This window comes from Apus apus, chromosome 14, assembly GCF_020740795.1.
Source record: "Apus apus isolate bApuApu2 chromosome 14, bApuApu2.pri.cur, whole genome shotgun sequence".
NCBI classification, from domain to species: Eukaryota; Metazoa; Chordata; class Aves; order Apodiformes; family Apodidae; genus Apus; species Apus apus.
Window position 1 is genome coordinate 9373233 of NC_067295.1, and position 121896 is coordinate 9495128.

The 121896-nt window shown below is 40.4% G+C and overlaps 4 protein-coding genes and 1 long non-coding RNA gene across 18 annotated transcripts; 2 read left to right on the forward strand and 3 right to left on the reverse strand.

The window, feature by feature from the left end:
• Positions 1 to 4940: 4940 nt before the first annotated feature.
• Positions 4941 to 32761, reverse strand: LOC127390735 (nodal modulator 1). 3 transcript variants are annotated; one of them, XM_051632636.1, is made up of 31 exons: positions 32575 to 32761; positions 31948 to 32037; positions 30706 to 30751; positions 30168 to 30268; positions 29943 to 30049; positions 29687 to 29759; positions 29003 to 29155; positions 27734 to 27871; positions 26904 to 26993; positions 26194 to 26299; positions 25629 to 25779; positions 24427 to 24604; positions 23164 to 23305; positions 22112 to 22243; positions 21229 to 21365; positions 20877 to 20964; positions 19936 to 19999; positions 18769 to 18864; positions 16431 to 16640; positions 16057 to 16139; positions 14921 to 15080; positions 14671 to 14797; positions 13606 to 13719; positions 12801 to 12928; positions 12105 to 12246; positions 11350 to 11433; positions 9778 to 9888; positions 8646 to 8747; positions 8328 to 8447; positions 7297 to 7389; positions 4941 to 6429 (listed from the first exon to the last, which is right to left on the reverse strand). In XM_051632636.1, the coding sequence occupies exons 1-31, from the start codon at positions 32620 to 32622 to the stop codon at positions 6298 to 6300; spliced, it is 3546 nt and encodes a 1181-aa protein (XP_051488596.1). In that variant the 5' UTR covers positions 32623 to 32761; the 3' UTR covers positions 4941 to 6297. The 3 variants fall into 3 exon arrangements, with proteins under 3 accessions (XP_051488596.1, XP_051488595.1, XP_051488597.1); XM_051632635.1 differs by lacking the exon at positions 32575 to 32761 and adding an exon at positions 32318 to 32540; XM_051632637.1 differs by lacking the exons at positions 30706 to 30751; positions 32575 to 32761 and having other exon boundaries at positions 31948 to 32032.
• Positions 32762 to 32803: 42 nt separating this feature from the next.
• ABCC6 (ATP binding cassette subfamily C member 6) lies at positions 32804 to 58475 on the forward strand. Of its 2 annotated transcripts, none has more exons than XM_051632633.1 (31): positions 32804 to 32996; positions 34195 to 34371; positions 34629 to 34754; positions 35371 to 35508; positions 36527 to 36652; positions 37221 to 37282; positions 38072 to 38203; positions 38620 to 38832; positions 39643 to 39820; positions 40255 to 40416; positions 41371 to 41463; positions 42041 to 42244; positions 42871 to 43017; positions 43719 to 43806; positions 44069 to 44138; positions 44846 to 44972; positions 45444 to 45620; positions 45890 to 46057; positions 47548 to 47731; positions 48212 to 48269; positions 48781 to 48901; positions 50038 to 50245; positions 51258 to 51568; positions 52239 to 52438; positions 53113 to 53239; positions 53800 to 53901; positions 54640 to 54786; positions 55314 to 55472; positions 55715 to 55881; positions 56335 to 56529; positions 57077 to 58475. In XM_051632633.1, the coding sequence occupies exons 1-31, from the start codon at positions 32955 to 32957 to the stop codon at positions 57183 to 57185; spliced, it is 4518 nt and encodes a 1505-aa protein (XP_051488593.1). In that variant the 5' UTR covers positions 32804 to 32954; the 3' UTR covers positions 57186 to 58475. The 2 variants fall into 2 exon arrangements, with proteins under 2 accessions (XP_051488593.1, XP_051488594.1); XM_051632634.1 differs by having other exon boundaries at positions 48784 to 48901.
• On the reverse strand, positions 33238 to 40906 carry LOC127390736 (uncharacterized). The gene is made up of 6 exons (XR_007890940.1): positions 40632 to 40906; positions 38046 to 38163; positions 37200 to 37278; positions 36566 to 36650; positions 35391 to 35499; positions 33238 to 33600 (listed from the first exon to the last, which is right to left on the reverse strand). It is a non-coding gene; the product is annotated as an uncharacterized LOC127390736 (long non-coding RNA).
• Positions 58476 to 62276: 3801 nt separating the features above from the next.
• Positions 62277 to 113149, reverse strand: LOC127390425 (multidrug resistance-associated protein 1). 8 transcript variants are annotated; one of them, XM_051632057.1, is made up of 32 exons: positions 113033 to 113149; positions 99394 to 99570; positions 98540 to 98665; positions 97095 to 97232; positions 95886 to 96011; positions 93187 to 93248; positions 92200 to 92331; positions 91096 to 91320; positions 90263 to 90440; positions 89400 to 89561; positions 88571 to 88663; positions 86973 to 87176; positions 84363 to 84509; positions 83901 to 83988; positions 82654 to 82723; positions 81690 to 81816; positions 80326 to 80502; positions 78930 to 79097; positions 78383 to 78560; positions 75469 to 75513; positions 73600 to 73684; positions 72952 to 73090; positions 71858 to 72065; positions 70691 to 71001; positions 69668 to 69867; positions 69016 to 69142; positions 68549 to 68650; positions 67538 to 67684; positions 66346 to 66504; positions 65702 to 65868; positions 64794 to 64988; positions 62277 to 63814 (listed from the first exon to the last, which is right to left on the reverse strand). In XM_051632057.1, the coding sequence occupies exons 2-32, from the start codon at positions 99418 to 99420 to the stop codon at positions 63706 to 63708; spliced, it is 4422 nt and encodes a 1473-aa protein (XP_051488017.1). In that variant the 5' UTR covers positions 99421 to 99570; positions 113033 to 113149; the 3' UTR covers positions 62277 to 63705. The 8 variants fall into 8 exon arrangements, with proteins under 8 accessions (XP_051488017.1, XP_051488013.1, XP_051488012.1 ...); XM_051632053.1 differs by lacking the exon at positions 113033 to 113149 and adding an exon at positions 111663 to 111789; XM_051632052.1 differs by lacking the exon at positions 113033 to 113149 and adding an exon at positions 111009 to 111402.
• A 2140-nt stretch (positions 113150 to 115289) lies between these two features.
• Positions 115290 to 120902, forward strand: CEP20 (centrosomal protein 20). 4 transcript variants are annotated; one of them, XM_051632040.1, is made up of 5 exons: positions 115290 to 115363; positions 115809 to 116006; positions 117200 to 117284; positions 118124 to 118266; positions 120462 to 120902. In XM_051632040.1, exons 1-5 carry the CDS (start codon positions 115336 to 115338, stop codon positions 120536 to 120538), a joined length of 531 nt encoding a protein of 176 aa, XP_051488000.1. In that variant the 5' UTR covers positions 115290 to 115335; the 3' UTR covers positions 120539 to 120902. The 4 variants fall into 4 exon arrangements, 3 of the variants coding, with proteins under 3 accessions (XP_051488000.1, XP_051488001.1, XP_051488002.1); XM_051632041.1 differs by having other exon boundaries at positions 118127 to 118266; XR_007890866.1 differs by lacking the exon at positions 117200 to 117284 and having other exon boundaries at positions 118127 to 118266; positions 120462 to 120550.
• Positions 120903 to 121896: the final 994 nt, after the last annotated feature.

Genomic DNA, 121896 nt, shown 5'->3' on the forward strand with positions numbered 1-121896 from the left:
GTCAGGACATAACAAATGTTTTCAGAGTTACAAATCACCCAATATATAATCAATGCCAGTTGTCTGCTGCAGTTTAGCTTGCATAACATACCAAGCACTAACTACTATTGGTTATTGTTATGAAACTGCATTCTTTTAACTAGATTTGACACTGTATTACCTCTCTGCTTCCCTCCCAGCAATGGCACATGATACAGAGGAAGCTTGATTTGGAACAGAAATCTATGTTTATATAGATCGAGGCAGAGGTGTTATTTGCTATATAAAAATTAATGAATGCAATAATCACAGACAGCATTCACTATCTGAAAGAACATAGGCTCATTGACACAGCAATAAACTTAGGCAGGGCTTTATGGATGGAGTTTTTCACTAATTAGTTTGATGGAAAAAAGAAATGTTGCAAAGTACAATGAAGAATAAAAGCTAAATAGCCAAATGTTTGTGCCCTCATCTTTTACCTTCTCTGCCACTTCCTTTCTGTGTTTATTCAGCTGACATTTAAATGACTCACCAGAAGCCAAAAGCACTGAAAGCAAAATTGTTCCTTCACAAAGTCAATCCAGACTGTAAAAAGTGAAATTCATGGTCTCATATCCTATCCTGCAGTCTGTGCTCACTGCTGAGAACCATCATTTCTTCTTCACACTTGGGCCACAGAGAGGCAAGAAAAAAATATAATGAGGAGAAACGTAGAAATATAAACACAATCACAGATACAACATATAGTTATAAACATGAAAAGTAATATGTGAATATATCTATTTTGTGAAGTTCTGACTTTATTGTCTGCCACCAATTCCACATCTGCTCACCATGGCTTGAGATATCGCTGCTGGACTACTCCAGTGAGCTTTGCATGAGCACACATAGGCACATGAATCCTTATTAATACAAGCTTACAGTCCTTGTTTTGGAGCTGACACTGACTAGTTACAGTAGGGCTTTCCTTCTCTTACACCAGGAAGAATGGCACAGAATCCCTTGTACTCTGCAATCACACCAAGGCTCCCCCAGGATAATAGTGCATACAGCTGGAGTTCAGAATAGAACAAAAATACCATTTCTGATTTTAAATTCATAAGCAAATTTGCATCCAATTTCCATGCTTATTAAACCACAGTAATTTTTCTCTCTACACATAAAGGGCTTTGCTCCTCTAGTGACAGAGAGGGCTGTTTCAGACAGACTGGGAGGCAGGTGGTTGTTAAACTTTGTCAGGCCTGTCTGCATAGCAGGAGACAAACAACCCAGGCCCCAAGCCTGCAGATGTGCACTTAATGAACTCTGGAGTTTGTCTGCTAAGATAAATTATCCATGTCTGTTCCACGTCACATGTGTTGAGGAAAGGGGAGATGAGCGCCTGGGCAGCATCCCATCCCCTCCTTTCAGAAGGAGCAAGCCCTATGGTACAGAATGGGTGACATGAATATGCTTCCTAATGGCTGCTGCAGCAGCTTTAATGCAGCAAACACTAGAGACCACAGAAGCAAAATAATTCCTTTTCATGTGTTTTACTTTAGTCCCTATTAGTTTCTTTTGTGTGGAGAGTAGGAAGGCTTGGAGAAGGAGTAAGTAGCTAGACTCAGTGTGATGCCTGTGAAGGCACTAGAGAATTCATGATGGGGATTTAATTATTCAAGTATCGACAAAAATGAGAATTAAAGGAGGAATCAACCTGCTGACTTCCACAGGCAGTAAAAAAAAGGTTTATCTTTCACTGTTTATTGAGCTCTTGGATATGATAAATTCAATAATGGTCTGGTGGGTGTTTAGTGCTTTACGATAATATATCATTGGGCTTAAAGTAATCATGGTTTTAGGCTATTAAGGTAACAAATTAAACTTCAGACAGCACCATGTTGCTAAACTCAAATATTCCCAGAAAGATGGTGGGAGAGGAGTGGGGAGAACAAAGAAAAGTGATCTTTAAAGCAAACTGAGTAAATAATGCAATCAGGTTGATCCTAGTAATAATAGCAAAGAGTTAAAATTTATAATGGAAGTTACTGGAGTAAAGCAACAACATATCAAATATAGACAGAAAGCAATTACAAAAGGTATAACAGAAAATTGAAAGAACAAGCTAGCTGATGTAAAAAGCTCACAAAAGCTCTGTAAAACATTCAAGGGGAAAAGTTGCACTTGCTAATACTAATCCATGAAGGCTGAGGGAATGCTAATTAGCGTTGAGATGCTCTTCATTTGTACCAAAGCATACCTGGTTCCAGGTTTAAATAAATGACTGAATGACACAGACTGAACTCAATGGTGGTCTTTTAAAAGTAAAAAAATATTAGAGCTCTGGCATCAGTCAATAATGCACCACAAATAGATTTACTGTATTTTCAGGGAATTCCTAAAGCCACCTCTCTATCTGCAAGGAAAACATGACTTACATGAATCCACTGCTTGGTGTGATTTGAGCCAATGCTGCTCAGTTAAAAAATTTTGCTACCTTTCAGGCCTTCTCTACACCACTAATTTTATTGCATGCACCAATTCAAATTACTTATAGACTGTAAAAGATAAAGTAGGGAAAAGCAGGGAATATGGAATAGGAACAAATATAGACATAAATCATCTCAGGGTTCAATTCCATGTTCAACCTCAGCTTTTCTAGACAAGTCAGTTACTTAGATGTCTAGTAGGATTTTCAAAGCCATCTTACCTTCAAAATCCTCAGTGTTTTGTCCATGTTTCCTCAGCACAGGCCTGAGAAGGGTGTTCATTACTTATTAAGATAGCTGATTCTGCAGCTGCACTTTCAGCATCTAAAGAAAATTCACACAAGGAAACAGCAGCAGGAATCAAGCTGTGGCCTCAGATGGGTGATGCTGAAAACCCACAGAATTGCCTTCTTATTTTCCCAGTACAGACATATTTGCTGATAGAAAACAAAATATCTAAGGAAACACCATAGTATTGAACTGCCATACCAGAGGATGTCATGTTTGCTGTCAGCCTTGACTGAATTACTTTTCTTTCTTTGCTGAGTTAGAGAAATTGGCAAGGACCACTGCTATTCTGCAGGGTAAAAAGTAAGCCTGGTAGGAGGTGGGGACCCTTGGTCAGTATATCAACACATAAAGCAGTAACATTCCTTTTACAGATTTCCTCCTTAAATCCTGTCCTCCATAGGCAGGGGAGCACTGAGCTGACTGGCTTGTTGGGCACTTCACCCCTCTTTGGCCCCAAAGTTGATCTACAGACCCAATCTCACACTATATTTTTGTTTTCCCTACAAAACAAATGAACACTTAGCCCCAAGAATCCGATTCACACCACTAGGTATTTGACATTAAGCACAGCAATTCAGCAAGTAGTGAAATTTAGATTTTAAAAATAAATGCAACTAAGTCAATTAACTATGAAGAAACCTGTGCTTTTCCACCCTTGCTCAGAAGGCTCGTTTCTCTTTTTTAAGACTTAAGAATTTAAGCACATTAGTTTTTTAAATTGCTGTATCTTTAACAACATTGTTGCTTATGCAGCAAACACTTGTTCATGGAATCTGATAGCCATCTAATGAAGATGATGCTTTAGAAACTAAGCTGAACCATCTGTGAATTGTAAAATTCAATATTAATGATCCATTTCATTCTTAAACAACAGAATTCTGTGCATCACTGATAAGCCAACCAAATATACATAATATTCACTGTTGCTTTTGATAGAAAAATCAAGTAACTTTCAATGCCATCTTTATCCAGAGGGCATTACTCTCATTTCCAACATAATTCAGCCATTTGCCCATATTTAGCTCACCAAGTAAATAAATCAATCATTCTTTCACTATTGAGCATGCAAAAAATAACAGTAAACAAAGCATTGAATTTCTAGTAAGAGTCAATCTCCAAATGTTAGTCCCATTCTGCATTTATTCTCTGTATTAACAAATTAAAGGTGCACAAGCAACTTTAACTGATATGTTCAGTAGGAAATCCTGAAAAATGTACTGACATCTTAGTTTTAAGAACACAAAATCAATTACAAACCTTAAATACGCACAGCAAATGACATGTGAATATACAACTTTAAAGAATACAGAAGGCAATCCAAAACTGCACTGGAACGCAGTCATGCTGAATAAAAGGAGATCTCTAGAGTGACATGCTCTGTCTCACCAGGGCTGTCACCACCCCAGGTCTGTGGGTGAAGGGCTGTGAAGACTGCAGAGGTACCAGGTACCACCCAGGTACCTGGGTGAGCAGATGGAGGCAGGAGTTTGCCCATGCAGACCACCACATTCATACCAACATTCCCTCCCAGTGCCCCAGTCCATAGCGTGGGTAGCACGCACGGTCCCCAGCCTACCCTTGCTCTGTGCACGTGGCTCTGAGAGACCACGTTGCTGATTTTTCTGCTTGGCTCCGTGTATCCGATTATTGGTTTCTAAATATACCTGGAGATACTGATTTCTTGGCATTTCATACATCAGTTCTGCTTTAGAAAAATTACCTCATGCATTAGTTTTCCCTGTGTTCTCAAAAAGCACTGTGACTTCTCTGCCAAGAGAGAAACTGCAAGCTATAGTTTTTGTTAGGAATAAACACTTCAAAAGCAGAATAATCCTCAAACACTGGGCTGGATGCAAGTAGGACACCAGCATGCTGCAGAATGCAAAGAAAAGAACATTTTGAGAAGACACGATAGGCAAATGCTAGGTTTAGAAGCAAGCAGTAAATTAGCAAGCATTAACACATTTTTTTTTTCCTTTATATTAACAGCGTTTCTAATGTTTAAGGTCATTCATTGGCAAGGCCCACAGTTCAGAGATCAGAATATCTGGTAGTCCCCTCGAGGCACATTGACATGTGCATGCCTTTCTTAACATTCACCACCTTGAAATCAAGATGCAGTGAGAAAGTCTTAAAAAGTCATAAACACTTTGGTTTTCCTCCAGATATTTAATCACAGCAATATAATTGTCAAGGTCATTAAGTAGAGAGCATGATGTTTTATTAGAGCTTCATCTCAAACTCTAAACATACATGTTTTTTTCAACATTCTTAATTTTTCTTATGATCATGATAGAAAATCCTTCAGAGAGATTAGAGTGATCACCAAATTAAGTTTTAATTATTTAGGCCCAAACTAATGCAAAGTACCAACAAAAACAGCATTCACATTTCTAAGAATGGAAGAATTTGTAAGCTTAAGTATTTAAATGTAAAAGGACTTTATTTCAAGTATTATAAAAGAGAAACATTGCCACTTACTGGCAGTACCAGTTTCTTTGCAATACTTGTAGGCATTTATGTGCATCTTTCAAAAGCTCTATTAACCTTTATACTCCTTGTCAACAAAAAGCCCCATTAACATTTAAACTGTGTATGGCCAACTGTCTAAACAAGAATCAAAAGATAGCCTGTAAGAAATGGTTATTTATTACAGACTACATTATTGGGACTATGCATATTGGGGATCTCAAAAAGCTCACATTTCTTAAAGAAAAACAAAACAATCATCAATTGGCAAAAGGGCTGCACAGGGCCTGAGCAGATGTGACAGCTACACGGACCAGTGCTTATCACCAGCAACACAGTACAGCTTTGGAAAGAAAAGTACAACCAGCTGGAGTCACTTCAGGAATACTGGACTTCCAAAGGGATCACACTGTGCACTAAACTGAAATTTAAACGCTGTATTTGAAGGAGAATCAACAGAACTGATCTACCATTAACAACTAGCCTTGCCTAACATTAACAATTTATCTTAATCAGGCAAAAACTTGATTTTAATCAAAGATAACATAATCATTGGGTAAGAACTGAAACCACAGCTGTGTAGATAACAGACTCTTCCATCAAGCTGCTGAACTGGAAGTACCAAAGACACAATTCACCAGTTCATGGACATCCCCCAAAACTTCTTTTGAACATCGTTTATTTAGTGAAATCTTTATGTGCTGCTTCTACAAAGTGGTTATTTCAAAAGGTAAGGAAAAATGAGTCAAAAATCTAGAGACTGAAAGTGAAGTCAAGCAGTCTATTAACACCGCTTTTGCAAATCATTAATGAAGACAGCATGACCTGTTACTACTGAAGAGAAAAAGAATTGTCTTCAAGTATGGGAGATGCATTCACAGTAACAACACAGACATTTATTTCATTACTTTTCAACAGAGTCCATAGAAAATTTACAACCAAAATGGAGCTAGTATGACAAACAGCACTCACACAGCAACAATGAAAATGTCAAGTCCACATTTTCAACAAAAATGCATTTTAGTGGCTTCACTTCCTCAGGCTCCAGTTGGACAGAGCACCACTTCCTGCAATCACCGATTGCATCTCACGTCCGTCTTGTCTTCTGTTTTTTTGTTTGTCTCTTTGCATCCTCTGAGCCACCCGTGTCAGAGGCTGTCTGTCCAAGAGCACGTACTCCTTGCAGTCGAGTTGTCAGCTGTAGCAGTAAGGGAATAAGCTGGGCAAAAAACACAGGGGAAGGAGCTTGTTACTGCAATGGTAGATAAGGTCTGAATTGTATCATTCTTTGGAGTCATGCATTCCCCCCAAAAATGGAACCTATTGCATAAACAGCACCTCTACAGAGGCATCCAAAAAAAGACAGCAAATCTTAGAAAGGAATTAACCCAAATTTCGGGGCATTTCTGATCATCAAAAACTAAAATTATTGTATTTTTTTTTTCCCAAGTCATCTAGCAGATTGAACCCTGAGTCTAGAAGATGACTGCTATTTTCAGTGGAGGTGCTTTCAGTGACACTGTAGAAAATCTTGGAGAATCCCATGTTCTGTTCTGTCTTACCCATGTCTGAGAGGAAATCAAGCTGCACAGACAGTTTTATTTTATCAGCAGAACAGAAATCCAGCCGTATCAGAGCAGACTAGTAGGTAATTATACTCCTCTTGAGACCTTTTCACTAGGGAGAATATAAAGCTACAGAGACAAGACTCAGTGACTTGCAGGAGTTTTTTCCAATCTGATTGCTCCTGAAGCAAATAAAATAATTATTTTCATTCCTATTATCACAGAGTCTGGTTATGTGAATTTGAATAATGCTATATTGTGGGGTTTTTTTTCCCCTGTGAGAAGACAAAATTCAGAAATGGCAGAGGTAGTTACCTTCAAATAAATTTTTTTTTAAAGGAAGGTAATTGTCTGAAAACTTGACTACATTGCTTTTCTTAAAATGTGTCACTTAAGGTGACTGCTGACTGCATCTCTGTCTGGATAATCACCTCAACAAACCCTCACTTACCAGAGTACCAAGTAAGTATTCATTGACAGAACAGTAATATTTGGATAAGACAAAACAACCCATGACCTACCTTATCGTGGTTGTAACCAGCCAACAACAGAAGCAGTGTCAGTGGTAATGCAATGTAAGATCCTTGGGCGATATCTTGTTCAGGCAGTTTTCTCTGAAAACAGCAAGGACCATGCATTTTTATTTCTTTCAAACAGTCATTTTGACTAAGAAAACCCTCAGTTTTAAGCAACATCAGCAATAGGATCACATCCAGGCCTTCCTAATGGCTTCCTTCTAAGTACTGCTCTAAGATTCACTTCAAAGCAGTCCCCTTGATCAGATTCATTCACCTATTACCTTCCTCCTGGGGTCTGCTGGCTTTTAAAGCTAATTCACTAATGGCCACTCTCCACTTTACAGTCAGCCTGGTGTGCTTTGATTTAACTATCACATGCTGCCCAAACCTGTGATCCCAATAATAATACTACAGCAACCACACTGGCATAATATCTTTCAGGCACATCTGCATCTTTAATTTGCAACTGCCATTTCATGTTTCCCTCATGTTTCACTGGCATCTGAACATGCAATTATGCAGAAAAGAACCAAATCCTATAAGCATTACAGAACAAACCATTCACTAAATTGACTGCAGAAGTGCAAAAAGACTCTTCTTTCTCAAGGGGGTTCTCCCCTGATGCTAGTTTAACCCCTCTGTTTTACCCTCTACCTCAGGCTCCAAAAACTAAAGCTCTCTTCTTGGCCTCGTGATACTTCTTTCAAATACACAGAAGTCTTTACAGGAATTCTGACAACAACTCTATCTTTCTCCTTCAGCCCCGTTACTGCAGCCTTTCAATTAAATGTCATGGCTACAACTCCTTCCTGAACTCCTTACCTGCATCCCATAACATACCAGGTTATCACAACCCTCCCTGATGCCCTGAATTTGGCCAAATCCAAATTGATTGTCACTTTAATGCCTCTCATGAACCTCTTTATATTTACATTAACAGAAGGTTTGGCCAAGACCACAAAATCCATGCAGGCTGCACTACCAAACATTGCTCTCAAGGTGAACACTCTAACATTTAAGGACTTTGTACTTACAGTGGGGCTAAAGACCAGTGTGATATGTTTATGATATCCAATAGCAGTGAATGAAACTTGAGGCAGGGTGTAGTCATACTGTGATTTAGACAACGTAGAATCCAGGAGCACCACGTAATTCTATGGGTAAAAAATACACTCAGTCTACAGTGTCAGTAGCAGTCTGAGATAAAATTAGCTTTAAAGGCAAAAGTCAGCTTAACAGGCTTAAAATCTTCTGAGACTCTGGGCACTCCAGCATGAAAACAGTACTGAAGGCACACCAGAATTAACACTTCAGTGAAGAGAGCTAGGCTAATTATTCAGCAATATTCTTACCTCTCCATCTCGGAGCAGTGGTGGGAAATGGAAAAACAGGGATAGCCCTAAGTTGACTGTATGAATTGGGTTGTCAAGATTTTCACTTTTGTAAAGCTTCACCTGTGAAGGGAAGAAGAAAGCACAAACCAGGTATTTCTTAGCCTGCACCACAACGGATTTTTCAGACATTCCACATCCTAAGGGATAAAAGCACTTTAAAAAATCATCATGTGTTTTATAAACAGAAAGTTGTCAAGAACACCTAGAATTAAATACTGGAATAAATTCCTATTTTCTCAGGCTGAATTGCAAGGGCCTAAACTTCCCCAGAAAGACAGAAAGCTTGCTTAGGTGCTCTTCAGTAAGGTGATAAATTTTCCTTTCACATTTTCTCCTGCTCTGAGGTTTGGATCCTTTGAATGTCTCCCAAAAAAACCAACAGCTTAGCGATGACATCTTGGCAGGTGAGGTGCCAAACAGCCTGGTATGAAAGAAATGCAGGCATTGCATTTATATTTGTAGGTTAACATTTCCAAGAAGCTTTTAAACCTGAGAAATGGTACTGTAACTCCTACTAATATCTCTTCTAGATACTTAGGGGCATTTGCACCGTAAGCCAAAAGGTGTGAGGCAAGTTTTTTTTATCACAGTACAGTCTTTTGAATTTTGAAAATTTCAGCTTTACTATTGGTCTCACACTCTCTCTCATAACCATACTTTTAAATCCATGTGTCCTATGGTATTGTTGCATTCACACGGTATCTCCTTGCAAGCACACATGCACCTCAAAAAATCCAGGTATTTTAGGAATTAATGCAGTTCTCTGATACAGACTCATTTCACCCCTGGTGTCTTGCTCTCCCTCTAGACAGGGCATACCTAACCAAGGAAGCAGACCCAGAAAAGTACAGGCCAACCTGAGAAAGTATTTTTTAAACTCACATGAAAAATGGAAACATTAAAGCAAAGCAGTGAGGAAAACTGGAATCTTAATTCTATCTGGAATTCAAATTCACCTTAATTAAAGTATTAGTCATAACTTGAATTAAATGTGTGCCCTGGCTACAGAACAATTTCCAGTAACTCTGCAAAGAAAAATTAGGAAACCAATGGCAAACAGACCTGCCAGAGATAAAAGGCTTGAACTTACACATAATGTGGAGAGATATTCAGAAGATGTAATTACATTTCCACTTAAATCAAATTGATTAATTTGCCGGAATGCTATAATATTAACATCATCAATATCACTGTTCCCAACCTGCAATGTAAAACAGAGTCATGTTTTTACCAACTGAGGAACAGTTAACAGAGCACAGTTAGCACAACATAAATATTGCTCACAATTTTAAACAGGAAGTGGATTTTGTTCTATATTAACCCCATGGAAACTTGAAGGCTTCCCAACTGCAAGTACCTTTCCTCCCAAATGCACAGCTTCCAAGTACAGACTTGTGCATTATCAGCACAAGGCTGGTGTCTCCAAGCTAAACTAAAAATTTAATAACTCTCAAAAACATGCATTATTTTGGAAGAGGCAGAGCTACATACACAGGACTGCCTGAAGTCTGAACACTGGTCTGGGCATTTTCCATCTGTGCTGAGAGATGCATATTACTATGCTAGGATGTTGATATAATTGATTAATGAGGAATACGCTCATATAATATAACCTGCTTCAAAAATATGTAACTTGATATTATTCAAAATTGTTTAAAATACAAAGTATTTGTGTTTCTAAATCCCATCAGAGTAAGAAAAGACATTTACTCAAATAGTAACTACAGCCACAGGCAGGTCAGGGTTAGGCCAAGTGCCTTATCAATAGTCTGGCACTACTGAGGCTGCACATTTTCCTGCAGGGGCCTTTCAGATGCTTCTCTCTCGTGGAGAAAATGGCAGGCTTGCCAGGATACCATTAGTACAAGCTACTGCATACAGCTGTTGCTTGAAGTACATAACCTTCATATGATTTTCTGGAATTTGGGTTGCCATGCTCTTCCCCTTCCCAACTGGCAGCGCCCTTAAAAGAAGAAACTAAAAACTTGAAAGATTTCTGCCCTTCTTTGTTGCTGTAAAGGAGTGCACCCTGGTCAAGCACAGGTCTGAGCTCAATGACCATCTCCCACTGAAAAGTTCTGGGCCACTAACAAAGTCTAATTAACCTCTACTGGATGTCAAGAGATAAATGCAAGGTGACAAATCTGAATCTGTAAGGATGGAGGAATATTTAACAAGTTTTTGTGAGTTTTCAATCCAAAGTTACTGTCACATTTTGTAAGGATTTGCTAGTCTGAACGACAATTTCATCTACACCAAGACTGCACCAAATAACATGTAACAAAGTCTATCAATAACTAAATACAAAGGTAGCACAATATGACAGGTGATGACATCCTCAAGTCGCCAGTGCTTTGTTTCACATCATAAAGAAATTCTGGAAATATATTACATAAATTTATTCTCTCATTTCTTATTGTATAGTTTTTATGAGTGTGAAAGAATTCTTTTCACTTGTTTACTGTTTGGGCTTTATCTTATTTCAGTTTTAAGCTATGATGCTGACACACAATATGGGTCCCATTTTTAGGGAGCTAACTTGCTGAAATCCCCTTGTCTGAACAGAATGCATCCAACTACGTTACTGCAGATAGAACAGCCATAATGCCTAGACAGATGCATTGCATATTTAAGTGAAACTGCAAAAAAAGAAAAAAATTACCTCAATTACCCGATGCTGTGGTAAAGCTCTCTCAATGTGATCATTGCCTTCAGCTTTGAGTTGGACATGATACACACAACCAGGCTAAAAGCAACATTCAGATTATAAATCCCAAGACTGAATAATACATCCAATAATTTTAGAAGACAGCAAGAGATTCCATTTAAGATACACCACCCAAAAAGACCTAACTCTATCCAGGTAAAGTTTTCCTTTTCACAAATAGAAAATTAAATCAGTAATACCATTAGAGGTGTTTACTGCCAGCAAATACAAAAGGTCTATGAGAGAATGTTCACTAGTTTATTACATTACAGTATTAAATAATCTGCTGTGAAGTATTTTAGCTAAAAAGAAAATACATTAAACAGAATTAAAACCTGATCAAATACTGCTTTCTATTTCAGCATAATTGCTTATTCCATACATAGTGATCCCAGAAATTCAGCTTCCCTGTTTCCTGCAGAATGCCTTACTTCACATGCATGCTGTACAATCAACATCATACATACACCCAATATTCTGCTAAAAATACAGTCACGGTATTTTCAATGTTTCTGGGAGGTCACCCCAGTGTGCTGGCAGCAAGTGCCACAGACTGAGTCTAATAGTTTTTTCCCCCTTTACTAGAATGAAAGTTCACTACATGACAGTGTAACACAGAAAGACTCAAAGGAATCTGAGCTGGCACGTTTTTATTGCTCCATTATCACACTAACATAAAAGAAAATGACAGAGAGCATTCCAATCCTTACCAGGAGGCCACGTAGCCTGAACTTGCCCTCTTCATCAGTTATTGTGTCTTCTCCATAGATGCTACAATCCTTCTGTCCCACAGCTTCCACAGAGACTCCCTGCTCAGGCTCTCCATTTAAAGATGAAACTGTGCCATAACAACTAGGGGTATAAAGAGAACCAGTTGCTGCAGATGTGCAGATGCTGTTTCAATGCACAGTTTAAATACAATTTATTGTTATAAATTATGGGAAAAGTATTTAATGTATTTAGCACAGAATTTATAATGTGTATTTAAAACTGTTTAAAGAATTAGAATTAGCTGCAGTTCAGAGCACAACTTTAGGAATCAAAGTTCCCTGACCTCCATGAACAGCAGCACTTACCCCTGAGGGCAAGGAAAGGAAGGATCTTGAAGTCAGACCCCTGAACTGGCAGGCCATCCTTAGAATAGTCCACTCCTGTCCCACTAGAGATAGCACTAGTCACTTCCAGCACTTCATGGCAATGTTTCTCCTTACAGTCCTGCCATCTGGACTTAGCTATATATCTACATGTGTAAGAAAAGGCTACAAAAAGTACTTCTACTGCATAATAAAGTTAAATTGTGCCTTCAAAAGTAGCCTCCAAACCTTCAGAACAGTGGTGTATCAGAAGAAAAGGCAGATTTTGCATAATGCCCCCTGATAGAGTACACAGCATTTTGCTCTACTGACCTGTAAGCTGTTCTGTAACCGGTTATCCGAATTTTAAGGTTCTGACCTTCCTGCACTTCAATCATTTGTGATGATGGTTCAAAGCGAAACTCTTTCATCATGGGTTTAAAATAATACTGTCCTGGGCTCTGCAAAGAGGCATAAAACAAGCTGTTTACTTATAGCGAAACAGAAGTTCATCAACTCCAAACAATTAGGTTTCTGCAAGAGTCCTCTAAAGAGCTAAAACTGTCTGTCCCAATTATAGGTTAAACTGGTTGGAAAATGTGAGCACTGAAAAACAGGGAGCACTTTGTAGAGTAAACCAATGGAACTCCACCAGGTGATAAAGCCTGAAGAGGGAGAGAAAACCCTGGCCCTAAAACCTTACCACAAGACCTCAAGGATAGCAAAGTGACCAGGAGAGAAAGATGTCTGCAAGGAAACCATTCAGGCATGTCTACATACATGGACAGATCAATTTTGTAATTAGATTTCTTCCTTCTAAAGATTCTCAAATGAACATGAAGAAATTGGCTTGTTTCATGTTTACAGACTTCAAATTAGTAACTGAGATCAATCAATATAATCTGCTACCTGTAGGGGAGAAATCTCTTGCCAGGTTAGATTTCACATATTTCATTTGCTAAGATTTTAAGTGCTGTCCACTCTGAGGGACCTACATCTCTCATTGTGGGTTAGGATTTCAAAGCAGACTATATATCCCCCTGCCACTGAAGAGAGCCAACAGCTCTCATATTTTGGAGGACAAAGTAATACAGCATCACACATGGAGTCACACTCAGAAGAATCAATTTCAGCTTACCAGATTGGAAAAAGTCAACATGCCATTATCCTGTGTAAGGAGGTTGGACCGAAACACCCCTCCACTGAGAGACAAGAGAACTCCAGCAAGAGCCTGGTCATCCTCAGATTTGATCTGGTTTTTAAAAAGCAATAGTTTAAGTGTAAATAAGGGCTGCTGTACAAAGAAGGGTTCCGTTCAGAAGCCCCCTACAGAGTGCACTGATGTGCTGGCTCTCAGCACTCAACTGCAAGCAGAGGAAAACTAGCCACATCTGCAGTGTATTTCCCCTCCTGCAAGACTGCAGAGCTACAGGAGCTTGTGCTCAAAACATCTGGGCAGTCACAGCTGCACGTAGCATGTGCCACCAGAACAGTGATTCTCTATCACTTCACAGGATATGCTGGGGGCCAGAACAAAGTATCCCAAAGACTAGAACCAGGCACTAGTTGGACCAGACCGTACGTGAAAAAAACACCTTGAGGGATAAAACTCCTTAAGAGAAGGTGGTCCAACTCTACAAAAGCAAATAAAGCCAATCTCCTGGGCTGCAGGCTCTAACTTTCATTCTCTAAGCCTTGCAAAATACCTTCTGCAGGGCAAGTCATGGTCTGCAACTAAGCTCATCCACTGATATTTATTACCTCATGACAAAATCATGATGAGGACTTTTTACAAGGCCTTGTAGCAACAGGACAAAGCATAGTGGTTTTAAACTAGAAGAGGGTAGATTTAGGTTAGGCATTAGGAAGAAATTCTTTAGTGTTAGGGTGGTGAGGCACTGGAACAGGCTGCCCAGGGAAGTTGCAGATGCCCCATCGCTGGAAGTGTTCAAGACCACACTGGATGGAGCTCTGAGCAACCTGATCTAGTGGAAGGTGTTCCTGCCCATGCAGGGGGGCTGGAACTAGATGATCTTTAATGTTCCTTCCAACCCCAACCATTCTATGACTCCATGAAAATTATCTTATCCCCAAATCCCACAACCATCTGTGTTTGGCTGGGACATGTGGGTTAACTTTTTGCTTGTCTAGCTCTTAACTGCACACACTGTTCATTCAGAACCCAAAGTGTTTAGAACATTACCTCAAATGTCACCCCAGCAAGAGCAAAAGCTTTGAAGTCCCCAACTGTTCCTTTTACTGCAGTCAAAACAAAGCCTTCTTTCTGAGCAGTAACTGTATATTCCAAGTCACTGTGGAGTGGCCCAACACTTCAAATAAAAGGAAAGAAGAATCCATTTTAAAAAAGCACTTGGATATCACACATACATTGTGAAGTCATCATTGAACTTTAACTAAAAAATCCAAAAGATGAAAACAAATTTGTTAATTACCTGTAAGCACCTTTGTCATCAGTGAAAACTGTAATAAGAGGGGAAGTTGCTCCCTTTTCACCAATTACAATCTCAACACCTTCCAATGCAGGATGAACTTGCCCTTCCAGAAATAAGCCTGCTTTTCCATGAATCTCTATGAGCTTTCCAGGACAATTCTCTTGGTCATTGCAAAGGAGATATAAGACAAACAAGAAAGTAAAAAATACATTTACTATTCTGTCCTATGGCAAGAGTTTAACTACTTCCAAAGTGGTCGGTTGATGTTCTTTTACCTTGGAACAAGACATCAATCCACACAATTGTAATGGCCTCTTAACACATTCACAAAATCAGTAACTAAGTTCCAAGTTATAAGTGTATCTCCAAAACAAAGATTCTGGATCTGCTGACTGGTTTGAGGATTCAGTAAGTTACATACACTGCAGCCACGTGGAGAAGATTCCAACAATATTCCCTTCTAGCTCATATTACACTGAGCTTTTACAAAATGTTTTCAGATCAAATTCAGATCAGCATGTCATGTTTAATGACAGAAGTAATATTTTATTTTACTCACATACAATGTATTTAGAATGTGCACAATAAAGAGACACATAAAAAGAGGTACCTAACATTTACCAGTGATTTCAAATGAAGTATGTTCACTTACGAACCTGAGGGCAAAATGAACACTGACTCAAAAAGTAGCATTAACTGATTGATGATAACCCAGACAATTCTGAAGTTTGCTTTTTTTGTGAATATTTTTATTATTGTCATTTACTACAAAGAAAACTTAACAGAAACTTGAATTTGCTAACAAAGTCAAAACACAGACATGGCTTTTGCATGACTATTTTTGTAATTGAGAATAATATGAAATATTCCAGGAATCTGGTGTAATAATCAGAAATCTAGTGCCAGCTGGTCTTTCAACACTTGGAAGCATATTCTGCTGATAAAAAATGTACTCACACCCTCTACCAAATACCCGTGCTTCCAGCTTCCAGAGTAAAATTGGCACAAAGAAATAGTTGCAATTGAAACTTTCCTAACATTACCCTGAAGAGCTATTCATACGTTCATCTACAAGGATCATTTCTGCCTTAAAAACCTTAAAAACTCCTTTCACAATAGATTTTATCTATATTTACCTCCACTAACAACTGTTTCCACATAAGGTGGGTAGAAGAGTAGCTCTTTGGATGATGGTGTCACAGTAATTTTCTCTCCAGACCTATAAGAAACAAGTAAGAAGAAAACTGAATTAGCAGCTCGCATGTAGAACAGAGTACTGCATACTGATGCAAGAACCCACCTAAATACCCCAAGGAAAAAATATCAACAATAACCTAAGCAAAAAAACTATTACATGGTACTAATTTCCATTTTGCTGACAGTCAAAAAAAACAGCACAGGTACCCATACACCAGCTCTTTCCTATATGGAATTTATCATTATTCTGTTTGGTGGAAACACCAAACAATACTACAAAGAAAACACATTGTCCTTTGGAGCTTGGTATTACCTTGCCCAATATGAAAATTCATATAAGAATGGCCCTTGGAGTTCCTCCACCATTTCTTGCACTGGTGGCTTTGTTCCTTCCTCCTCTTGACCCTTCTTTTCTCTCTCCTGTCGTCGGGTCTCAATTTCTGCCAGCTGCTGCTCCCTACGTACCTCCTGTACAGATTTCAGGGGCCCTAAAACTAAGGCAGGTTCACTGTCAATGGATGACCTGAAAACATGGAGGAGAAAACAAAATAATTTCCTTTCATATGAAGGGTTAAGAACTCATTCAAAGGGACAACAGGCAACCTACCTGGCCTAGCAGGAAAGGACGTACTCTCAAATTGTGCCTCATCACACTATCACTACACAAGAGAGTCTTGGTTTTGCTCTAAGCACCAGACACCAGCTCTGCTTCAGGAGCCACAACCTCTCACAGAAGCACTGGCAAGCCAGCAGATATGCTCAATTCTTAACCCAAAGAACCTGTTTACAAGACTACCTTTAACAAAGTCCTAAACTAAAAGAGAAAGGCTGGAATTCCAAATCTGACAACATGATTAATACAGAAAGGATGAGTCATACAAAACAAACACAAAGACTGGAAAGTTCACTTTTTTTTTTCAGAACTAGGAACTTTCCCTCAGAATCTACCTCTCAGGTGTAGAGTACACAAAGAGAAAATATCTTCTGTCATAAATAAATACTTCAAATAGCTGGAAATTCCCAGGAAAAGCTCCGAGTTCAAATCTATCTGCTCCATATATTTGAACTATCCATCTATTTTGTCACTGTCCACTGAACAGATTGCTAGGTAAGTTTAACCATGTTCTTTAAATCAGTTCAGAACAATGCATCATTTGACTTTCCCTGGTCTTACATCCTCTTCCCTAGCCATTTCTTGCAGTCTCCAACCATCTTACATCTTATCTTCTGTCTCTTGTACAGCGGTCTGAAAACCTGTCACAGAACACTGCAAAATTCTCTATGAGGAGTGAACTGAAATGATTGCAATTACTGTTCCTACAACCACTTTAGATTATCAGGGCAGTTCTGTCACCTGCTTTAGTCTTCACCTAAATTCTATTTTGACTTTTTTAAGAGAAACAGATACTACTGCAGAGAAACAGATACTATTTCATCAAGGCTGTAAATTCTGTCTATGCAGTCCAGAAACAATACAAAAATATATTAAAAAATTTTGTCTTAAAGCCTAGTAAAAATGTGTACAGATATGCACAGTCTCATGACACTAATAATAAATTAATACAGTCTCACTTTTCCAACACAACAAGCCATCATAAAAAATAGTTAAGAATCAGCCTTCTTTTTTGTTTCCTTTGTTGTTCTTTTTTTAATTATTAATTGAAAGTTAACAAGTCACCACCATGAATCTGGTACAGGAAGACTTTTAAAAACAACTGTCTTGCTTTTAAATCTATAGTTGTTCCTTTTATGTTGAAGGCATTTTACAAATCAGACTTTGTCAGGCTCAGAGACAGTCTGTGGCAACTGAGCTGCCTTCAAAGCAGTTGCCAATAGTCAAAAAATTCAGCCAGCCTAGAAGGTTGATATACTCACCTCCTCACTACATTGTTTTTAAAACCCTAATCACTCTTAGCTGTTGCAGTGTTTCTTTTCCAGCTGGTGTAGCTGCCCACTACTTGCAGTTATAGGTTCATTAAACTCAAGGAACTCAAGGCAATGACCTGCAGGTAATTTGCTTTCTGAAAAGATGTTTTCTACACTCTAAAAAAGTTTAAGAAGCCATAGTCTAGAACAACTGGATATCAGCAGAGCAATAATAAAGCTCCCATTGTTATCAGACACTTCTCCAGGCAGATCTAGCACATCATAAATTAAAGCTCTTCACAAATTAGTGTGCCCTAGTGAGCTTCTGTTCAGCTAAACATAAATTGGCACATTACTGTGTAAACACACTGCGTGGTTTTTCTTTTATGACCCTCTTCACACCAGTAGCAATGCTCTAAAGTAGCAGATTCTCATTCTGAGGAAACAAAACCACACAAACCCAGTGCTAAAGAGCTCAGAACTAAGGTAAAATTCTGAACTCTGAAATTTCAGTTCATTAAAGTGTATAAAAACTCAAAAAACAATTTCTTCTGAGCAAGACACACAAGCAGAAAGCAGCTCTATTGAAACAAAGTTACAACGTTCAAAATGAGGGCTGGGCTACAAAGAACTCAGTTCAGCTTAGCATGAAAACTTCTTGCAGTCTAGAGTTGGATGCCATCCCCTTAGAAAGCAGCCACTGCAGTATTAAAACCAGAGTAAATACTTGAGAGAAATGTCTTTTTCTTCCCTTTTTTATAGCCCCAAGATTTCTTTTTTCTTACTTAATGGTAATAGTCACATCCATTAGTTTATCTGTTACAATTGTGCCAAGGACGTGGTGCCGAACTGCAGTGAGTGTCAGGATACTGGGAGACGACCTGTAAATCAAAGTAACAGATTAATTCAAGGTCCCCCTCCTACATAAAATAACCAAATCTTATTTAGCAGAGTTTGTGCTCCCATCCTTAGTTCTGAAGTGCTTTATAAAAGGCAATATACAAATTACACAGCAGAGATGAGATGACAGCATATTGGGAAGGGAGCATAGTCCAGCTCTGAACCCCAAACCACTGCATGACATTGGCCAAATCGATTCTCTCCTTTGTGCCTCTTGCTTCCTCTCAAGCTAAAGCTGTTTTGATTGACTTCATATAAACAATCTCTTTACACACAGCAGGACACTCACTGTCACAGTGGACATAGTTCACCAAGACACCCCAAGTCTAATGGTGCTTTGCTGCCAAAAGAGCATTTCTGCTTCTATAAATTCACTCACTTTGTACTGGCTCTAATGTTCAGGACATCTCTCTTTGAAGTACTAACACAGCAGAAAAGAATCAGATTTTAATGCTGAATTCATTTTATGCCATGTTAATGAATTAGAAGTAGTCTGGGAGCAGAAATCCTCTTCTTTGGTAGCAAAGAGCCATTAAACACATTGCCAGACCATAGCCTATAACCAGTAAACTGGCTGATTCAGGAAGATCAGCACTGCTGACTTGTGATTAGGGTGAGTAATTATTCAGCTTGCAAAAACTGGGTAAGCAGAACTAAATCACCAGAGCCACAGCACTAGGGACATACAACAGCAGTACATGCCTCCTAGTAAACTTTCTATCCCATCCTTTGCATTTCAACTCCCACAAGTGATTCACAGTTTCCACTGAAGTATCTCTGCTTTGTTACAAAGCAAAACCAACATTAAACAGACAGAAGGCTGACAAGATCCATTTAAAGTAGCAAAACCATATTTAAAGCCTATCATCAGTTCATTTTTTTTAAGACTAGAAAGGGCAAGAGAACACATCTGATACACTTTGCTGAAGCACCCCTCTACTGGTTATAGCTTCTCATAGCAACATATACTGAACTGTTACAAGAACTCAGTTGCAGCAGCTTTATGAAAGCACATTGATGTGCAGAGGATCAAACCCAAATTTTTCTCTTACGTGTCATAAGTGTAATATTCATGTTCAAACTGGTGGCAGGAACGTGGGGTCACTTTATATACACCTGTAAATATTAAGTCAAAGAACAATCTGTTGAAAAAACTGAAGCTTACTGAATTCTCAAGATCACATGATATCTGAAGTATACAAACAATTACAAAATTTGAGTAGGTATGTACTGCCTTTCACCTAGACACGTGTAAATTAGATCACCTCTGTTCAGTCACAGATCACTACTGGAAGCTGCACAGTTTCACAAAACACAAATTAGGCATCACTATAGATAAACATAATGCAAACACAACAAACCAAACAAGATGTGGGACAACAGGACCAAACGGTCCCACAGATGATACCCTTCAACTGATTATAGAACCACTGTATAATTATGAATGAGACCACTGGCTCATGAAACATTCAAAGCTGAAAACTGAATCAAAACCAAATACATTTTAAACTGTTTTGCTAAGAGGCCATAACAGGGAATTAGCTCTAAGACATTAAAAGGAGGAAAAAAAAAAATATCTAATTTTAAAACCTTCTTTTTTCCTGTTATGGATAACCTAATGGTACTTTTAGCAGTTATCACTCAAGAATCCTGTATTGAAATGGAACTTCTATTTGTCAGTAACATTCTTATGACAGAATCCATATGAACAAGATAATTATTTTTAAATGCTCTTCATTTATTAAAGACCAAAACCCTTCACCTATTTCCCCCCCGAAATTATTATTTTACTTCTGGAATCTACATTTAGGACAAAGACTAAAAAGTAGGAGAATTCTAAAAACTTAGAACTGAGCATTTATATACAGATTTAATAAAACAATGCCTCTCAGAAACCTTAGAAACCACAACAGATTTTTTTATTTTATCTTATTTTTTAATTCCCAGCAGTATTAGTTGTTCATTTTTCAAACTAACATTTTAGAGCTGTTACCTGGCTTTGAGAGACAGAATCTATTAACTCCTTTGGACAAGTTATAAACACCAACGTTCTCTGGTCCATTTCCATCCTGATAAAATTCCTGTGAAGCCACAACACAACTCACTATTAGCAACTACCATCAACAAAATGAAAACTGTATTTGCCTAAAGCTACACTAATGCTTCGCTTTTGTAGCAGCTAATAATATTAGACCACTTTATCAAATCTAAGAGAAGAATCCCAAAGCACTCTAAACATCAATGTGCTGTATGACTCCCCAGAGACACAAGAAAGCCTTGATTCCAAGCATAATCCAGTCTGCCTACACAAGTTTATTAAAAAAGAACATTTGTTACCTACGTACCAGTGTAATTGCATGAGAAAGAGAACACCTCAGCATATATCCAGTCTGCCTGAACTCTACTCCTGAAACATCTTCCTCCATGACTTCCAACTCCAAAGACTTATTTTTCCAGCACCAGTCTTCATGTACAATGCTTACTAGAATACACACCACAAGAAGCATTTCAGCAATGTAAAACTGTGTGAAGAAGACAGGTTTTGTGGTGTAAAAGCTCTGACTTCCCTGACAATAATCTTCAAAGCCAGATATACAATAGATACATGCAGCATCATCAGGAACCCAGCACATCTTGTAACAGAAAAGCTATTATAAAAAGGAACAATGAAGTCTAGTCACTCTGGAAAGCTCTGCAATGTGCACTGTCATTTTGATAGTCCAGGAAGCCTAGAGGACACAGGAACCTAACTCCAATTTCACTTGGCAGAAAGGTGTTCTGACTCCTGTATAAAAAGAGCTATCTGTATATATCCTTTCTCTCTACACCTTCCACTGGAAAACAATTTATTTTCATAATAGGCCAAGGCAGGCTGGTCAAAACATGTATTGCTCTTTGGAAAGGTATTCTGGAAGCAGAACTAGAATGTGCCTCTGTTGTCAGGCTTGGGATAAGTCAGTTCATGATAAAGCCCTTTGCCTCACATCCGTCATGTAGACCCTAAAATTTAGGGGAACAGTTACCTGTAAGCTGACAAAAGGGTTTAACTTACAAGATTAAGAAAACCTGAGGCACTGGTGTATAGTACTTTTCCAGATTCTCTCAAGTTTCTAAACTAGTTCCATATTGGGCATATAGCAACCATTGCCCATAATAACAGAAGTGCACAGATTCAGTCACAGATTTAGCTACTAAGGTAACACTTCAAGCAGTTCCCCACAATCCCACCTTTGTATTTGCCAGGTAGCACATTTTCAAACGTGAAGGCCACTGAGTCCATGTTTCCAGAGAGCTGCAGGTTGCGTTTTTCACCCTGGCGGCTCACAGACTGTAATGTCACCATCAGATCACCACAAGCATCTGCACAGAAAGGACAGCAGAAAATGAGACTGCATTCTGGCTTGCCAGCTTTGCCTCCAAAACCCCACTCCAAGCAAACGTGGAATGTAGCAGGATTAAAATTATTACTTTCATCTGGTAAAGAATATTTCCAATTAACTCTTACTCTTATTTCTTAAGGACCTGTTTACCGGTGCTTTTCTGCATTCTTCAGGAAGTTTGAGATCGTTAATCATATCCTTTTATCTAATTGCAAGTTAACAACCAGAGGCCAGCATTAAATCCCTGGGTCCACCTTGTTCTGCAGAGGCTAGAGGGCCCAGAAAACATCTCAGAGACAGAACACCAAGAGCAGAGAGGATTCAGGAGATTCAGAGAGGAAAAAGGAAGGGGTAAAAATGACAAAAGTCAAACTCCAGTCACCATCTGCTGGTATCAGTGGGTAATCAAGAAAAACAGAAGAGACAACCTTAGACTAAAATAAAAAGCTTATGAAAGAAAACAGATTGCAAGCTTCTGTTAACAGCCTGAGCATCTATTCAACACATCTTCCCATGTACCGCTTTTTTTTATGTCTCTTTTGCTTTCAGTGCTTGTCGGATTGATGCACGTCATCCCTAGTGTCAGCCAGGAGCATTTCCTTCCAGAACTTACCCATCTTCTGAGGAAGCCAAACAGGTCAGAATCTCTTCCTGACGAAGTAATACTTGCTTACTCCTAGCAATTATCAAAAATAGGTACATAGCTTTAAGCTGAACTTTATTAAGGCACTTTATTAGGCTGTCAGGTTTCCCAGAAAAGAGCTGCTTTATCCATGTGCTGGAAGTTAACTTTCTCACCTGCTAGTGGAGCTAACCACAAGTGGCTTGATCTAAACAGTACTCATTCACACACTGAAGTTCACTTTTTCCATTTCCACTTCACTTTCAAAACTGGCTTACCTAAACAAGAGATCTTCCCAGAGACAGATGCCAAAAACTGAGAGAAGGTCACATCCATTACTGGTCTGTCTGTAACAGTAACAGGGAACAGTTTGGGTTTCAAAGCCAACCCTGCCCTGGTCTCAGCCTCTGGAATGATTACCTGTAGATTATATGACATTAAGACATCACTAGGTTTTAAAAACCAGTGCAAATACACCCACTTTGCTGTGGTGTATCCACTTAAACCAGCCTCCTAAATACACTTTTCAAACTTCTGTATTAAAAATCTGTCAAAGAAGTGAAAAAAATCTGAGCTAAAAATCCTCAAACAGTTCAGTTTCAAAAGTCAGGGTGAATTTCATTTGGGGATGTACTGCTGCTTCTACATTAGGCTATTTCACTATCTACAAAGACAGTTAGAGGCCTTATCTTCCACCCTACACTATCTCCCATGATCCAAAATTCATGGTTGCCGGCGGCGAGGGAAGCAAGCAGTCCAGAATCAATGTGATTGATAAAGCAAGCTTCGATTTATTGAATACACAGTGTTACTTTTATACCCTTTTCCAAACCTACATGTAGTGAATTCATTGGATAGTAACCACGCATAGTGAATTCATTGGATAGTAACTACTTGTAGTGATTTCACTGGACGGCAACTACTTGCAGTGATTTTACTGGATAGTAACACACATCTGAGTTCCAGGGTTCTTCCTTGTTTTCTATCATTCTACTTTTCTACCTTGTCCTTGAGTTAGTTTAAGCTAACAGAGATTGTTTATACTTGTGTTAGGCTAAAAAAAGAGATTGCTTGTACAGCTGCTGTTTGTGCTACACTCTCAAGGCCTCTCGAGGAGATAGCAGGGGCCCATGGCCGTGCTGCTCAAGCCATTTTGCAACACATGGTGGTTGTGCTACAGGCTTTGCTGTGACCTGTAATCTCAGACTCATTTTGCTACCTGAGAAAAGTACATGTTACATGTACAGTAGTAAACGTAAGGCACATCACAAGTAAGAGGAGAGAGAGAGAGAGAGAGAGGAACTTTCAACCTCAATGGCCTGATCTCCTTTTAACAAGTGTATAGGACAAGGAGCATGGGAATCTCAGCTTATTAAGGAAAAAAAAAAAATAAATACATGTTATTGTTTAAATGGTGCAAACAGCAGAAAAGGACAAGGAAAATCTAAAATCACATTCTCAAATTTTAGAAATTAAAATGTTTAAAATATTCTAAAACCTCATGACAGTCCTCCAAGGAAGAAATGGAAGCTCATTCTTACCTGCACATTGTATAGACCTGGTTTTGCCTTAAAACAAAATGCTCCACGAGGATCAGTTTCTGTTGTAACCAGTGATGCTTTGTCTTTGTCTTGAGGCATCATGGTTACCTTGTATTTACTCATCTGCTTGACTGTGTCAGGGAAACGAGTTACTGATATTCGGCCACACACACTGAACCTGTTAAATAAAAGCCAGACATCAGAGTAAATACCTTGATTTGACAAAGCTCATAAAAAAATATTTGTTTTAAAACCTCCTTAGAAAGCAAACCTCACTATGTTGAGCTACTAATGCATGAATTTGAGTTAATTTCTCCTGAAAGTGTGTTCATCTAAAAGAAACGCTGCAAGAACAGTTGAGCAAGGTATGATTAATGGGATCTTACAACAGGTAATTTACTGGAACACAACCCTAGTCCACCTACGCTTGTGAAAACATAAGACGACAAATTAGAAGCTGTTAAATTTTACTTTTCACCTTCAACAGTACAACATTTTTAGGGACACAAATAACTGTAACTGAGCATTTAACAGCATGCAGGTTTTTTTCTAATTAGCTAGGTAAGCCTGCATGAACTAATTGCCATTTTTGTCAGTAAATTCCTAGTTTTCACTCCTCCAGAAGGTGGTCACTATTTTCTCCTCCAGGAGAAGCTCCTGGACAGAGAACTATGATCCTTTTATCTTCATCAACTCACACTTATCTCTCACCCACTGCTGCCTTATGCTTGTGGCAAGCAGTCAAAGAGTCACAAAGAAGACAGACAACATACATCTAAGACAACTATGACCTTCAGAGTGATGAGTAATAAAATGTAGAGAAATGGTACAACACTGGACTAGACAGTTCTGTAATTCTTGCACAGGAGGATACATGGAATGCAACATCAGCAGCAGAAAGCCTCTCTGTTCCTTTCTTGGTTCACATACAGTTCTATAAAAGCTCCATATACCCATGTCTTGGCATCTTCATTTGCAAAAGAGTAGTTATTAAGACGGAACTCTAAGCCTTAACTAGGATTGAGCAAAATACAGTGGACAAAACATTACCTTGCACTCATGCCATCCTATTTAATTTCTCGAGCAGCGTTTAGCTCCTCACAACAGTACTCAAGTCTGGGCCTGGCATGGGAAAGGACTGCTCATTTTCAAGACCTTATCCAAGTATCAAACTACATCTTCATCATGACACCAGTACTTACCCTGTTGCAATGATATTTGCTAGCTGAGGTGTATTTGGTGCAATCTTCACTGTAATAGTATCAAAGAAGAGATGCTCCTTCCTGGCATGAATTGTGTATGTGCCTGTTGTTATGTTCTCAAGGCGGAAAGAGCCATCGGCTTTTGTTTTTACTGTAACAAAAAAAAAAAGAGATCAGTTAAAATACAGACCATGTCTGTCCTTCTGTGTCAAAAGAGCTAGAGGGCATGCACTGCTTTAGGCTGTTATTAATTTACATTGCATGACAAAGAAACAGTATTAGTACCCAAACCGTTCTATGATTCTTACTATACCAACCTTCACTTCTGTATTTCAAAGCACAATTTGGCATGTGGTTGAAATTTTCTACAGCAAAACAAATGAACATATAATACTCCTAAGCCAGAAAATGCAAAATTAATAAACTGCATGAAAACTAGTTTAATATTTAAAATGAACTGCAACAAAGTAGTGTAATATCCTGAAGGCTTAATTCTATCTCATACACTAGTCCTGTACTTAACACAAACTTCCCTGTAGCAGCAAAGACCAAGATCCCTGCACACCTTTAATCTGATTATTCAGAGTCACAGTGGCATCAGCAACTCCTTCTCCTCCAGGACCATTCAGCACTCTCCCTGTGACAGAGAAACCCATCACATGGAAAATAGGCTGAAATAGGAAAAAAGTTAACATTAGTCTTTACTCAGTAAAAGCAAACATACACCTACAGCAATTAACACCAACTGTTTTCCCCACACACACGTATAAAAAGAAAATTTATTTCCAGCTTTAGGAAAAAAATGTACCAGGATAATCATAATGAAGGCACACCTCCAGGCACACTGTTCCCCTAAGCACAGGAACAGATTCTCAAGCTACCATCATCAGTGCAGTTCAGAAGGCCCAAGTCACAGATCATAATGCCCTAACACAAAGCACTCTGCAATGCATACAAACTTACAGGCTGACAATCTGAATGAGTAAAATTAAGCAACCTGAAAGATTATTGCCCGTTTGCAACATGCACATGGAAGTTAACACAGCAGAAAGCTTTTCCCTATTTCATTTCCTCCTAGAAAAAGGGACTCAAGTGTAGAAATACAGCACAATGCCAGATATCGTCTTCTACTTGCTGTGCAAGAGGGTTTGTGTAACAAATGACTTGAAACTTCTTACAAAGAAGTTTTTCTATTATACACCTGCTCTCCTAAAATCTGCTGTACTTTTACAGGAATGAATGGCACAAAGAGATTATTTTCTCTGAATATCTTACCTCAATTTGTAAGCTGTCATGTTCTACAAAGAAGTCCAATCTAGATGGAGCAACATCAAATGTAATTCTCTCTCCTCTGTAGAACGGTATCTGAAAGAAGACACATAATTTTGACTCCTAACAAGCTACAATGACATAACTGTTTCTCTTTATCCATTTCTATGTCTTTATCACCATCAGACACCTCTGTGGAGGGTCAACTGGGCTGCAAACTGCCTGGAGAAAAAAAAAACCTCAGGGGAGTTGTCTTGTAGACAAGAATAAAGGCTGTAATGCAAGACTATTTAATGGAAACCATGTAAAGGTACTTGCACATGCAAGAATTTAGATAGACTACCTGATCTCTAGAAGGGCTAAAAGAATGAGAGGAGTTTGAAACCCAGTTCTAGATCGTGCAGACTGAGAATGCAAAACAATCACTCTGGGCAGTTCATAGGCCATCTTGCTCCCCCACTACCAGGACATGATACAGAGAACAGGCAAAAAAGAAAACAAGGCATGTAAAGGACATGAGGTAGCTGTACCAGCTGAAACTCTTCATCTCTCAGTAGCCTCTAAGTGTGGTTCTATAACTGGCTAATGTATTCAGGTCATTCAGAGCCTGATGTGCAAATAAGTCCTTCCTCAGAAGGACTTCCACGGAGCCCTACCAGAGCAACTTACTTCACTGTCATACACTTAAGGGTGAAGGTTCCTATTCCAATTAATCCAATTCAAAATACTTCAACTACTTCTGTTTTACCAGCTACAAAGTTATGCATGATCTAGTTTAGAAAATCAAAGTTAACAACCCAATGGATAAAAAAGTAATGACCTTTCTAGCTACTTACCACAGTGTATTTCCCACTTGGCAGAGAAAGAAAGCTGAAAGATCCATCTTCTTTTGATACAACATTGCACAAATAGGATAGAGACTCATCTCTTGATTGGAATCCATCCACAGGAGAAATACTGCAGCCCACAACATCCTGTGGCAATAAATACAACATAACTTTTTTACCATGGGAGAAGAGAGAAACTCGTTTCAGGGGGGATGTAGGAGAGTTCAAAATATTATATTGTGAATAAAGGATAGGAAGCACAAAACCATTTGAGAGGCAAAATTTGACAGCATGGCTTACAATTCATGTATAGGTAAAAACAGGAAAAAAAATAACCAACCAATAATCAACTTCATGGTAACAGGGACAGAAAACTGGGAAATTCCACATCCCCCAGTATCTCAGAAGTGCACTACATGTCTTAACTGACTTCAGTTCTGTGAACAAGGTTCTCATCACAGAACATCTCATCACAGAACTATTTTAACCAAGAAAACGAAGTACATGACCAAACATTTTACATTCGTTTCATGACACACTTTTAAGGTGGCAACACAAACTGAACTTTGTCTTCACATCAAGAGGGCAAAGAGCAATTAAGACCTCATGTTGAAGACAAATTACAGCTACTGTACAGCGAACAGAGGATTTGTCTGGCAACATCTTGTGTTTTGTGCCAGACATATTTACTAATCAACATTTAGCATGCAAAAAGGTGCAACTGGAAAAATATTATCTTAAACTTGCAACTCTTAACAATGTTGGCCCACAGGGAATAGACAGATCGGCAACATGTAGGGAACCATGTTATATTTTGCACTTGTTGCTTGCTTCAGTTCAGGTCTCAGTCTCCTGTATCTTTTGACCAGCCTGAATGTCCAGTTACCTGGCTGTTTGAAAACAATAATGAAGAGTCCAAAAGTGTTAAAAATTAAAATAATTTTCTAATTTCTTGTGTTTGAAAATAATATAGAGAACTTAAACCTCAATTTTGCCAACATTTACACAGATAGCTATCGTGTTCCACAACCAAGTAATTCCATGGAGGTCACATGAAAACTCAGCATGTAAACAAATGTACACAAGGGCCCTGCTTAGAAAAACATAAAAAAAAAAAAGAACAAAAAAATACAGCTTGAGGGGTTGTACAGTTTGTTTTCTATAAGCCAAGGTCAATGAAGGACATACATGAGTAAGGGCAATATGAACCTGGGAGCTATTTAATGGTTTCTTACTTATGTCCCTACTCATGTGGAAAAGGTACTACTACACCATTACCTCTTTAGAGACAGATGAAGAGAAGAGGAGAAACATGACCCCTTTCATGGGCTCTCCATCACTCCTTACACACCCAGACACATTGTAGCCAGCAACAACCAGAGGGCTAGCAGCATAAGCATTAGAACTGGTCACTCGCACCACTGTGTTTGACTGAAATAGAGAAACACACATTTTCACCAAGAGTAGGCATCAGATCTCATTTACAGCACCTAAATAACAATCAGCAGCTGTATATTCCACAACAGAAACAGAGGCCACAGCAAAAGTACTCAAAAGAGGGTTCACAAGCTATTCAAAACAAAGACACTAAAGCAAAGATACTTTGCAAAACAGTATTTTTCCTGTTTCACTGATTTAGGAATTGGTCAGGATCTCAGAGCTCCTCAGGAAGCAAGCAGTCTGACAAAGAAGGATTAGAGCACCTGCTATAATATTGAAGCTCCTGAAAAATGTATAGGACTAGACGACCAAAAGCAAGAGCTCATTTCCAGTCATTCCATGTCTGGCTCCACTGCCTCCAAACTGGGCCTGCAAGAGGCAGTTTCTTCACTACTTACATTCATGAAAATTCTGGTAACCTTGCCCACTCACAAAAACCTTTCCTCACATTAGCTAATCCAGACAAGGTCTAGCAGACCTGCCCTCACTAAACAGGTAAACAGAACTTTTATAGGCTCTAACCTCTTTTAACATCCAGGTAGGATGAGATGCAAAGATTTCATATTCGCCAGGAAGCACTTTAAAGAAAGCAAACCTGTAAAGGCAAGAAAGGGGTTACATCTCTTCAGAAATAGTCACAAACATTTGTTTACAGAAAAACAACTCAGACTCTATACATATGTTATAAAAAATATTTCAGAACAACTATAATCCCAGTTCATAAGGCAGAACTCAAAGAATCTTGTGTAAATTAATATCATGCATCACCCACACTCACTTTCCTCCAGGTTGTGTAATAGTTGATTGTATGTTGATGTCACTGCCAGCATTTCTCAGTGCAACCTGGACTCCAGCAGGACCTAACATTTGACCTTTGCTGAGAACCTGGCAAAATTAAGAGGGAAAAAAGTATAAATGGATAAAAATAATGTGCAGAACTGAAGTAGAATGTTTTTTACAAAAGCAGAATTAGCATAAGATGGAATAAATAAAGGAGTCTAACCTTTCCATTCACAGAAAACCCTGTGAACACAAAGTTAATGTCACCTCCCTTTGTGCAAATGTCACTAATGCCATCCACATGGATGTCTACACTGGTTGGTTCTGGAGGGGAAGAACAACAAAGCAGTATAGTAGTCAGTGAGAGAGCAATCATGAAGCATTTCTACTTTAGCTTTATAAAAATCTCACAGAAACACGTTAACTCAAGCACACAAGTGCTGCTCTGGAAGTCTTGCCTCAGCAAATTAAAGCACCCAAAAATTCTGAAGTTGTAAATCCTCTTTCCCCCTCTCATTGCAGCCATTTCTTTCAAAAACCCACATTCCCTCAAACCAGACCATGGGTTACTTTGTCTGTATCTGCCTTATAGCTTTATTGGCCTCTGGTACAGTAAGTACATTTTAGTTATTAAAACCACATGGTAGGGCTTATCTCCCTTGAAAAGTCCTTGATTTTCCCTGCCAACTGAAAGTCAGAGATAGTGAAGTCCCACACTGCAAATACACTGTACTACTGTAAGAAGACATACGAGCACTTACCGAAACTCCACCCTAGGGGAGGCTCAATTTTAAGAATGAAATCCCCCTAAAAATAAAAAAGCAATAACTGTCTTCACTGATCTAAATTCAATTCAGCTGAAGTATGGGGGGAAAAAAAGTGAGAACACAAGTATCACACTGCAGAGTAACACAAGACTCAAATGTCTCATTCTCCTTTCCATCTACCTAAGATACTCTGTTCAATAAAGCAGGAAAATCTACTCAGACAGGCTGGAATGCTGGGCTCACATTCAGCCAACTAAGAGCAAAAATTAAGTGTAATCATGTTTATATTACTTTTAGATCAAACCTGGCTCATGTTAAAGCAGCTCAGTATTAGAAAGTGTTCAAATCTATCTCTACCTGCCCCAACAGATGTGTTCTAAATCAGCCTTTAGGATTTCCATTAGGTCCTACTCAACCATTCTGTCCAACCATGGGACAGCAAAATTTCAATCCTATTAAAAAGTCTGTACCAAAAAGGTATTAATCTACACAGAGATCCTCTTTAATTCAGTGAGCACCCACATATGCTGTGCCACATATGTTCTGAAGTTCATCCATGGAAAGGCTAAAAATTAAATCACTGGGATAAGAAAGCATCTTACATTCTTAGATTTCAAAGGGAAGGATTTATTTCTAATCCCTAAATTAACTAGGTCTTTAAAGGAGCAAAACACTTAGACCATTGGAGGGCAGCTTGTATTTATTTTGAATGTAAGCATTTTTCCAGTCTAAACTGACATCCAACTTTTGATACATTCTGAGCTTCCTGTATAATTTTCCTCAGACATTTTTATCACCTGCACCAAGTCCTTCATGTTATTTTTAATTCAGTCATAACAAACCATGTTCTCATACAGATTTATTTCAATTTCTATAGGTGGGTAACCGAAAGCTTTACCTGTATTCTGTAGGAACCTGTACTTTTTGTGAGTACAGCTGCTAGCACATGGCAGCTGGCAGTAACTCAGGCTCCCAGTGCTACAGTCACACAGATGAGTTGCACAAACACAACAACACAACTGAAGTTACCTGGCTTTTCTCATGGTAATACTTAGCACTGAGAAATTAAATAACTGCATTACAAAAAGAAACACATGAAAGTTTAGCCCAAAACAAACTAACTAAATTATGTCCTGATTGAGATGCTTCACGGGTGGGTGTTATTCTGACATTTAATCTGCTGGCAGCTCCTGCCCCCAGCCTAAAAGAGGCAGAACTGGTATTTCAGTCTCTTACCTTATCATAGAGGGGAATCATGAAATACCCATTGTTTGGAGCGCAATCTGTCTGGTATTTCAGAGTACCATGCTTTGTATACAGCTTAATCTAAAACGAAATACAGAAAAATATATTGAAAAACGTGAGCAAAGCTGGCACCAGGCATTCACTAACCAAGTGGTTTTACACAGCAGCATCCGCGTGTCGTCAGCGGGTAACAGGGAGAAGGTTTACTGCAAGAAAACCACCACCTGCCAGGCAACGCCGGCAGAGCCCAGCCCCGGGCAGGGAAGGAAGCGCAGCCAGACCCCAGGCCAAGCCGCTACAGCCGGACAGGGGGCGAGGGCCGCCGGCCCCGGCCGGCTGAGGGGACAGGCGCGGCGCCCACCTCGATCAGAGAGTAGTTGATCTCCACGTCGGACTTAACGAAGCCCCCGCAGCCCACCACAATGTCCTCAGAGCCCCGCGCCAGGGCGGTGCAGAGCGCGCAGAGCAGCGCGGCCGCAGCCCAGGCCCCCATCCCGCCGCCGCTTCCCTGACTCAGCGCTGCCGAAGAGCCGGGCAGGGCCGCGCCGCCCTGTGCTGCCCCCTGCCGGCCCGGCGGGCTCCGCCCCGCAGCGCGGCGAGCCCTCCCGCGGCCTTTACCGCTCCCGGGGGGGATCGCCCCACGTCTGTTCCTGCCGCTCGGGTCATGCAACGCGCCGCGCCCCTCGGCGAGGCCACACGGCGCCCCGCTGGCTGCCCCCTGCCCCCGGGGCTGAGGGCGCGGCGCGGGAACCCCGGCTCCTGCCGCTGCCGGGGAGCTCCGCCTCGGCGCAGCGCCGCCGCGCTACACACATCCCGGTGTGTCCGCCAGGAGCTCCCGGCCGGACTTTGCCCGCTGCCCCCGTGGCACCTCCCGCCGCCGGGACGGGACGCCACCGGTCCCCCAGACACTCGGCGGGAACGGGGCTCTCGGCTTCCGTGCGGGGCGGAAAGGCCTGTCCCGCCGGCGCTGAGCTGCGCCCCGCGGCTCGGCGGGCGCCATGGCGCTGTGCGGCCCCGGGGGGGGCTCCGCCGGGCTCTGGGTGAGTGACACAGCGCGCCCCGTCCCGCCGCCGGGCCCCCCCCGCGCAGGCCCTGCCCCAGCCCGCGGGGCGAGCCAGGGGAGCGAGCGGCGGCCCCGGCCCCGCGCCGGGCTGCGCGGGTTTCGCCTGCGGGGGCCGGACAGGCAGCAGCCGCCGCGCCCCGGCCGTGTTGCAGCTGCCAGCGCGGTAACACCGGGAAAGGTGAAGTGCCCTGCCAGCAGAGACTGCTGGTGTTACGGAATTGGCTTTCCAGGGATAAGTTTTCACCCAAAGAGAGAACAGCCCAAGTCTTTATGCAGTTAACAGTAAATCTGATGAGCGTTGTATAGGCGTGTGCAGCAGCTGGTGGAAGGTTATTGAAGTTAGTCCCTTTATTGTCTTCAGAAAGTAGCTGCTGAATGACCCCACTACAGAAGTACCTCTGAAAGGGCTCTAATGAGTTGGTCAGTCCAGACTCGCATGGATTTCCATCTCCAAGGTCCATAAACTCCCATAATAATTTGTGAGCCATTATCCGCTTCCTTTCTTGATCAAGTGATTCCTCTGCCATAGCCTTGCTTTGCATCATGTCCTCCACATAAAGGGCTCAAATCATCTCCACAAGCTGGGGAAGAAAAAATAACCTTGCCTGTACAGTTGCTGTATTTTTAGTATTATGTTAGCAGATGAGATCCATGTATTTGTTCAGCCAAAAAAATTACAAGTGAATTATAAATACAGCTGAGGAAATGCAGTTGTGATGCAGTTTATGGACTAGGACACTTCTTTCCTCCTAACTTCCACTTCACTAGTCATTCCCTACTAACTACTCTGATGGTTCCCAAATACCATTTTCATTCTCTATTTTTCTCATTCCGCATTAAATAACTTAAATCTCTCTCTTTTTTTTTTTCTTTCTCTGTAGTTCTGATATTTGATGTCCTCTCTTTGGCATCTTTCACTTTTCCAGCCTTTTCTTGTCTCTATTTCTGCTTCCATTCTTTTCAAAATGCTACTGCTGTGTGCTCCCTTGCCTGTGGCACCTGACTATTCTCCAGCAGCCCCTCTGTTGCCAGATGTTCTTTACATTTGAAACTCCAAATTAAGTTCCTGTAATACTAGAGTACATCTCCACTGCAGCATTAGCAACTTGCATTAGCTGGTGAAATTCTGCATGCATTAGCTTTACTGTTTCACTTCTGTGTTGATTCTGTGACAGGACTGGAACCAGACATGGTATACAAACACCCCAAGATTTACCTGGTGCTTTGAGAGTACAGTCATTGCTTGGATCCCTTGTGCCTATCTTTGGATCTGTTTTCCTTTCTACTACTTGTATCTTCGACACCAAAACAAAGGCTACATCAGGATGTCCCACATCTTCAAAACCAAAATGGTAAGAGTGGAGGATGGGGTTTGATGCTAACACTGTGACAACTTTGATGTAGAACTTAATTTTTCTACATCATTAAGTCTTTTCTAACAATCCATCTCTGTGTTTACTTTGACATTTACTCAGGTAAAAATCAGGCGAGTATAAATCAAGTAAAGTTTTAGGAAGAACTGTCACAAGCCCAGGCTGCTTGCAGCCTTCAGTTCAGCAGATCATCCATTTCAGTCTATTCCAACATGTGTTTGCTGTCTCTGCCCTAGGTCCTTGGATTCATCCTGGTAATACTGTGTTTTTCTAAAGTCTTCTTTGTACTGTGGGAAGTAAGCCAAGGAATCCCACGGGCTCCAGCATTCTTCATTAGTCCTGCTGTGGTGGGAATCACAATGGTAATTCTTCCTTTGTTTTGCCTGTGTGTGGCCCCGTTCAGCCTCCTGGGATAAATACTGTATTTCCCATGTTTCTCAGTATCTTGGAGCACAAAGAGAGCTGATGGAGTCAGCCTTTGTGAGTTTCAGCAGGGGTTTGGAGTTGGGGCAGACCACAGTGTCTACAGCTACAACATAGAACCCTGTGGGCAGAGCACACCTCAAAAGAGCTGAGGTAGTAGTAGTGTTTAGAAATGGGTCTCACAACAACAAGATCCAGTTTCTCATACTCATGGTGTGCAATTTAGTATGATTTAGAATGAAAGAGGGTTCCTCTTCAACCTAGATGTCTGTCCTCCCCTTCTGCCATTGTGTCTCCATAGCCTGGATCCTCCCAGCCTTTTGTTCCACCTGTACTTACTTATTTTCCCTTTCTGGAGAGACATTCTTGAGTGCAAAATTGCACATAATGGTTTTCAATTTTAGCCTTTTAGGCAGAATATTGCAGCTCCTATAATTTTGAAATGTTTGGGCAAGAAACAAACTGTTTTTTCTCTCTTGTAACCATGAATTTGATAATCATGTTTGGCATTTCATTACCAGCTATTTATCTGGACAAAATTTTACCTCCTCGCAGATACTTGCCGTGTCCCTTACCCAGGTGGAAAGAATGAGGGGCATCCAGTCTTCAGGCATCCTGTTGATTTACTGGCTGCTCTCATTTTTGGCTGCATTTGTGATGTTTAGTTCCAAAGTCCAACATGCCCTGGAAAGAGTAAGTTAAATCATGTCTCTTTAACATGCAGGGGTATGAAGTCCCTAAACAACAGTGTTCTTTTTGCCTTACTGATTGTGAGGTGGACAACCAATTTCCTCTCAAGATACGTGCTGAGAAAAATCATTGTTGACACACTGTCATCTTCATCCATGTTACCCTTTCAAAGGAGACAGGGTAGTTTTCTAAGAGCTCAGCAGACTTCATATATGAATAAAAGCAAAAGAAACATAAATGCTGTCATTAAAAACTGGACTTATGCCAGATTTTGTATCAGCATTTTTTATTTTTTTTTTTAATCTGGATATTTGTGCTGAATGTTTATTTGTGGAGAAGTGCTGGCTGGGTTTACACATTTGAGACTCGCTGTCAGTGGCCATTTTCCTCAGGCAAACAGTTGGACCTTTCCATCATAACAAGGAATTAAGAAAAAAAGGTTATGACCTATGTGTTTAAGTAATAGGGGGAAAATACAAATTACACATTACACAAAAGACAATTGGGAACTAGCTTATTCCTCCTGTATTGAATGATACTCAAGCACTAGGACACTAATCCACTTTTTGCTACCAAAATACAGTTCCCTTGGTTCTTCTCTTTCTTATCCACACAAGTAGAGAGCCCTTCATGGAACCCCTTAGACACTACATTTATAATGGCAGCTGCTTTATTACATTATCAACACATCCCACTAGATAAGCAAGGAGCTGCTATCCCTCAAAGCACCCAAAGTTCCCTGAATAATGATGTAATGTGGACATCTGACTTGACTAGAAGGCTGTGAAGCCTCACAATAAAACCACCACTATAAATTTAAAATGTGGCTCTTAATTTAGTATTTTCTGATATTCCAGTTACACGAGTTACTAGTTAAGTAGCTCTACCTAACTATAATTTAAACAAATGCACCTCATGCAAAACTCAGAGCTTATGGCTGGTAGAACATGAGAAGCTACCTTTCTCAGCTGATTTCATGTCAAGGTTTTGACTTCGTTCTCAACAGTATTCTGTTTTGTAGGGCTTCCTGGAAGACCATTTCCACCACGTTACAACTTACCTTTATGCTAGCCTGGTGCTAGGAGAACTTGTGCTATTTTGCTTAGTTGATCATCCTCCCTTCTTCTCTAAAGCTGTCAACAATCCTGTAAGTATAACATGTTTTTCATAATGCAGTGCTCAAACAGGAATTTAAATTCATGGGGATAGAGAGGAACATGAGTATCTGGGAGATGTAAGATGCACGATTCTGTATAAAAGCTGATACATCATTCTGTATAAAGGGCAACTGGCAGAATTTGGGATAACCATACTCTATGTATGTTTCGAAAAGCTAAAGCCTCTTTTATCCATACCCATGTTTTCATTGAAACCAGTAGATAGGAATCCTGTGGCTTTCCCATGCTGTCCTTCGCAGCAGTGCTCTATTTGAGCTGGGAGTATGGCAGAGCTTGGTGCTTCAGAAAATAAATGCCTTTGGGTATGAAGAATGATACTCTTTGTTCCTCCACCTGAGACATTATTCAAAGTCAAATTCTACAAAGTCTCTTGATCCCATTGATCCTCCACAATACATTTACACTTTCAGGGACAATGAATGGGGGGGGTGTAACACTTTGATTGCTTTTCCTGTGGATGCACAGAAGGGGATTATATTCATCTGACACATGCCCTTTTCTGTATATAAATATCACCTGTGTTTTTCCTCCCGTCAGAATCAGTGTCCAGAAGCCAGCACGTCTTTTCTTTCCAAAATCACATATTGGTGGTTCTCTGGGTAAGAAAACACAGAAAAAGACTTGGTTTTGCCAGAGTAACAGAAAAAAAACCCAGCAGTATAAGAAAGAGTGTAGGGGACAGCCAGCAGGAAATGTCTCAGACCCCAACTTAGCTTATGTAGTGAGGATTTTAATTCTTTCTCTTGGGATTTCAGGTATTCTTACAATATCAAATTATGAAAATTTAACTTACTTTTCCCACAACAGTTTAAAACACAAATTTGTTACTCTAGATCATTCTCTTCCCACATTCAACGACTCCTCCAGTGCCCTCCCAATCCTGAAATAGAGCTCAGCAATCTCCAAAGATGACTGTACACCAACCACAGATCTGCCTGCCATGTAACAAATGCTGAGCAAGGGGCAAGTACTGAATTAGGACATTTGCCCAGCCTGCTGCTTACCATTCAGAAGTAAAATTATTATATACCTTGAGCATAATACCCACTATGATAAGGCCTCATCTGTGTTGCACTGAGCCAGACAGTAACTTTAAACTGAACTTTGTCCCCTGCTGCCAAAGACCCAGCTCTCAGTAGGGACTAGAAACTAGGGCTTACTGGCAAATTCTCAGTATGTTGCCAGAAAATAGCATAGGAATTTGAAAAAAAACTGCTGTTCCTGAACATTCATGTTTATTCTGAGAAAGTACAGTCCCAAATAGTATTTTATGTAAGTCCCTATGTGCTTGCTGTGGTGCACTAACTTGAAGCTCATCTGTTTTGAAAAAATAACATGCACAACAAATCCTTCTGTGCTTACCTTACAGCAGTCTGTGTGTTTCCCAGGCTGGTCTGGAAAGGCTGTCAGCAGCCCTTGGAGGTGGATGATTTGTGGCCTGTGAGGAAAGAGGACTCCTCTGAAGAAATTGTTGCCTGGGCTGAGAGAGAGTGGAAGAATTATCAGAGCAGAACCCAGCAGTGAGTACTTCAGCACATATTCAGGCTCTAGAGATAAGCTCTTCTAGGTGCTTGCTATCTTGACAAAGATTCAATCCCGCTGAATTGTTTGTCTGTTCAAAAGAAGAAAAGGTTATTATACATAAAATGGTCCAAGTAATGCTCTGCTATGAAAACTTGGGGGGGTCTTTTCAGTAAGTGAGTGCTCAGAGAGTTCCTTTGTACAAAATCTGATTTTAAATGTTGAAATCTGCTGGAGAAGATTGTTCCATTCCTGTAAACACAGAACTGTTTTTTGTAAGAAGAATCATTTTTTGATGAGCATTTATACTGGACATGGCACGAGACCCAGAGTGAGATCTTTAATGATTTTCTTGAAAGCACAAGATCCCCAAGCTTTCTCCAATTGCGGCTAGCTTTCCTTTTTCTTTCTTTAGAAAAATGGGGTCTGCTATATTTAAAAAGGGTCAAAAGAGTGAAACTGGCAGAGCGGAAGCTGAAGAGACGGAGGTTCTACTACAATCAAAGCACAGTCAGAGTGGGCCCTTACTGAAAGCATTTTGGAGCATGTTTGGAACCTATTTCCTTCTCAGTACTGTCTGCTTAGTTACCTGTGATGTATTCTTGTTCTCCATCCCAAAGTTGTTGAGGTATGTGCACAATTTTAATATATTTCTATCACATGTACAAGGCTGCTGTGTGCACAAGCTCACAGAGGTGTGTTTGCCAGCACCCACAGAGGTGGACACACAAACACTTGCCTTTTGAAATCTCCTATTTCTGATGCAAAGAGCTGAATCACCATTTGTGCTAAGCCCATGGACAGTGGGGAAAAAAACCAAACAACCACTCACTAAAGGTGTGCACTTTCTCCACTGCTGTATTCCAGCAGTTGAAGGGACAGGTTGCACTAAGCCTCTGACAGCTTTACCAGACCAGGAGTGAGTTATTTGATGGTCTAAATATCACATTATTTGCACAGGCTGTCAGCCACTTGCTGTAGTCTTAAGATTCCATGTTCCCTGATTCTAAAGAGCACAGCTGAGCATCCTCCACATCTTAAAAAGCTTCTTTAGTCAGTTGACAATGCTTTGTGGATTGCGTTGGTACAACACAAACCTGCATTACAGTATATGTTCAAGGAAAAAATCACTCCTTAGTCATTAAGAGAAGTTCTGAAAATGCAAATTACTCCCTTAGATTATGCCTCCCAATTTGCATATTTCTGACAAATGCATCAAATTCAGGAGCCATCCTTCCCTGAAAATGAGGTCTCCCCTGAGAAGATGCTAAGAGTAGCTAAATGTCAAAAAACAGGATATTATAAGACATAAGATGTGTAGTAGTTTTTCCAGCTCTTTTTGTTTACTGATAAACATCAGCCAGAGAAAATACAGAAAAATCCCTGGTATTTCATGAGTTCTACATGGATTCACCAAGGTTCTGTCCCTATCTTGCAGCCTTTTCCTGAAGTTCAGCAAAGATCAAGAAGCACCAAGCTGGCATGGTTATTTCTATGCCCTCACTATGTTCCTTTTGGCTTGTCTCCAGACTCTGTTTGAACAACGTTACATGTACATGTGTCTTGTTCTGGGGTTGAGACTGAAAACTGCAGTAACAGGGCTTGTGTACAGGAAGGTGAGTCTTTAGCTTCCTTTTCAGCCTTACATTAGTAGTTATTTTATTGCTGGTACATTGTTTTTAACAATATCAGGGGAGATGTTAATGGAAACTACTTTTAGGGTTTAATTCTGTGCTGTGTTCGTCTCTGAACAGTATGTGGGAAATATTTTACTATTTATTTTTCAGATCTTACCACTGAAGGAAAAGCCAAGAAAACAAAAGAGGAAAAAGTAACAAACATTTTCTTATACTGTAGATTAGAGCTGGGGAACAGAGTGAATTCTTATCTTCAAGTGAAGGCACATACTGCAGGCAACAGTGTGTTTTCAATGCCTATGATTCGACATTCTGCTCCCTCTTTTTTTTTTCTTTATACAGAAAATTGTTAAGATTTTTGGATAAAAATTGCTGTTTGATGATGCCTTTCCTTTCTTCTCTACCCCATCTAGATCCTAGTTATGTCACATGCATCAAGAAAAGTAGCAACAGTGGGTGAAATTACTAACCTGGTATCTGTTGATGTCCAAAAGCTAATGGATCTGGTTATCTATTTTAATGGGATCTGGCTTGCTCCTATTCGGATTATCATCTGCTTTGTTTTCTTGTGGCAGGTAAACTATGATGACAGTACTTTATCAATCCCTTTCTACTACAGGTATCAAAGGAAAAAGGAGCTTTCAGAATTCTGCATAGAGCTTTGTCACTCTGAATAAGCTGAAATTGCCATCTTTTTCTTAGCTATGTAGCATGGTGGATTCACTTTCCTTTTTAGAAGATACTTTCATTGGTATAGAAGCTTATCTGATCCTTCACTGCATCATCTCACCTGTGTATGCAGCATCCAGTTTCTTTCAGGGAAAACGACTGCAAGTAGGGTTACACTGAGCTGATTTATAAACTGCCTCAGATTTCCTTTGTCACCTCTCTTTTCAACCAAAATGTCATGGCCCAGTACAGGCTATGAGTCCAGTTCCAGCTCCTCAGTATAGTTACAGAAGATAAAGGGGAATGGTTCTGAAAGACAGAAGATCAGTTAGACACTGTCTATAATATTCAGAAAGAGCACTGGGTACATAGGTATCAAGGAGTTTAGAAAATCCGAATTAGAAACAAAGGATGATAATCTAAAAGATCCTTTATGCTGTACGAATAGTTTGTTGAGGGCTTGGGTTTGTTTTTTAAACGAAACTTAGTGTTGTTTCGGGTTACTTACTTACGCCAGCCACAAGATGTCGTGCTTAACACATCCGAGAACAGATGGGAAGAGAAATTACTTGAATTGCTGGCGAGCTTCTGGCTCACTTTCAGCAACAATCTAGTTCCTAAAAGGGAAGCAAATAAATCCAAGAGAGCGTGATGACAGGAGTTACCCTGCCTGGTGAGTTAACAATCCACAGTGCTTAGGGAGCACAATTCCCAGTAAAGACAAAGGCAAGATTAAAGCCTTAGTTGTGAGGGATGTTAGGCTTAAATTCAAATAAGAGGTAAGGTGAGCAAAGGGGGAATAGAAGAGTTGTTTCTAGCAATCACAAGAAGTTCTTCCTTTTTTTTTTCTCTCCTGACAGCTTCTTGGGCCATCTGCCTTGACTTCGATTGCTGTATTCCTTTTTCTTTTGCCTCTCAATTTCGTCATCACAAAGAAGAGGAGTCAGTTTCAGGTATGTTTTGCTTCATAAAAATGATTTATGGACTTCAGTCATGCTAGGATATTACTTGTAAATCTAAGTCAAAGGCTGCCATGCTCTTTCAGAAAGGGACCAGATGGAACCCAAGGCTACTAATGATTACAGTAGGCATACATGATGGGGAAAAAACAACAACAAAACCCAACAAAATCCCAAAATAGTATTTTTTTGAATCCTATCACTAACGTTCAACAACAAATGATGGCTTAATATTTCTTAGTCATGTTGGTCATGACTGAAGGAGCACAGGAGGATTCAAAGCCTGCAAAGTTTCTTGAAGTTTAGAGTAAGCTCTTGCATGTTCAGTCTTTAACCTTGCTTGCCCATCTTTTCTGTGATTTTTTTAATGTATTGCCAGTAAAAATAAAGCTCTGAAGATGAAAACCAAAGTATTTCCCAGCCTGGAAGATTCATAAGTGAAACAGTATACACAGCTCAACTGCATGGAAATATACTCAGAATTTACAGGCAGGAATAAGGTATTTTTTCAGAGTAATCAACTGTTAAACATCCAACCTATTAAATTATAAAATTCAAATGTTTACTGTAGGAGACCCTGATGAAACATAAAGATGAGCGGGCTAAACTCACCAATGCCATTCTCAGCGACATGAAAGTAATCAAACTGTATGGCTGGGAGAAAATCTTCATGGAGAAAGTGCTTGGTATCCGGAAACAAGAACTTCAGGCCCTAAAAAGATCTCAGATTCTCTTCTCAGCATCTCTAGCTTCTTTCCATTCATCAACTTTCCTGGTGAGTGGTTCACCTTCCTACATAAAACAAGTGTTCTTACTTCCATTTATCTTTGCACACCTGTCTGGACAGATTTTTCCTGTGGGACTGCTGAAGATAATATCTGCCCAGAGGAGCTGGTGGTCTCTCAGGAGTTGTTGATCCCCAGTGAAATCAGCCACATAGACATTTACACTGTCCTAACAGGTCCATGGACAAGTAACCTTTGCAGTGGGCAGTGGGCTCCAAGCAGACTGAGCTGGCTTTGCAAGAACCACCTGGCAACCTCCAGTACAACAGGGTTCATGGCACAGTCAGTAGCTGCACAAAGCCACCCACTTTTGCACTTGCTGTTGCAGCTCAGCCATACATGTCTTCAGTGGGAAATGGCTGTGCTCACCTTGCTGTGGCTGCAACACCAAAACTTTCTTGAAGTAGAACAGATGTCAAATTATCAGCCTTGGTTTTGTCACCAACATGTGACAAACATACCTTTGCTTGTAATATTTGCAGGACAGATACCACGCAGATGGGCAATAGCCTGGATTTAACTAAATGGGTTCCAGAGTCTTTAGGAAAGAGCCTGTCACTCTTGAACTCTTCTCAGTCTGAACCAAACTGTTTGCTTTTCCTTTGTTCCCTTTCAGATATCATTTGTCATGTTTGCTGTGTACACCCTGGTGGATAACACGCACATCCTGGATGCTCAGAAGGCCTTTGTATCTTTATCACTGATCAACATTCTCAACACTGCGCACTCCTTCCTGCCCTTCTCCATAAATGCTGCTGTCCAGGTTAGTTGCAGGCCTTGTTCCTCTCTGGCTATAAGTGGTTTTTTTATGTATCACCATTAACAGGTAAAGGTAGGGATTTCTTAAGGCTTTGAACGTCAGGGCCAGCTATGAAATTGCTATGGTGAACCAGTGAAGTGCAAGGACTTGCAGCTAAAGGTACTTTGGAATATTGGTTTTTAAAAAGCCTCCGTATGTTGACAGTAGTAATCAAGAACAACTCTTTAAGTTTTTTGAGAGCAATCACAAGGACAGTTAAGATCTCAGAGGTGCTCCCAGTTCTGTTTCTAATCAAAGACATAAGAGTAGATGGAGCAAAATCTCCATGGGAGTTAAGTGGAAATGCACTAGCCTAGGCCAGAGAGAAAAGCAAGTCATTTTGTCCAGCAAGACATTGTGAAATGGCGTTTCCCTCTTGCACCCCAAGAAGTCTGCATGTATGGAAGCAAACACTGTAAAGATTGCAGGATGAACTGGAGAAAGAAAACACCAGTTTCACTGTGTGAACAGAAAACATGGAGAAGAATAGTTTTTTGCTAAGCTAAGAGGAAGTAAAGGCGGTTAATAAAAAGAGCTGCACTTGTTCATCTAAGCCTACAGCATCTAGTCAACATTCTAAGTGGGTCTTCAAGTTGAGTCTTCACTCTGGGTTTTAGCTTCCTTTCTATTTTAAATCTTACTCTTTTTGTGCTTCTTCATTTCAGGCCAAAGTTTCTTTAAACCGCTTAGCTGCTTTTCTGAATCTGGAAGAACTGACTCCTGAGAGCTCAAGCAGAAACACTTCTGACTGTGGTGAGCTTCTAGTGTTAGTTCCACTCTTAGGGTGCCTGCCATACTCAGGAGACAAATGCTTGCTCCTTACTGTCACTTTATCACTCTCAGGTCTATTTATTTCTAATTATGAAATCTCATTTGGTAATTAGAGTCTTCTTCTCATACTTAAGGTTCATTTTATGTGATATAAGTACACACTGAAACAGAAAGTCACATAAATAGGGATGTTTCTGTACTTATCTTTGAATTTATAAGCATTTTATTTCTCCTCATATTTTAGTACAGGCAAGTATCACCATAAAAAATGGGACTTTTTGCTGGAGCAAAGAAACTTCTCCTTGTCTCAGAAGGTACAGACTTGCTCTTAAGTCATCTCAATTCTGTAGGTCAGGGTGGGTAATGAATGAACTAATTTCTCAGGGCCTAAGTGAGACCAGTGTGGAATATCTAGAGGCTTCCAAGTTTGCTTCATATTTAACCTTGAATTCTGGAAATTATGAAGCCAGACAAAATGTAATCTTGCCTTTATGCACATAAATGGGAAGGTGCCTGTATCTCGATGTTACCTTAATACATGGAGACTGCTTTCTTTACACAATTTTCTTGTCCAAATGAGAAATTACAGAAAGTAAAAAAAAAAAAAAAGTAGAATTGATAGTCTGCAGGTATGTACTTCACTACCTGCTTATTTCAAAAGACATTGTGGTTTTAGAGAAGAAACAGAGTTGAAAAGTTTTATGTTTAGGAATGCTTTTTATCCAGGTGCTTTGGGCTAAACTATCTCCAAAGTGGGAATGTGGGTCTTGGCTCTGTGTTTAAAACTCAGATAGGGATGTGGATGAAGACCTTCTGGTTGGAGGTGTCTTTTAAGTGATGACTCCTGTTCTGCTGCAAAGTGTCAGCATGATAGGAAGAGTGACCCTGTGCAGAGGCCTCAAGCATGAAATTAGGGGGGTTAGTTGGTGTTATTGATACAAGTCAATAGCAAGAACTTCGGTCATTTCCTTTTCAGAAGGTGTATCTTAAAGGTGATAAGTGACCTATCTTTTCTCCATAGGATAGATCTTAGTGTGCCCCAAGGCTCCTTGCTTGCTGTAGTTGGCCAGGTGGGTGCTGGAAAGTCCTCCTTGCTGTCAGCATTACTTGGTGAGCTGGAGAAGATAGACGGCTGTGTGACCATGAAGGTGAATTTTCCTGAGTGTTTGCTTCTACTTAGGCTGTCTTCAGGAATAGTAAGGTGTTAACCAAGACATCAGGTCCTTGATGAAAACCCATTTACTGCTGAATTTTAACAAAGGCTGTATGTAGCAACCTGCATTTAGTTATCTGAAGGTGCTTAAGATTTCTCAGGTGAGCCTGGCTCTTGGGAATGGGAACTGAAGCAGGACTTCAAAGATCCAGTTCCACTTCCCACTGTGACAATGAGCTGAAGTGGCATTGTGGGAAATCCCATCATGTACTTGCCCTTGTTTTCTTCTCTACAAGATAATGGAAGTGCAGACTCCTATTTTGCTATGTTGAGACCCGTCAATGGTGATCATTACAGACTTCTGTAAAGCTAACTAGGAGAGTTCTTCTTCAAAGACAAGTTCCCACAGTGTCAAGCTGAGCTTACGGAAGAGATGGTTAACATTCTTCTACCTCCTTTTTTATAGGGCACTGCAGCTTATGTCCCCCAGCAAGCTTGGATACAAAATGCTTCAGTGGAAGATAATATTCTCTTTGGGAGAGAGATGGACGAGATATGGTTCAATGGAGTGATAGATGCTTGTGCACTGCAACCTGATTTGGAGAGCTTCCCTGCAGGGCAGAAGAGTGAAATAGGAGAGAAGGTACTGGCTTAAGTTTATATTTTGGCCAACTTTTCGATGAGTAGCTACAACTCTGGCAACCTGCCTCTGCATCTCAAGAGCCCTATTTGGAGGGAGGCAGGGAGACCACAGAAAGAGACAGAAGCACCAATTAAAAAAAAAGAATAATATTAAGTCGTAAAATAATTTTAAAAAATAACAAAGTCCTAAAACCTCCATGTAAAATGGGGGCAACAGTTGGGAAATACGCACTAGCATTGGAACAAACAGCATGATTATATTTTTTACAGGGAATAAACATATCTGGAGGGCAGAAGCAAAGAGTGAACCTTGCTCGTGCTGTGTACCAGAAGGCTTCAATTTACCTTCTAGATGACCCCCTCTCAGCAGTCGATGCCCATGTTGGACAGCAAATATTTGAACATGTCCTTGGACCCAACGGCTTGCTGAAGGACAAGGTGCATTCTAAGTCCTGAAATGTGAAAGACTGCAAAATGTATCTAATTGTTAGGGCCTCTGAAATGTTTCCAGTAAGGTGGGTTATTCTCTTCATCAAAGGCTCCCAAATTCTTTTATGCTAGTGGCAGCAGCTACCACTGTTTAACAACAGGGGAAGCTGAATGGGTAACCTCTGCAGTCCATGCAACACATGAAGTCCTGCATGAATTGCATCTAGGAGAAAGACTGAAAAGTTAGATTCTCCTAAACTGTCCTTACCCTCATGCAAACTACATGCCTACTTCCAGTCTTACTTCCACAGCAAGTTCATAGTTCTTTGGTCTTCCATCAACATTACCCTTCTCCCTTTTTGAGATTTACTTACAGTATAGTTAGGTAGAACTGTCTGATCACTTCCAGTTCCCTGTATCTTAGCCTGTCTAATTCCATCACTTTGGAATAGTTCAGTGGCACTTTTAGAGGCCTCACCACCCAAGCATTCATCACTTAAACTTCGATCTTAAAATCCATCTTCAACATTTCTGTTTTGTTTCTTTTTTGTATTGGTTGTGTTGTGTTGTTGCTTGGTATTTTTCTGCTGTCAGGCAGTCTGGAAAAGAAATGTGGTTACATGAGATAGGGTGCTAGGCCAGCTCTGTTTGTTTTGTGGTATAAATTGCCTATAAATACTTGATTCAGTTTCATATTGTGGAAGGAAAAGAGGTAATTTCTTTAATTAAGAAGTCCAGTTAAAACAGACATGTCTGATTAGATATCTTTCTCTTCATATGTAGATTGCTTGCAAGTATCAGAATGTAATTATTGTATTAAAACACAGAAAGACAAAGAAAGCAAGTGTCAAGCTTAAGCAGTACTCAAAGGGCTTGATTATATATTAGAAACAGATGACGATGTTATCAAGGGAAAAAGTATGTTTCTTATGTCCTTTCCTACATGTACCTATCTGTGCAAATATGTCCAGCTGTTTAGATGAAAAGGAGCTGCACTCTAACTCCGTTCAGGTTGATGAAGTTTTCCGGCACAAATTTCATTGTGAAATACTGGTATCAGGGACAATAAATGTGACAAACTCTTCAACTGACATCATTCTACTGAACAGCTTCAGCCTGAGAGCGACTAGCAACATGGAACTGGTCAGTGGGCCAAGCAAAAGATCCTTCTCCACACAGGGTTCTAGCCTGGGATTTCAAGCTTCAGTTCCCCTCCTCATTCTTTCATGTTGTGCATGACAACATGAAAGAGTGGACTCACTCCTCCACTCTCAAGTTCTGCATTTTCAAAATGGGCACAAAGCTGTGCTGTAAAGATAAACTTCACCAAAGAGACAGTCAGAAGTTATAGCAATAAAACACAAAAATACCTCCCAGTTAGTAAAAATCATAGCTCACACTGAGTACGTGTCTTTCTTCAGAAGACAGCTGACTGCAACAGCTTGAGTGAGCAGGGAAACACCAGAACAATTGTGACTGTTCCCTCTTTGTTCAAGCAGACTCGTGTTCTGGTGACTCACACAATTAACATTTTGCCTCAAGTGGACAACATTGTTTTTCTGGTGGATGGAACAATCTCAGAAATTGGTTCCTACCAAGAACTTCTACAGAGAAATGGGGCCTTTGCAGAATTTCTTCATTCACACATTACTGCAGAAGAGAAGGCAGACTCTGGTTTTCCAGGTAACACAAATGAGTTGGAACCACTGTTCCTACATCCATCAGTCTGTTGTTTCCTTAATATTATTATTAAAGAACTGGAAGGGGGAGTGCTGCTGTTCATAGTTGGGAAGAGGGAAAATGAGAATAAAACCGAAAAAGCCAGTCTTAAATTTGTTTTATTATAGACCTTTAAAGCTGAGATCCAGTCACAGTAAACTGTCACTGTGTGTGGAAAAATATGCCTGTCAAATTAGCTGACTCATAATCTCAAATTTGGTTCTTGATTGAACAGTTCTATCTTAGTGTAAAACAACAATAATTCAGTAAACAGAGTTATCCACTATATGTGCTATTCTTCAAGCCCCACCTTGGTATTTCTACCCTTAGAAATTCTTTGTAATTAATCTTTCCTCCATATTACCAGTCTCTCAAAGGCTATACAGGACAAAACAGGATTCTAAAGCACTTAGATAAAAAAATGCATTTCTTTCACATCTACAGGAGGCACCAAAGGCATCACCACCTCTAGAAACAGTCCATCAGAGAAGAAGCTCTTCAGGTAAGCTAAAAGCTGTCTCAGACACTGAAGAGCTTGCCCCAAAGCCCATACAAGCTTACATGGAGGCTCTGAGTATGACACAGGATTGCCATTGATCTGTAAATCAGTAGTTAAGAGCAAACAAGCAAAATTCAAGAATAGGTAGAAAGCTGCTCTTGAATGTGGAGGTTGATTAACATTTTCTCTGTATTTCACAAGGAGCCAGAATTTGTTCCAGAGCTCACATACAAGGCATTCCGATACATTTGCTTAATGTTCACTGCCCAGTGCAGCTGTAAGGTCTGACTCATTTCAAGCCAACAACAGCTAATAAACGCTTAAGGCCTCTGTTTGTTAATAGCTTGACAAAGCCCAGTCCCTGTGATAAATATGGCCAATGGTCACTCTGGAGGACCTTGAAAACTGCAGCCCTCAAACTAGGCATGAATATGGAGGCAGACTGGTATGGAGATCCAGCTTTAAAAACTCACTGCCTCGGCTAAAAATTGAAAGGATTTTTTTCTTTATCAAGTAGCAATTCAGTCAAATCTTCAGCTATGGGAAAGGAGACCATTCCTGTAAGTCAAGACTGTACCACTGCTGCAGCCACCAAAGGAAGATTAACCAAGGAAGAGCACACTCAGTATGGCAGGGTAAGCACTGCACCTTTCTGTGAAGGTAGGCACATACCACAAGTTTATTACTGACCTGCTGGTGGGCAGGGGGTTCAGCTCACTGTCTGAGTGAAACCTGTGCACCTCCAGGTGAGGCAGCTGAGCTGTATGAGTTTGCCACATGATCAAGACAAAGGCATTTCAGGAATATTATACACAGCACCTTCTATGCAAACTGTGTCTCCCTGGATGCCCTGATCTAAGCACTGGTTCCAAAATGGGAATAATACATGTACATTGCAGAGAGAACACTATAGAGATGGGGGGGGTGTGTGTGCGGAAATTATGACTACTTGAGGAGAGAGATCCTGATTCAAGAGCTACCTGAATGGGAAAAGCACACCAAGGCAATTAGGATGAGGTGGTGGCAAGGGACATAAAAAGATAAGATTGCAAGGGACTTGTAATCTTGAGTTTGTCTACAGACTCTTGAGGTTGGTGGGAAGGGGCAAAGAGGCATATCACTGTTCTCATCTTGCCCATGGGAAACACCTCAAAAAGCTGAGGCAAGGAGAGTGCTGTGAAAGGAAAGAAGCAGGTGCGGGCTTCCAGTTTGGAGGGGTCAGGCATGGATGAGGTGTGTATTCAGGGCACACTGTAGCAGCAATAAAGCATTGGGAGGGAACAAGCAGCTCAAGCTACACACTGGTACTGAGAAGAGATAGGAGTAAGAAGTCAGATACCCCAAAGGAGGCAGCTCTTCTGAATAAGCACAGTATTAGCTGGAGCAGGATCTCCTTACCTCTGCCCATCAGCAGTTACTCTCACAAGCAGTCAGTGGGATACACATTAGTTCTTCCTCATACCAAGAAGAAATGAGAAGCACTGCCTGGCATAAGGAAAGCCTTACATGCTATCCAGCAGTAACACAAGCCTATTGCAGTACCATTCATTAGTTGATCGCAATCACTCATTAACACTATGGATTTATAGAAGTATTACTTCATTATTTATCCATGAGGACAACAAAAAAGAATTAACATGGTTGCTCTGGCTGTGACATAATTAAGTAGACATGCCATAAGTTATCATTTCTTATTTCAGAACTGCCTTTCCTTGCTAACCAGTTTGATCCTCCCAGCCTCTCCTATTTTTCCCCAACTGTTTCACTCTAGATCAATACCTGGATTTATGCAGCCTACCTGAGGGCAATGGGCTTACCACTGTGCATGTGCATCATCCTGATGTTCACATGCCAGCAAGCTGTGTCATTTTCTCGTGGCTACTGGCTCAGCACGTGGACAGACGATCCTGTTCACAATGGGACACAAGAGCACACAGATCTAAGAGTTGGAGTCTTTGGTGCACTAGGAATAATTCAAGGTTCGTTTAACTTGCTCACCTAATTCTTCTCTGTATTTCCAGCTTTCTTTCCCATATCCAGGATGTCAGAATATAAACAAGTGCATACCCATGAGCTCTTGGCACCAGTGCTAGAGGGTTAGCATGGGACCTAAAGCTACAGGCTGTGATGCAGAGAAGATTTCTAAGGGATCTGAACAATATTTCCAGTGTTACTGCCTGAAATTCTACTTCACAGTATGCTTGAACTGTTCTTTTGTGCCTTTCACCAGACCATAATGAATAGTGTCTTCCTCTGTCTCCTGGTGAAACTAAATGACATGAGCCCCAAAACATTCAACAATGGAAGAACCACAACATCCTTATTTTTCTATCCTGCCCTCTTGTATCCAACATCTTCTGCACATCTTTCTTCCCCTTATCCCTTTCCATTCCTCCAATATAAATTAATCATATCCGAGTGGTGGCTCTTCTTCATGCTGAATTAAGTCTTAATTTAGGTCTTTTGAGTATAAAGAGAGAGAAAAAGGAATTTTTAAAATGGCCACAAATATTTTGGTCACTCTCTAAAAAAACCTAATCATTTGTTTTAGAAAAAAATCAAATCTGGAAAAATCTCAGCCCAAGTGAAAAGATTTTAAGAAACTTGAAAAAGTTGGGAAGAGTGGGAAGGTTTGGGTACCCTTTTGTACTAACAGTGAACCCATAGGCAGGAAACCTAAGGTTTTGAGCATTCAAAGTAATTCTAGTCAAGCTCATTTTGTGAAGAATAAATAATTTGTCCTGCATGTTTAAGGTTCTGAATCTGAAGCCCACAACAAGCTTGCTCAGAAAGTCTTCCACCGCTCTATAACTACCCTACAGAAAGGGGTAGTTTACCCTGCAGCTCTGAGACTTGGCTTAATTGCTACCAAAGAGCAAGTCAGCTCCTTTCACTAGGATTCACAGCACTAACTGTGAGTCATGATCTCACAAAAAGGAACTCCAAGGTGAGTTTGTTCAGCCCTAGTAATAGTTATTTTTTATATTACAGCCCTGTGCAGATTTGCCTCCATAGCAGCAGTCCTTCTAGGTGGTGTGCTAGCCTCCCACAAGATGTTTCTACAGTTGCTGAAGAACGTTACTAGATCCCCAATGGTCTTCTTTGAGCAAACCCCCATTGGAAACTTGCTGAACCACTTCTCCAGAGAAATGGATGCTATTGATTCTGTCATCCCTGACAAGCTGAAGTCCTTGCTGGGATTCTTCTTCAACTTGCTGGAGATCTACATTGTGATTATAGTGGCTACACCAAAGGCAGCAATCGCCATAGTGCCCTTGACTGTTCTTTATGCTGCATTCCAGGTAGGAGCTTATACAGATACACAGACAGGAGAGGCTGAAGCAGCACAGCTGTGTCCCTGCAGAAAGGCTCCACTTCTTAGGAGTGGAAACATTCAGAAATTCACTTTATCAGCTCAAATTGCCTCTGAACAACAGTAATGTCACATCATGCTTTTCTGATGTCCAGATCAAATCCCACCTAGAGCATATTTCTTGTCTCCATTAATGTAAATGCAATCATATTAAGACCAAAACCATTTTCCCTTTCCTTCAGAATTCCTACACTGCTTTTTAATATATCCAGGTAAATAATGCAGCTCTATGGAATGTCCAGTGGTTTGCCAGCTAAGACTGAACATGAGGGAAGAGCAAGTACGGGTGTTCTCCATCAGGCAAAGGGCTGGTCTACAGGAGAAAGTAGGAGTGAATTGAGAAGAGGCCTTTCGAGTTCAGATTACCCTGGCTTCTTTGCATTAACTAAGCACAGAGTTATTCTTAATAAAGACAGGACATGGCACAGGCAGAAACGCTACCTCACCTTTTAAGGGCATCTCCTACCTGCACATTAGGTTTTATAACACTAGGATAGCACACAGTATTGCACACATTGAGGGCTTCCCAGACTTCTGTGGAGCATCTCCACAGAGGTGTAAACTCTAGTCACTTCCCTTTCCATTTCCCTTTGTACCAGCACTTCTACGTCATCACCTCCTGCCAGCTGAGACGCATAGAGGCTGCCAGCCGGTCACCCATCTACTCCCACATTTCAGAAACTTACCAAGGGAGCAGTGTGATCCGTGCTCACAAGGACCAGGAGAGGTTTATTTTGAAGAGCAATTTTCTAGTGGATGAGAATCACCGAATGTGCTTCCCTGGAGCAGTTGCTGACAGGTACAAATCTGCAGTGTGAAAAAATCAGTTTACTCTCACAACTTTGGTAAGTGGAGATAACTAATCTTTGGGGACTGGGGGGGAGGTACACAAAAGATGAGACAGGAGTGCAGTGTTTTAGGGGCAGGGGAGCCTCTTTCATTATCACTCACACTGCAGTCCTCCCTGGCAACGTGCCCCTTGCACAACCAGTGTGCTCCCATCTCTGCTGTGTGGCTAGGCACACACATGCTGACACACTACTGGAGGTATTGCTTGGTGACCAAAATGCAGGAAGCTGAGGTACATGCCTGGTGAGGCCCATCGTCACCTGACGGAGTACACGAGGTCTGTGGTATCTGCAGAACCCATCAGACAATACATCCACCGGTCATGACACAAGTGAGAAGTGAGAGATGTTAGACCAACTCATCCATGAAACTGCATGCTAGCTGCTCTCATCCAACAGGCCTTGGGGAAAATCCTAACAGAGACCATAAACCAAGCAGTTCAGAGAGACTGGAACCATTCATGAGCTCCAAGGTGGCTGGATAAGAGCAACCAAGGTGTGACAAGAGCTTTGTTGAGCATCCTGTACCCCAGCAGCTCCACATGTGTTTTGCAGAGTAATCACAGATTCTGTTGGGAGAAGGGAAGAGGGCACCCAGCAACAGGCCTGTATTCTCCTCCTGCAGGTGGCTTGCTACAAACCTGGAGTTCCTAGGCAATGGTATAGTGTTGTTTGCAGCACTGTTTGCAGCGATGGGCAGAACACACCTTAGTCCAGGAACTGCTGGCTTCTCCATTTCATATGCTCTTCAGGTAACTCAGCACTAAAGTAATACCATGCTTGCCTTTCATCAGAAGCAACTTGCATTTTAATTTCTTCTACCATTTCTAAGAAATCATGAGCTATTTCTGTGACTTCCTAGATGCCGCCTTCTACCAAACCCTGCTGTCACTGCTGAAACCCAGCCTTTAGAGAATGAACTTTATAAACACATGCACCAGACATCTTTTTCCTCCTGCATCTGCACTCAGACTTGAGTCACAGCATGCTCTGTTGTATCTGTTTGCAGACTAGTTACACAATAGCCTAACAAATAGCTACACTATCTTTTAGCATCCTAGTCGGTGGCATTTTGCTTTCTATAAACTTGCTGAGAGGAAGCTAAGGGGGGAGCTGGTTAAACTAAACACAGCTTCACACATTTTCATAAGGATCCGTGGTTATTTTTCAGCCTCGTAAGGGATGATTTATCATTTAATTAACTGATGACGAAGTCTTTATAAATAAGCATGAAGACAAAGTACAAGGTACCTTGCAAGCACAGGTCAAGTCTTGTTTTACCTGCCCTAATGCTTCTGTTTCTTTCTGCTAGATAACTGGTGTTCTGAACTGGATGGTGCGCTCCTGGACGGACATAGAAAACAACATTGTTTCTGTGGAGAGAGTGACAGAATACTTGAAGACTCCTAAGGAGGTACCTAACTAACTATTGTCTTTACTAGCAGAGGTGAACATTTCTGCAAACTGAGTAAGTTCTCTGTTCCATCTGGACAAATCTCCTAGTTTTCTCCTTCTAAAAGACCAGTTATGTTTCCTTTAAAGAACTGCAGCATTTGGGTTTTCTCCAACTAACTAGACTTGTTTTATAACCTCTGATCATCATTATTTTCTTAAGACAGTTAAGCATTAGATTGCCATTAAAATAGCTTCACTTGGTAACACTCATGGAATGAGCCGTATTTTCTGCCCATATTTGGAGTATGTATTTATTGTGAGTTCAGATGCAATTCTCTGATAAGTGATGGCTGCTAGATAGCCTTTTGGCCACTGAAAGTCTCCAGTGCAGTATTTCTTGTTCTGTAATAATTATTTATCCGTATGCTGCCCTGAGATCCCACTAAAGGAGACTTTCACAGTCCTGTTTACAGGGGCATATAAATCTTTTTATATTGAACCACTCATAATGTCAGAATTGTAGCACGCAAACAAATGTTTATCTCCATTTCCAGTTAAGGGGACTGGCATCTTTGCATAAAGTAAAAAGTCAGCATTTGCAGTGTGAAAGTTAGAGGCCTTTATCTCTTTTGGAAACAGTAAATAGACTGGGGAGATTTGGCACAGATGTCTTCATAAGTTTCCCATTTCAGTATGGCCACTCGATTTGGTAATTTAAATCAGCTTTATACATTGCTGTTTGTTTTCATCTATTTAGGCACCCTGGACTCTGAATGGCAAACTTCAAGAGAAAGTTTGGCTCACTGAAGGAAAAATTGAATTCAGAAACTATAGTTTGAGGTACAGGCCAAACTTGGAATTAGCACTGAAGCACATCACTCTAACCATCAATGGGCAAGAGAAGGTAAGCAAAGCCACTTCTTTCAGAGGAACTAGGAAGTGTGAGCAGCACTTTGCAGTGACTTGATCTGGACAGATTCTGTCCCTGCCCTACCCCAAGGTGTGTAGCCTGTAAGCATGAAAGCTGCAGCCCAGCTATCACTATGCACACTTCTTCTACTACAAAGTGTCTCCAGGATTGCTGTATACACTAGACATTCTTTGAGTAAAACTTAATTTCACAGGTTAGCAGAGTTAGAGCAAAGGAATTTCACTTTTTAAATCTACTGCTACATCAAGGCCCTGTTCTAGCTGCTAAGTTTATTCATTATTCTTCCCATCAAAGGCTTTCAAGATACCTTTTCATACAAAACATTTATAAATTATTCCCTTTAATATACAGCTAGAACATGTGAATCTTGAACAGCCCCAAAGATCTGATCCATGCAAAGCTGTCTCTCTTCAAAAGGCCAAGAGGAACTACATGACAGGTCTGTCCAACTGTGGAAAACGATCAACATCAAAATCAAAAGCTTTCCATTACACTTACAGATTGGCATAACTGGAAGAACAGGAGCTGGGAAATCTACTCTTGCTGTGGGATTGCTGCGATTAGTGGAAGCAGCGGAAGGAGTGATCTTAATTGATGGACTAGATATTGCTCAACTAGGTCTCCATGACCTTAGAACCAAGATAACTGTCATTCCCCAGGTATGCAACGAATTTCCAAAAATGATTCAGCAGTGTTGTGAATCTTAACACCTCAAAAAGGCTTATAAAGATTCCATCAGAGGATTGGCATTCAGCAATTTCCAAGTTGGAAATAAGCTCTATGCCACGCCGGTCTCCCATTAAATGTAACAGTAGCCACAGGTTTGCACCCAGTAGGGAAAACTGGGGAGCTTGTTTTTGTAATTAATTTCTGGAGTTGTTTGTACTGTCTCTGTGTTCAGGATCCAGTTTTGTTTTCTGGCCCTCTAAGAATGAATCTTGACCCACTAAACCAATACACTGATGCAGACATCTGGACAGCTCTGGAACTGGCTCAGCTCAAGAACTTTGTTGCAGATTTGCCAGATCAGTTGGAATATAAGTGCACTGACCAAGGGGAAAACCTAAGGTATCTTATATGCATAAAGACAGGGGCAGGGCAGTACCAACCCGAGGACTAGAACACAGAGCTAGAGGGACAAGGAGTCTAATTTTTTAAAATTTAAAAGTTTAAAAAGAAAATGGTGCCCAGATAGCAAATTCCTTAACAGAATGAAATCAAATCATAAGACACCAACTGGAAGACCTTTGAGATTTAATCACTGTGGTGGCTTGTGCTTGTGCAGTGCTTAAACACTGGAATTCTGGTTCCAAGTGCAGATTCCTAGGTGCCATGGTAATACACTGCCTTAATTTCCTTGGGTTGTTTCATACTGTTACCTGCAGTGCAGCCAGCCTAATCACCCTTTCAAACAAAGGGAACTATCACCTTTTAATTACTATTTCCAAATTTATCATGTACTCTGACCCCAGAGAAAAGTGACAACTGCTCTCAGTTTACCATCCCTCTTCTTACTTGCAGCACTGGTCAGAAACAGCTGGTTTGTCTGGCCAGAGCACTTCTTCGAAAAGCTAAAATCCTGATTCTAGATGAAGCCACAGCAGCAGTAGATTTAGAAACTGATCTTCAGATTCAGTCCATCCTGAGGACTCAGTTCAAAGACAGCACAGTGTTAACAATAGCTCATCGGATAAACACCATCATGGACTGCGACAGGTAATGTCTTCAGCCACTTCCCTAAGGAGGAAGGAAGACACAGGCAACCTGTGTGAACTAGACAAACCACACACTGTTCAGAAACAGCAACTTAATTCCTGTCCTATTCTTGTTTAACCCTCAAGGCTTTGCTGTAGAGATTGTAGGAGCTATCTTAAATCAGCTAGGCATCAAAAGGTTAATCAAAGATCAATATTCCACATGATGCATTTCATGTTGTGTCATACCCCTTTTTCCCCCCACTGACAGCAAACCATGGCTACAGCTCTTTGCTTCATCTTAAAATCATTAAGCTAAAATACATGTTCAAAAATCTTACTCCAGTCTCAGTTGCCAAAAAAACTCTCCTCCCGTAAACTCAGTACTTGCTCACTCATCAGAAACCTATTTCTATCTGACAGCTGTTTTCCAGCTGAAAAGCTGCTGGAAAGCCTGGTTGAGTAACAAGCATGTACTGAAATTTATTTTAGAAATAAGTAGAAATAACTAAATTTATTACAGCTGCTGGTGTATCCCAAAGCTTACATTTCTGTTTTATTGTTCACAGGATTTTAGTCTTGGAAAATGGTCAGATAGCTGAATTTGATACTCTGGAACATTTAATAGCTCAGAAGGGACTATTCTACAGACTGATGGAAGAATCAGGCCTTGCATGACTCACTCATGGAGTATACCATAATGCCACCATCAGGAATAATTGATCTTGTAATTGAGTTATCTTGGTTGCACTCTAAATTGCCTGACCTTCAACCCCATCTTATTTGAGCTATAACTGAAGTGAGCAGATGAGAAGGGATTATGTGGCATACACTTTATTTCTGTAGGAAACTTAGCAATTCCATTTTCATTATGTTTCCAGATACCAAAACCTCACTCTTCTGTTGAAAGTAAGGCAGTCAGAACTTAATGCCTTGTTGCTTTCATGGTATAAAAGCAAACAACCCAAAAGAGAAAAAGATCACAGTGTGTCTGATTTATACTATAAATGGGGCCCAAATATACTGCCATACATAAAGACTTTTCAGATTTTTAAAAACCAACAAGATGTTATCACAGCAAGCAAGAAATGAAACGGTAGCAAGCAAACTTCACTGTTGACAACTTGTCTCAAGGACTTCTCACCTGAGTGCTGTTCTTACACACATGTGGACTCCAAGGAGCAACTGAATCTAGTCACCCAAAGTGCACTAGTACTGGGGGAGTAGGGAAAAGGAAGTGGGATGCCACTAAGCACGAGATCCTGTGGCTGCCTGTTGTCACAGCTGGGGATTAGATCCACTACATCTCTTTCCATGTCAGCTTTGGAAGGGCCTCAAGTGACTGATGCTGTGCAGAGGGCCCACTGACTGCCTGGAAGAAGAGAGCCAGCTTAGGCATGGGCTCACTGGTGCAGGTGAGAGTAACATGGCTGGGAGTGGGCAGCAGAGTATCATTCCTTCTGCCTGAAGGCTTGGAGCACCCTGCTGCCAAGCGCCAGCTAGTCACAGCGGAGCATGTCCAAATGCCAACACCACATCTCCAAATTGAATTTGGAGACCAGGAATTTGCATGGCAGAAAGTGTCCTCCTCTGTCCCCTGCAGCACGGCAGATTGGCAGATGGGGTAAGTAGCAGGGACTCACCTGCTGATCTGGTGGTTCATTCCTGGTTTTGTTCTTGAGAGTAAGTTTATCTCCTGCATGTGCCACTCTAGCACTACAGAGCCTCTGGCATGGTCATCTTTCAGATGTTGATTAACAAACCAAAACAGCAGCTGAAAGCAAAGTCTTCCTGGGCTCTCACAGTGCTGAGGAGCTGTGGTCAGAGCTGTCCCCAAGTTTCTCAGGAATCACAAGATGACAATGTGACAAACAAATCACACTATGAGATACTGCTGTTTACTGTAACTTTCATTAAAGCACTTAATTTTCTGGAAAGCTGAAATAAAAACAGAATCAAGTATTGAAACGTCTCTCTTCAGTAAGCTAAAGTATAAAAGCAGTAATGGGGGAGGGTATGGGAGAGTTCAAACTGGCAAGAATCAATCCAGACCAGCAAAACCCAGCAGTTTCTTCTCTGCTAGCTAGCCTTTTCACCCACATTAAGAGCAGCAGTTTCTGCTGGACAAGAGCCTAAGAGAGTGGAGTCTGATGTCTGCTGCCATACTCATGCTCAAATATCAGGAAAGAGGCAATTTTTTTTCCTCTTCTTTCTCCAAACCTTACTCAAGGGCAGAGACAAAAAAATAACCAAACAGATACAAGCAATGAGTACTCTAAAGGGTTATCAATGGATCTCAAAACCAGGAGCATTTACAAGCATTAGTGAGATATAAGCTAGGCATTTTTCCTTTTTAACTGAGATCAAAGAGTGCCCATGTTGCTGGGAAATTCTGAAAGACATCTTTTAGCATACCATAACCTCTGATATAAACATCTTCTAAAAGCTTGCCTTCCCTTCCTAAGTTGGTACTGAAGAGAAGGCAAGAGAAAAAGAAAATAATCAAAACATACTTTCACACTGTAATCTTTGAAAGGGCACCGTTTTGCTGTTGGCTTGCACAAAGTAAGAGCAAGCAAAAGCTTTCACACATCAAGCTGTGCTGAAAGAGCAAAAGAAAAAGGATTCCCAAAATTACACATGACCAAAAAAACCCAACACGTTTCAGAGGAGTCAGAGCCCCCAGCTTTATGTCCAAGTGGTGCTGTAAGTGACAAATAAGGAGCTCAAGCCTCAAAAACAGGTGGCAGACATCACAAGTTTTCTGGAAGCTGGTTGAAGTAAAATATATAAAAGAGGTAATGCTTGAAGATACCATCCTCTCTTGAAAATCTGGTCTAAGAATATAAAGCAGTGTTTAAAAGGATAGGTCTGCTGTGTCTCTGCACACTGGTGGGTGACCTGAAAATCCAAAGCTTTTTTTTTTCCAGCAGAATCAGGTCTTCCAGATGTGAGGTATCTCCCATATTGTAGCAAGAAATCCTGTCAGCCAGGATATATTAACATGTACCGAAATCCAATACAGTAAATTCAACAGTTTTCTTTTACTTCTTTATAAACGTTTATAATAAATATATGTTTATTAACATCACTAGCTTCACAGGGGCTGAAGTGACACACATTACTGCAGTGAGACAGAAGACAGAGCACAGCAGGATCTGAACTTGTTTCACAGATCCTTAACATTTTCATGAACAGACTGGAACAAAATGGTTCTGGGAGAAAGATTAAGAGCTTTGCTTTGAAAGATAAGAGTCTTTTCAAAGACTGGAAGAAGTGGTGCACAGAGCAAAGACATGAACTGGGAAGAGGCACAGCCTTTCTCTAGATAAGAGCAAGGATGCTATGTCTGGTGATTTACTTTTGGATCTGACAAGTCTTTGGAAAATTTTTCACAAAGTACACAGAAATAGCTAGCAATGCAATTAAATGAGGTTTTCTTTTTTTATATAAATGAAATTAATTGTGCTGTCTTTAAAAGTAATAAAAAAAAAACAAACCACAGAGCTAGGCTTCCATAAGCTCTGTACAAAGTGAGAGCCTACCCACCTCCAGAAGCACAGGACTACCTGCTACGAAAATCCTCCTGAGGGGCAGGTAATTCTCTCTTCCCCAGGAGAGAACCTGGAGGAAGGGAACAGGACAAATGCAAGCCATGCCACAGCAAAACACTTCAGGGAAACTCTGCTCTGCAGCAGCTGGATGAGGGTGGCCAGCTCGTGTTTCTCCCAAGGACTAAGCTGCTTGCTGCAATGCACACACTCAGCACAGTTCCCACCTCCTGTCCCACATGGCATCTTTCAGAGCTGGCATTAGTTTTGCTGCATAAAGGAAAATTTATGACATCAAGGCATTCAAAGAAAATAGGTGTCTGCTACTGACTGAGCTCAGCTGCTGGAATTGTCTCACATCTCTGAATTACTTGTGCTTCTCTTCCTACCCCTCCAACAGCTGGAGGGAAGGCTCCTCACCCTGGGTTGTAATATCACTGATCCCTGCTGGATAGCACCAGCCTCTCTTCTATTAGATTCCACATGCCATCAGGCTAGATTTCACTTACCCAGAGTGAGTACTAAGTAAGCATTAGGTCCAAAAAACATGGACAAAAATGAAAAGGGATTAAAATAAGGAAAATCTACTGGTTTTCATGGCCGATTCTCTTGCCTTACCTTGCAGTAAGTCGTAGATTTTCTACACCTGGTCCAGTAACACTGCACACAGGATCAGTATCCAGCCCTCTCTTTCCTAGCTGAAACAGGATCTCACAGCTATACCACTCCTACCTCAAGGTACCCTGAAGTACCTACATGGCACAGCTCTTACATACAGGTTCTGTGGAAAAAAAGAGGTGCATTTGTTCAGCCAGCTCTGAGTGCAGCAAAGGTTAGTTCAGACCCATCCTCATCATGCATACAATTTTGTTCAAGTTACATTCAGACAATATATTTTTATGAGGACAGACATCTATAATCAGGATCATGAATCAATGCAGCAACAGCAAAAAGGACTGACAGGTATTTAGGGCAAACAGAAAAGAGAATCTACCCTAGAGCTGGGGCAGAATGGTTTGTGCTAGCAAGTGTATAAGTATCTAGAACTGGGAGAACACATTGATGCATATTAATAACCACATCATCAAAAAAAGAACAAGGCTAAAGCATACACCAAGAACAATCTTCTGACCCCTTGCTGCACTATTTAGAAGGTTATCCTACAAAATACAGCATTTTGGACATGCAGTTCCCTAAATGATCACCATGAACGGGACAGAGAACACTCAGTGACACTTCCCAGTGTACCCAGTTTGAGACTGCAAATGCAGTTTAAGTCATTCCTATACTGACAACTCCAAGGCAAACATTTTACACAGTGGAATTCTGCAACCATGCTCCTAAGTGCAGTTCCCTTATTTTCCAAGGACTTATTCAAATGAATACGTTAAGACTTGTAAATCTGTTCATCAGTGTGCAGTCGAAAATTATAATTGCCTTGAATCTGAAATCAGTTTCCACTTAGGAACTCTTAGCAATACTGCTTCCTTTGAACTCAATCGCAGAGTCCCCATCTCAGTAACCAGCTGCACTAAACCCACAAGGCTTTTTGAAACTATTTGTAATCCTGTCTAAATTTCTTCACTGGATGTTCTCTGCAGCTCTGCCTTGAGGAAGGTGTTGGTGATGGGTAGTTTGCAAAGGCAAGGACAGAGCATCTCTCTCCATTTTAATGCAGCTGAGTAAAACACCACCAGCCTCACCTGACAAGCTTGTTTCTCTGTTCTGTGCTCCAGTGTCTGTGCCAATCTTCCCACCCTTCTGTCCATCACAACCCAAGAGTTAGGTAATGTGAAAAACCAAAACCTACCACTTCTTCTCAAACTACCAAATAATCCCTTGCCTATTCCATTTCCACAGAAGAAGTTAACTCTAAGCTGCCCGAGAAATGTAACAGACATGGTGCATGGACACCACAGATACGACAAAGTTTCACAGCACTGCTGAATCCTGCTCCTGATCCATCATTATTACCTGGTTTGTTCAACTAACTGCAGTACTCCAATTACAAAAGAAACCATGAGATGTGATTCAAGCCCTACCACAGCACACAGTTATTTGCACTCAAGGTTTCTTACCCACTCTAAAACTGCCCAAACATTAGGCCTACCTGCTTGGCTACTCTAAGCAGTACCAGTAATTTTTATTTTCAAGGCCAAAACCTGAACTGCCAAAGCTAACCCTCTGTCAAAAACAAAGCAAGAAATGACACAACATGTTATCTTTCAAACAATTTTTTTACTTCAAGTTCTTTGCAAATATTTGTATAGTCATTACAAAAAATACCAAAGAAAATTTCAGTCTATTCAATTTGAGAGAGTCATAATTTACAAAAAAATAAATAGTTTTACTCTAAAGAAGACAAATGTCTAGTATTAAGGTCAGCAACGTCATTCCAGAAGCCCACATTCTCAGAGTGCTAAGTATTTGGGTCTCTCTGAGTTTGTTTGCCTTCTTCCAGCATTTTCCTTTAAAATAAGACTAATCAGAACATGAGAAAAGTAACTTTTTCTTTCCACAGAAAAATTAACATTCAACATAGATCTTGAAAACCAGACTCCATTGCTAATCAAATTGTTAGACCCCTCTGACTCACAACTTTAAAAACAGCAAAACTTTATTTTGTTTAACAACTTTCACAGAACATTTTCCCACAAAATGTAAGAGGCAGCAGCAGCAGCATGAAGGGCATGTTTCTTTGATATAAGGCTAGTGGTCCTTGATGTGGCAGAGCTTCTGTTGAAGCACAGAACTGCCAAAGCCAAAGGTATTACAATCGATATCACACCAAGCCTGCAAAACCTCTGCTCAGGCAAACCCTCACCTCAGCCCCGTCCCCACAAGCGTAACCAGGACTTGCCACCCAAGCCAGAATTCCTGAGTGAACTGGATGAATGACCAGGTACTACACACTGCAACATACCAGCTGCTGCAAAAATTTGGTTTTGGAGTGATTGTCATTCTTGACATGCTTAAATACTGCTTTGAAGTTGACTGTGCTTTTTCACATCAGCACTACTGACATAGGATAGTGAACTTGCTGCTATGCACTGTAAACACATGAAACCCTTAGAAGAATGCATAAAAGCATTAACCATGTACAGTAAATGCCATAATGAGGAAGTCCAGCACACATGTTATTTCACAAGGAGAAAAAAAATCTTTGGACTATAGAACTATATGCCATAAAATGTTTCAAGTGCATACCACAACAGATGGCTCATCAGATGAGGAATCAGCAAACAAGCAAATAACTAGCATTTTCAAAAATGTCTTAAATGTCTTAAACAAAACAAAATAAAAGGGGGCTTCGGAACGTAAGAGCAAATGAAAAGAAAAAGCTTTCTTAACTTCTCTGATGAATCACTCCACTTTACATTTGAGCATATGACAGGTATCAGGTAAAAATTAACGGTGTCTGAAGTGTTTTGCACAGTATGTGCTTCTCCTAAAGCTGGCTAAAATCAATACTAAGGAGAATTAAAAAAGAAAAAAATTGCATTTTTACGTTACTTCCATTGCCATCTTCTGGCTGACTTAACTAGGACTGCAACTGAACTGTCCAGTTCACACCAGCTCAGGGGAAGTTACAGTTCTCTGAATGTATCACCTCCCTCTTCTCTGCACAAACTAAGCAAGTTCAAATGCTACACCAAGCCTGAATCTTTGGCCATATTATAGAAAATGCCTTTTTCCTGAAGTAGTTGGTCTGGGCTACCACACTCCACCACCTCTCCTCTGTCCAGGACTAAAACTCTGTAAAACAAGGAAAAAACGTGGTCAGAAGACGATCCCAAAAGCAAATGAACACAGATCTATATATGCAGACTATAAGATAGCCATTACATGCAAGCAAAGACAGTCCAGACTGTATGCATGGACAGAGGTTTACAAAGCAAGTTATCACAGTCAGTCAAGCCAGCTCTCAGTTAAAATACTGCCTTCAGCTACCTTCACTAACAGGCCAGGCACTGTAGAGATGCCTGCTAAGCCCTCAGCAGGTGCTGCCCTGTGATATCACCCTCTGCCATGACTGGGCTGAGTGTTCATCTGCTGACAGTACTGCAGGTCATAGGCCTGGTGCAGGCAATGATCCTGTCTCTTATCTTTCACTATTGACAGCACAAAGAGAGGTATACAAAAGTACACAAAAATCTTATCATTTTGCTCTCGGTCATTCTGCAATAAAAAAAGACAAGAGAGATTAGAACTGAAATTATGAGACAACAATTCTGTCCTCAACTACACCTTAGCAAGGCAGCTCAGGACAAGGGAGGCTGCATGAACTATAGCCAAAAGTGATGGAAAGAGAAACGCTGAATAAGCTTCAGACAAGCACAGGACCTGCCTTCTTGATTCCTTATGCTGTCTGGGCCTAGTTTAGGGTATGAACTCCCTAAAGCTCTGATGGCTCTTCCAGCTGTGCCCAAATCAGGGCAAAACCCAGGAATAGACTCCTGCCCTCTCTCCTCCCTCTTCTTCACAGTTTACCTGGGAGGGAAGGGCACAACAGCACTGCAGCAGAGGATAGAGGAGCTCCCCAGGCCAAGAACAGGCACCGCAAGCCAGAACACATGCACCCCCCACCCATCAAAACAGGAATTCCAGCAGCTCTGCAGCAAGATAACTGAAAATGCACTGGTAAACATCTAGCTAACTGAAAGATGATCATTTAAGTAGAGCACAACACAGGGCACACATGCCATTCTTCAACATAAAATTGGTATTACTTTACCTTGTGTAGTCCATGATTGTGTTCAGACGATGTGCTATAGTTAATACAGTACACTCTTCAAATTGAGACTTTATTGTTGACTGTATAAGCTTATCTGTTTCAAGATCAACAGCAGCTGTGGCTTCATCTAGAACCAGGATTTTTGACTTCCTGAGCAGAGCTCGTGCCAGGCACACCAGCTGGCGCTGTCCCACACTACACAGGTGGGATGGGACAGTGGGGAAAAGAAGTCAGTACAAGTTAGCAGTACTCATTTTGATGCCCAGCAATTCCTTGTAAGAACTCGTCCAACACACAGGCGCCAAGAATCCAGCTAAGTAAATAAGGCTGATCTTAACTACTTTACTGCAGAGTATCTCATAGCATCTAAACTACATTTCCCTCCCAATGAAGCCTTGGCAATGTAGTAAGATAAAACATTAAAATTATTTCAGCATAACTGAATCAATGCAGTGCCAAGGTCTGGACTTCAAACAGTTTCTACAGACTGAACATATATCCCTGTTACAGTGCAAAAAGCAAGCTAACAAACAACTCCCTTTAAAAAAATTGCATCTTTTGGGCAAGAACCATGGTAAGCTCTGAGTATCCACTATAAATAGCAGGCTACTGCTACTAAAATCCTTTCTAAGACTGCCCAAGCTACCAAACCTCACTGCATTCTGAGTATTTCTTGAATTACTTTGCATTCCCAAACTTGAGAGTTTAAAACATGTTGAATAAGATTTAGTTGACTGATTGCCTGGTCATGAATTAATAATTCCCCAACTCCCTCCCCCGATTTTCATATGGGGTGGGGGCAGGGGGAGCCCTACACTGCATTGCTATTGCTAAGGTCCAGCTACACAGGGTCCCAAGTGAGCTGCAAGGTTCCCAGAAGTGGAAACAAGCACAATTCTTTAACGTACCTGAGGTTCTCTCCACCCTCAGCACACTCGTGATTAAGTTTATCAGGAAGGGACGACACAAAGTTTTTCAAGTGAGCCAGCTCCAAAGACCTCCAAATGTCTTCATCAGAGTGTTGGTCAAAAGGATCGAGATTCATACGCAGAGAGCCAGAAAACAATATTGGATCCTAGTCACAGAGAGATAAGTTCACAGAAGATTGAAAGTGCTCCAAAAATACTTCTTAGATAGTAAATGGAAAACAACATGTCTAGATGCTTTGACTCTGCTCTACTGGTCAAAAGAGCAATGGTCCCAGTTCACTAAGGGACCTTGATCAGGTGCTGAGCTGGAATCTGACCCTCCCAGTCAGGCTAAGCTGTCTATAGCATTTAAGTGAGCAGTGTCAAGTGCTAACAAAGCCCCTGAGTCCAAGGCAAAGGTTTTGCTTCTACAACTCAGGCATAGCCAAGCTCCTGCTTGTTACCCAGCAAAAGCAAACTGAAACCAGTCTAGAAAGAAAGCTTGGTTTCAAGTTCATGAAAGAGCATGCTGAAATGACTCAATTTCACAGCTACAGATCAGAAAAGCAATAATGTCCCAAATTCATTTCAGAACCAGCATTGTTACAAAACAAGTTCTGGTAATGGCAGAAATTCACACCTACCTGAGGGATGATGGTGATCTTGAACCGCAAGTCATGGAGTCCTATCTTTGCAATATTAATTCCATCAATAATAATTTCTCCTTCAGCTGCTTCATTAATCCGAAACAAACCTAAAGTAAGGGAGGATTTTCCAGCTCCTGTTCTTCCAACTATTCCAATCTGTTGGAAAAAAATACAGGAACAACTTACTCTGGGAGAAGAGTTAAAGCATCTCTAAGCATCTACCTGAAACTGACACTTTCAGAAAATTGCCACGTTTGCTGGGCTAACACCACCCCAAAGCAACATAACAAACTGAGGCTGATCAAAGGGAAGAAAAATCGCTGGAGATTAAAACAAAAAAGAACTAAAAGCAGTCTCAACATTTGCAATACAATCACAGAAGATTTCCGTTTTTCTAGAAAGGCAGATGACATTGTGTAAAGCAGGTGACGGTTTCCCTAATCCTTAGGTTGGCTCATGCTTCACAGTTGTAATTGTTGATTTGACATTTATCTTGTGTGAATTACCACTCTTGAGGTAGAATTCTGCCCATATTCGTAGACAGAAAGCGTACACTCAGGAAGAAAGCAAATGCCTAATTGGATACCACAAATAAGGAAGCTGGAGAGTAGGTCTGTCTTGCAGCTACCTTTTATGCTGCCATGCAAGATCACACTACCATTAGACATCAGATAATCCACACAGGACTGGGGTGGGATGTGTATGAGAGCATGCGTAAGGAAGCAGTAGGAGACACATGCACATATGACCATCAGTTTGGTCAGATACAGAGAAGTCCCTGCAGAGAGTCTCACCTTGCCACTTCCACCTCACTAGATCAGGGCTACTCCCCCTCTACTTAGTAGCCCATTTTCTTAAGACCATAAATAACTTGATCTCCCCGCAACCTGTACTCCTCTTTCCTCATGACAAATCAGGAAAAATTCCTGGGAAAGGGACAGCATAGAGCTCACTTCCTTATGAAACCAGACCAAAAGATACACTATTATGTGGGGTTGTGAAGTATCTTTATCCCATGATGCAGGATACACCTTGAAAAGGGTAAGAGCCCACTACATCTGCCAGTTACAAGACTGACTCTACAGAGGCTCTTCTAGTTCTTAAGGATCCAAGACACACTACAGAACAGGGTTAGGCTTCTCTTTGTCTTATAAACAGAAACACTCTACTATAAATTCAGGTTAGTTACCTTCTCACCCCCATTTATGGTAACATTGATGTTCTTCAGAACCAAATCCAAGTCTTCCCGGTACCGTAAACCGTAGCCTCGAAACTCCACCTTCCCCTCCTCAGGCCAGGTACTTGCTGGGGCAGTTTGTTCAATACTCCATTCAGCCTGAAAGAACCACACAAACATATCTGATCTATTCCTCCTTCAACCAGACATGGGCTTAGAGGCTACAGGAAAGCAATTAAGAAAAATCCTTGTTAGTGTGTAATCCTCAAAAGGAGTTGTGATTGGTGAAGGGAAGAGAGGGAAAGAGCTGGTGCAAAGCAGATGAGATGGTATATTTAGCCAATGGCTTTGCTATCACAAGTAGTACCTGCTGAATAAACTTTTCTCTTACAAATAGCAGAATTATACAGGCAACACATGGTTCAGATCACCTGCTTCTATGTTCCCACCACCATTAGGAAACCATAGGGGAAACCAGACATGCAACTAGAAGCAGTTTAACTCAGACATAAGCACTAAAGGATTCACAAGATGGTAAACAGCTGCTGCCTCAGCCTCCCACAGAAGCGGGAGAGGAGAGAACACTCCTCACTGCATTCACTGCCAGTGCCAAACAAAAAGACTTTTAACAGTATAAACACTGTTCTGCTAGCAGATCCTGAGAAAAATATTCTAGAAAGGGTCCTCATAAAGTCTGGCTGCAAAAACAGTGACCCAAGTCAGTTTTGAGTGACAGGCATGGCAAAGAAAAGCCATGAGGAACTCTGTTCTGTAGCCAAAAGGGGCACACCTGCAGATGAAATGAGTTGTTACGTGATTTGAAACAAAACAAGAAAAGTAAGACCTCTTTACTCCCCACACTAAAAGCAGAGAAACACAAATAAAACAATGTGTAAGCACTTAGGAAACCAAAATATTTGTACAACTAAGCTCATCCCATCTCTCAGCTCAGAAGACAACCCATTCAGCCAGGCTCAGAACAGGGCATTAACTTCTAGAGGTGGCATGAGGGACCCACTGTACCTCCTTCTCCATTTCAGCGTATTCTTTAACCCTTTCAACAGCAACAATGTTGGTCTCCAGCTCAGATGACATGCGAACTAGCCAGTTCAAGTATGCTGTAATCTGCAAGAAGAAAAGAAGTCCAGAAGCACATTAAATATCTTACCTGCAATGGAAAAAAAACTATGAAACAACCAAAGCACTGCAAATACAGGGAATGCATCTTGGCTAATCAGTGCTGGACAGGAGAAAAGTCCAGATACCTCTAAAATGCAGGGGATGAGTCATCTTGACCACATCCCCTCACACAGCCAAGGTACAGAAGGAACTTCCCAGCATCTTTCCAGATGCTATCTGCAGTTATTATTCTCTTCCTATGTTCCTTCCTATGTTTGCCCTTCAAAGTCATAGCAAGGTTCTGACTTCCTGATGCAGTCTTAAAACTCAGAGCTGCATTTTTTAAAAAAAAGATTAAAAGGTAAAATTACCTGCAGTGAGTAGGAGACTGAGAGGCCAACCAGTCCTGCACTGAGTTTGTTGCGTGCAATCACTGCAAACAATGCTGCAAAGAGGACAATACAGTTCCCCACATACTCCAGACGGACAGCCAGCCACCTGCAAGACAGAAAAACCCAATGCACCTTCCCAGTAATTCACCCACAGAGAATTAGGAATGTGGCCAGCCAATCTTCTGTCTCAGATCTTGGTTTTGAAAAGATTACTAATATGTGTGCTTTACATATACTAATAATGTGCCTTGTGCCAGTGACACAGGAACTGCAAGATATTTGAGATTCTGCTCCAGCAGCATGCAAACCTTAAGGCAACCAAAACTAACAAACCTTCCTGGTGCATACTTTTCTGTCTTAGTTCAGAAAGCAGTTGTGGTTAACACTGGCATCACTGAATCCAAACTTAAAAGAAAAAATATTACCCAGAAGCAAGGCAGGAACTCTCAGAAAGAAAAGAAATTCAGAAGTAATCTTAAATTTAAGTGAAACATCTGTGAAGGAGATTTATCCACACAGGCTTCCCTACCCTGGACTAGAATGCTGGGAGCTGTGATTGTTAAGGAACACAGGCAGCACCACCGTGTCCTGCCTATCTAACTGCCTTACAGTATTTCAACCCCACTGTTACCTGTTTGCAACAATGCTTGGATAATAAGCTTTCTGATTTTCATCCACTTTGATGTCGTTCTGCTTTATGAAACGTTTCTGCTCCTCAAAGGCTCGAATGACACTGACTCCCAGGAGGGTCTCGTTGAAGTGAGAATATACAGGAGAACGACTGACAGACTCAAGGCGTTTGAGCTGTCGAGATGTGGCCACATAAAATCTCTGCAAATCAGAGTATGAGAATTATGGTTACATCTAGACCACATCTGAAAAGACAGAGGGAGTAATAACAGTTCCCTGCCATTAGTAATACCTGGGAATTATTGCTTGTCTAATACTTTTAGGCCCAAAAAGCCCATTACGTATGCTCTGCTGTCTTTAAACAACCACCAACCAAACCATCTCATTTGACAGCCATTTTCCCCTCTTTCTCTTTGCAAGCTTATTTCAACAGTATAAAACACACACATAACAGCCTTTAATGTCGACTAATGGAGCCTGATAGATTCACTAATTCAAGAGTCAAAGTTAAACCCCAGCTGCTTCTCTCTGGTCTCCACTGGCTCCACTAGATTTCTAAGAGTAAAGCAAGCAGGCCCTGCCTACACAAGACAGGAGTGAAAGGCTGCCGCAATTTTTCTTGCTCTTTAAACAATATTCTGATGAAACAGGCCCATCAGCAGTGCACACATACCCCTCTAAAGGCTATTATGCTGTTTGGAAGCAAGTTTTAGACAAGCCCATGTTTTCCACATTTGGGCTATGAACAACAAGCTATACAGAATATGCCTCAAAATCTAATGGCGTTTTTGTAAAATTTGTTTAGATATTAGATTACCTTCTGCACAGAAGTCATTCTACACTTGGCAACAAAAGGAAATGCTCTGCTAATGTCAGCTAATCAATAAACCATGCAAAGCACAGTCAGCCAAGCATGACCCAAGTCAAACACAATAAAATTCATCCTAGTGCAGAGCCAATAATGTCTTAAATAACAGAGGATGAATGACTACTGGTCACAGGGCCCCCAAGTAAAACCTCCTACCTGCACAAACAAGTAGACAAGTCCCAAAGGTGGAATAATGACAGCAGCTATAGGTGTGGCCAGCAGAATAATGATACAAGCCCCAATCACATTAAACGTTGAGCCCATGAACATCTTGATAATTGGTGGAATGGTGGAATCAATGGTATCTATCTCCTTAGAGAAACGGTTGACCAGATTTCCACTGGGCGTACGTTCAAAGAAACTCATTGGAGATCTGAGGACACTGTGCAGCAGGTTAAGGTGCAGGTGTCGTGAAGCAAATATTCCCCCTATGGATACAACCATCGAGTAGCCAAACACAGCAACACCTAGAAAAGAAGGTTTATTTTTAATGGCTTCCACCTCTCATACAAAGCATTTGCCTTAATGTTGTCATCACCTAGCATTAGCACGCCTCCAGTACAACAATCCTGACAACTGGGGTTCACTACAGGTTGACTCAACAATTATGCCAACTAAATTTTATATATATAAAACAAATCAGTGAAAACACCACCTTTCTCTTATGTTCCTCCATTACAAAGCTTTGTGTAAAATTCAAGCACCTTCCCTGAGTAAAGATCATTGAATTATAAACTGGCACTTAGTTTTTATTGCAGGATTTTTGTTGTAATTTCAAAGTGGGACACTTGGAGCGTTAGGTTTCATAGCAAACAAACTTTGACTACAAAGAGGTTGCATAAACAGCTGCTGAGCTGGTGCCTTGGATGGACCTTCAAACAGTCAGAAGAAACACCAGCCTACACAGCTCAGCCAAGGCACAACTACAAGGGAGGCAGTGTAGCCATGGCCTCCCATGACACCCTGTCTCTGCAAAGCAGGTGTGCACAGTTCTTGTAGAGGCCAAGAAGCCATTTCCTGAGTCAGACATTTTGTCACCAACTACTGGCTCATCCGCCGCCCCAAACTACTTTCATGCTTGATTTCTACAAATCAAAGAAAATCATATTCACTAACTGAATAATTTTATAGCTTGGTTTGCTTGCCTTTTTTTTTTTTTAATTCACTCAAGTTTTTCATCCTTCTACAAAGGAAAAATAAAAAAAACAATCCAGACTCAAATCCTTTGCAAACTGCTGCTGCAGTTCTGGGAATACAAGGTCACCAAGAGCATTAGAAACACTCAGAACCAGCAAATTTTAAAACAGGTAAGACCAAGCAAACCTTGAGAAATCCCCAGTGCTCCATACACTCCCAGTCTGACACTTGTGTACTGCTGTGTCCCATTGATTACAGGATCATCTGTCCATAAACTCAGCCAGTAGTTGGAAGACAGGGAGGCTATATGATTACATATAAAGAGGAAAATGCTCAAGAAAGAGATAAAGAGTCCAATTGCTTTCATGTAGTCCCAGTACACTGTTGCCTTTACCTGAAGAAAGAAAGGGGAAAAAAACACATTCATTTTGCAGATTAAGTTTCAAAAACAGCAATTCCCCCTTCTTCAACCACTATTTAACAACAGCGTCCCTGCATCAGGCACAACAGTTGCACTCAGGAGAGTCACTGCTCGGGAACACAAACTGCAAACTGTCTATTGAGATGTTGCCAAACTAGACGTCCCACCAACTTAGGCATTCACCATCTTCCCTTTTCTTCCAACGGAAGGGAAGGGTAGGGAGAGAGCTGCCTGAAGTAACACAGTGTATCAGAGGCAGAGCCAAAAACTTCACTGAGGAGCTCCAGGTTTTGGCTCCCTCTTTTTACCACAAGATTATATAGCCTTTAATTAAATCCTTGTTCCACATTGCTTGGATTCTATGATCTATCTTTAACAAGAGGATTCAAGCACCACTGCTAGGAGGTTAACTGACATTTTCCCAGGAACATCACTCTCAGGTTTCTCAGAAAGCCAGGGGTATCCTGGGATTAGGTACTTGTGTCTACAGTGAAAAACCTGGCTTAAAATTAATTTGAGTAAATTCCAGCTCCTTATGCTGAAGGGCAGATTTCATTAGGTCTCTTAATCTGTCACAACCTCTTCCCAAGAAACAGCCGCAAAGTTTTAATTTCTTCTTTTAAACTTTGATGTGGACAGGCCCATCATCTTCAACAAGAGCTTTGGTGTCAGCACTCTTCTTGCACGCAAAACTGGGGCTCAGCAAGACTCCCATGAAGTACTACACAGTAAGTAGCAAGTCCAAGAATGCACTCAGACCTCTCTCATCCCATTTAAATGGTATTTGGAAGCTATTTTCTTTGGAACCCTGTGGATTTTTCTGGAAGACAGTGTACGAAATGGGAACAGGAGACCTTACCCTCCCAGTCTTTGCTGTGTCAGCCTCTGTCAGTTTCCAGGGATTCTTTTCAGCAAGTGGCTTTTGCAGCTCTGCTGTGCTGCTCTGGTGCTGTGACTTCCCAGTGTCTCTGCTGTATGTTGAAGAGTTACTGAGCTGCCTGTTTAAAGACATTTATTTTTCAGTCTTAGCATGATACAGGGCAGGTGTTTACTTCACAGATGGACTTCAGCAGTCCACAGCTCCAAGTCAGCACCTTACATTATTCTGATGATAATCAATCTCTTCACCAGTCACCATCAGTGGTTACTAGTGCTTCTCTCCTCCCCTCACAATGCACATCTAATCTTCCCTGATGGCATTCAGTTCTCAACTATCCATTTTCAGATACAAGTAACAGGCTAACCAGTCAAAGAAGTCTTGGTTGAGCAATCAAACTCCCAAAAGAAAGATGCTTGGTGACCATCAACTTCAGCCTTTACAAATCCCATCATTATATACAGGGCAGCTGCTGACGTGGAAAAAGGGTACACACAACTGGCATCAAAAAGGGCAACTGCACAGGATACATTTTCTTCTAACAAATACCATCAACACCAAATCACTGTTTGTCCATGACTGAGTAACAGGATGGGTGGGGGAAGAAAAAAGCAAGCAAGAAGTACACACCTATGCATCAGCCTTCCAGGGGCTTCGCTCACAAGGACTCCATTTTCTATAGGCTTTCCTTCCTTTCCAGATGGACTATTTGTATCTGGGAGGGGGTGAAAAAGTAAACATGAAAATGGTAAGGCAAAAAGCTACAAAGGTTGCATTTCAATCCTAAATGCCAGGTGCAGTCCTACTGTGCAAACAAAGCAGGAAACAAGTATTTACATGTACTAGCAGATAACTGACCAGATGAATAAACCAGTTTAGTTTCACTCCCAACAGCACTAGTTGCCAAGACACTGAACATTTATTTTTCTATTTTTCTACCAAATATAGGTCAGTAATAATAGCATAATTTAATTACAAGGACATACCTGATGTTAAAGCATGCAATGCCAAGTCCCACTATGACCCACTCTCTGAGTAAATGATGGAGTGAAGCTGTAAGTACAGCAGGCATGTGCTATCAACACTGAGCCTTCCAACAAAACTAAGCAGGAAGCAACATGCAGAAGCCTGATGTTTTTAAGCAACTGTACAAATCAGATTAATTTAAGCAAGAGTTTTTTCTATCAATGTCACTTCTCAAAATAGAAAGTCTTGTTAGCGCACAATATCCTACTTGTAAGAAGATGCAACACACATGAGACACTTGTCTAAAACATTTCACAAAACCTGTCAGCTGGAAATATTAAGCTTTCTCTGAGCAACTTAAGGAAGTATAATACAGTGCCATGAGCTTAAGTTATGTCATCATTTTCCTAATACAAACCAAATGACTGATTCCAAAAAAATTAACTTTCAGTTAAATGAAACTCTATTTTCAATTATGAACATTAATTCAAAATTTCTAACAACAACAACAAAAAGGTTTTAAAGGGCTTATACAAATAAAAAAGCTCACCTGCATCTATTCAAAGACAGGTGGGAAAATTTGTGTAGAACTAGAGACTGAAGTTTTTATGTTTTTACACTAAAGCAAAATAAATGCATAAAACAGTTCATCAATACAGTAAGTGTGGGCTGCTTGAATATAAAGCTGTTCCCTCCTGTGTCTGCAAACAGAACACTGGTTCATTACTCTAAAAACTCAAAGTTAATCTGTGCACAGTGTGGTCTAGAAGCAGAAAGAAAGCAGAAAATGTGAAGAAGAGTTCAATGATTTAGTTCTTATTTTTATTTATACAAATGAGAACAAAGCAGTATGGGACTGCTGGTTATTTTAAGCACTTGACAGCACTTCTTTAGAAAGGCTCCCATTTGAAAATCAGCAAGCATTCCAACATCAGAGCATCACTGGAGTTCTAAATCTACATAAACATAATGAAACTGAAAAACACCCATCCTGCCTAACATCTCTTGAATTTGATTCATGTTGTAGACTATGAAGATTATCTGCTTATACTGCATTCACTTCTTGAGAACAAAAAATGCACAAGGTTGCCATAGTAAATCTGACATGTGCACCTAGGGTATAAGCTCACTAATGAGGGCTCTGTAGGAAAACATGTCCAGAAATTATGTAAGGGAACAGCTGCAAAGTACTGGATATACATGTAAGAACAAAACAGACCTCCTGGGCTCAATCGTGAACGATGCCTCTCTAGGTACACTCAGTAAGTCCCGGATGCATCTTTAGAGTTTATTTAAAGCTTCCTCATGGAAATCTTTGAGATGGAGAATTGCTGCTGCTGAGTTATCTACAAGCTGACACACCAGCTGTTGTAGCATCACACAAGCAAGCAACATGCAAACCAAGCCAACACCTTCTATTACGGAGACAAAATTCTTCTAATAATGACTCAATACCTTGTAATTGAACTGCAGCTACTTTTATCACTCCAACAAAAGCACTAATATAAAGCTACATGGCAAAAAAGCAGTTACCTGTTTCCAGAGGCTGAACTGTTCCTTCTAAAGAAGGATCCGATTCTAGAAGTACATATAATTAACTTTGTCCAGAACACTCTCAACCATTTTCAATATTAACAAACACAAATGCATCCAAGTAGCACAACTAAAACCACAAAACCATAAATATCCAGAGTATGATCAAATTTGCTGAAATGGACCTATTTTAATCTCAGGCCTCATACAGAGTCAAAAAAGACAACCTTGAGGAAAAAGAAAACATTCAAATCAGAGGGCTACAAGTGACAAACTGAGAAACTTCCTTGCTTTCAAAATATGCACTAAGAGAGAACCAAAAAAAGTTACTCTGAAGTGGCCTCATATTGATAACAACAGAAAAAACCCACTATGTACAGGGAACTACCAAATGCATTTTCCCCAGTGGTGGGCAAGGGACTTCTCTCAAGAATCTTAAGAGACTCTCTGATCTTAACATCAAAGATGCGAAGCAACATGCTCACAGAGTGGCATCTCTTGCCCACATGGCTACATCTCTCCTCCCACAGCTCTGCTGTACTCTGCATTCCTCTCATTATGCAGCTGCAGTGAGCTGTGGCAGCCCAGGTTTACTTAGTCCCATCTACTCTCTAGTCATCCTGCATGGATAAATTAGTAAGAAACAGAGAGATACTTCAGGCTTCCAAGCAGCTTGGAACAACAGCATTTCTCTTGAATCAGTATTTGCTTCTGCCATTTGAGGCAGAGACTGCAAACAGCTTTTACTTCAGTTGAGAGAAAGGGAAGAGCTGAATTTTGTTTGAAGATAAAATTAATTTAAGAGAAAGATCACTTTCTGATGCAGACAGGCATTTCCTGAAGTACTACTCAGATCCAGATTCCACAACATACAGAAAAAAAGCCAAAACATATCAGTATTTAACTCTTTGTCTTCCAAGGAGTCAAAAAGGAGAAGCACGAACAATCCCTACAGGTACCATACAAGCTATTTTACCTACACATCACTGCTATTAAGCTTAACTCAGCTTTATACTGTTAGAAGGAAGCACTGCCACAAAATGTAGGTGTGCTGGGCTTTACTGGGAGACAGTGTTGATCATGAAGGCACAGTGCTTTTTCTTGCAGATATAAAACCCCAGCCTGTAATGCTGAATTAATTTTTATTATGAAATACACACTACTAATTAGTGTATAATACAAAGCTATGCAGCAAGGAAGCTATTTTCCTTTCAACTTCAGAACTTAATTTTTTTTTTCCCTTGTTGTGCTATTGGGAAGCAATTTATATAGAGGCCAAGCAAGGCCCTACAAATCTTACTACTGTACTATACTATCTTTTCCAGAAACTAGATTTCTACTTCGTGCAGGACAACAGCTGAAATCTGGGGAATTAAGTCCACAAAATTTAAGAAAATACTCAAGACATTCAAACTGAATAGCTACAAGTGACAGATCAAGAAGCTTCCCTTCAAGAAATACAGATTGTTGAACTAAACACTACAGCCCAGAACTTTAGCAGTTCTCAGAACGTGTTTATCCTCCTTCCCCTTCAAAACAAAACTGAGTAACCTCTTGTGCTGACAATTCTCATATAAAAAATTAACTGAGTAGCCACTGAAAAGTCTTGCAGCTTTTTATTTGACTGCAAAGTCACAGAGCCAAATGCTGGGGAGACAGCCATCTGAGGCTCAGCCCACACAACGAAATCCAGATTTATAATTACTAGTTGTGCTGTACATCTCTCTCTTTCAGGCACTGCAGTCAAGACTAAAGATGAACCAGACAGTTAAATAGTTCAACTTTATGTTGCAGTTGCACTTCTGTGGAGCCACTTTTACTCCCCACAAACACTAAAAATAGCTCCAGGCTTTTCAAGGACAAACCAAAATTTATGCTGAAGCCATCTGGAAAAAACAGCAAAACCCCAACCCCCACTCACATTAAAACAAAAACATCTGCTGCATTAGTTTGTATGGGAGATGAGGGAAAACACTCCTAACAAAGGTAATCTTAAAGTAACTATTTGCTATCTGTACAGCAATGGGAATTGCAGCAAAAGCTACAAGCCTGGAGGGAGAGGAGGGGGGACACCAAGAAATGGAAACACACTCACAGGATTAAAGGGCAGATCTGTGACTCCAGACCAGTCTGCACAGGCAGGAGTAGCACTGCTATTAGCAAATCAGCCACACAGAATGCCAGAGAATAGAACAACCGCTAAAAGCAAGAAGAATCTGGATGCTTTCTGAACAACCTGGCAGGTTAGTTTTGCACATAGTTCCAGTTACTCTGGAGATGATGACACACTAGAGTATGGCACCCATTTCACTTATCCACAGCTGAGAGCAGCAGTGCTGCATATGAACTCCCTGTAGCTAAGCAGGCCTCAAGCACAACTTAACCCCAAGTCCACACAGTGCAAGCACTCATCATACTTTTCAGCATGAGCATACGGAGGAGTGTCAGGACAGCTGCTGAAGAAAACAGGCTGGAGGAAAGAAACTAAGTTCCCTTATTAAAATTCAATACTGCAACAATCTGCAGGTAAAACATAACCCCAAAATTAAAGTATATTCCTATATCAGTGCAGGTCTACAGCTGTTTTGTAAAGGAGGAGTCAGGGATGTCAAATAAGCTGTTGTTCCTCCTCCCCATCCCCAAAGGAATTATCTGCATAAAGAAGACATCCTAATAAGCACAGAAAAGGGTGTAAAAAACCCAGCTGGTCTTCACGTGATCTCAGAACCATCTGAATTTTGCTAAGAGAGAATTTTATTACAAACCAGCTCCACATTTCCCTAAATTTTAAGAATGTGGTTAATCTCACAACCTTCAGTGCTCCCAAGAAATAAGCACCTCTACCTATACGTATATCAGTCCCTTAAAATGCCACACATCAGCTTATCCCAAGAGAATTTATCTGTAAGCTTACCACTGCTCTCCATGCTCTGTTCAGCGTTAGCATATGTCCGAAGAAACTCAGCAAAAGCCCCATCTTGCTTCAGCAGCTCCTGGTAGGAGCCCATTTCAGATATTTTTCCATCAGTCATTACCAGAATTGTATCCATTTGAGGCAGGTAGTTGATTGCATGGGTCACCAAAACCCGTGTCTAAAGAGCAAACAAGGAAAAAAAGTTTTTCTAACATCTCACATTTGTAAATACAACGGTTGAACTACTGCTCTTGCTGCTTGAATTGTGTGTATAACGCAGCAGGCACTATGGACAGGCATGCAGCATTTTTAAGAAATAAGACTGTCCTTGTCTTGATTTTTACATCAAAAGAATTTTGAAATATGAGTTTTCATTATGAAAACTCAGTGTTTTATAGATGTCTTCTAAAAATCTCACAGGATCCTTTCATTTTTCAGATGTTTGAAATGAAAGTCTGAATATGCAACCTGACAAACTTGCACTCATTTGAACTCAGCAAAGAAAACCAATTTAATCTCTAGAGAAAAGTATCTCATTATGACATACTTTATTTTTCAGGATTCCTGTAGGTCCAATAACTTTTTCAAAAATATGTTTCCCAACATGAGCATCAACAGCTGATAAAGGATCATCAAATAAATAGATATCTGCATTACAGTAAACTGCCCGAGCAAGACTGACTCGCTGCTTCTGTCCTCCAGACAAATTCACACCCTGGGGAAAGAAGAAAATATGTTTATTTACAGCTGAAGAGAGATGTCTTACTACAGTTTGTGAAAAGCACAGGTCATAAGCACTTTTACGCAAATAACATAAATTTCAACATTGTATGAAACAAATCTCTATGATAAATCATGTCACTACCACAACAGCATAAACAATCACTGTCAAAATCCTCTTGGAAGGAAGCACGTCTGTTAAGTTCTCAGTGTCAGTGAGGGGCTACTTAAAAAAAAAAAAGTGTTTGCTAGTCTTGTCAAGCAATTAAACCAGGCTGACCCACCTAGCTGTACACTAAGAGGTTACTTTTCTTACCAGCTGTGTTTCTGCAGTGCTGCCTCTGATTTAACTACCAACCTCTGTTCACGCTACAATTCTGTTGATGGGCTGTGCAATAAGGAATATAAAGCTGCACCCTTTACTGAACCCGGGGCTGGCAGCTACCCCCGACTTACAAGCACAAATCACAGAATCACAGAATTACCAAGACTGGAAAGTGACTTTAAGATCATCAAGTCCAGCCTATGACCAACACCACCACATCGGCTAGACTATGGCACTAAGTGCCATATCCAGCTTTTCCTTCAACACATCCAGGGATGGTACTTCCACCACTTCCCAGGGAAGTCCATTCCAATGTCTAATCACCCTCTCCATGAGGAAGAGTCGAATTCTGTGAAAAAGTTTGCAACAATACAGAATCACAGAATCATTAAGATTGGAAGGGACCTTAAAGATCATCAAGTTCCAACCCAAATCCCTACATATCCCTGTTTTCTAAAGAACATCAGCTTAGCAGCACACCAGGCAGGTTACATCCAAATGTCCTGAAGGCCATGTGGTTAGTGGACACCTGGCCCTGCACCCATAGCAGTCTTATTTTAAAGGGGTTGGTGGGGTGGGAGGGATTGCTTGTTCTATATGAAAGAGAAGTGTTCAGATGATTCTTCTCTTCTTGTTTTCTTATATTTTTCTGCAATACAACCACATAAGACAATTAAAAACTGTCATTGCAAGACACTTTTTCATTTGTAATTGAGGACAGGTTTCCTCCCCTTGAAGCTTAAAAATAAGGAAGAGACTCTGTACAAATTTGCCTCTTATTCTAGAGGATTTCTATTCTGAATGTTTTAAATTCAATACAACTTTAAGATAAAGTAGAAGTCATATATCCTTAACTACAAGCAATAGGGCTGTTATGGTAGAGTGGGTATTTAAATACCTTTTCTCCTATTTCTGTTTTGTCTCCTGTAGGAAGAATCTCTATATCAGGCAGCAGTGCACAAGCCTCGATCACACACTTGTACCGACTCTCATTCATCTCCCTTCCAAAGATAATGTTATCTTCCAGAGTTGCATTTTGGACCCAGGCTTGCTGAGGAACGTAGGCTACTGAGCCCTGCAAGAAAAATAAAGTTCCTTATTCGGTACTTTAGACCAAAAGTCTGCACATAAAGTCAAAGCAAGGAAGGGCTTTGTGAGGCAGGCAGTGCTCATGACCTCACAAATCACCCCTGGTCATTTCAAAACTGCACAAAGTAGCTCTTGGGCTACCACCTCCTCCAAAATGTTATTTTCATAATCTTCTCTATAAGTGAACATAACAAAGTGTGTTGGTGGAAACTAAAGGACTTCAAATAAAATATGATTCTCTAACATAAACATGGAGGAAACATCTGTTTAGAGAATACATTTGCACCATTACTGAACGCCAGAAGTCATTAGTTCTTTCATATAGTTATAAATTATGTTCTGCATAAAACAATTTCATCTGGAATACAGTGTATAACAACGCATCCCTGCCAAGACATTTCTGCAGAAAGTAAAAGTAGTTTTTATATAAAAGTCACTTCAAAGGAAGAGACTGAGATACTGCAAAGTATTTTGCTCTGAAGATTCGTTCTGCCTTTTCTTTCTGCACAAACAATCAGTGATTCAGAACCTCACTTTCTTTTTCCAGAACAATTTTGGAGCTTACCAAATGTGCATTCTTTTAAATGAAACATTTGTTTTGCTCTTAAAATAATTATCTTTCCATACATTGCAGCAGCAGCAAAATCCAAAATTACGTCTTTTTACTTAGTTATTTCAATTCCTTCCTTCCTTACAGGTAATTTTTCCTCTGTGAGCTCTGTGCAACTGATGTCTAATAAACTACAAATTACAACAGCAGCTCTTCCCATTTTTGGGTATCTGGGTATACCCACTCTCCTTGCAATTCTCTGATGTCTAAGAAGGTATCAACCACTACTGCTCTTCCTTAGGCTGGAATATGTATAATAGGGTCTCCCTGCCTCATACCTGTCTGCCAACAAGATTCACCACAATACTTATCTTTGAGACCTCCCATCATTTTGTCTGCTTGGGTAAATCTGAAACCAACAGATTAGAAGTTGTTGGCTCAAGGCTTAACTGGCCACTTACACAGAATGCAGGCTAAGGCATATTACATGGCCTGCCAGGAATCAGGCTAAAAAGCTCATTAAATTGAAAGACTGTCTCTTCCCATCTTCACACCACTTGGAAATCTAGAATCCCTCTGGCAATACCCACAAGTAGCTGAACAATTCTTCAGACACATCACACCTTGACAACCACGTAGCCTTCCTTTTTGTCCATCTCCCCCAGTAATGCAGACAGCAATGAAGACTTTCCACAGCCAACTTGACCAACAACAGCTATCAAGGAGCCTTCAGGAACAGTGAAATTAATGCTGAAATAAAGTGCACATAATTCAGCCTTGCTTGCTGGCACATCCCAGTAGTTAAACAGTCTACTGAACAGCCCATATAAAGCCAGATGCAATGTGAACACCAACTGCAAACACTGACATAGCACAGAAACTTTAACTGTTTGAAAATGCAAACCTCTCATTCAGAAAGCACCCAACTCTTCTTATACTAAGGACATAGCATCTTAATATGTAATTAGGCACAAGGGGAAGAAAAAAGAAAAAGAAAAGCACTGTGACATAACCTGTCCAAGATTCTTCCCAAATGTTCTGTAAACACAAATGTAAATAACAACGGATGCTTCCTGAACAGCATCCTAGTCCCAGAGAATATGCAATTTAAGGTCCAAGAAAGAGCATCCAAAATTAAGGAGACAGGGCACAGGGAAGACACAGCTTGTAGCTGAATCACCCCAGTTTCTTTGTTAGTCATACCATGGGCAAGGTTCCTCACTGGTTTCCTCCAGCACAGGAATCAAGGATGGATACAGTTCAGCAAGAATAAGCTTTTAAAAGGAAGATTCTGAAGACACAGGGCAAACACGAGGGAACAGGGCTAATTACGAGGGGCTAATCTGTCTGCATCCTCTAGATGGAGCTCATCTGCAGCACGTACCAAGAGCTTGAAATCTGAGGCTTCTCTCATTTTACCTCTTGCTACTCCCCTTTATGCATTCTATACATAGAACTTCTTTTGTAAATTCCTCTAGTTCATCCTTTAAAGCAATAAACTCTTCTGCATATAGATTCCATAATTCAAATACGGATCATTTGTCATGCAGCAGATTATGAAGTGGAACAAAGGGTAGTAATGCTCACCTGTTGAGTAAAGGAGGATCGTTTTTGGACCAGCTAAATGTTGCGTTCTTTACAACAATGCTTCCTTCAGCTGATAAATAGAAAAGACGTATTTTTAAAAGTGCTAATGCAAACAGCTAAATTGTATGCCTTGAATCACACCACAGAAATAAATCTAAAAGCACCTAGGCAAAGGTATAAAGCTACTTTTCCAGCAGAACAAGCACCCCGTGCTTACCAAAAGCCTGTGTGTTCTGCTTTTACTGAATTTACCAAGACAGCAGAGGTTCTGAGCTTACACTTACTCAGTAACCAGGAGCTACATGAATGTCAACTAAATACTTTTCAGTGAAATGCTGCACAGCACTTGCATCTGTAGATTTTTTTCAGTGACATCTCAAAATATACTACTCCTAATTCAACCAAGTATGCAATAAACACTTAGCCTAGGTAACTATGTACATTAGTATGCAAGCACAACCCACTATGGACACACACAAAAAAGCCCCACCACACTAAAGATTTTTGAACAAGGCATTCCTGGTTATCATCTGAGAAAGAGGAGAAGATATTCCCAAAAGGAAGATTAAAAAAATAATTAAAAAAATAGAGCAGATAATTGCTTACCAGAAAACCAAGTGATTATATTTATAGAGAGCTCAGCTAACCCATGAGAGGGAGTGACAGGGACTTTACTATCTTTGTAAAAAGGAAGTAAGAAAAATAATTTAGAAATTACTGACATAGTTAAAGTTAAGTTTTGCTTTGCAGGGAAAACAGCATTAGTTTTTCAGAAAATCTCCCTTTATGCTTATCTGTCTCCTAAATTACTCCAGCAACATTGCACAGTGGGAGTGACACTGGGAGTAAAGCTCTCTGCACAAAACAGAAAGTAGAGACATTTGCCAGAAACAGGACTGATCCTTTCTTCTTAAAGGGCACAGCATTAATTGTTATCCTGTTAACTGCCTAAAAAGTTCAAATGGCTACACTTAGAACAGTCTCACAAGTAACTCTTGAAGTGACCAACTGTGTGTGGATGCAACCATTCTGTACTTTGGACACAGAAGCTGGGAGAACGAAAGAAATTACCTGAGGTGGAAACTTTATGTAATTTTCAATTTACAAACTCCGTTCTCTGCTTTCTGGCTAAAATTTATCGGTGAAACTCACCAAAATACAGCATATTTGTTACAGAAAGGAAAAGAAGCACTGTGAAGCCACCGAAAATCTGCACACACTGATTTTCAACAGGAGAAGAAACTCACCCTCTGTGATGGGACCCCTAATTATGCTGTCTGGATCTAACTCTTCATGAGACAGGAACACCCTAAGGCGCTTCAGGGAGACACTGGCCTGCATGGAAAAGGGATGCAAAACTGTCTTATACTCTGCTCATTACATTTGAAAGCTGGTTGTTTTGCACCACATATATACCATTATTAAATGCACCCCTAATTCCTGCTCCTTAAGTCTATTGCATAGTTTCTTGGATAGTCACCAAACTCACTTCCCAAACCACAAGTAACATGGTTGATTGGAAGAACACCCACCCACCATAACTAGTATTGATAATTTTGCTCGCACTGCATTTAGCACATAAGAAATGCAAAGCTCCCTTTCTGAGGTGTCTGCACTTCACCAGCAGACATTCTCCAAGCACAGGAACATAATCTTTCCACCCAGTGGTTATTTCTGTGCAGAAACACCTGTTAAGACTGAAGTCTTACTTCTACTATGTTGCTGATAACCATAGGAAGCATGTTCAATGGAAACCTGAGGATGTTGAATAATGCTAGGGAAACAAATGCCTTCTGAGCATCCAAGATGTTATTCTTGTCTATTGTGACATACACAGCAAACGTAGACAAGGCAACCTGAAAAAGAGTAAACGGTCACAGTTAGGGGCACTTTTTTTTTTAAAGCCATTAACTCAGGAGTCACACAATCCAGCAACTGGAATCAGAGGTCTATAAATGGAAGAGCTATGTTTTAGTAACTTCCTTGTTCCAAATAACGCTCTTTGCAAAACAAACATTTTATTTAAATCTACTGTTGTAAAAAGAAGTTGATGGCTTCTCTTTGAAAGGTGTCAAGTCCTCACTTTCTTCACATAGCAAGGGTGAAAGCTCATATGACCCAGGCTACTTCTGGTCAGACCACTGCAGGAAAAGGGAAGGAGAGGAATGATCTCTAGTTTTTCTTGCTGCTTTCAGTTTTAAGGCACTTCCCATGGTACTAGATACTCCATATATAAACATAAAGGAAACATCCTAATGCTAACCCATTTTATATTTTGTAGGGACTACTACAACCCTAGATTTCCATGTACAGCCAAGTTTATCATGGATAGAAATGGAAAGAAATGAATTATAAAGATTAAGCCCTACAGTACCTAAGCAGTACACAACAGAAAAGCTCAAGATCCATGAACAAGAAAATTACATTGAACCATTTTTATCATCAACCATAAGGTATAAAAATAATTTTTAAAATCCATATACTTATTTACATTTTTTAAAAACGTGTTGATTATTTTATAGAAAATAAACTAAGTAAAACTGAATGTTCACTTTCAGATCTATTCCCTTCAATGTTTTCTTCCATGGTAACAACACTCATACCTCAGTATATCACAAGATCCAGTAACTCCTTCATATAGACTGCCACTTAAAACCAGAAATCAAGGTAGGCTAAACCTTTGGTATTCCCCCTCCTATAAAACTTGAAATAATTAGTTCAAATGCCTAAGGACAGTCTCATCTAAGCACAGCATCCACTGAAGACATTAGTATTTTTTGTTAAAAATCTGACTGCTGTGAAGACATGTATTGTTCTTCATATGGCAGCTGACTCAGCTGTGCCTGGTACAGTAGTTTGTTTGTACAACCCTCAGTTTGGACAACCACACCCCAAGAAGCAAGCCCTCCCACTGAGGTCAAAAACAAGACAGGGTCCAAAGAAATGCCTCACAACCAGCATGTCTGTACTCTTGTGTTACCAGCAATTATCAGCATACACAGCAGTAGGGGAGGTACTGCAAAATTACTATTTCCTGACACCATTATTACACAATGTTTTAAAGAGCCCTGGCCATGGAAACAGGAGAAGGAGCAGAGAAAACAGAGAAGAGTTTTGCATGTCAGAAGTGCTTTCAAGTAGCTACATGCAGTAATTCTTTAATCACAAGTTCTGAAGAACATAATAAAAGAACAAAAATTCCCAGAATCTGGATGTTGAACAGTGGCCTCACACTTTGGGCTACACTGAACCTGTCCCAGTGGGAAACCCCCCTACGGTGCAGGACCACTGCCACACATTCAGAGTGTGCACTGAAACAGAGCTACTTGTTAGGGGAATGTGTCTTAGACTCCACAGAACAGCATTAAGGATTCCACCTGCAGAGTTTTATTTAGAAATTTCACTTAACAATGTATTGATATAAAAAACACCTCAGACTTCTTTTAGAAAAGCATTCACTGAAGAACGCAGCTGATGTTTCCTGCCCAGGGTACTGCTTCTTCTGCCTTTCATCATGCCCAAAACATAATGTAAACACTAAAAACGTTTGCAGGGAAGGAATCCGAGACTGGAAAGTACACTTAAACACCTTCAACTGGAACAGCACATATTTTATCCTAATGTAGTCATGGCTTTTATTTGCTTCTGCAGACAAGAGCAATAGCCCCTTGTTCTAACAGGGTCTGAAACAATTTTGATGTGATCTCACCCTTCTCTCCCTTTCATTAGTTTAAACGTAAGCTAACCACACAGTGGGGATGCTTCACATATCAAGAATTTTTTTTAATAAGAATTTAAAGCAATCCCAGGGTATGCAATGGCTTTACTTCTCCACATTGTACTTAAACAAATGCTGGAAGAACCCATGTCAGAGGAACAGCTGGTGCACAATGTCCCTCTGATCAAGGAATCTTATCTATCTGCTGCTCTCAGAGAGATGCTGGTGTACAGGAAGTTTTACTCTTGTCAGTCACAGCTACCACACTGAGGATACTGTGTGCATCAGTAACCTCTTCTGACAGTACATTTAATCGTAGGTTCCTCAAGTGCACCACCAAAAACAGAGAGGGATGCAGAGGAGGTTTTTCTTTTTAAATAATACAGCCACTTCTAGAATGCATCCAGCTTGACTGTTACTAAGTTCCAAAGAAAACAGTGGTGCCTTTTCACAGAGAAGTGCTCAATTCCCCACGACTGTGGAGGGCATTCTGTCTCCTTCAGTCATTAAAAAAAACAAAAGCAAAACAAGTTCTCAAGGATTGCGTTGGAAAGCATGATCCCAAACGCGAGAGTGGACTTCTAGATTTTATTTCACTTACCAAAAAGGGAGCACAAACCCAAGTGAAGGTTGCCATTGCAGCAAGGTAAGCAGATTTTTTTAGGACTTTGAGCTCTTTCTGTCTGATCTCTAATACCTTCTCTCTGAAGGCTAATTCCCAAGCATAAAGTTTCAGAACTTTAATCCCATTGAGAATTTCATTCATCAGCTTAATTCTGTTGTCTTTGCTCTTCATTTGTGCTACCTAAAAACAACATTGAAAAAATAATTAGCAGAGCACAGTACTTGGCAGACCCACAAAGTTCTGAGCTTTGTATTTTGCAATAGCAAAATTTACCTCATTATCATCAAAAGCTTACTAGTTTTCCAAGCAGGAAATCTGAGATGCTATCCGAACAAACAAACATGCAGAATTAACAAGATGCTTTAAACCAATTAAGAGAATGCTTCATGCAACTAAAAATCTAAACCAAGATCAAAACACTTGTGGCACTGGTTTAAGTGGGATTAACTCTGCATCAGGGAGCCCTGGTACTAAGGTTCCTCTTAGGTACAATATGCAGATAAAAAATACACCACTAAAGTCAAGCTTCAGTGATGTGCAGTTTGCAACTAAATTTAGATCAAACTTGGTTTTGCCTTGTTTTCAGCACTATCAATGGCCCTTCTGATGGTATAACTAAGGCAAAAACCTTCCCATTAAGCCATAAGAAAAAAGTCAATTTTTCAGAATTTTGTGTTTTCATTAAGTATTTTAATGAGGGCAGTGCAAAGCTGAAATGATGTTCTGACTCTGCACTAGGCAGAGTTAGTAGACTGCACCAGCACAGCTATCCCAGACAACTGTTACCTGTGGCAGTGTGGCTGTGACAAGCTAGATAACTTTACTTCTCTTACATAGGAACCAAATGTTGTGTTATATTTTTATGAACATCTAAGAGCTAAAAGGTTTCATTTAAATAAACCAATCTCCTCTGTCATTCAGTAAATTCAGTTAGCAGTGAAGTCTGTACCAGACAGCATGTAGCGGGGCTGCTGGAAGTAGTTTTTGCAATAAACATGAGAGTTTGAATATACGTTTACTTACATACACTCTCTGTAACAAATTGATCCCCTTGAAATAGCATCAACTAGGGATCAAGAACTGCCAACAACTAACACTCCTCCCCGCTCATCGCTCCAGTGGGAGGGAGGAAAACCAAAAAATCCCAAACCACTAAGAACAAACCACACACACTACCCAACACTGCAACCACCAATCTGGAAATGTGAATATTTCACTCATTAAGCCTCATTAGGCAGACAGCAGTTTATATTTGTATCTTAGTTCTTAGGCAGCAGGTTAAAACTAAACTAATTCCAAGCACTGGACATTTCATGAAGCTGGCTAACCTGCTACCTTGGTTTTAACTGCTGCAAAAATTTTAGACCATTATATACAGATACACTGAAGGCTGAAAAATAAATGAGTTGATTTATTCTGCATACACAATACCTCTGACCTTTCTTTCCCTTCTCTTTTTTTAAGGGATAAATAGATTGAGGGAAATAAAATACAAAAGGACAAACCTCAGGAACAGGGCAAAGAACAAAACACGTTTCTTAAAAGCGCTCTGTCGCATAAATAAAGGTTCTAACCTGATAGGTTTTTGTCTTCATTGCCATCACAGCATTTATAGGAACCAGAAGGATCATAACAGCCACACCTGCCAGCACTGAAGGACCTAAATTCTGAAAAGCACACAAGCATAAACATTTATTCAAATTAATCTGGGATCAAACCACTGCATATGTACAGAAAAGCTTTCTGAAGCAGTTTTTCAACATTTTCTTCCCTTTTCAGCAACAGCTTGGAGGAAGAAGAGGAGGATCAAGTAGGGGCTTGAGCTGATGTTTATGTGGTTTGATTTTTGAAACATACATATATAGCTCCCATATAGAGGGGTTTATACAGATATAGATCAATCCCTCTATGCACAGACAGACATCTTTTCATGGTTTCCACTTTGGGCCGATTTGCCTGCTCTTCTGTAGTAGAGACCCATGTGGATAGCGACGAGCTCCTCAGGGTATTTCCTTACCTTTCTGATTGACAGTGAGAGTTAGGAAGAGTCAGCCTGGTGACTTGTCTGGACTAGAAAGAGCGAACATCTCATCTGGTGACTCTCCAAGTGAAGAACCAAAAATCTTTAAATCAAGTGGCAAGTGAGATACTACAGGTGCTTCAGTCCCACAAAAGACAGTAGCTCCCATCAGCATCCTCTCTCAATGAAATCAGGAGTGCAAATTAAGAACTTCCTGCCTTTCTTCTTGGCAGGAGTGACAAAGCAGCTCTGAAAAGGTTCTAAACAGCATTTTCACGACACTGTTGCAAACCCTCCAGTGGTCTGAACAGCTGTCTGAAGTACTGACAATAGGAAGCAGCACCTTGTGAAAGTCAAAACAGGAGACAGCACACAGTACTCACCTGCCACAGTAAGTACAGTGCTAGTATCACCTGGAGAGGTGCAGACCAAATCATGTTTATATAGGTAGCCAAGTCCATGAATCTCTGAGCATCCACAGACATGAGATTCACAATCTCACCCACAGTAGAAGTCTTTCTAGCAGAATTTGTGATAACAAGTGCCTAGGTGAAGATTAAAAATAAAAAACAATTAAGGAAATGTGAAGGAAACCTTACTCATTTGCTTCTTCTCAGATAAGTCAACTGGTTTACAGAACTTCATCTTTAAAATTACAAGCAACCCTTTTCCTGCTTCATATTCTGTTTACCCTGCACATCTTACAAAATGCAAGTTACATAGTTTGAAGCAAGTAACTGGGTTTAAACTAACAGAATTAAACAGAAAAAGCAGTCTTTGGGGTAAGGATTTGTTGGTTGGTGGTTTTATTGCTTGGGGGGGAATTCTGTGCTTGTTTTGGTTTTTAGCGTAAGAAGCAGAATCTTCACTTCTTGTCACACAAAGCGATCAGCTCACAGCTTTCTAAAATGTTTCAGCTTATTCCAAGATGAGGTGGCACTGCTGCTAAGACCCAAACATAGATGTCTCTTGATTTCTGCACAAACTGAAGCAATTACACAACTCTACTCTAAATGAGACAAGGTTCCCCATTTGACAGTGGGAAGAAGAAGGTGCCTGAACTTAACTAGTAAACTAGAAAATACGTCTATCTTCAGGGCTTTTATTTATAAATTAAATACTCCCCTATTTCTATTAAAAGTTAGGAATCATTCCACCAGAGTCTTCTAAGAACTTTAATTATTCAGACTCCATGAATTCACACAGTCACCTAGAGTTATTGTTATGCATTTAAAGAAACACCTACCTTTCGATAAATTACACCAACAATAGCTGTTTTGAGCCTCATTCCAGTTACAAAGCAAATATGGAAATACTGGTGAAGAATCAGTGTCTGAAGACAGGCACAAACGAACAGCAGCCCTGTATAAAAGTACCCTTGCCAGTTTGGGGCAGCTTTGTTATTTACGAAGTTGATTAGCAATCTGTGGAAAGAGGAATCAGTTCTCTTGACATACTGAAATCAAAATGTCAGGGTTACAACATTAAATTACTCCACACTTTACATGGGTCATGCAAGCACCCAAACTACCAGACTTTGATAGAACACTTCAGGAAATGTCTTAGAAACTGGAGATCATTTTATGCTAGCACACATCACTCCCTCCTCCTAACAATGTACTACTATAAAACAAAGTATCACAAATTAAGTATCACATACTTTCCATGTACAGCATTCTCTGGGAACTACACTAAAAAGTCTTACATTTCCTCCAGCTAAAATACAACCACTTGCAGTTGTTTTACTTCTTGCCTAACAACAATCTAATTCCTACCCTTATGTGGGACATACAATTGTCCCACAACCATTACAGGTTAGAATTAAGTAAACTCTCCTGCTATTATTAAGTTCCTGTCTGGCCTTCCTAGTGTTGAAAAGGAACATAAGAAGTCAAACATTTACTGCATGGTGTTATAAAATGAAAACCAATGGACCAAAATAATTTGTGTGCATGGTCTCCAACTTGCATGACAACCCTTCCCCATTGAAGCAGATGAAGGCAATGCAGCTTGGTGACTGAAAACTTTTAATTCTGTACACATAGTTGGTAATACAATAATAAAGTATACAGGTCTTACTCGAGAATTTCTGGGCCTGCAAACATCAAGAGATCATGTGCAGCTTTAAACAGGAAGCTCATGAGAAAATATGGTCCAAAGGTTTTATATAACACCTTGAATAAAGATGCTTCAGAGCTCTTCTGAGATGGTTTTATAATCAAAGCTTCAGCCTCTTCTGTCATATCACCATTTGAGTTGCTTGATTTTTGCTTTGGGGGTGAGTATAAAATGTTTAATGGTTGCCTGAAAAAAGAATAGGTATACAATGTAGCCTAAACCAAACATAAAGCCAACTGGAAAAATGCACAGGATACAAATGAGATCTTTATGAGCCGTTCATTGTCCTTAACAGTTAAACTGTGTTTTACTGTCAATCAAACATCTTTTTAATCATGCAGCCATAGCTAAAGGAACTGGAAATTCTAGAATCCAGTATGCTGAAGTTTCATCAAATTCAAGGCCTCACTGCACCACCAGAATTAAAGTAGTGCAGTCAGATTTATGCCAGGTCATCCCCAATGAACTCAACACATTCGTTTCATACCTCCGGCTCATACCAAACTACCTAATTCTGAACTTCTGAGGACAAGTATATGTAAAAATACATTGCATAAGCAGGCAGGCAGCTTTCCTTCAATGAAAAGGTCCTTCTATTTCCTGCAGTAAAGGATGATGAAAGCAGGATGGAAACTGAAGGCATGCAGTCTTTCTAATTTTAGTGACCTGGCTTAGATGCCCAGGCTCCCTATCCTTTCCTTTCAAAGGACAGAAATATACTTCTCACTTCTACACCCTGAACTGCTCTCCTGAGGCTTCACTAGCTATAGAGGGAGCCCAAGCTCCTAAATTATGTGACTGAAGTTTGACTGTGTGAAAACATTCCCTCCCCAGTGAAAAACTACACATCAAAAGTAACAAGAAGCTCATCATAAAGAGAGCACACAACACCCTACTTGCTTCCTGTTCTGTATGGACTTCAGGACAAACGCAGAGCTGCCACCTGGGCCTTAAAAAAGCAGGCTTGGAAACAGATGACAAACACCTCTAAGTAGAGGCTGAGTAACTTGAGCTTTCGAATCTCCACATCTTGGTAGAACTGCCAGCCAGGATAACTGAACTTACCTCTTGGTCTTTGCCCACTCTTTTGCCCAGTTTCTAGCCAAACTTGGCACTACCTCCTCTGATTTGTCCTCTTTATTTAATGACCACAAATCCTTGGCTTCCAAAGGTCTCCGATAACCCTGAACCATCAACCTGTATTACAAAGAAACAGCACTTCATATTTAAGAACACTACAGACATATATATGTACATGTATGTGCCATAATGCAGTGGTCCTTACATCCAGTCCCCAAACGGAGCCACCTCTTCTCAACAATGCAGCACAGAGTTAGCATCTGTAGCAACACAGGCCCACTTGCTAAATCATAAATCCTCCTGTCTTTACTGTGAGAATTAGACATCAAAGCATCTAAGGAGCCAGGATATGACATTGAATTCAAATTTCAGGGAAAATAAAAGAAAGGATGATCTCATTTGAAAATCAGCCAGGCAATTAATATTCTCATGCCTACCAAGTTTCAAAATCTTTATTAGCCTTTAATTTTACAAAGCAATTCCTTTCATCTAGCTTTGTGTTAAAACTCTGGCCAAGTACCAACCGCAACTACACACCAATCTTATTTACATGTTTCTGCTTTTTAACTTATAAGAACATGTATTTTGATCAAATCATTCAGCATAACTAAAGGTAAGTCAATGAAAAAAAAAATAACCTATTGGACAAAAAGAGCTAACAGCTTTGAATGTCTCAGTTCTGAATACAGCAGATCATTTCTACCTTTTGTATTCCCTAAAGAAATTTCCTTTTATATTCCTTCAGCAAACCTACTAAATATATACTGGCAACATTTACAAATACTAAGACCTTACAAACAAAGTAAAAAATATTAATTAAGTTTGCAAAAATAATAAATTAAATCTGTCTTCAAAACAGCCAACCAAAATAACTAAAATCATTATTGCATTATCATTGTTAATTTCACTGAAAGCAGGATCTGAAACGTCATCGAACTTTAACTGGTGCTTTATGCATCATCTCGATCTTACCCAGTGATCCACCAGAATGTGATTCTGGAGAGAAAAGAAGCACTGAACTCTGGACACGGATTCTAAAGGAGAGAAAAACAAATCAATCCACATGCAAAGTGACTGATACAGGGCCAAAAGAAACAAAGCAAGAAGAAAAGATGTTTTTGAAATTCCTTTTGTTTATAGTATTTTTTTCACATTACTAAACTTGTCATTTATCCTGTGGAGAGCTTGTTCAGGCAACACAAGCACAGCTCTAGGGCTGTCAGCAGACTAGACCACTGGGACACAGGAATAGCAGTGTTCCATATCAATAATGCCAACAAATAGTTGAAGGAATTTTGTAAGACAGTGCAGGCCAGACAAACTCAAGATGTCATGATCAGTGCCTACCTTTATTAGTGCAAGGTATGCTACCATATGAGAGACTAAATATGTTGAATAGAATTACTCATAAATTAAGAATTCAGTTCTACCGTTCTAGCAGTCAAGTGCTGTGATACCATCAAAATACATGCACAAATGAAAAAAAAAAAAAGTGAACTCCATAAAAGCATCCCAAAACAGCCTCTAAAACCCTCCATCTCATTCATCAACAAGATGGGAAACAGAATCCCTGAAGGTATGCAGCTAGCTTCTGTTCTTCACCCAGTGAAATGGCTGGTGGCTTCCACTGCTCTTTAGGTCAGTGTCCTCTCCTAATGTGGCTGGATTAAAACAGCAGAAAGGAAGGCTGCAAGAAATTTAAAGACACTGAAGGTGATTTACTTGCAGAATTCCAGTGCAGATTCCTGTCTTGCCTCTATCACTGCTCTGAACAGTATCTAAAGAATGCCAAAACCAGCCACGCCTTTCGGACACAAACCACTAGGTTTTTATCAACTATAATTGGAGCAACTCAGGTATTTCCATCTACAAGAGTCACCAAACATCATTAGAGCACTACAGTTAAAACAGCCAGAGGCAAGTGTTTCCAAGATTTGCATTTTTCAACTCTGTATAACCTGGCTTCTCCACTAAGCCATAATGAAGTGTGTTGCAACCAAGCTACGTGAAACAGACTCCTGCATTTCCTCTTCTTCACACTTTTTTTGCAGCTTTGTAGGGAACAAGAGGGGGGTACTTTCAGCTTTTAGCGACATCAACATTCCTGACAGGCAGATTTCAGCAAATACAGGGAATACTTTCAAGTTAAAAGAAATTAAAAACATTCTGAACTTTACATAAAATGCAGTACTAATTTTTTCCTTTATACTTTTTTTAATCTACTTGGAGGTGGAAACTGCAATTTCAAGAGACCACTAGATCTTTAACACCAAAAACTGGACTTCATTTGCATAAAGCAAACATTTAAAATGTTAAAACCTATTAGATTACTGTTAAAATAATACTATTTTTATATAATTAAGTGGTTATCACACAAATACCTACTAATCCTACTGACATTCATGCAATACAGAATGAAGATAAGTTGTAAAAAGTCTGCACTTAAAGCAAAAACAAGAGACAACACACATTGTTCAGCTTCCGTATGTATCAGCATCTACATCTTAGAAATTTCACTGTAGTGTTTTTGGCTTAAGTAAACATTAAGATTTTACTCCAGACTTAGAAACATTCCTGGTTTGGAAATGCTTGGTGAAAGAGAATAAAGCAGAATTTAAGACTGCCTACCATAACTTGCTTTGTCCTTTTCCCTATCATAACATTCAACAAACACACTACTCATGTGTGAAGGGTGCTCTGTTTCCTAGAGGCACTCCTAGAAATGCTCAGACACAGAAATAAACAACTGTGGTCTCAAAGCACCTTATAATTGTTGTATCCATGATCAAAGTAGATAAGAAAGTTTCCGTAAATCCACAGTATCCTATCAAATACATTTAATCCCTGACAAAGACGAAAAGAACACAAAGATTAAGAGGATCCTAAAACCCAGCAGTGTACTCTTCCTTCCAGGCAAATACATGCAGTGTCTGTCAGTGGCAATGCAGAGCACCACTGGCACACTGGATACCCATGGAGAAGGTAACTGTGGAATTCACTAAGTATGACTGCCCATTAACTTTTCCCCACAATTAAGGTAAGATTTATTTCCCTCCTCACACAATTCACACCTTCACTCATCAGTCAGTGTTAACTGACATCCATCAAACCAGAGTTAAGCCTTGTAGAAAATATAGAATGGAGGTTTCTAAACTTGGCACAGCCAAACTCCAGGCAGTGGCAGGTGTCACTCCACTGTGACTCAGAAGGTCTAGGCCAGGTCTAAGCAAACAGTGTAATGATCCAGGATCCCTTGGGTCACTTGGTATAGATTCCTCCTCACATTCACCAGGAAGGGATTACACGTCCTTATGCACTACTGCCCACTGAATGGTATCAGGTGACTAGGAGGACAGCATTTCACAGCAATATTTCTCACCAATTGCCAGAAGCACTACTGAATATAAATACATATGATTTAACCTTCAGGAATGTTATTCAGGAATGACTGAAACAGTATTCTTGCACCCTCTCTCAAAAATAGCCCACTATGTTTTGAATGTTATGGGCTTCATCTTCTGTGTCACCAATTAAAGAGCAGAAAGAACACTACTGCAAAAAAGACAAGAAGATTTGAATTATTTGGCATCTGGGAGACTATGACCCTATAACTCACTGTACAGAATATTGCATGTATGATACTCAGCACTCAGTATAGACTGAACACTTACCGGATCCTTTACTGTTTCAGAAAACAAAGGTGGTTGTTCTGCGAAACAACACAGGATGAGCTGTACAAGTAACAAGATGAAGTAGATGCCGAAGGTGCCATAACGAAATGCATCCACTTTAGCATCCTACAAAGGAAGTCAACATTCCAATTAGAAGGCTTGAAGGATTTATTTAAAATAGCAAATTACTATTAAATATAAACCATCTCCTTACTGTAAATTCTGCAAACTACATAAATGTGACACTACCCACCCACACGCAAATTAAAGTAAATGTCTGTTTTGGTAAAGAAAAGGTAAAAAGACGGGGGAGGAGATGAGAGATAACATTTATTTTAAATCAATCACTGCCACAAACACAAAAGAATAAGCAACATCTGTAGAGAAATCCTTTTTAAGACACAGTTTGTATCAACACAGCATACCCCAATTTGAAGTCAAGGTACTCTTTACTGGAGCAAGGCAAATTTATTAATTACTATGCACATAGATAATAATCAGAGGGGCAGAATTTAGATTACAATTTGTTGTCTTGTACTCAAATTCCAGAGGTTCTTACATTGTTTTGACTGGGACTGATACATAAAGCACTAGTCACAGAAATCAAAGCATACGGACAGACACTCACCCCCATCAATAAAATCCCACTCCCCACAGGTAAAAACAAAAGTTGGCTGAAAAGTTCTCAAAATTCACAACACGGCATAAAGGGTTTAAGAAATAAAAGCCATATGCCAGTTTCAGGCAGCTCCACAATTAATCTAATATTTGAGGCAGCCTTGCTATAAAGCAGACTGACTTAAAAATATTTCACTTGCACACTTTCATTTTGTCTCGGCAGACGTGACCATCAAATCAAGTGTTTCAGGAAATCCACTGTATAATCAACAGGAAGATGACGTAAACTCCCAGAACAGTTTTGTATCACAGATTATACACTTTTATTGTACTCAGACAGACACATCCACTTTCTGGAGCAGCTAGAAGAATTTTCTTGGCAACTGTTGCTACAGTTAATAGCACTGTGAATTTCACTAGCATTTCCAAGGAAGGGCCATTAAATCTTGCTTGCTTTGTTTTTATAACCCAAGGAATGAGGTATACGGAATGGATCATTAACTGTCTTGACTGGCATAATTAGCAAGCAACTACTCTATTAGTGCAGCATTTGGGATTATTTTCAACTGACCAAGGCTAGCAATCACTTACCATATTTAAGGCATTTATTATTTTGGATCTAAAAACCACTGTGGCACATGACAATGAGATGAGCCAGAAAATCGTCATTACACCTGAAGACTGGACTCCTTTTATTCTTTCATATTGTATTAAAAATGTGGCAAGCAACTGTGGACAAATAAAAATATATTCACAAACTGTAAGTTTTACAATGTGTTATACACATGCATAGAGTACTGTGTTAAAGTGTGCTTATTTAACATTGCAAAGGCAGTATCTCCAATACTGTGTAATATTCAGAGATTTTAAGTGTAATTCAAAAGTACCTTTAAATAAGAAATTCTCTGGAGCAGCAAAGAGAAGAAGTGGACAAGAAAAAGGGAAAAGAGATATGTATAACATAGAAGTAAATGACCACATACACAAAGGCACAGTCAAAAGCTGCCAATCTTCATTTTTTACTTTTCTGGTTTGACATCACAAATCAACATGCAACACTAGATCCTTCCCAAGTATCTCCTAATTCTTTTAAAAATAAAAATATTTATTTCCATATAAGCCACAATGCCAAACAACACTGACCAAATATTACTTTATTTCTGTATTTTGTATGTTCTCAGAGTCCTTTCAAAAGCTGGTAGAACTTAGTAGTATCACTTGGATATTGCAACATGAATTTTCAATCAGCCTGACAAATGCCTGACAATCACATTATTAAATAACTATGGACTATTTAATAGCTCTTCCATCTGCCAGTATGTTTCAGGGCTGCTGGGGTTTTTGTTGTTACTGCTATTGGGTTGTTGTCTCCTGCCCTGTCTGTCTCCCCCTTGAGTACCATGTTTAATCACTACCATTCCAAGTCTGATAAATGTAAGGCAACTGACATTAAATGAACAGCAAGGCATTTTCCTTGATGTGGAAACTGTAGAAATAATGCTGTGAAAGTAGACAATACTTGTGTAGGTAGGTAGACAGTTAGGTGGGTACACCTAAGTCCCTCATGTGGCATTTAAGACTTTCTCCATGTCATCAAATTTAACAAAGGAAACATCCAGTAAAGAATGTTAGATGCAAGAGAGTTTGTAATAAAATACTTGAATAATGAAATGCCTTTGACAGTCTTTTATCAAGTTCAGTGTGATTTGGTTTAATGAGTCCTCTTGACTTGATTTCTTCACCCCAGGCTTGAGTCAACCCAGTAAATAAACAGTAGCTCAGGCCTACCAGAAAAAGGCAAGACAAGGAGCAGTGGCTTGTGTGCTGACATGCAATGCACTGAGCACAGCTGGGTTGGGTTTTTTCCTAATTTTTTAATTAAAAGAAAGCAGACATTTCCAAGTCAGTATTTCACAGCTGAACTGAAGATTAAGTCTGGATGTACAGATTGTAGCTCAAAGAATTAAAATACCAAATAATAGCAGGATGTGTGTTACTGGTTAAGCACGAACAATGGCCATAACAGAAGAACTTACCATTGTAATACCCAATACTGTAGGTGTAACGAGAAAAAACGGAGCTCGAAAAATATTTTGACTTCTTTCCCAGAAAGAGTAGAAAAGGTCTGCCCAGCAGACTATCCACAATATTACACCCAAAGCCTACAATACAAAAGTGTATTTCATCCATCAGTTTGCACAGATTAGGCAGCACAACATATACATGGACACCAGACACTATGTGTTAGCAGAAGAGGAGTCATAATCACACAAACACCAAAAAAAAAGTAATTTGGCTTTACCTATTGGATCCCCACTAGAAGAAAGGTTTACTAATTTTTAGTATCATATAATTCAGTGTATTACGAAGCAGAAAGCTGGTGAATCTCACTCCTGAATAACTGCAGAAAGAAATAACTCTCAAACACAGCATGCTGCTATAGTCCTTCTTAAAACTTTTTACTCATTCTACAGGGAAAAAAAAAAAAAGTTAAAAAACATTATGTACTTATTTCACAACAGAAGTGGAAGAGAACATCTGCAGCAGCTCTGGGAATCTGTGCTGTGTAACCTAAGAAGCTGACAGGATAACAAATTCTTTCTGCTGTTGAAATAAAAGCTTCAAGATTGAGCTGCCTTAAAATAGTCTTAAAAAGGATTTGCATGATTTTTGCTATGTTGGATTAAATCTCAAAAAGCGTACTGATAAAAAGGCAACAGAAACCCATAAGGCTTGGAAATCAAACACATGTAGAACAAATAAGTTACAGCTGAAGTGTGCACACAGGCCAAGATTGATGCTCAACAAAAACAGCCCACTAAAACATAGCTGAAAATAGATTCAAACTTCCAGATAAGTTCATAAATTCTGATTTTAAGAACTCACGTACCATTTTGGCTTTGTTGAGGTTTGACATTTGTATGTAACCCCTGTCATGACGACGAAGGTACAGGAAATACACTGGGAAGCAGATCCACAGGTAAATGCAAGGAATCCAGATCAGAACTGTGTTCTGAAAGCATTGGGTGAAGTCTGGACTTTCTGTGTGCCATGTCAGATTCCAATCCTGGGCAGAGAAAACAGGTCAAATTAAAGAAAAAGCAAACACAGAACTTTGGTATTTAAAGAAAGAAATAGCCCCCATCTGCCTCATTCTGTATCTCTTTCTGTGTATTTGGTTTTATTCGTATTAAACTGGCTCTATTCTGTGATATATCTAATTTTATTACACTTCTTGTAGCTCAGGAGTTTTAAACCTTCACAACATCACATTAGTGTCACTTTTATTGGTTTTACACAGCTACCATGGCATATAACTCACTCTAATGTAATACTGGGACCTTTAACAGTACTATCAGGATCTTTAACAGTATTAATCAAGGATTTTCACATTACCATTGCAGAAAAGAAACAAGACAATGCCAGCTATCTCCAAGTATAACCACTGTGCCTGTATGTGTAAGTACTCAGATACATCACATTACCAAATTTGAGAGAAGAAACATTATCTGGCACACAGTAAAAGCAAACAGCACAAGGCACCTCCACTTCACTGTTTGTAAAGTAGTCTCATAGCTCCCAAGCTGTCTGCACCAAACTCAGTTGACGCTTTCTGGTATTTCATAACAACAGGGCATAAGACTAAGTAAAAGGCTTGCCCTTGCGGCCCACTTCCTACTCACCAACAGGAAAATGTAAATCAACAGAATTCACTGTTTTCCTATTTCTCTCAATACAATTCTCAAAAACAAGATAAATCACCACTGAATTAAACCAAAACTGACACAGTAATAAGTATGTAATCATCATTTCAGTTACTAGTACAAGGACTATTTACAATGAAAGACTATTTAGTAAAATGAACTTTCGTTATCATATTTATGATTGGCTTGAGTTAGGGAAACCTCTTGCAGGAAATTTTACCTTTAAAATTACTAACTTTGCTATAAAATTATCACAACAGACACTTCCTCTCAAGTGCTGTAGATTTCTGACTCTCCAACTGAATGATTCACTACGGAGATATTGCTGCTGCAGATGGACAGCAATATTCAAAGCACAGCTCACAGCTTTCTGTTTAAAAGCCACACAGACAAAAGTAGCAGTCCCATGTCCAAAGGCTAGTTAACTGTAGTGTCATTTTCAGTTGCAAAGCATTTTTTCAGATGGTTGCACAGCTTACAACTGCACAGAACACCAGTACCACCATAATGGCAGTCAGTAATCCTTCTTGTCTATAAAAGTCTGAGCTGGTCACAGAAATAAGTGTGATTATCCTCATTTTATAGATGAGGAAACAGAACCAAAAGGAGCTGTAGTGCCTGCCCCCTCTATTTCAACATCAAAGCTGGAAACAGATCCCACTGCTCAGAATCACCACACTTTGATCTTTATTCGTCCCCAAGTTCCACTGATTAAACAGTTTCAAACAACTACAAAGAGAGGAAAATAGATCTAAACAGAAGCTATAACTTGCAAAAATTTCAACTTGAGGCTAACGAGACATTATTGTATCATAGAGCAGATCTCCCCTTAAATTTCACCATTCCCTATTAAGATACTTTGTTGGTTTAAAAAAAAACAAAACACCTTCTTTTTAATATATATGAACAAAAAAATTTTTCTTCCCCACCTTCCTCTCAATTTCTGTCAGAATCTAAGACTTCTTTAAACTCAGATACAACAGACAGCATGCACAGGATATACAGCTGTTATTTTTCTCCTCCAATTTCACAGCATTCTAAAAATTCTTCTCACTTTAATTTGTCAGGTCTTTAAAAAAATATCTCTATACTTAATACAGCCAAGTCTGAGAAATTAACACTGGTAGAGCATAAAAATGCCCGATTATGTTTTAGTATATCTGCACAGGGGTCATGTAAGTTGTTTGTGACAAGACAGCAGCTGCAAGACACTGTGGGCAAGCCACATGCTTATTACGTTCCCTGGCTGCATAACCTCATCAGAAATTTCAGCTGAGTCATCCTTACAATTCGCCACCACACAAATGTTTTTGGCTTTCTAAGTCCCAGCTGCTCCACTTCAGGACAACAGCCAAGTGAAAGTCTCATGACTCTGCAGAACAGTTTACAATTCACATATTAAGACAGTTAATATGATTACACCAATAAACTAACAGGATATAATAAACTTTGCAACAAATAAACAAGAGCATTGAAATATTGTACTGAGTAAATATTTTGAGATCTACATACCGCTTAAGAAAGCCACTATCTCTTTTTTTCAGTGTTTTTAAATGTTTCCTGTAAAATTAATCAGGCACTTACCAGAAAGAACAGAGCAGGTAATGCACATGTCACTGCCACGTGGCTAAATAAAACTAAGAAGTGCCATATGTGTGACTGTTATGCATATTGGCTGGAGAATATGCAAACTTTCATTTGACTTTCAAATTTGCAAGTTATCTGGAGGTGTTTGTGCATGCAAGGCAAAAGGGTAAAATGCAATGGTAATTCAGAGTACCAGAAAGTCAGGAAAACCGGGTAGTTTGGGGTAAAATTAATGTTAGAATTTAACAGTTACAGGAACATCAGTGTACCTCACATTTTTCCAGGATTTGATACAGAGGCTGTGGACATCAAACAGGAGTTTGCTTAGTGTATTTTTTCCTGCCAGTTCCCCAGCTGAAATTCTCTCAGGCTATGTCTACACAAGGCAGTAGCATAGACAGGAAGGGAGCTGCAGACCAAATACTTGCTGCTGAGCACCCGATGTCCACACAAAATGCCTTTCACTCAAGTTCACACAAAATAAGGTGCAGGCTCCCCTGCAGACTGTCCATCAGCCACTGGAACACATTTCCCAGTTAGCACCTGCCCATAAGGTGCTTGTACCACTCCTGAGTGAACCATCACTTAGGACAGGGGACTGTCAGGAGATCACAGCGACAGGCTCCCAGTCTGAACCAGTATGTTAATGCCCTTCCTGGGTAAAGTCAAGAGGAACACAATTCATTACAAAAGACAGGCATACCCTAAGTTCTGCATGGAGGATATTATAACTTTATGAGATTGAGTTGCAGCTGGAAAACATGTCACACTGAACACGAAACCAAGAAATACTCATATGCAAATCACAACGTACAGTTACGCAAGTCTAGACTAGTTCTGCCACTTCAACATACATGCTTCTGCTTTGCTTCATATAAACCGAGTTTGAGAGTTCGTTTTCTTCTAGCACAAATCAAAATTCTGTCTGGCTCAATGCACAAACACCCACTGAAGCAGACCTTTGTATTTCACATATATTAATTAGCAAATTTAAGACATTTTTTCTGTGTCAAGTTTTAGAAACACTATTTTAACAAGTTTTATTAAAGCACTAAATTGCCCCTTTTCCACATCTCAAAGATTAGTAACAATCTTCACTCTGACTGATCAGCTAACCCTTCTATTTTGCAAGAGCACATCAAATAACAAAGAACCTGTATTCTCTGGCCATGAAGGAAGAAGAGGAAAAAGGGGTTATGTCTGCAGCTCTCAGAACGTATAATCTGTAAACCTTTAATATAAGCTATGACTGCAGGAACACACAAGAAAAGAATCAGCATGATCTTTGTTCCTTCCTAGATGTTGGGAGAGAAGAGATCTGCTGTTGGCTTAGTTTTAGTCCAGTCCAGAAGAAGCACATGTCAGATGTTAAATAGGTTCAGGTGGGGTTTTTTTGTTTCCTTTTAAAATCCCTAGACAATTTTTAAATTTTCCAGAATAGCAAATGGGTATTTTTAAATCTATCTGACCTATTTCTCAGTTTTAATTTCTACCACCAGCACTGTGGCTGAAAAAAAAAAAAAACTGTCCACAGTTTTTGTGCCCAATAGCATGTTTTCTCATATGGCACAAAAAGGCTTCCTATCACATTTCAAGTGAAACCCTCTAACTCCAAGAAGGGTACAAGAAATGCTTGGCATTCCCCAGAATCACATGGATCTATTCACAGGTAAACCACTTATTTAACAGTGTATAAATCCTAGGAAAATAAAGAACTACATTACTTCCTGTCTAAAATGTCAGGAACAGGCAAGATAATAACATTGGCAGCAGGATGAAGGCAAAGTTGCAACACAAAAGATCAGTTATTCTGCCTCTGCTGGGGGAAGCTGCATGCCTCCAGAGAACCTAATCTAAGGAATACCAGCATTTGACACTGGATGGGACCTTCTGGCTGGCTGCCTCTCTACTGGCAGCCAGGCAAGGTTTTCAAGTGAGCAGCCAGCAGCCGCCTGTTCTCACATCAATAATCCTACTCGACCCAAAGCACATTTTAAAATTCTCACTAGCAGAAACAGAGGCCAAAATTGCTCAGTTTCATGCCTGCTGTGCGCAAGCATGCCAGAGATGCAGGCTGCCAACCACACTGTTAAATTCACCTGCACTGTTAAATTCACTAAATTCATTCAGCTGTAACTGAAAAATTACTTAAACATGACCACACACGTACGTAAAAAATGAAATTACAAAACTACATTGGAATCTTAGTATCACAGTCAACATTTACTCTTTCAATTGGAGTTTGACACTGAAGTTGGTGTTTACCCACTACTTCAGTATCTCCCACAGAAGAACCCCCTTCTTTGTAACAGGAAGATATGGCTTCTTAATCTTATTTTCCTAACAATAAAAAATATTTTTCATTTAACACAATGCTTGCTGTTAGTAGAATGCAAGTAATTAGCTCACTCAGGCACTTACACTGTAATTGCAGCTGAAAATTTTTATTATAATAGTATCATTGCTTTCCCACTGAAATAGGAAGTCTCATAATCTGGCAGCTCTAGATATCATATTAAAAAGTTCCCCCATGTAGCACCTATAAACCCATGAGATGTCTCAATCATTCTCCCTCAGATGCCACAAGGCCTTTAGCCTGCACTATCTAGAACTGCAAATTTCCTGTCTGCCTCTCACAAGATGGGAGATTTACCTGATCAGGCTGAGCCTACAGCCTCAGAACAGCTACAAGCATCAGTGGACAACTGGGGCAAGGAGGGGTGGGCAGGGGGTGCAGAAAAGGAACTCTTCCTTTTAAGACTGCTTTAAAGGAACGCTGACCTTGCTTTTGAAGTCCTTAATACCACCGTTCTCCATCAAAAAAACCCTGTAAAAACAATGACACTGTTGACCACACTGAGAATTAAGGAAAACAATGAACTACATAATCCAGATTTTGCAACAGGTTAGCAAAAGGTCTGCTTTCAAGTAATGAACTTAAAAGAGCTCTCTGAAGTTACTCAGCTTGCCAAGTAAGCTTTATTCAATTTAGCTTTATTTCAGTCTTTCTTAAAGATTTCTAATTTTCTCAAAACACTAAATACAGCATCTTTATTCTGTCATGCGTATTTTGCAGTTGGATCACAAAACGTGCTGAAGTTCACTGTTTCTCTAAGAGCACATTTAGAATACAACCCACAACAAGCACAATCATACACAATCTTCATCAGCATTCCTTTCAAGATCTCATCTGAGGACAGATGCTCAAATCCCCACAAAGTTCTCAGACATTTCTTCAGCCTAGTAACAGCCGACTTAGATCAATAGGTTTCTGCCTTTTTGTTCTTGTCATGCCACAAAGGTGAAATGAGAAACATTAATGGTAATTACCAAATTGGGATGCAAGATCAGATCTGTAACTCTCTTGGAGATCACATTTGTCCACATAGTTCTGTACTTCTTTTCGATTTTTGGTTTGGGGTTTTTTTGTCACTACAGAACTAAACCTACCATGCAATTGTGGATCATCTCTTTTTACTTGATGCTAGAGTCTTGGGGGGAGGGCAGAGGGGAGTTGTTCACCAAACATTCCTCCTCATAAAACCATGAATGGAATAAAACTACTGCTATTAAATGTGAAGTTTATTGCTTAAAATGTTAGTAGTAGTCAGGGAAGCAAGGAACAGATAGTATCTTAGCAGAAGTTTGAATACATGTCCCCAGTTAAGATTTTTATGTCTGTCTTGTGCCTGAATAAAAAGCCTTAAATAATTCACAAGCAAGCCTTCTAGCTCAGCCTCCCAAAATACCATGTTCAGATCCAGACTGCAGATGGGGAAAGACACCATGTCCCTTCTTTTGTTTCCAAGTAATCCTGAAATCTAAGCTTTATTCTTGTAGCCTCTTAACATTGTCACAACGTAAGATTGCCAGAGCAAGAGAGGTAATGTTAAAAAAAGAAAAAAAAACCCAAAACATATAATAAACAGGGATGCTGAAAACTTTAAATAATTTCTATGAAGAAGATGTAGGGGCAAAAAGTATCAATGTTTCCAGCAACAGGGAAATACCATTAATTTCTCAATGTTTTATATTAGAAATGTTTTTAGCAAGACTAAGCCCTCAACACTAATGACTTACATAATGCAGATCTGACTTGTTAACACCACCAAGAAAAAGCCTCTATCTTCCAGCATCTGGTTCTGAACTTAAACCAGGTGTCTGCACCTCTTTGTCCAAAACCCAAACATCAGCACTTCCTAACGTTTATAAAGAGCTGAAATCGTCTGTTATAGACATCACTGCACCAGCTGAAACTTTGTGTTAAATTACAAGAAAAAGGTGTGGTTTGCCTTTGTTTCCTTTTAAACTAAAGTAAGAAGCTAACAGTAAAAAGCTGAAAGAGAAAGGAGCACCTGCAGCTGAGGAATTTACAAGAGGTGATCTTTATAATCCAATAAGTTAAAAGCCACTGAATAATGGCTATTTTTTGTGTCAAGGAAACACATGACAGATTACACCAGCATTTGTAAAATTAAAATGTTTAGCCTTTTTCTACATATGTAGCATTTCCATACCTGCTACATCTCCAAGTACCATGACACAACATTTGGCCACATGACAACAAAATATGTACCATTCACAGTTTCAGAAACAAAAGAATGTTTTCCGCCCTTCTATAAAGTTGTTTTTTTTTTTCATTTAAATCACTGTTACTTAAAAGCATACAGGAAAAATATTCCTATTCTCCTCTCCTTTTTGCATCAAACTCAGGACTTTTGCTTAATAATGCAACAGTCTGTGTATCAACTTCAAATCACTGTGAGAAGTTTGAACACACCTGGGTAATAATCTTACCAAAGGACAAAGACAACAGCTTAAGTTGTGATAAACTGTATCCGAAGCTACCACTAATGCAAACAGTGAGAAAACAGTAATGTACGGAATTCTGACTCTATTAAAAGTAAGCAAAAGGTCAGTACCCGGCAGCAGGCTTTTTAGAGATGTGACCCAGAATGACTTCAGTGCAACCCAGGCTAACCTCCACTGAGTCCCAGTATAGCACAACACTTCAACGTAAACTGCATTGTAATTGCACGGAGCAACACCACAAGTTGCTCAGTTTGCTGGATTTGTTCCCCTTTTCTCACCAACCTTGAACTGAGAGCTGTAAAAAGACAGGTTACCTGTTAAGAAAATCCCCATCAACAACAGAATATCAGGCTTCATTTTCCTGTCTTTCCCCTACACTGATCTCTTCTGGACTAAGAGAGGCAAGTCTGATTTCCAATACAAGTTAAATTTCTATGCAAATTTACACCCTTGTTCACATGACCAAAAAAAAATGTCTCACAAGTTTAAACAAGAGAAAGCTGACAGATAAATCTCTAGCTTTCATTACTAAAAAGCTAATGACAACCAAGCCATAGGAATCAGGCAATCAGCTGTTAATTATAATAAAGGCACTGTCTTATGTTTAGCAGTCTGCTGCTGCTCCTCTGTTCCAAATTTTGTCCATGTATGACCTTACTGCGTCAGCAAATATAAGTAGTTTTCTGACCTGCATACTCTTAAGCTTTTAATATCTAGCTGGTCACAAATGCATTCATAAACATGGTACCTTTACAACTAGGGAAAGAGTCTGAACTCATAACTTTTATCAAGCCCACTCAGCACCACTCTCACAGCATCTCAAACTCTCTCCCTAGCTCTGCCACAAGAACACTGAAAAAGCACTAAAGACATATTTTACAGTGCAAAAAGGTGCAGAATTCCAAGACACCAGTTAATTTACTGCTTATCTAATGCATGGAAGCATAAGCCACAGAACTTCAAAACATGAAACTACTCCTTACATAAAGAGCCTGGTTTTCCTTCACAAGTCTATTTCAGGAAAACTATTGGTGTCCCAGTGTCCTCATACACAATATAAGCATAGCAGCTGTTTACCTCACAAAATATCACTTCACAAATGTCAGCTAATTATTATAATTAATTAAATAATATTAATAATTTTTTTAAAATAAAATCTTATCAAGCCAGCACTATAGTCCTGGAAGAGCCTAACATGTCTGCAAGCAGTTGAGAGGCTGCTGGATCTCCCCTAGGTACAAGGTCCCAGAACTCTCCACAAAAGCAAGAGAAGCAGAGCCCAATCTCACCAAGCTGGTCCAGGGATTCTGTGTGTGAGGCTCTGCCTCACCTTTTCTCATCCATCCTGTTTATCTCCTTTAGTTTGGTTCCACATGAAGAAGTGCTAAACCCAGAACACTCTTTGGATGCAATTTCATTACTGACAGAGAAGAGGTGCCACAAAAGTTTTCTGCACCAACAGGAGAGAAACAGACCTCGGTTTACAGGAGACACAGCTTGAATCATTACAGGACTCTAGTTCTCATACAAAACAGAGGAGATGAAAACTTATTTTTCTCCAAAAAGAGCATGGAGTTACTTGCTTTCAGTTCTTCCTCAACAATTCAAAGCAAAAATGTGAAAAAAAAATCCATTAAGTTCCCACTGAGATGAAGAAGAAATAGAGTTAACTTCTATCTAAATGAATTTCAAAAAAAACATCTTTGCCTGTGAAGGACATGACCTGAACTTACAAAAATAAAAGCCATTCCTCTCACATTCCCTTCTTAGACACAAACCTCAAAAGTTTCAGATTCTATTTGATGCAAAAGCATCTTTTAATTAATTAACAACTGAGACTTTGTGCTAAACCTGGCCAAGTACTTGGGAAGAGAGTGAAAGGAACTGCTCAGTCTGAACTCGCTTTGTCATTCCTATTTCCTACCACATTTTCATAAAAGCCCTACTGGGGTTAGCCTTGAAAACTCAGGGTCACAAAACGTCTTAACCTCTTCCTTTAACAATTTAAAACTTGAAAAAAAGACTTCTCCAAATGTGATACTACTTGGTTCCTAATCTCCGAAAAACTGAAACTACCCCAAAATCTTTTTCAACAGAAAAGAAAACCAGCAGACAATTTCAAAATGTAACCGCATTGAGCCCACAGATTGTGTGCATGTGCATATATCCATACAGCTAGGTCAGAAGGCCTAAGCGTACAGTAAGTTCTAGATCTGTCTTGATAGTTATCCTGGTTATCTAAACTGAAAGATTTCCTTACCCCACTTTATTTTTTTTTCTTCTCCTCTCCATTGGTACCAAAGTGAGGCAGACCACACTCGTATACCAGTGATGCTCCAGGCAAAGCTACCTCAGCATGCCAGGTCACAAAAGTTTTCCAGTTTAAACAGGCCCTTAAAAGTTGCTGAACTGAAATGCAAGTAGGTTATCCCTAGCCCATTACGGTTTTTTAAAGCTTCTACTGCCATGAGGAACTATTATATTAGTAACTTTGTCTTACACTGCTACACCTTTCTTTATAGTATGGACAAGATACTAATTTCTAAATAGTCAGTGATGCCTGAGAACACAAGGATGAAACAGTACCCTTCCAAAAAGAGCTTGATTCAAAGGAAGCAAGAAACAGTTACAGTCGGTAAGCAAATCTAGTTGTAGTAAAGTTAATATGCCAAGTGGGGGTACAGAGATAGGCTAAACAGTAAGGAGGAAAAAAAGGAGTGAAGAAGATAGCAAACTTGTTTGGGCTGTTGACCTTTCAGAGTAAGTATTAAATAAAACCAATTTGTTTAATTCTCACACAAGAACTTCCAACAATAACATTCTTTGGGTGTGCAAACATGAAAAATCCTGTCCAGCAAAGCTTAAGAAGATTAGCACAGTCTTTAAGGGTCCATTAGGTCCTTTAAAACTGCAAAGTCTCCCCCACAATTTACAACTGAGTTGCCCCAAAGTCAGTACCGTATTTGACAGAAACACATCTCATCTCTTCCTTGACAGCAAGTTTGCCAGTGTCAGAAAATCCCACTGCTGCACTAGCAAGGCTTCATCATCAACCCAAGCTCATGTGGCCATAGAGTTCACCACAAAAATGTAGTAACACGTGCCACTGGGTATCTATCACCCAGCTCTGGGAAGTGGAATAGGGCAGTCCACCAGACAGGGAGGACATTAACACACACAGGTGATACCCAGAAGCCCAGTGAAACACTGCATATGCACAAGCATTTTCTAAAAATCCATTAAAACTTCAGCTTCAGATAGCACCAACAATGTACATACTGGAAAGTGAACCACCAAAACCAGCATTACTACCCACCATCCTACTGGGAACGACGCAACAACAAAGTGGATACAGAGTGGTGCTTATGAGGAAGTTCAGCAAGAATATTTCTGCAGACACATCTTACACCAACTGGAATTCACAATAGTTCTTTTGCAGGATTATAAGAATCCAGAAATTAAGAAACCACACCCATAGGATCTTTTGATGGAAGAAATGTTCAAGGCAGACTCGATGTAATATGGAGAAGGATGACAAATCACAAACCCATCTATATTCTTGGGAACCAATGCAAGTAGTGAAAAAAAATGTGTGGAGTAGTTATGACACATCACAAATATTATAAATGGCTGAGTATATACAAGAACTGTGTTTTCATAATGAAAGAATCTGCCATCAGAAATTCTATTCTGCTACATCTTAAGTGTAGTTCTTCCTCCTACCTGATGTTTCAACTCCACAGTTAAAAGAACTGGCAGCTCCTTTTCACAAAACTACTGCTCTGCTCTCCAATCAGTTTTTCCATAAATTGAGTTCTGAAACACGTATTCTCTAAAAGTCTTCAAATAAAATGTCTCATTCTATGAGAGGGAAAAATTACATCTGATAACAACTTGTAATTTAGCCACTTTTGAGAAACCTGAAAATTAGCTGAAAATTGATAAACTTAATGTAAAAGCAGGAAAAGTTAAATATCTTAAAGATTTAATGCTTTTAACAATATTTTCTGAGTAATACTTTAATGGTTCCTGAGACAAACAGTACAATGGCATTTGTTGAGACATTCAATTTGGGGTGTTTTTACTAATAAGGCGGCTCATCAGCTCAATATTAGTTGGCAGATATGCAAAGAACACATAAGAAGTTCTTTGAACAGTCTACAAAAAAATCACATTTTCCTCTTATCCCTACATTGCCTTCAGTAGCTCTCACTCCTTTTATCTTTTTTCGTAACTTCTCCTTCCACACAACCTCCTCTTCCATGCAACCTGTTTCCCCCTTAGAGGGCTTCTCCCTGCCCTCCCAGCAGCCCCACTGCTGCCAGCGCCTGAGTGCCTCTACAGAGGAATCCCGTGTCTCAGCTGAGCAAGACCCACACTGCAACACCTCCACATCGCTCACCTTTGCATTACTGGTCTTCACCCACATGAGCTCACCACTCCTCATTAAGGAAGAGCGAAAATATTGCTATGCAACGATGCGGTACAGCCGGCAAAAACCGTATCTCCGGCCTCCTTCACAGGACAGCACACCGCTCTGCAGTGCGATGGCAGCAGTCACCGTTATTGCTGCCCTGAGCAAGGCAGACGAGGGGCCAAACGCGGCAGGCAGAGTCTCCTCCGGTGAGTCGGGAACTCGCCGGCAGTCTCTCAGGCAAGCTCACCAGTTCCCCACTTCCAACACTTCCCCGCTGCCGGAAGCCCCGCACACGAGGCACGCCAGCTCCTTGTGAGCCGGGTGCGGGGAGATCGCACCCAGCATGAGACCAGCGATCTCCGGCCACGGCCCTGCTCCTCCGCCCAGCCCGCGGCCGCTTCCCGCCGGTGCTCACGTACGCCCGCCGCCACGGCCAACGCGGCCCCCGGGCTCTGCTCAAGGTGAGCGCCGGCACGGGAGGCTGCCGCTTCCCCGCCGCCGGGCGCGGCCCCCACAGGCTCCGCCCGGAGCCGGCGGCCCAAGACCACCCCCGTCCCACCCGGCTCGCCGCCATCCCTCAGTCCCGACACCGGCAGCCGCCGCCGAGCCGAGACCCCGCGGGCCCATCCCGCCGCTCACCCAGAAGGGCTCATCACCGCTGCAGAAGCTCTCGATCCCCATGGGGCGCGGCGAGGCGACCGCGGGCTCCCGCGGCAGCGCTGCGCTTCCCCCTCCGCACCTCTCCGTGCCCGGGCGGCGGCGGGCGGAGACGGGCCGGCAGCGCCAGCTCGGCGCCCTGATTGGCTCCGCGGTCACGGGGATGCCGAGCCCCGGCGGCGCCGCCGCCCGCGCTGCGCAGCCTCGCCTGGGCGGGGGCGGGCGCGCCCCGGGCCGTCCCAGCGGGGATGGCGGGGGCGGGGGAACGGCGTGTCCCGGGGTGCGCGTCGCCCCGGCTGGCGGCCCGCACCACCGTTCCGCGGGGGGTAAAACGGGCCCCGGAGGCGGCGAGCTCGCCAGAGCCCAACACGTGCTTTATTCAAACAGAAATCCCCCGCGGCCCCGTCAGGGTAACCGGGGCGGAAGCATTGCCCCCCGGTGCACCTCCACCTCACCTCCCTGCCCGTGTCAGCAGCACCCGGCTCCGGACGCCCCCGGCAGCCTTCCAGGCCCAGCGCCACTGGCCACAGACCGCACCCGTTCGCCGGCTCGGCCAGAGCCACCGGCGGACATAACGGTATCGCCTTGACACCGCTCCAGGGCTGGGGACAGGTACCCCTTGCAGCCCCCGTGGGGAGGCAGCGCAGTGCCCTGCGGGGGCCCGAGGGACACAGCCAGGGCACCGTTTTTGGGGAAGGCCACAGGGAAAGCCCAGACTCACCTTCAAATGTTTCACTTTTTAACTTGAATCAGTTAAACTGGTTTCAGAACCCAACCCTGAACTAGTTCGAATTGGCTAGCATGAACTGAAACTGAGCCAAAATTACTTCGTCCACAACCAGGTTTGCACCAAAATATGTTCTAGTTGAAATAAGTGCACAGCTTCAGTGGTGGCATTTGGTTGTGTCCACTCTGCACTCCTCACATCTTATTTAAAAGGCATCAGTTAGACCCACAAGCAGTACCCATGCTCAGCTGCTTATCTAGCCTACTAGAATAGATCAGCTGGAATATGGATGGAACATATGTAGGAATGACATCACACACTGCAGAAAAGAGCAGGGTGGCTACATGCTGGATATTAATCAGATATTTATCTGAAAGCTTTAATCACACAAGTTACAAGAAGAACACGATTAAAAACATTATTTTGCATCCAGAGCAATTACAGTAACGGACAAAGTTGTTAGGATAGAGAGCAGGGGACTTGGCAGTGTGCTAGGTTCACGGTTGGACCTGATGATCTTAAAGGTCCTTTCCAACCAAAACAGTCCTACGAATCTATGATCATCTAAGTAACTAACAAGTAAGCATCACACAACAAATGTTATCACAGATTGCTCTTTACTCACCAGGATGCCTTCACTGCAGTTTCAGAGCTGTGCTTGGTCAACACCAGCTGTGGCCAGGCTGCCCATCAGACTTGAGCATTTCTGGTCTGTGTCCCCAGCTCTCTCACTCCCAGGGTGTCAGGTCGAGGAGCAGCAAAACAGCAGAGTTCAGCCCACACTGAGGTCACATATTCCTTGATGAGCTGCACAGAATCATCATAGAAAAATCAAACCAAACTGGGTCTCAGAAGCTATATAAGTTTGTATCAGATTAACTCATACCTTAGTTCATAGCATGTTCAAATCTTAATGTTAAAGTACTCCAATATAACAATTTTTTTGAAGCCTCAAACTGTCCCTGTACCAATAGTTATGTACCAGGTTAATGTTTCTCATCAAAGATACTAGGATCTGCACCTCAAATTAGTTCCATCTCCTTCTCTTAGAAACTCTGAACAACAGCAGGAACAACCCAGATTTTAACCAAAGTCAAAATACAGAGCAAATAATTAAATGTGAAGGACAAAGAAGAGTTCAGAAGCAAAATGTAGAAGACTCAAAATACTTGTTGTGCAGGAGAAAAAACAGAACTGAGACAAATCCAGACCTGCAGATCTCAGAGTACCAGACAGTCACTGAATGTGAATTTCACAAACTATTGTTATAACAGCATCTTTTAAAATACAGGTTAAGACATAAAATAGAATTCACAGTCTTATTTTAAAAGGCACTTCTTGCAATCAGATAGGAAGAAAAAAAAGAACAAAAGAAAAAAGAAAAACACCCAAACCAAAATCCTATTTTTGACACTGAAATTGGCTTTGCTGGACAGAAATTGAAGCCAGATAGGCAACATGGGATGGAAAAGAGCAACAACTTATCAACTGGAAATTTGTTGTAATAGAACAATGACCCACAACAGCAGAGCCACAACACCCACAAACAGAGAAATCTGGAAAGACACAAAGAAAAATAGAGCACAAGAAGTTCCACCTCAACATGAGGAAGAACTTTTTTACTGTAAGGGTTAGATAGCACTGGAACACGCTCCCCAGAGAGGTTGTGGAGTCTCTTCTGGCAACTTTGAAGACCCATCTGGATGCCTGTGTGACCTGGTGGCCCTGCTCTGCCAGGGGGGTTGGACTCGATGATCTCCAGAGGTCCCTTCCAACCTCTAACATTCTCTGAGAAAAATGTTTTGACTGTGAAAATGGATGTTAAAGGAATCTGGGCAGCAAACTCAGGATGGGCAGAGGGACTTTGCTGCTGACTCACTGAAGGTTCCTGGTATGTTAGAGGAGCAGATTAACTTCACCATTACTTCTGAAGACTTTTTAATTGAATTTTATTTATTGCCCCCTGCCAGAGATTCCTTGGAAGCTCCTAATACAAATATTTGTGAGGAAATGTAAAAAAGCAAACCAACAAAAATCCCAACCAAAAAACCCCACCCTACACTTCAAGGCCTAAGTGGTTTCTACTTAAGAAGACTCACATTTTCCTTCAAGCCCAAGCAGGCTGCTCCATCTAGACCATAACAAATTCAGTTTGTTCATCCATACTGGCTGCATTTCCTTTGGGAAATACTTCAATACGTGCACAAAATAAACACTGTTGACTCATCACAGCAACATGAAGTACACACTCATGCCTCTACACACACCAGGGAACCTCAGGGACTTGCAAAACACCCTGCATAGTTACCTCTTGGCAAGTCCTTTTAATTAAAAGCTCAGTTTTCAGGGACTCGGTACAAAACTCCTACGCTACACATCAGGCAGAAACTCTCACTCGTTCTCCTTCTCCTTTTCCTTTTTGTTTGTTTGTTTGTTTGTCCCCTCAAATAAAGCACAGTGACCACCTTTGAAATGAGAGGAAAAACAGTACGGCAAGGCTGAAACGCCGGCCCGCCTGACAGGGCAGGCAGGCAGGCAGGCAGGCAGGCACAGGCAGGACACCGAACGGTACGTCCACACACACACCACGAAGGCACCGCTAATTAATGTTATCCCGGCTTGACCTTGCCCGCGGACATTGTGGCAGCACAGCGGGCGGCCCTGGGCTGGGCACCGCTCCCCGCGCCGGGGTCCCCGCCCGCCCGCTCAGGCTCGGGCCCCCGGGTCGCCTCAGGGAGCGAACAACACGGGCCCGCGCGACCCCGCCCGCCCCGCCTCCAGCGGCACGCGCTGCCCGCCGGCCACGCCCATTGGCTGGCGCCCGAGAGGCGGGGCCGGCAGCAGCCCCCCCAAACAGCGCCGCGCATGCGCAGTGGCGCCGGCCGGCACCGCCGCGTCTCATCCGGGTCCTGCTGGCGGCCGTTGGGCATGGCGACGGTGGCGGAGCTGAAAGCAGGTGGAGCGGGGCGGGGGGTGCGGGGCTGGGAGGGTTGGGGAGCCCCCGGGGGGCGGCCGAGGCTCCTGGGGCACGGAAACAGCGGGCAGCCGGGCTGGCCTCCCGATTGGGTCTGCCGGTTGCGGAGCCGCGGGAGAAGCGGCCCTGAGCTTCCACACAGGCGCCTTCTCATGTTTCTTGGTCTGATTTGCACTCTTTAAAAACATCTGGGTCCAGTAACACTTGTGAAAGTGCTAGAACCTATGTTTACTACTAAAAATAACTGTGACTTCCTATAAGGCTTTATTTTTATCTCTTGGTCTCCTGGCGTTATCTACTGGCACATGCAGAGGTGCCGATATCTTTATTTCGCTGTGAATAAGCTGAAATTATGTTTAGATTGTGGGTGGTAGATGCTGCTTGAATACATTTGGCTTTATATTAACAGATCTTTTTATGGTAATAGTTTTAAGGGACACACTGGAGAAAAGAGGTGCTCTTGGACAAATCAAAGCAAGGATCAGAGCTGAAGTTTTTAATGCACTGGATGACCAAAGTGAACCACGGCCACCACTGTCTCATGAAAATTTCTTAATCAATGAACTGATTCGTGAATACCTGGAATATAACAAATATAAATATGCAGCATCTGTTTTAACTGCAGGTATTTGGGTCGAGTTTTTCTTGTCACCAATGTATTAATAGACATTTACTGTTTGGTTGAGTAATTCCACTGATAGTGTGAAATTAATAAGTGGGACCAATCTGCACATGCTTTTCTTCCCTTGGAAATAAATAAGATGCAGTGTCTCCCCAGCTTTACTTGCAGCATTTAGCCAAAACATACCATTAGTTTTCAAGAAAACTGACACTGCTCCTTTATCCTTGGGGTAAATGGTTTGACAGAGCAAATCATGCAAGAGCAAGAAAAGTTGCTCTGGGCCTACAACTCAAAATACCTTTCTTGAAATGTCTGTTTTTATTTTGAAAAATGTCTAACTATTTCTAAAGCATGTATCACATGTTGGTTTTTTTTCCTCATTGGTATTTGGGTAAAATAAAAATAGAAATCCTACAAGTGAACAACATTTATTTGAGGAATAATTTAAGCTAATGTAATACATACATAAAGTAGTTAGTCTGAATTACAGCAATTCTGGCAATTCATGTGTATAGACTGTATCAGAAATGTGGTTAGATGTCCTCATCTTAAAAAACAAAAAAGAACATGAATAAGGTCCATATTCTTTAAGAACTGCAGTTAAGTATTACTGGCTGTGCTAAAATACCAACAGCAGCTGTTTAGACTACATCATCTAAATGGTAGCCATCATTTATATGGCACAGCACTTAATTATTTTTTCTTCAGTTGAGAACTTGTATTTGAACTTGGAAGTTCTGTGGTTGTGCTTAGATGCAGTAATTACATTTGATATTTAATAATTTGATACATTCCACTCCATTAAAAATACAGACACAAATTCATTTCAAGAAGAGGGAACTGAAACAGTCTATATAGTAGTTAATGTATAGAATCTGTTTGATAGCAGTACTTATTTAGAAAAATAGTTGCTTGCCTGATTAATTTATCTTCATATTCTGAGACTTCTTTAATACTTTCCTTACATTCCTTTAGAGTGAAGATAAAATTTGTAATATGCTATTGTAAATTATGTGAGCACGAAGCACTAATGTTTCAGTGAGTTTCCTGGAATTACAATATAGTTAGATATTAACAGTCTAAAAGGAAAGCGTGTGCTCTCGTTGTCTTCTGAAGTCTCCTTAGCAGTCTTTTAAAAGTTAATTGATGATATTTTCTTACCAGTCTTAAGAATTTAGGGGAAATCTCTTTTCCAGAATCTGGCCAGCCTGAAGTGCCCTTGGACAGACAGTTTCTTGCCAAAGAGCTGAACGTAGTAGAAGACACAAATGGAAAATCAGTGTAAGGAATGATTTTGGAATGCACAGTATATTCTGCTCTGCATATGTTTTTCTCTTTAGTTTTATTATAAACCACATATAAATGTTCTTATCAACTGAAATGTGACTAGGTCACAGGGCTGCTCTGACATGCTAGATCCAAACTAACAATGTCAAACATGGGGCCATTTTCAAATGTACTCAAAAATAATTTTTAATTCTGCCAACTCTGTAGCATTTTCCAGACAGTGTAGCTGCACACCAAAACACGTGTCTTACCAGTTCAGTCATCCCTTCAGTCAGAAGCAGAAAACAGACACACTCTTTGCATATCAGTGAATAGGTTTGTAGAGCGATAAAAAGATTATTGTACTCTGAGATTAGATATAAGTTCACAATGCTCTGATACAACTGCATTAATGAGCTAGGGTGCTGAAGCAGGTTTAAACACATTCAGTGTTTCCTGCATTTTGTGCTGCCAGAATCTGTCAGGTGCTTAGGAGAATCTAGTTTGGGATGCAGAGCCCACCAAAGTCTGGTTCTTTGTACTGCATGAGTGAGAATGTGGATCTGTGTTCTTGTGCTAAGTATGCTTCAGTTCTTCATCTGCAGGGGATCTGGAGCTTATTTGAGAGTGTCTTTTATTGCAAGCTTTTTAGGAGAGTGTTGGTGTTCAGGGTGGGCTTAGGTCTGCACTTATTTATATAGAATGACACTTGACATAATGTATTTTAAATAATTACTCCAAAGACATCTGTACATACTCTGGAAGTAAACATTAAGGTCTCAGAAGTTCTGAGGAAAACGTGGGGTTTTTTTATGTTCAGTATTTCATAGACTGTTTTTGTCATTTCTCTTAAGCAGACCTCTCTTGTATGGAATTATCTCTTATTTCTTACATGGTGCTAAAGAAGAAAGTACCCAGAATACCTTTCCAAAAGTGTCTTTGCTGAATTATCCAAAGCAAAACCTTGGGAAACCACCTGCTGAGAGAAATCAAAAAGGTGGGTGTGGATACGGGGTCATTTTTGTAGAAGTTTTATTTTTTACTAGATATTCTGTATGATACATATGCTTGTAACAGCATAAATCTGCAGATGGACACAGTGTAGCTCCTTCTCTGTGCAAGGAACGACACCTCTTTTGTAAGAAAAATTACTAAACAGATGACTGTTTGCACCTCAAAATACGATTAAGCTGTGTGACCTCACCATACCTGTTGCTCATGTATTGATTTAGAAAGCTCCTGCTATATCCAACTCGAGAAACACCCACCCTTGATGTCTACAACAACCCATAATATGTGCCTCTGTTTAAGTCACCAACTTACACCAACTCTTAGGTCTCCTCTCTGCTGATATTCTGATGGGAGGGCATATACAGTGTGCAAATCTGATTGCCCTTGGGGGTGCCTGAGATGTGTCAGTAGTAGAACTTTCTCTCTTACATGGGAATGTGTTTTATTTAAAGAGTAGACATTTTTTTAAATTGCAAGTAGCCAAATTTATATCATTTCTCAACAGCACAAGGTGCTGTGAAGCTCGTGTTACCTTGTGGTGGCTGTAGCTACGTGCTAGTTACTAAAGGGAAGAGGAAGACTTAATTGTTTAGCTTTAGTCTCTTAAGGCTTTTGGACTGTTAAAAGCTGAAAGTCAATTGGAGAGCTGTGATTTTCCCATTTATTTCACTGTTCTGCAGTTACTACTGAAAACCAGGAAAGACTAATATCCCAATTCTCAGTATCAGAAAGGTCACCCAGCAAACTGCTGTACCATTTTCCTAAAAGCTAAACTGGACAAAGTGTACTGCTTTATACTATTACAGATCCAGAATGGGTCAGCTAGGGACAGTCGTACTACATTGGCAATTTAATACAAGAATTTAACCTAAATTCTTAGTAAAGTATGATAAATATGGGCATTTCTCTTTGTGTCTCTCTGTTCTAACATACCTAATTTCTATATAAAGTTCTTAGTTCTTTAGCTGTCAGTTTTGTATATGGACATAACCTTATTCTGAGGACAGAATTCACATTCTGTTGACTGCAGAAGCTGAAGTTCTGCATTCATTGCTCTAAAGCAGAGCACAGCTACATCTTATTTTCCCCCTCTGTTCTGCTTTTCAACTGGTCACAATTCTTACTGCCTAAGCTACAGAATGAAAGGGATCATTGGTCCAGTTTTTTTCCTTCAAAGACTCTCCTTGGCATATTATTACTTTACTTTCATCTGTGACAATGTTTACTGTTGTGTTAGTACTAATCAACTATTTATTTTTTATCCAAAAAGTTGAAAAACATGAGAACTGAGATAATGCTGATGACTAAAAAGTATGAGAGAACTAAACACCTTATGTTAAATTAATTGACACAATGTTGTTTCCCTTCTGCCAGAAGAGGGGGCTGAAGAAATAAAATCTCAATACCAAAATGGCTCTAAATTATCTCTTATAAAAGAATTACTATCAGAAATTAATCCGTTCACACTCAGTGTAGAGAGTAATTGTTTTTAAACCATAACTTTGTACCTCAGTTCTGAAGTTGACCCTGTGGAGGGTCACCTTGCCTCGTTGACTCTAATATAATTTCACATGGGGATTTAATTGTCTAGAGTTAGTTACAAAACTCAGGATTAATCATAAGACATGACAACACATTGCTTTTTGAACTGAACAAAAATAAAATAGTTCTATGGCTTGTAACTTTTAAAGTAGCCATATTCTGAAATTACTTTCTGCATGTGGAATATGTCAGCAGAGACCTAAAGGCAGTGGGTTTAAAATACTAATTATCTAGCTATGTTAATTGGGCTGCATATTAAGGTTATCAAGTCCATTCATAAACTCAGCCCTCCCAAGTCTGAAATTCTAACATCTAACTTGCTTTTCACATTAGAAATTATCTTCCTTAGTTAGTGGAATGAATATTCTGTAACTGGGGTACAGACTGGGAATCCTGATAACCTGTGTGGAATCTGGTGTTTCTGTCAGTTCATTCACTATAGCTGAGTTGAAGTTGTCTGAAATCTAATCTTCAGTAATGCAAAGCTTTTATTCCATGCCATGGAAAAATGTTTTTGTTTAATTGCTCAAGTTTCCTATGATGATATTTTGTATCCAAGTTGATAATAGTAGAAAATAACACATACACTCTTGGATCTCCAGTTGTGTAAGAACATTTATGTCTGTGTTTCATTTTCAGATAGAATTCCAGAACCAGGAAGGATAGCTGGCACAAGCATCGAAGAGCCCCTTGTTTTACAAAGTATTAACAGATGATACCTTTCATATGCTAACTTCTCATGTGAAGTTCTCCAAGAGTTTCTTTAGAAAATTCCTCATTATGTCCAGTGGAACCATTCCAGCTTGTTAGATCTACCCATGAGACAGGGTGAGAGGGTCATACTCACTGTCAATGAAAAAAATGTTAGCATGATTCTATGAAAGGCTCTTTTCCTCCCTGCCTGACAGAAGGAAAACTGTACATACAGTCAGATCAGTGAAGCCTGTGTCTAGAATTTGGCCTAAAAATACTGGGTTTAATTTATTAAAATTTATTAGATAACTTATAATTTCTGCACTTTCCTTTTTATATTACATCTTTGACTTCCCTGTGTTTTTTGAATAAAATTTTTCAGTTTTATTCTGTGTGGTATTTTGAAAGTGTTCAAACTACACATTTTAATAATTCTTGTTTAAGAAGCTGCTGCTTTCAGTTAAGTATGGGAAAATAAATTTGAATTAAAAAGTACTTCAGAGGAATAGTTATTTTTAATTCTCCGGAAATGAGGACTATATTTATCTTCATGCCAACAAACAAATAAGGGCAAGTCTTTTCCATCTGGAGTTGCTATAAATCGTATGGTGTAACACTGAGTATACGGGAAGGAGAAGAATTTATCTTTTTTTTTTTCCCCAAACAACATGAAACTCCAAGTCAAGCAAAGCTAAAAATAAAGTTGATAATAGATTAATGATTCCCAGAACTTTTTTTTTGGCTGAGTTATCTACATGTTTTGAAATGCTAATTTACTTTAAAAGCCAAACTTAAAGGGGTACACAAAAAATAACAGGTTAGCTATTTTTCTCTACCCATTTTAACAAAATGTACAGATGTTTATGTTTCCAGGGGTACCGAGAGAAGTTTTGTGTAAGAATTTTTAGGGTTGCATTCTTAAAAATCTTAATTGTTAGATAACTGGTACAGTAAGTGGGGGGGGGAGGGAGGAAGAGAACCTGCAGTTTCTGAATTTACATGAAAGGATCCCAAGTTGTACAGACTGCACAGTTTTGCCTTAACCTTGATTTGAGCCATCTAGCATTACAGGTTTTTTGTTGTTTTTTTTTTAAATAAGCAGCCCAGCCTCTAATGTGAAATTGCAGAGAACCAGTATTGGGTTGAAAGGGAAGTTGCATTTATCCATTTGAACCTCAGCAGTGAGCTCTTCTCCTTCGTGTGGAATGAGCTTAAAGTGCCTCTATGGCAAGCTGCAAAAATGAACTTCTGAAAAATGCAGATATGATTGCTCTGGCCAAAGAAATCCCTGCATTTTTAACTTTGGTTTTCCAGCAGCTAAATGCTAGACCCCTGTTTCTCTCTTACCCAGTGGATCAAATCATTATGTGTATTTGGAATC

Bases quoted from the DNA above. Each gene is read 5' to 3' on its own strand.
- LOC127390735 (XM_051632635.1), bottom strand. From the start codon at position 32,449: ATGGGGGCCTGGGCTGCGGCCGCGCTGCTCTGCGCGCTCTGCACCGCC. The intron at 30,050-30,167 runs GTTAGACTCCTT...TAATTTTGCCAG, and splicing joins GGTTTTCTGTGAATGGAAAG to GTTCTCAGCAAAGGTCAAAT. The intron at 26,994-27,733 runs GTAAGTAGCTAG...GTCTTCTTTCAG, and splicing joins CAAGTGGGAAATACACTGTG to ATACCGTTCTACAGAGGAGA.
- CEP20 (XM_051632040.1), top strand. From the start codon at position 115,336: ATGGCGACGGTGGCGGAGCTGAAAGCAG. The intron at 115,364-115,808 runs GTGGAGCGGGGC...TTATGGTAATAG, and splicing joins GGTGGCGGAGCTGAAAGCAG to TTTTAAGGGACACACTGGAG. The intron at 118,267-120,461 runs GTGGGTGTGGAT...TTTCATTTTCAG, and splicing joins TGCTGAGAGAAATCAAAAAG to ATAGAATTCCAGAACCAGGA.
- LOC127390425 (XM_051632052.1), bottom strand. From the start codon at position 111,053: ATGAGGAGTGGTGAGCTCATGTGGGTGAAGACCAGTAATGCAAAG. The intron at 96,012-97,094 runs GTAAGTGATTGC...CTTCCTTTGTAG, and splicing joins TAATAAATGCCTTAAATATG to GATGCTAAAGTGGATGCATT. The intron at 71,002-71,857 runs GTTTGCTTGGTC...CTTCTTTTCTAG, and splicing joins AGCACTGGGGATTTCTCAAG to GTGTTGCTGTGTTTGGCTAC.
- ABCC6 (XM_051632633.1), top strand. From the start codon at position 32,955: ATGGCGCTGTGCGGCCCCGGGGGGGGCTCCGCCGGGCTCTGG. The intron at 38,204-38,619 runs GTGAGTACTTCA...TTCTTTCTTTAG, and splicing joins TATCAGAGCAGAACCCAGCA to AAAAATGGGGTCTGCTATAT. The intron at 54,787-55,313 runs GTAAGCAAAGCC...TTACACTTACAG, and splicing joins CCATCAATGGGCAAGAGAAG to ATTGGCATAACTGGAAGAAC.